Raw genomic sequence first — 111237 nt, 5'->3', positions numbered from 1 at the left:
AAATGTATTTAACAAAAAAATACAAACTAAGGCGGACACAAAGACAAACACAGTGACAAAACACAATAATCCGACCTCGACAGGTCGGGCAGGGAGTCCTTTAAACAGAAACACTAACTCATGACACAATGACCAACAGGTGTGCCACTGCAGGAAGAGCCCTTCAGTGCCACCTGTTGGTCACAAACAGAACCACCCTAACACGAACGGTAATTAAGCGACGAGCGGAGCGGCTGCGCTGTATGGAGCATGGAAACGCCGCCGGAGGAGGGGGAAGAGAGCCGGCGTGCTCGTCAAACTCCGGCAGCGCGGATTTCGAACCCCGCTCCCATCGATCCATCTTGCTAATCTACGATCTCTGCCAAACAAGATAGATGAACTTCTTCTCCTCACAAAGACCAACAAAACCTTTGCACGTTCTGCAGCGCTCTGCTTCACTGAAACCTGGCTCAGTGACCGCCACCCGGATTCCGCGCTACATCTACCCGGCTTCCGCCTTCTCCGAGCCGACCGCGACACGGAGCTATCAGGGAAATCGAAAGGTGGCGGGATTTGCTTCTATATCAACAAAGAATGGTGCACTGATGTCACGAAGCTCGACGCACACTGCAGCCCGGACCTGGAGTCGCTGTCTTTAAACTGCAAGCCATTCTACTCGCCACGTGAGTTCACCTCCTTTTTACTAATCGGTGTTTACATTGCGCCACAAGCTAACGCTAACACGGCGATACAAACGCTAGCCGAACAAGTAAACAAACTCGAACTAAAATACCCAGAGTCACCCCTGATAATTTTGGGCGATTTTAATAGAGCACATCTTAACCGTGAACTTCCCAGATATAAGCAGCACATCGACTGTTTCACCAGAGAAGGCAACATTCTAGACCACTGCTATACAACAATCAAAAATTCATACCGATCGGTCGCCCGTGCAGCATTGGGTCTTTCTGACCACAATTTAATCCACTTAATACCTACATACAGACAGAAACTCAAATGTGCTAAACCGGTTGTTAAGACTGTGAAAAAATGGACAGATGAAGCAAAGCTAGCTCTACAAGAATGCTTAGACTGCACTGATTGGGGCGTCTTTGAAACTTCAACGGGCACACTGGATGAATACACAGACACTGTAACATCATACATCAGTTTCTGTGAGGACATGTGTGTACCAACGAAGTCCTTCCGCTCCTTCAACAATAACAAGCCATGGTTTACTCCCAAACTCAGGCAACTCAGGAAAGAGAAAGAGGCCGCATTTAGAAGTGGAGATCGGGCACTGTACAAACACGCCCGAAACCAATTGACAAAGGAAATTAACATCGCTAAGAGAAGCTATGCAGAGAGGCTGAAAACCCAGTTCTCTGCTAACGACTCTGCATCTGTATGGAATGGCCTGAAAGCAATCACTAACTATAGAATGCCATCCCCCCAAACAGTGAACAATAAGGGTCTTGCTAATGAACTAAACATGTTTTTCTGCCGATTTGAAAAGGACACCCCCATTTCCCACACACACCCACCTCTACCAGAAACTACTCTATCTACCCCTCCACCCTCTTTTTCTCCACTACAGATCCACGAACAGGACGTGAGACGGCTCTTCAAGCAGCAGAAGATCAAGAAAGCTGTGGGGCCCGACAAAGTGTCCCCCTCCTGCCTGAAAGTCTGCGCTGACCAGCTGGCTCCGGTCTTCACACAAATCTTCAACAGATCTCTGGAGCTGTGTGAGGTCCCATCTTGCTTTAAACAGTCTACCATCATCCCAGTTCCCAAGAAATCGGCAACATCGGAACTGAACGACTATAGGCCTGTCGCCCTGACGTCTGTGGTCATGAAGTCCTTTGAACGCCTTGTGCTGAACCACCTAAAGAACGTCACCGGACCCCTGCTGGACCCTCTCCAGTTTGCCTACCGGGCAAACAGGTCTGTGGAAGACGCAGTCAACATAGGTCTGCACTACATCCTCGAGCACCTCGACAGCACAGGGACCTACGCAAGGATTCTGTTTGTGGATTTCAGCTCTGCGTTCAACACCATCATCCCGGAACTCCTCATCCCCAAACTTCTCCACCTCGGTGTGTCCCCTACGATCTGCCAGTGGATCCTCAGCTTCCTGACGGGACGGACACAACAGGTGAGACTGGGAGCAACAACATCATCAATACGCACCACCAGCACTGGAGCCCCACAGGGATGTGTCCTCTCTCCACTGCTCTTCTCTCTCTACACAAACGATTGCACCTCAACAGATCCAGCTGTCAAACTCATAAAGTTCGCAGACGACACCACGGTCATCGGTCTCATCAAAAACGGCGACGGGTCTGCGTACCGCCAACAAGTGGAGCAGCTGGAGCTCTGGTGCAGCCGACACAACCTCGGGCTGAACACGCTCAAGACTGTAGAGATGATCGTGGACTTCAGGAAACATTCTTCTCCACAGTTGCCCCTCACACTATCCAACTGCCCTGTGTCAACCGTCGAGACCTTCAAGTTCCTGGGAATCACAGTCTCCCAGGACATGAAGTGGGAAGTCAACACCATCTCCATCCTGAAAAGGGCCCGGCAGAGGATGTACTTCCTGAGGCTGCTGAGGAAGCATGGCCTGCCACAGGAGGTGCTACGACAGTTCTACACGGCAGTCATCGAATCAATCCTGTGTTCTTCCATCACGGTTTGATTTGGGGCCGCCACAAAAAAGGACAAAATCCGACTTCAACGGACAGTTAGGACGGCGGAAAAAATCGTTGGCACCACCCTACCCACTCTTGAGGACTTGCACACTGCAAGAATCAAGACAAGGGCACGGAAAATCCTCCTGGATCCCCCGCACCCTGCCCACCACCTTTTCCAGCTACTCCCCTCAGGCAGACGCTACAGATCCATGCGCACCAAATCCAGTAGACACTTAAACAGCTTCTTCCCTCTAGCCATTAACTCCTTAAACAGTCACTGACGTAGTCACTCTTCTTGTACTACAAATACTGCTACTGGTTACTCTAAAATGGTTCAATGATTTGTTGTTTACGATGATACTAATGCAGCGTGTTATACCGGAGACAAATTCCTTGTGTGTTCTACATACTTGGCCAATAAAGATAATTCTGATTCTGATTCTGATTCTGATTCTGATTCTGAATTGGGTTAAAACAACGTTGACTAAGTGATGGACTGACATTGACGGACCGGGTCAGCTTGAAATAACGACGGAGTGACGATTGACGGATGGGATCATGATAAATGGCGGGCCAGCAAAATTTACTGACATGCCCAGCTCTGCTGCCTGAACTCCTCTCTGCACTCCCGAGATCAAAACTCAGATTCGATGATGACATTAAGCGATGCACGTCTCCCAAATATTTTTTCTTGGCACAAAAATCCAGCCCTTCACCCCTCCCAATGGTGGTTATTTTTATCCCCGTGTCACAGTAAAAGCCTTCCGTGCACACACACACAAAAAAAAACTTTAAATATATTTATCATTGAGCAGAGTAAAGTCGAAAGACAGAAAGGGGTTTTCCATGTGAAACAATGCTGTATCTCTTGCCGGTAGTAATTACAGGCAAAGTGGGCACTCTTCCTTCGAGTGCAATGCATTAGCTCCTCAATAAATGATTTATAAATATGAAGTCCACTCGCCTGTGTGATTACAGCGCCATGAACAAAGGCAGAGAAGTGAAGATGGAGAAGCACACCTTTCAGGAGATTCGCTCGCCGATATTTTTCAAATGGAAGTAAGATGGACATGTTTAGCACTCCGGCTTGACAGGGCTGAACATAGACCTGTAAATGCACAAGGGCAGACTGCACTGCAGGGATTGCAACGGTGATGGAGTAAGTGGGTTCTGTTGGCCGTAAAACGCACAGGTCAGCCATCTCCAAGACATACTTTCATTGACAACAAAAGTTTTTTTTCCTCACCTTTCCCCTTGCCTTTTCGCGATAAAGTGCTGCTATTTTTATCATGTCTTAACATGAAATCTCCCTAAAATGTTATCAGATATGAATAGTCCATTTGGTCCACATCAAATGCAAAGTGTCATTAATGTTTGAAAAGCCACTTAACTATTTTTAGTTCAGGTATGAAACGCTTTCGTAAGATGATAATAACATTTGATTTCTTCATTTTTTGCATTGAAGTAGTTGGGTTTCTAGAGTGCCCGTCTAAATCTTCAAGTGTGAAATTTTATGAACAAATTTTTTTGGGGGGTTCAGGTTGCTACTTCCAAAAATTTGTCCTTAAGGACCCTGAACAACCAAAGTCAAGTGTATTATTGCCTCATGATGTCAAATGAAAGAATTCAAAATTTTGGATTATACTTGGAGGCTCAAGTTGTTTTCAGGTCGGTACAGACCTGTAAATTAGCATATATGTATATTCTGGTTATGCCTATCAGAATCTGCACTATGCTATTTTGGGGGATATTAACCCGCCTTTAAAAGTGGATTTAATTTTTTTTCTTTTTTTTTCCGATGCAATACATTTTTTGCACATTTTGGCGGATTTATGTTTTGGAAATGTATTGTGTTGGTGGGGTTTCAACTGATTTATCATATTTAGGAACTCTACTCTCATTTTTTTTGAATGAATGAGTCATCGATCGCAGCATGCAAAATGGCGCAGGCCGTTGGGACAATTGATCACTGATTGGCTGTTAGCTAGTGAATCAGTGCATGTAGATTCTGAGATAGTATACAAAAGCAAAGCCACGGCAAATAAAATAGCATTATATCGCAAATTGCGCTCAGCAAAAGTTGCTTTCTTTTAGACTTGTTCCTGGTTGATTTTGAATGTGATGGGCATTATTCTGGATATGTGTGAATTTTAACTAATGAAACCCTGACTTTGGATAGTATGCTAAAGAATGACATGCAAACTGAAGTAACCACGCCACTGAAAATTTCTTGCCTCTTTCTCTGTTTATAAAGATGTCAGTGTCATGTTTTTGGATCCTAGGTCTTCAATCCTCGTTATTACACGCTTGCCTACATTTATTCTTACTCACATTCAAAGTTGTGTGTCGGGTTAAAATAATCAATGCATCCATTCTCTGAACTATGTATGCTCGCTTCCCTCACATATTTCAAATGCTCAACATTTTGATGCATTCCAGCATCATCTGTTCCTTGTGAGCGATTATTTTTCGAATGTAGAGAATCTCTCGGGGGGGGGGGGGGGGGGGAAGAGAAACAGGGCTCAATTTAGAAAGTGTCGGGGAAACCCAACCCACATAACTGCCATCCATAGCTACACAGGCACTCTCAACCTATGACATATTTCCCCAGAATTGTCTAATCACTACCATAATAATATTTGTGTGCATTCATCCATTTTTATTCCTTAAAAAAATTCAAATGAGATTGAATTTTAGTCTTCGTGTGTTTGCGTGTTTGTGCCTGTTTGTGTGCGCGCGCGTCAGATTTCAAAGCAGTTTTAAATCTACTGCAGTCTTGCTTTTCGCCAGGGGAGGGCACTCTCACTCAAGACCGGTTTTTGCTGCAGGGCAGGCAATATGGGCTTCCACCTGGGGCGCAAACAAAACAACACACACACGCACACACAAATAAAGTAAACACAAAATATGCCAATTTTCTAGACTACCGCTCATTTACATGTCAAGTTAGTTGAGTGTGCACCCTCATTGTCACGTCAACTTGTGACTGAGAGTCAAAACAGCCACAGGTTGTGTGTGTCCGAAGAGGCAAGTGGGTGTTGGGCGTGGGATCAACGTGAGAGTGCAGAGGTTGGTAAGAGTAGGGGGATGGTTCTTTTCCTCCTCGGCATATGACATCCACAAGACCACGGTTAGTACCTCCGCCTCACAGTACAAAGGTCCGGCGTTCCATTCTGGACTCTGGCCTTCCTGTGTGGATTTTGCATGTTCTCTCTGTACCTGTATGGTTTTTCTCCGGTTTCCTTCAACCATGGATGGCAAGGTTAATAGAACACTCTATGTTTATGTGTGACCTGCAATTGGCTGGCAACCAGTTTAGGGTGTACGCCGGCTACTTTCCGAAGACAGCTGGGATAGGCTCCAGAAGGATAAAGCGGTTCAGATAATGGATGGAGGAGATAAATGTTTTGAGTAAAAACTAATGACAATAACATTTGATGTTGATCAGAAATCCCATTAAATCCTGTACCTGGGGACGAGCCTCTGTCTGCTGAACCTGCTAATTGCTCCTCAGTTCTGTTTGGCAGACTTCGGACACAGCTGGTTTGTTGACAATCAAGTGACATACTGGCTGAATTTGCTTGCTGTCAAATTGACCATAAAAAAGTCAGGAAATGAAGAAAATGTTCCATTTTATATTTTAAATTGTGTAACATGTTATATTTTAAATTAAAGCAATGTTAAAATGTCCACTTTTAGGTACTGATGACTTCTGTCACTTTTTCGCTGAAAACTGTTATCTTTTATCTTTTATCTTTTAAATCTTTTATGCCAGGATTCTTGTGTAATGAGTGTCTCACAGAGACCATTCATTCATTCATCTTCTGAACCGCTTTATCCTCACGAGGGTCGCGGGGAGTGCTGGAGCCTATCCCAGCTGTCCTCGGGCAGTAGGCAGGGGACACCCTGAATTGGTTGCCAGCCAATCGCAGGGCACACATGGACGAACAACCATGCACGCCCACACCCACACCTAGGGACAATTCAGAGTGACCAATCAGCCTGCCATGCATGTCTTTGGAATGTGGGAGGAAACCGGCGTACCCGGAGAAAACCCACGCAGGCCCGGGGAGAACAGGCAAACTCCACACAGGGAGGCCGGAGCTGGAATTGAACCCGGTACCTCTGCACTGTGAAGTCGACGTGCTAACCACTGGACTACCGGGCCACCTCTCACAGAGACCAAACTTCAATATTTGTCTTGACCATTCGGAATATATTATCTCTACTGTGCATTGTGAGTTACAGTTGTTAGGTTTCAATTTCACAGCAATTTTTTCTCCTGATGGACTTTGCGCTCATTTTATTGTTCATAGTTCTGACAACGTGATGCAGAGTGATCTTTAAATGGAACTCTGTGATATATCTTATGGGAAGAAAATGTTTAACTTCATTCTTACCAATGAAATGTGCTTTCAGAGTTTTTCCCAGACTTTTTGGTACAACCGTGCAGCAATGTCTTATTTTTACCTTAGAGACAGAAAATAACGTGAAATTGCCGCGGGAAATAAATCAATATACAGTATTCAAGTGCAGGTGTGCTTGGAATGGCAACGCAATATGGCCGCCAGCGGCGTCATTTCTGGCGCTGTGAGTATGGCGGCATAAGTAGTCCGGCTATTAGGTACGTCCGTGTTCCAAAGAGGTTTCTTTTGCGATGTTTGACAAAACGTAGGTATGCAGGGTGTAGTGCTTGGGTCATTTAAAAATGCATGAAAATATTAGATCTGCTTAAAATTTTTTCGACTTGCCTATTTTTCAATGATAGATTTTTAAAAACTTGCGTTCAGTGTCCTGCGGAAGAACTAGAAATGCACACTCGTTTCCTGTTGAATCATTTCCTGTGAAGAATAAAAATACACTTTTACCAGTCCTGCTAGACCAGTTATGTCTAGCTCTCGGTGCGACAATGAAACCCCATTTTAGTTAAAGGACGTTGCCGTTTAAGTTTTTGTTCATGAATAATAGACACCTTCATGTCCAGACGGCCGGTGCTGGTGAGCTAACTAGCCCCGGTATGTTGTGTTAGCATCCAGGCCAACAGCTACATTTCTGTGAAAAGCCATCTAATGAACTTTAGGCCTCGGCTTACTTGTTAACTCGAGGCTGCGGTGTTACTAAAAGTTGATTCTGTGACAACGTACAGTGAATGTTAGTTTGTCGTAAACTGTTTCGTCACAGTTGTATTGCAGCAACAGTTAGCCCTGTTAAGATTGTTTATTTAAGTTTGACAGTTGCTGTTTTGCGACCAACGTTCTTCGCTTTTTTTTAAGTACTAATTTTTTTCTTTAAGAAACGTATAGAATTAGGGGATGGCAGGCCAATCCCAATAGCAGCACTGTTGTGTGTCTAATATCTGCGGCGCAGCACATATCTATTTACTGTCTGTTCTACTATGTTTCTCCTTTAACAGTAGGTGGCTGACGTGAGCTAGTATGTCGCTGTCGCTCCCATCCACCGACATGCTTGAGACACCTCCGGGATATCCATTTGAGGAAATTAATTATGAGGACATTGAAGTAGAGGAGGTAGGGTGCATTTATTAGTGTGATATTCTTACTATTGTCCAAAGTTAACACCCATTGTAAACATTTTATTTCCAGGTAGTCGGCAGAGGAGCTTTTGGAGTGGTTTGCAAAGCCAAGTGGAAAGGCAAAGATGTTGCTATCAAGACCATTGAAAGTGAATCTGAGAGAAAGGCCTTTATTGTTGAGGTACACACCTTAGAGTGCTGTTGCATATTTTTAACGCAATGTTGGATACTCACATTGTAGTGTTTAACCGAAGTAAATAGGGGCCAGCATGTAGGCTCCTCCACTTTTTAGCATTTCCTATCTACAGAGGAACGATGCGGTAGGAGGTAGAAATATTTTCGGGAAATGAGGCAAGGTTTTTCAACCTCCTCATCCATTCAAGAGTCACGTCATTGCCATGCGTAATAAATGAATCATCTGCATGGCTGAATTACTACATCATCATAAATGTCCACTTTATGCTTCATGTTTCAAGTAGGCAAAAATTTAACTCAAATATAAAGTCAATACTATTACACAAAAAACACTTTGCAGATTCAGGGATAATTGTCAATCTTACTCCCAAGCAGTTTCTCCTGTCTGCGCGAAGCGCATATTGGGCTTTTGACGATATATAGGTCGGACACATGCGACCTGTGCATTCAGACTGAGGTCGCATTTTTAAAAAAATCTGATCATATCCGATCGAGGACCACATGAAAGTGACACAGGTCAAATTTGAAAAAATCGGAATTGAGCTATTCAGACGTCGTAAAAAAATACAGATACTGATCACAGATATGGGAAAAAAAAAAATCTGATTTGGGTTGCATTTCCCTGCAGTCTGAACAAGTTGTTTGTTGCTCCAGAATCCAAGTTGCACTGGTCAAAAAATGCATGATTGAAGCAGAACAAAAACATCAAACCGTACCCTCCATGATAATTGGCACCCCTGGTTAAGATGTGTTGAAAGCCTTATAAAAATAAAATGTTTGTTGCAGAAGCATACTCAAATTTTTAGAAAAGATTCATCAGACATGGAGTCAAACATCTCCTATTGATATCTGGGTCCCCAGATCTCAACCCCAAGTTTGGGGATGAGAATAGCAAAATTCAAGAAAAACAGGAGATGGAATGTTTTTTGTCTTGAAAGCACAGAGAAAGTTGCTGCGCTGAAGTAATCAGATGGTATTACGCAACTCGCCATGTGAGGACGATAAGTACCACGGAGATGAGAGAGAGGACCTGGTTATCATTCTTGGTCACGTTCTGAAGAACCCTTAAAAGATCTGAAGTGTTATTCATAAAAAGTGAGAAGATTGGATGAGTTGTACTTTTTTTTTTTTTTTTTTTTAATACTTGATGTGGCCCAGAGACACCCAGACTCTTATCTTCAGCAGCACTCATATAAGTTTAGTTCGATATCCCTGATTTGCAAAGAGGAATCGTCGAAGGTCCCGCTTTCTGTATTCTTCTGTCTAGTGCGGGGTCGGCAACACGCGGCTCCAGAGGCTCTTTAGCGACATGTAGTGGCTCCCTGGAGCTTTATAAAAAATGTTTGAAAATGGAAAAAGATTTTGATAGTAGGCTAATATAGCTCAAATAGATATAGATACATGTTGCAGCTCCGAAAAAGGAGAGCTGTGGTGTTGGTTTTTTAAAACGTACACTTTATTTATGCTTTTAACAGTCTTGCCAAACACAGACACGTCTACTTCTGACTCCGTGCCTCTCTCTTCTCTTCAACTTGAGAGGCGTTCAAAGATAGCCTCCGAAAAATGGAAATCCATGATCACTTCACTGACACTAAGAAAAGCGAAACTAATGCACCAAAACAAAAAATAAAGCGAGGAAATCACAAAATAAATTCAATGGGGGTGTTTGTGAACACACAACAAAGGAATGAATAAACAATTCTGAGACAGTAGAGTCTCCTACATACATACAGCGTGTTTCCTTCATTGTAAGTTTTATAGAAGGCTTTTCCTTTTTTGCGGCTCCAGACAGATTTGTTTTTTGTTTTTTTTGTCCTATATGGCTCTTTCAACATTTTGGCCAGATTCGTACGGGTCCTTAAAGTACATAAAAATCAATAAAAAAAGAAGTTGTAAAATTATGTTCTTAATTGTCCATAATTTTCAGGGAAATCTTCTAAAATCCATAAAAATTAACCTGCGGTGTTCATTTCATTTGTGTGTGTCATTTTTCCCACCCTTCCAATTCATACTTTTGTCGGAAAATGCAGGACCTGGTACCTGCTCTGCTTTCCCCACCATCTCCGATTAGTTCCGACGATGATCACGTGAAACAACAATAGATTGACGCCATCCTGGGGCAGTGAATGGATGGTTTGGTTGCCGGCTCGGCAAACAATTACCGTATTTTCTGGAAAAATCTATTCATCGAATTTATCGATCTCAACATTTGTAGCAACGCCACTCGAGCGAAGCGCGCCTCAGCTGCAGATAGTCCGCTGCTCTCTGCTGTGTGTGCGTCAGCTAAGCTTAGCTGTTGTCTCTTCTAGGCTAGCTTTTTGTTGTCGTAGATCAAAGCGTATTTGATTTGTGACGTCGGTTGCTTGGTTGAAACCAAAAGACGTGCGCATGCGTACATGTTCGCGCGGACGGACACACAGCAAAGAGCAGCGGACTTTCGACCGCTAAGGCGCGCTTCGCTAGAGTGGCGTCGCTACAAATATTCCGGGACAATGCTATTGTCAAGTGGCGTAGCTGGAGAAGCCGGAGTTCCGTGTTTGAGTCGGAAAAATTGCTGGCGATTATACGTCGGCCGACTGCCGAGTGTGCAAGAAGGGCATCTCCGTGAGAGGTAAAACTTGTCATAGCCTCCTGCTCAAGTCAAATGCATTGAGGCACACAGCAAAACAGAAGTAAATTGATCACCAAGAACTTGCAAAAGAGATAGAGGAGAAAACTAAGTCACTGTCTGCTATTCCCTAATTGTCATATCAGTTTCATATTTGTCATTATAAAACATGTCTGATCATTGAAGGTGATATGAGGGAAAATAATAAGGTTGGACCATTTGGGATTTAGACTTCTGACATGCATTTCAGCTGTTCAGGTATACTGGATACTGCTAAGATGGGCAATCAATACTACTGTTAGTGAAACCAGATTTTCCAGGTGACCCATATGACCATTAGCTCTGTTCTTAGTGTTGTGTTTATTCGAAAATAAATTGAAGTTTTATATTTCTCAATTTAAATTTTTCTTTGTGTGTTTTGTTTGAGAATTAATTTAAAGGTTTTTTTCATTTTCCTACCTGTGATACAGGTAGGAAAGTGAAAATTTGACATACAGTATGTCAAATAAAGGGTTAAGTGATTGCCCCTAAAAATAAAGATGTGCCCTTCCTTTGGCAGCAATGATTTGAACACCAGCTCAGTGATATGTGGCTTTCTGTTCATTGTGGCACAAATGATTTGATGTAAAATCGAATTTCTTAATGTCAGATCCCCCTTCCTCGCCGCTGCATAAATCCACTTGAATTAAATGTTGGATTTTTCTCTTTTGGAACATTTTTATCCTCTATCCACCCATCCATCTTCCGATCCGCTTTATCCTCACAAGGGTCGCGGGGGGTGCTCGAGCCTATCCCAGCCGCCTTCGGGCAGTAAGCGGGGGACACCCTGAACCGGTTGCTAGCCAATGGCGGGGAACATAGAGACGAACAACCATCCGCGCTCACACTCACACCGTGGGACGATTTTGAGTGTTCAATCAGCCTGCCATGTACTGTATGTTTTTGGAATGTGGGCGGAAACCGGAGTACCCGGAGAAAACCCATGCAGGCCCGGGGAGAACATGCAAACTCCACACAGGAAGCCGAAGCCGGGATCGAAACCACAACCTCTGCACTGTGAGGTCGACGCGCTAACCCCTGGTCCACCATATTGTGTTGAAAAAAATGTTTATTAGAAGCTAAACAACACATCTTAACCAGTGATACCAATAATTATGTACCGGTAAGTCGCTCCGGTCACATTATTTCTGAGAAATTGATTTGACAGAAACTGAGACCAAGTCCAGGGGTGTTCGGACTCGCACCCAGAATCCTGGTTTCCTAATTGTAGGTGTGTTGAGAAATAAACTCTATGTGCGCATTCATTCACTCTGACAGTTCAGAAACTCAGAGCATTGTTCAAATGTGTTGTTTGGTTACTCAAAATGCCGCAAAAAAGGGAGTGCCAGAGCCCAGTGCCTCTGGCAGTACAAATGGAAATAATTACCGGTAACATACAGTCGGCTGCGTTTGGAAATTAATGGTAGGCGAGTGTGCTCCGCTTCTCTAGGCACACACTCTCAGAGTGCTGTAAGAGCGTCAAGAGTGATTTTTCGAACGCCCCTGCTATTGACTGCTGCGAACGAGTTTCAGTTGGATGAAACTGCGCCTCTCACTTTGGAAAAGTTGTTTGTTTTAGTTTTAAATACAATACATCCTGATTTATATCACGCTTTCACAACAGCTACAGCTGTAACAAAGCGCCTAACAAAACAGTTAACATAAAGTAAAATAATAAACAATAAATTGTTCACCTTAACGAGAATCCCGCTTCTCATTGTGGCCAAAGCTTGAACTTCTACTTCCTGTTCTTGCATATCGTCCACCCTCTTCTGGTGGGTGTCAAATACTGTCGATTCTTTTTCGCATGCGGAAGAAGGTGGTCACCAGCGGTAACGCACCAAAGGTATTTGGCAACCACCAAAAGAAAGTCAACACGATAAGGAATTGAGGAATTTGGGCCCACGTCCAAACTGTAATTTTAATATCTACAAGTCGCATTTGTGTCTCGGTTGCAGAATCAGACAAACTATAGAAAGGTGTGACTTATAGTCCAAAAAAAACAGCTTTGCTGCTATTTTCCTTACAATATTTGTAATATCAATTACAGTATTAGTATAACTTAAGTATATTACCAATTTTGACTTGTATTCCTCTGTCTGCAGCTTCGGCAGCTTTCGCGGGTAAATCATCCAAATATTGTGAAGTTGTATGGCTCCTGCAGTAATCCAGTAAGTTCACAATTATTTTTATATTACTTATTGTTATGTCGTGCTGGTCATTGGTCATTATATTTGATAATAGGAGTGCACTGAATTTTTTTGCCAAAAATGGCACATATGTTCATTTTTGGCTTTGGTCCAAAATATTTTTTATCAACGAAACATGACTCAAACACAGTGTTGTGATGAGGCATGCACCAAGGTGGTGAGGTAGTATGTGAAAATGTGCAATTCAACAGCTTGCACTTATGCTGAGGTCAGCCGACACAAATATAGGCCAATATTTTTTGTTAATATGTTTTGCTATCATTTTCTTTGGGGGCTTGACACACAAATGGATAACAGTATTTTTGTGTCATTCATAAAAAAAAAAAAGTTTTTGTTAAAATGTACTTTTCCAAATGTTTATGCGCAGCAGTGTTTCAAAACATGCAGGTTATAAAGGATGAAAAAGAATCAATCGTTTGTTCGATTTGCAGCTTTACGGAGGTTGTATTTGCTGAAGTCAAAAGCTATTTTTATCAAAAAGAGCTTGCAGTTTTCATAATGGCGGTGCCAGATGGAAACATAAGCCCACACCATCTACACTGTAGATGTACTGTAGATTCTACAGTAATAGGCAGAACAACCAAATGCTCTTCCAATCGATGACAGAAGGTGCAGCTATGTACTGACTTTTTATGAATCATTTTTGCTAAGTGGTGCGCCGTGACATTTTTTTTGGATGGAAATATGTGCCTTGGCCCAATAAAGGTTGTGAAACAGTGGAGAAAACTATTGATTAAAAAAGTAGTGAATAACATAATTTTCATACATTGAATGCAAAAACTTGTGAGGAACCATCAAAACATCTTTATTTTCTCTATACGGCCAAATGGATCTGACAAGTCGCCGAAAATACATATCCGATTTATATCCACATAAGAAAGGCTTCTATTTATATCCTGATTTTTTTTTCCCAGTCTTGGCAAAGAGTTCTCACTTCGGTGCATCCCTATTTGATGATAATCAATAGAGTCGAGTCATCCATTGTGAATGAATAGGCATGGGTTGGTTACTCAGAGTCAAACAGCTGCTCCTCCACATTGAGAGGAGTCAGATAAGGTGGCTCGGGCCCATGGTAACGATGCCCCCTGGTCGCCTCCTTGGTGAGGTGGTCACTGGTTATAGACCCCAGTGACGAAACAGGACACCCGGCTGGCCTGGAAATGCCTTGGGATCCATCCTGAAGATTTGGAAGAAGAAGCTGGGAAGAGGGACGTCTGGGCTTCCCTCTTAAAGTTCCTGCCAGTGCCACCTGACCTCAGATCCATTGTAGAAAATGGATGCATGGGTAAATGTAGGGGTCAAATTGTCTTAATTACTCAACCATGTAAAAACAATACATTTTCGTGAAACCACGATTTTTTTTCTTATTATTATCGTACAGCAAGAAGCTGACACCAGCCCATGCCTACTTGTGATCATGTTTTGTATGAATTGATTAAATAATGCCGTTATAGAAATTGGAATAATCTGACGCTCCTCTTTAGGTCTGTCTTGTAATGGAATATGCTGAAGGAGGATCGCTGTACAATGGTGAGTTTACACTCTGACATAACTGTCAAGTGAGAATTCCCCCCATTTGTTGTCTGAGTTACAGTTTACAAGTTGGATCATTTGTCAGTCTCAACAATGTTGTGATGTCCTTTCTCTCACTCGTACTGTATGTAATCAGAGTAGGGGTTGTAATCAACAGCAATATGCAGATATGTTGTGCCTCAAAGTTATCTTGCCGAATTAAGTCCTAAAGTCCAAATCCTATTTGTATTGCCCTTATCAGCAAAAATCTGAAAGGGCTCAAAAGGCCCAAAGACGAGCAACATCCTCGGATGTAAACCTCCCAAACCTCTAAATTTTCGGCAGTAACCCGTTCCCTGATTAGTCGGACAAAGGCATGTAAGCGCAATTTTCACCCCATTTAACATAATGTGGACAGAGAAACATTGACACACAATTCATCAATCAGCGCATGGACATATCCACACGCACGCACGTGGGCGCCCAACCATGCACAACGTGCGCATATGCACCCATGCACGCACGCCAAGATGAGCAACAGCCGGAATGTCACCTAACATGAAATCGAAACACACAAAGTTTTTTCCCCTCCATTTCGTACTGCCAACCCTCACAGTCGACTTGGGACCAGTCCGCTGGCTCCCGGTCGATCGCGATTGATGTATTGGGCACCCCTGCTTAAAATCCGATGCAATTCGTTGACTAACTTAGCGCTTAGTGCCAGTGTTTGCGCATGAGCGGTGATTCAGTTGTCATCTGACTGGTTGCTCTTTATGTCAGTCAAGTAACGATTGATGATTAACTGACATCGTGAATTCTCCAGTACTTGCCGCCTGTTGTTAGAATGGCAGCGCCACCGCCGAGGTGTTTTCGACGCTTGCCATGTGAAAGCTCGGGAGCCGCATGGAACCAGCCAAAGAGCCGCATGCGGCTCGCGAGCCACGGGTTGGCTACCACTGCTCAATTGGGTTAAGGTCTGCTGATTGACTTGGCCAGTTGAAAACTTTCCAGTTTCCCCCCCATAATTAAGTCCTTGGTTGTGTGTTCAGTGTGTTTTGGTCATTTTCTGAATGCATGGTGAAGCTTCTCCCAACTAAATTGGATGCATTCATTCATTCATTCATCTTCCGAACCGCTTGATCCTCACTAGGGTCGCAGGGGTGCTGGAGCCTGTCCCAGCTGTCTCCGGGCAGTAGGCGGGGGACACCCTGAATCGGTTGCCAGCCAATCGCAGGGCAAACAGAGACAAACAACCATCCACGCTCACACTCACACCTAGGGACAATTTAGAGTGTTCAATCAGCCTGCCACGCATGTTTTTGGAATGTGGGAGGAAACCGGAGCACCCGGAGAAAACCCACGCAGGCCCGGGTAGAACATGCAAACTCCACACAGGGAGGCCGGAGCTGGAATCGAACCCGGTACCTCTGCACTGTGAACCCGACGTGCTAACCACTGGACTACCGGGCCGCCCCTAAATTGGATGCATTTTTTTTTTTTTAAATAGCCAGACAAAATGGTTTTGTCAAATTCAGAAATCCTTCTGCTGCGACCGTCATCAGTTACATCATCCATAAAAGGGCTCACTAGCCCTTTCCAGAAGCAGCCATGCAAGCCCAATGCAGGACATTTCCACCACTATGCCTCACAGAGTATCTTGAAGGTTTTGTATCATCAGCAGATCTTTTCTTTCCCCATACGTGAGCCTTTCCATCACTATGGTAGTGGTTCATCTTGGTTTCATCAGTCCATAAAACATTCCGAAACCTTTGTGGCTGACCTCTGTGTTTCTTTGCGAAATCCAGTCTGGACTTCTGATTCTTTTTGGTGATGAGTGGTTTGCATCCTGTGTTTCCTCTCTTGAAGTCTTCTTCGAATAGTAGATTGTGATACCTCCACCCCTGCCCTGTGGAGGTTAGCACTGATGTCACTGACTGTTGTCATTGGGTGTTTCTTCACAACTCTCAAAATGCTTCTTTCATCAACTTCTGTTGATACCCTTGGCCCACCTGTCCGATCTCTGTTGCTCAGTACACTTGTAGGGCCCTGTTTTCGTAGGTGAGCACCTGGGCGCTTGGTGTAAAAACGGGTGCATCTTCATTTGTTTGCATTCATTCCGGTGCAAAGAGCTGCCTCGCAACCTGGTAACTTGGTCACAAAAAGTAGACTGCACTCAATGGTGCAAGTCTTGCTTGTGATTGAATTTGGTAGACTGTGCTGTGTGCCACAAGGCGATCCGGGGAATGAGGGTGTTTTTGTTTTTTTTTTGGTTGGGTTTCTTTTTTGGTGGGGGCACATTTCTGGTGCCCCCACCAAAAAACACCCTATCCCTACCCCACCACCACAATGCCTCTGCAAATTTTGTAACTAAAATTAGACTAGATCGTTCACTCGGCAAAAACACAAACTCGTGGTGCAGTGGTCTAATGCCATGTTGGTTGGATCGATGCACAGGCAGACAGATTCAGCTCTCCGTAGATATGTGTGGTGGATGTCATCAGATTTCATTCAGAAATGTGACACCAGGACAATCCATCTGAATCATTGTAGACACCAATTCACTGAAAATGATTAGGATTATCAACTAAAAATAGCACCCCTGTCTCAATTGGGAAGGGTGGAGGTCACACATGGATGCTCGGTCGTGGTTGCAAGGCTGTCTCCAATTGTCCACATCACATTCACGGCCTACTACATCATCAGCAAAGGGAGATTTTGCAGTTTTTTGGACCCCAGTGAGTCTTTCTGTTTCCGCACTTTCAAGAATTGGGTACTCGGGTGACTGATTTTAATGCATATGAGTAATGCTGCAATGTTTGGTCGGGGAAAAGGGTTTTTCCATCCCACGACGGCGCAAACACCTATGCCTAATTCTACCTGTGCAAAGTATACCAAAATACGAAAAAGAAAACTCCATCCATGCGCACAGTTAGACTGGACTTTGCGCTTTCATAAATATATGTCAGCCATATTTAACAATGGCCGCTGCAGGTGTATTAAGTTACTGATCTTAAATATAGGCCCAACCTTTTTAAATGCCTCAGACATACGGCTACTCAAACATCACAATGGGATATATTCATTCGCTTGATCCCAAAAGCTCAAAATCGGCCACCTGGCTTCTGGTCGATAACCATAACATATAAATATACCAAAAATATCTGTAATAACACAATAGGCTGTGCGGTCAAGCGGCTGACCGCACAGTGATTGCCGTCAGCCGTTGAAACTCATCAAAAGATTTTTTGTTTGTTTGTTGATTTGGTTTTTTTTTTGTTAATAAAATAACTTCTCTGCCCATGTCACCTCTATCATAAGGCGCCACTGGATTGATGATTTTTGGAAGAAAAAAAAAGAGATAAAGATGAACATGCAACACTTTCTTTAAATCTCAGGAACTCTTCAAATAATCACATCTAAAACTGCTAGGAAATCACAATGCGCCATCACTGGTGAGCTATTGTAGAGCAGTCCTGCAGGCTACTCGGGTGGGTTTTGGGGGCTACAAGATCTGGCCTCATGTTGGTGACCCCTGCTTTAATATATTCTCAAAAATCCAATGCAATTATCACATTTTTTTAAGTGATCTAAATGCTGCTGACAGGAGCAGCATGGAGTAGGAAAGCCTAAATTATTAATTGTCAACTGCTTTTGTGGTGTATCCTCAAGTTGTTTTTGAAACAATTAAGGATCCACCAGATGTACCGGTATATTAAAAGTGTTTTGTCAGACCTGTGCATGTCTATTGTTCCTATGTTTTTCTGCTGTCATTGTCAGGGTCGTGACTTCACTTTCTTGTTTGTAGTGCTGCATGGTGCTGAACCGCTCCCCTCTTACTCCGCTTCCCATGCCATGAGCTGGTGTTTACAGTGTTCCCAGGGTGTGGCCTACCTCCATGGCATGAAACCAAAGGCTCTGATCCACAGGGACCTCAAGCCACCTAAGTATGCCCCCCGTCATCTCACATTGTATTGTTTGCTGTTTCATTGTACCTCATACCAGTGGTTCGAACAGTGAGACCCACATTTTCACATGGCCAGCAAGTCATGAGGCAAATAAGTTAAAAAAACAAAACAAAAACAATAAAAAAAATATTTGTCAAAAACGTATACTGTCTTTTCAAACTTTGAATATAGTCGACCCCCGCTATTCACGGGGATAGCGATTGGGCAGGTCTGCAAATATGAAAAATCCTAATGAAAGTGACGGCCCTTGAAATGCATTGGAAAAATATTTATTGAATTCAAAATTCTTCAAAAACCGCTGATAAGCATTCAATATACGTACGTTTTCCATGAAAAATAGGAGGGAAAGAAAACATCTTTCAAATCCAAATCCCTCAAACAATACAAAAAAATATACATATTTTTAAATTGGTGAAGATGCAAATCTGCGGGTGCCGAACCTCGAGCATGTGGGGGTCGACATTTGCATTTGCATTTTAGAGCACGTTAATAAGAAACTGAATCATGTAAAAAAAAATGTGTGAAAATATATCCGTCCACAAAACGGACAGGATCTCTGATTGAGCACAAACTGAGGAGAAACAGAAATGCATTTATGAATGTGTGAAAACACACGTTAAAAACGACCCACACTTGATCATATTTCACTCTTGTTTCTGTGCGTTTTATCAAATCCATTTGAAACACCCCTAGGTGACATGAACACTTGGCCATATCTCACATTTGGAAAATGTCATCGCAAAACAGAACGGGATGGCCAACCTGATTGCTTTCAAACTTAAAGCTTTATTTATTTATTTGTTTATTTTGTGGGAGAAACCATTTTTGACTATTTAAACGGAATCGAATAAGGTGCATCTTTCCAAATGATATGAACACGTGAAAATGTTATCCAGAAATTGACTTGAATTCAAAACAACAAAATATATACAGTGTTCCTTCACTTATCGCGGGTTAGTGGGTACTGGGACCCCGTCGCGATAAGTGAAAAACCACGATGGAACGTTGGCTCCCCCCTAGTAATTATTGTGTAAGTTTATGTGGATACCAGCATGTTTATATGTAAACAGTATGTATACTTTACATATTTGAGACAAAGACTAGAGCAGTACACTTAAATCATTAATTATAAAACATTGTACAGTAATTAATATTCATCAGCATTGCCTTTTGAGAGAGACAAAGACATTTGTGTTACTCACACTTTACGCCGCTCTGACAGTGTAGCCACCGTTAGCCTCCAGCTAGTTGCTGGCCAGCTATCCCCGCGCAGCCGATGTATTTATAATAAGACAATTAATCGGTATTGATGAGGAGGAGTCAAAGAGAGAAGTGCTGCTTTTTTCGGACAAGCCCAATCACCCCCTCTCTTTCTCTCTCGCTCACGCTCACTTTTGCTTTTGCTCGTGTTCGAGCGTGTCCACCACCCGCCCCTCATGCAGTGCACGTAGCAAACACAACAGTGTGACGAGACACTGCTCAGAGTCCACAGCTGATGAGACATTGATCAGATTCAACAGCTTAACTAGACACTGATCAGAGAGGCAACCATGTGATGAGACACAAGGGGAAGGTGCTGGGCGGGGCTGCGAAGATGCGCAGCCAATCAGCTCACGGGACAAATCCACTTGTGCTGTCATTGGTTGACGTCGCGCTGGGAACCAATCATGCGTACAGCCATGTTCAAAACCTCTTGAGTCATTCTGCATTTTTTTCTGAATACAGTACTTTGGGGGGGAAAAAAACTCGATGTAGTGAAGCCGTGATAAATTAGCATGATGTAGCAAGGGATCACTGTAACTCTCAAACAGGAACCGTTCCTACTTAACTTAAAATTGTATACAGTTAATATATAACAATAAATAATAAGCAGAACATTGATCCTGTAACTTATGAACAGCTCAATGCCACCTTATATGGAGACGACCTATTTTTTCCATCTATATTTCCTCTGAGATCTTGGACCTGTGAGAAGCGGTTTATCATTGACTGCCGCAGAGTAAAACTGAGCAAGACGTGTCGTCGATGAGTCTCACACTAAGCTCACCTTTCTTTCATCAGTTCAACACATTTTTTTCACACACCTGTCCACGTACTCGTCATAAAAGAGAAGATCCTCTCCACAAACCTAGTGGAAGAGGTGATGCTGAAGACTGCTGCTTTGATGTTGTGACGTTCAGCTATCTGAAGGGCCTGCATCCACCTCACTTCAGTTCCTTTTCCCTGCCAGTTTCTCCTGTTGGCAGTATGCGTTCTTCATATAACAGATCCATAGAGATGTGCAGCCTACCCGAAGAGACGAAAAGTTGCCAATTATAGTGGTCCAGGGGTGCCCAACCTTTTTTGATCGAAGATCTCATTTTCGGCCTACTTTAACCTGTTCGTTGGCTCACCATTGCCATCGGACATTTTATTGTTTTACTTACCTGAGAAGTATGATGATGAGGTTTGGAGCTGGCTAACAGCGAAGCTAGCATGTCCTTTCATTCTACACCATGTATCCATCCGGAGGGGTTTAACCATGTTCATTTGCACAATATACTCGTATTGCAAAAGTTGTCCTGAGGTGACTGGTCAAATATTTTAACAAAGTTAAGCCATACATTCATTCACTCATTCATTCATTGTTGATGTGCAACATGCTTGTGTGTGTGCACCTCTCCGTTGTTTTGACACGTCTTCTTTGGTTGGTTTGGGGGACAAGGTTCACACAGTGTTTTTGCACACAAAACAGTTTTGTGCTCCAAATTTACTCTTACGTGCTTGTAATTGTAACATCACACTGCAGCATCTGCCGACAGCAGGAAGGTGATTAGTATAGCGCATGGGTGTCAAACTCATTTTTGTCATGGGTCACATTGTAGTTTCCGAATCCCTCGGAGGGCCGTTATGACTGTGAAAACATAGAGAATTCAAGAATATTGCTTTATTGATCTCTAATGGAACAGATTTCAGCAAGCATCTTAAATGGTGGCATGTTTGATTTGCTTTCGCAGGCCACATAAAATGATGTGGCGTACCAGATCTGGCCCCCGGGCCTTGACTTTAACCCCTTTGGTGTAGAGTATATGGCAGTAGAACGAACAAATCACATTTGAATGCATCCTTTCAAGACTGACATTTTTCTCATTTTATGTGTGTTCATACTCATGCTTTGTCCTTTTTAGTTTACTGCTTGTGGCTGGTGGCACCGTACTCAAGATATGCGATTTTGGAACAGCCTGTGACATTCAGACTCATATGACAAACAACAAAGGAAGTGCAGCATGGATGGCTCCGGAGGTATTTGAAGGCAAGTATTTGGCTTTTTCCAAATTTGGGAAACTGTAATTAAGCATTGTCTTATTCAGCATGCTTGTCAAATGTTGGTCGTTTGGTTGTCACACAAAGGCAGAAAGTAACTGATAACAATGGCATATCTGCTTCCTGCTCTAATGCGATGCAGACACTTTTGCTGCTAGCTCTCGCCCGTGCTTACATCTTCTTTGCTGATAAGCTCTTTCTTTTTTTTTTCTTCTTTAACATAGCAACGGTGACACCAGCACACTTTGATATCTCTGGGACTGTAATTTTTTGCATATAGGCAGCCGCAGCCATATTTCAACATTTTTTGTTTCCTCCTTGAATACGTAAATGTGGCGCGTAAATTAGAACAACACTGCTATTTGTGACAAGATGCCTCTCGATTCCACTGAAGACTATTAAAAGCGCCTTCATAAGATGGCAGTATTGGACACAAAGATTTACTGCCTTAAATTGTATGTGATGGTAAATCGACCCACCCCTGGATTTTGCCAGGAAAAGAGCCGAAAGAGAGAGGACAGCAGACAACAGGCAGAACCAAGCATCAACTTAAAGCATCAAATTAATGAGGAGTGTGGTTTGCCTGCGCTGACTGTCTCTTCAACCCAAAAGATAAAGCAGCCATGGACAATGACTGCATCAAAAATTAATGGCAAATACATAACTACTCGGAACATGGACATCCAACTCAAACCAGATTTGGTCCACTTCCACAATATACTGACTCCCTGAAATAAAATTCCTGAAATCTATGTAACTAAAACATTCCAGATCAAGTCAATCGATGGGCCTTAAACACTGATTGGTGACAGAGCTCTAAGTGATGTAAAACACTTTTGCCACAAGAACACCACCAAAGTGTTGTCTTTCATCAATTACATGGCATCCTATATTTCTGAGAAAATGAAGATCGCTATTGAGTGCCCAACTGAGAAATCTGTTCTCATGCAAACCGGAGTCCTGAATCCCCCGGGAAACAAATAAATAAAACAGTGTTTTACATTCACAGTGGCCTGGGGCCACCACATGAACGTGGTGGGGCACCGAAGGTTTTCTGGCCAGTACACATTTCAGAAATAAATACATTGAAATGAACATGTTTTTTCTTTATATTAAAAATCAATATTTTGAGTTTTTCTGTGCATCTGGTTACATTATCAAATAAAATATAAAGCCCCCCCCCCAAAAAAAATATATATATACTGTGTATATATATATACACGTGTGTGTGTGTGTTTGCGTGCGTGCGTGCATCAAAAACACAGTGGTGGTAGCGTCATGGTCTGGAGCAGGGACAGGGGAAGATAGTTAAAACTGGAGCCAAACTAAGGGCCATTTTGGAAGAAACCCTGTTGGAGCCTGCAAAAGACAATGATCCTAAGCATCAAAACTACAAATCTACAATGGAAATTATTCAAAACGAAACATCTGCAGATGTTAGAATGGGCACGTCCAGACCTGAATCCGATTGAGTATCAGTGGAAAGATCAAAGAATTGCTGTTCACAAACACTCTCCATCTAACCTATGAAAGATTTTGCACGCCACACTTTCTATTTTTTTAATTCCTTTTATAATTATAATTTTTATAATTATTAAGTTATATAATTATAAAAATTATTTTAAAAAATTATTATATTTTATAATTTCTATTCCTAAAATGCCATACGAATTTTGTTCCACTTCATATGTGTGTCCCTTTTGGTGTTAATTCTTCTATGTTAAACCCTGAAATGTGTCCAAAGGTCACAAAGTTCAAGGGGCCCGTCACACTTGAAGGCCCCTGGATTTATTCCCGCTGTCAATCTCAAATCCAACGCAGGGCAGCTGCTCGGCCTGCGATTGGGTGAGCAAGTGGAAGCGGAAATTAGCCACACAACTAGTGTGGTTGAGATCAGCTTTTCTTGCACAAACAATTTTGGCATGATTACAAACCACAAATCTTAGCGGGGACACTGTATTTTAAATCTGTGGCATTTCCTTTTGTTGTTCAAACACTGGAGCAATTGCTCACAGCAATATTGCTTTGAAACCTCTTTGCTTTGTTTGAAAGTGATCGTTTTCCTCTGGGTTTCTAGGTAGCAAATACAGCGAGAAATGTGACGTGTTTAGCTGGGGTATAATTCTCTGGGAGGTGGTCACACGTCGGAAGCCCTTTGATGAAATTGGAGGACCAGCTTTCCGTATTATGTGGGCAGTGCACAATGGTGAGTCAGAAGGATGGTGACATGAATATGGACATTTTTGGGCCACTCCCTTGATAGTCGATTACAATGTAGACTTTGATTTATTTTTTCAGCATCAGTTTATCTTACATTTAAAACCTGTTTTTTCTATTCCGCGATCATACCAATCTCCTTTGTTGAATTACGTGTGTTCTATTTCAGGGACAAGACCACCTTTGATCAAGAATTTACCCAAACCTATTGAGAATTTGATGACGCGCTGCTGGTCCAAAGACCCCTCTCAGCGGCCTTCCATGGAGGAGATTGTGAAAATCATGACTCATCTCATGCAGGTGAAATGTTACTAAGTTCATCCATTCTTCCATTTTCTGATCCGCTGATCCTCACAAGGGTCTCGGGGCATGCTGGAGCCGATCCCATCTGTCTTCGGGCAGGAGGCGAGGGACACCCTGAACTGGTTGCCAGCCAATCGTAGGGCATACATAGACAAACAAAAGTATTGGCGCTCACAATCACACCTTGGGACAATTTAGAGTGTTCAATCAGCCTGTCATGCATGTTTTTGGAATATGGGAGGAAACCGGAGTACCCGGAGAAAACCCACGCAGGCCCGGGAAGAACATAACAAACTCCACACAGGAAGGCTGGAGCCGGGATCAAACCCACGACCTCTGCACTGTGAGGTCGACGCGCTCACCACTGGACACCGGGCCGCCCTGTTACAAAGTTTTCATACATTTTCCAAAGTTTGTCTTTTCGGGTTCTCAGGTAGCAGTGTTGTGAATAAAGTGAAATTATTCTAATGTATAGATTTGACAATTTATATTCCAAGGCTTGAATAAACTGGTTCGCATTGCAATTTGCAAGTCCCTATTCATGTTTTGCGCCTCAGAGAGACACATTGAAAAGCATAATTGCAAGCGCACGCAATGTGTTTACGTCACAGACGTGCAGGAAGTTGGAGGCGGAAGTGAACCTATTCTGTGGATGGGCGGGAAGATGACATTAGTGTGGGACTTACACTTGCGGTTGAGACAATCCGTGTTGGTGATACACAGGCGAGGGGATTTGTTACTCCTGCGGGATGTGTAATATCCAGTACCAGCAGGTCCACAAAAGTGGATCGACATATTTCCGGGCCAATGCGTTGGAGTTGGCAAAGGGCCTGCCCAACGGAAGAGAAAGCGGGGGAGGAGGGGAGGCGTGAGGCAGAAGTACCTTGGCCAGAAATTCAAAATCCCTCCGTTACCTTCTATCCTGCTCGCCAACGTCAGGTCAACAAACTGGACGAGCTTCATGCCAACATCTCCTGCCAGTGGCCGTACAAGAATGTGGGATTGATATGAATATTGATATGAAATATAAATGTTATCCTGTACTTATTCTTGACTGTGATGTCTGCTTGCAGTACTTTCCAGGATCCGAAGAACCCCTGCAAACGCCATATCAATATTCAGATGATGGGCAGGGCAATTCTGCCACGAGCACGGGTAGAGCAATAACTTTCACTTATGTGATGCCATATACACTCACCACATGTCTGAGATTAGCGGGAAGATACTTTTCAATTAGCCAGATGTATAATGTATTGTCATTTAACACGATGCGTACCAGGATTTTGAATAGACCTAGACACACCAGAACCGTCATTTTGACGGCTTGCACTCTGTTGCTCTCTGACAATGATGTTATCGCCTAAAATGATGATTACTCGCTGCTTGACTGTCGAAGAATGGTATTTTATTTATTACACTTCTGTTGTATCTTTTAATGTAATTATCTCGTAAATTAATGAGAAATATAATGCACTGCAAAAAAACTGCACTAAAAAGCGGTACACTGTACATTGAACCCTCATAACGCGGTTCGCCTCTCGTGACTTCGCTGTTTCCCGTATTAGTGCAGTTTTTTAAATGTTTATTTTTAGTTTTTAATTTTCAACACCGCGTTGTGTTTTGTATCCCAATTGGCTAAGGGACTGTAGACCCATGCCAACACTCATCAGTTTAAAAACATTAAATATCTTGTCTTTGTAGTGCATACAGTTGAATACAATTTGAAAAGCATCTGCAAATCATTGTATTCTGTTTTTATTTACACTTCTGCAACATCTCAACTGAATTCAAATTGGAGTTTGTCAGTGGAATTACAAATACTGTTTCAGTGGTTGTAAATATTAAGACTGTCTGAAAGAAATGTTTCGGGAAGGAAATGCATAAATTCAATATTGGGTCTCGAAATGCATCAATAATCTGGAATTGATTGGAAGTGAAATGTAGACCCCGGAATCAAAATGGAGTATTGAGGTGTCAATAGATTCCCACCCCTAGTAAAAACGTACAAAATCACAACTGGGGTTGGCATGGCTCAGTGGTAGCTTGATCGTTTCTCAACCTGGAGGTTTGCTGTTCGATCCCCCATTGCAACCATGTCGAAGTGTCCTTGAGATAGATACTGAAGCCGCAGTTGCTCCTGGTGCTGCGTCACCTATAGGTGAATGAGCTAACAGCGTGAAGCGCTTTGAGTAGCGGAGCGATATAAATGTGTCAGCCCTTTAACCATTTACAACTGCATTGGCAACAGCAGAGCTTGGTTTTCAGACCAAATGTAGCATTGTTCAGCACAATTACCAGTCTTCAATGACTGCAGTCAAAAAACGGCGGTTGCCTTGAAAGATACAACTCATTTTCTGCCGCGCCCTATATATGAAAACAGTTTTAACATAGGCCATTCATTGAAGGTGTGACTTATAATCCGAAATGCCTTATAGTGCGGAAAATACGGTACTTTGTTTCCTTATATTGACAGACATCAAAAGATTTTGGGTGGGTGGAATCTGTTGAAATTATGCTTTTTTTCCCCTTGGAAAACAGGTTCATATGTGGACAGCACTGGCAACAAAAGTGATGCAAACATTGAGCGCAGTGATTCTCAAGGAAGCAGCGACACAATTAAGATCACACCCCAGTTTGCGCCTCACCTCAAGCCAAAGGTAAAGTCACATTAAAGTCTTTATTTTGATTTTGGGGGGGGGGGGGGGAATGAATGTTGAACAAAGCAATTGCAGATTAAGTAACTCTTAATTTGGTTTTCCAGGGAGACCCTTTGAGGACGTTGCCTCTTTCCAGAGGGGGTAGTTTTGAGAGTCTGCCTGCTCGAACACAGGGCTTGATATCCTCTGACAATAAACGAATGAGTGCTGACCTGTCAGAGTTGGAGCCCAAAATAGGATTTGTCCCAGCAGGTAATAGAAGACAGTTTAAGATGTGTTTTTTTTAACTTCTTGTTATTTAGACTTGATCATTGACATTGGAGGGAGGCCTTTCTGAGGACCTATCGGAGCCCAGACCTGTATGAAGGGGAAAAAAATATATATTTAGCTGCAAATATTGACAGACATTGCCACTTGACAGCATCTGGAATGAATGGGATGCATGTTGCCCTTGCAAAAAGTAAACTCTGCATGTGTCTTGGCCTGCCTTTCCAGTCCAGTTGGCTTCCAGTCTATCATAGTCTGCACGCTTCTTTGTGTATGCAGCTGTATGCATGTGTATATGTTTTTGCAGCACGCCCGCAGTATAAACGAGGCCATCGTAAAACAGCATCTTATGGCACCATTCTGGATGTTCCCAAGATCGTCGTCACAGGTATAAGATGGACTGCTGAGCCTCCCGCTAATTGGGTTTAATTGGTTTTGGTCACGATCTTGGGTTGCTCTGCTCTGACTCATTCTCCTGTGTGTCACTCCTCGACGTAAGGGTTACGTAATGTGAAAAGGGTTAATTATGAAATTCAAGAGTCATTTGAAGGAAAAAAAAGTATCTTTATGAGCTTGTCCTGGAGTTGCACACACAGAGCTGCCTTTTATGCTGTGATTTTAGTTAAATTAAAAAAAATACGGCACCAGTTAGAATTGGAGCTTTGTCATGCCGGTTTGAATACATCAGTTTTACAATTGCATTCGATAATTATTCTAACTGGGGGCTTGTCCTTTGTCATATGACTGGCTTGCTGGTAGAAGATCCTGTGTAGAAAGCTTACATTTGTTTTTCACACTGTTGCTTGGCCTGGCTCTTCCACCTAACTCTCCGCTGATTGACTACATCCTCTCATTTTTTTGAGAGGTTGTCATGATTAAAGGTGAAGATAGAATTGAGACAGTTCTGATAACCGTCCTGTGTGTGGTCTCGAGACGCAAGTCAAATCCATTGACTATCAGTTAAAATTGTATGTAATTACATTTGGCAGATTCAGTTAAACACGCCAGTAATGTATTTTCACGATCATAAGACGCACTTATAAGTCTTAAATTTTCTTCAAAATGTACGGGGCACCTAATAATGTCTTGTGTATACACTGAGTGCCAAAATCCTACTTGGGCTACGGCAAGAGATGAGGGACAAGCATTTGTGCATTTTGAAATACAACAAACTGTTTGCAGATAAACCACAAACCAGCCCAACCACATCACCAACATGGACGAAGTGCCGCTCACTTTCGACACCCCAGTGAACCACACTGTATAGAATACAATAACATAATACATCCTGATTTATACAATGCTTTCACAACAGCTGCATCTGTAACAAAGCAGTTCACATAAAATAAAAAAATAATAAAAAACATAACATCGAAACACGGACAGTCGTGCAATCTTAACCACTTTACCCTCATGCGCTTTGTTGTTTGAAGCAGTTCGAGATGATCATTGGATCAGAGACGTCATGCTCAAAATGTGAACACGTCTGCTCCAAGCAAAATTGGAAAGTCAACAAGAAGCTGTAGTGACGAAAAAAGTGATTGGTTCACCTCTCCTGTCCCATGTCCCTCTCCCGCTTCAATTCCAAGCGGCGACTCTTAAGTTCCAAATATCCATCCGCGCTCCGCGCCGACGCTCCTATCTGCTCATCCTCGGCTCGAGCAGCCATCCATCCAGCCGCACCAACGCAGACTGTCCAACAGCGCCACCATCTCCACTGAACAAAACAGGACTGTGAAAAATACTGCTCATTACTGGCGGAAAAAACAGAAGCGCCCCGGCTGTCCAGCACTGACAGTCAAATGGTGCCGACATTCCTCCCAATCAAAATCAGTGCTGGTACATGCGTGCTGCAGAGAAGGCGCAGCCACCAAGAACAGATTATTCTCCTTTGATGAATGTCGTGGCCAAAAAAAACGCTAAAAACAATCCACATCGGGTCCACACGACATAACAACAAACACCATGTGACAAAACAAAAGACAAAAACAACAACAAAAACAAAAATCAAGACTCTTGAAGAGCACTTGACGGCAGCTGCCGACGAGGGTGCCATCTTGGGGGGCGGAGGGGGACCAGCACGGTAGTGATACGCACAACGGAGCACGAGAAGTTGGCTTTTACGATTGTGTTTGGTTGCCATGGTAATGGACAGAAATGGCCAAACTCAAGTTGCAAGCGGCGTGGGAGAGATAGTGGACACAGCTTTACAAAGACTGGGAGGCAGCAACGCCTGGCAAGTTATGCCACAATTTGTGAAGGGATTGTGTCTGCCTGCGCTGTTGTTAGAATTTTCGCAAAAGTCGGCATCATTTCTGATGCATGCTATTATATTTTTTAAGCAAGCGTACATTTCACCATGCCTGCGTCCAATTATACAATGCGTCTTATGTATGTTAAATACAGAAATAGCAACCGTAACTGACACTGCACCCTTTCATACGGTGCACCGTATGATCGTGAAAATACCATAGTTTACATTCTGGTCAATAACAAAATCTCAAACATAAGATGTGATATTTTTTCAAACTGACAGTGCCCAACGTAAAAGCTTAGGTTTTTGTCATGCACTACATATGACACAGACTAAAAGGACTTTTTTATTTTTTTGGTCCTTGTTTTTTCTACCATGTTCACAGCCACATGTGAGCCTCAGAGGCGCCGCTCTGTGCAGGATTTGCCAGGGATTGGCACGGAATCCACCCAGGTAAGTCAAACCATCGTGGCGGTGTGAAACTTTAAATGTATGGAAAAGGAGCGTTTCCTCCAACGTCAGGAGGTAAAGTCTTTCCGATATCCAAAACAGCTGCCCTAATTGTATTGGTATCTAATTTCATACAGTTGCGCACAATAGATTCACTTTCCCTGACAGAATTTGCAGGATGTGTAGCATTCCATAAAGAAAACAAGTCATAAGGCAAAACCACTTGTTTACAGAGAAGCCTGAAATTCAGCTGAAGTTTATTTTTGGGGGGTTTTCTCTGCATTCCAAGGAGTTTTTCTGGCATTTGTGACTGAAACCAAAATTTCGCAAATGATGCCAATATCTGGAAACATTTGAACTGTAATACTGTATAACCTGATTTATATAAATGAGACGATAGGAACTGATTTGAAAAAGAAAAAAACAATCATAAATATTGCTGCCGTCGAATCCTTATACCTCAAACATTAATGTTGCATCATAAAACAGAGCAAACCACTTTCAACACTTTAGATTGGCCAATAATTTGTAAAAATAATACCCACACATCTGGCCCATATTTTTGGCAATGTGTTTCAGGCATCAAATTGAAAATGAGAGAGTGTTTGGAGGCTGGGTGGGGGGGAAACATGCATCAGTTTGAACATGAAATGTCTTGCCTTTATAGTGTATTCAATTGACCAAAGTCAAGTCCATTTTCTTTATCTAGCCCAAACCCTGGAGAACCCAGGGGGTCTAATTTGGCCCCTATAAATTCTGCTACTCAAATGCTACCCTTAAATCCCAAAGGGTCAAATTTGGCCCTAATTGTAAATTAGGATTAAAGCATGACATTTTTGAAAAATCATATATTTTGGTGTTCAGTGAACACATAGCAGTCATTTAATGTATGACTTATGTATCATTTTCCAAAGAAGAAAGGGTTATTGGGTTCTCCAGGGTTAATCACAGTCTCAAAGGGCTTCACAACCCCACAGTGGGCAATTATTAACAATAATTATTTCATTTTAAAAAGTTTTTGCAAATCATTGTCTTCTCTCATCATGTTTTACACCACATCCCAACTTAATTGGAATTGGGGTTTGTCCAATAGGGACCTCGCAGCGGACCCTAAAAAAGAATAAAAATATCTTGAGATGGAATGGCCCCGAACAAACAATTCATCCCATTTGTCTTGGTTACATTTCATGCTCCGTAAAATCTAATCAGGGATTGCTTTTTGCTGTTATCTCGCCAACGATTTCTTGCACCCCCTCTCAATAAAATAATTACCGTAAATTCCGGATTACAAGATGCTACTTTTTTTCCACACTTTCAACACTGCGGCGTGTAATATGAAGCGGCTTTAAAAAAAAAATTCCATCGCGGGAAAAACATGGACCCATAAAATGAATGAGTCTTTCACTGAGGTCCAATGAGATTGTATGACTAATCACAACTTCCGCTCTTTTTGCCATAGCGGGGGGAAAATGTGTTACCCGGCAACAGTCGACCAATAAAATGAATGAGTAGTACACAGGGGTCCAATGAAATTGTATGATTACCGGAAATCACGACTTCCTTATTTCAATCTTTCTTCTAACCCTGATCAACATGGAGAATACCAGACGAAAAGCATATGATGCAGCTTTTAAACTAAAAGCGATCACTCTGGCAGTTAAAGAAGGAAATCGAGCTACTGCCCGTAATCTTAGCATAGACGAGTCGATGGTGCGAAGGTGGAGGCTCCGGCAAGAAGAACTGAGCCAGTGTAAAAAGACAACCAAAGCTTTTAAAGCTTTGAAAGGTGGGCCGTCGTGGTGTTATAGATTCATGAAATGGAAAAGTCTGTCTATTAGGGCACGCACGACGTTGTGTCAGCAGCTCCCTCCCAATTACGAGGACAAACTTGCTTCGTTCCGCACATTCACACAAACAAAGATAGCGGAGAATTCCATCAGCCCAGATGAAATAATAAATACGGACGAAGACCCTCTGACATTTGATTTTCCTCTCACTCGGACTGTAAATAAAAAAGGTGACCCCCCCCCCCCCCCCCCCCCCGTCATACTGAAAACAAGCGGCCACAAGAGAACACATTTTACCTGTGTTTTGAGCCGCGCAGCATTGGGCCTAAAGCTGCCAACGATGATCATTTTTAAGCGGCTGACTATAGAAATAATTTCATATGTCTTTTCCCATTTATATGATTTGCATTATTCTATTCTCTTTAAAGCCTAGTGGGCTGCAGTATTTCTCCTCGTAATTACGCAAATGCACATCAAGATCTCTCTTTGTCTGGCCTCTTATTATGTGTTTCAGCATAATTTCGTTGTGCAAATGCATTGATCATGCTCATAAAAATATGGAGATTATTTTCACCTCAAGAAATTTTGCGTTTTTTTTCTGCGGGGGTTCAGAGGGGGACCGCACCCGGAGGCGCTCCACGGCGGCAGGGACGCGGAAGCGAACCCCCGCCTACTCATTGGCCAGCGGTTTATAGTACGGTGCGGCGCATATATTTACAAAATTGATTTTTCTTCATAAATCTGAGCATGCGGCTCTTAATCAGGTGCGGTCTGTAGCCCAGAATTTACGGTATGTGATGGCTCATTGTTCACAGCTGATATTTCCATTCCTTTTGCAAAGTTATTCAGTCGGGGCTTAATACCTTACCTTAGTATCAAACTTTATGATGCGTGCAATTTGTCTCTCGGCCCTTTTGGCACAACCCTGGATAAATAAGTCTTGATACAAGCCATTTATGTCCTCTTGCAGGGAAGTCGGAATAGTAGCCGATCTTCGAGTCCCAGTTTGAGGATGATGCTGCCCGAAAAGGCAAACAGCAGAGGTTACTTCTCCCCCGATGACCCCACAGGTACTTACTGCAGCCGTTCAAGTTAATAAAGATAAACATTTGATCAGCCAACTTACAATGATGTCATAGTCGGTTATTGAACAGTTGTTGGTAACGGCAAGCATATTCCTTGAGAGATTCCTACAGATTCATGACCACTTTGTTTCATAGACACCAACGGCTCAGACAATTCAATTCCAATGGCTTACCTCACCCTTGACCATCAACTGCAGGTATATATTTTTTATTCAGTTTTATATCTATAAAATGTTGCTATTACAATCCCTTTCTGACATAATGCATATTTGCAATGTAAAGTGGTAACCGCACCATTGCATTGTATTCCAGCCACTTCCTCCTTTCCCCAACTCAAAAGAGTCTATGGCCGTTTTTGAGCAGCATTGCAAAATGGCACAAGAGTATCTGAAAGTGCAAACAGAGATCGCCCTGCTAATCCAGAGGAAGTAAGTCAAGCAACGCTGTCGAAAAAATCTCATATTCATTACATCCCAAATAGTTATTTGCTGAAGTTTCGTCATCCCCTTTTGCTGTTGGAGGCAGAGCACACGCTCCGCTCACAATTTTAGCTGTTTACTCTCCGGCTTCTACTGTCTGCATTGGGCGCCGTTTTTGGGGGCACTCTGAATAACCGACCGGCACACGTGAACAACGTTCTGAGGTTCCGAGCGGTCCAAGTGAAGGAGCGTGAACAGACTGTTTTTCTGTCCGTACCCACGATGAGGGAACGAAGCTTTGGGGGGGCCGACGACCTCTCCAGCGCGTTTGGAAATATTCTCAGCGCGCACTGCTTGACTTCAACTGTTGGGAAACTCAGAGGATTGTCGAAATGTGCCTTTCAGTTTATCCCGAGGGCACCAAAAATCAAGCGCTGGTGTGCGCTTTTGCCGCTTTAACTGGAAATATGGCGTGCCAGTACATCAGGCAGTCCAGATGCAAGCAGTTCAAGAGGGGAACTGCGCCCTGCTTCTCCGAACACACACACACAGTCGTGTCACTGACGGGCGTCAGTGAATTTGTGAACGCGACCCTCATGTTAATTGCCTTGGATTTTAAACAATTCTAATTTAAAACAACTCTCCCCTTAAATCATGGGTGTCAAACTCATTTATGGCGCGGCCACGTTTTAGTTACCGTTTCACTTGGAGGGCCGATATAACTGAAACCATAAAAAAGTCAAGAATAACTGTTGATTCAACTCGTGTTTAAGTTACTATACATCTGTGCTGTATGTTGCACATACAACACATTTGACAATAATGTTGTACTTGATACTTGACATCAGGAGGGGTTTGGTAACAAGAAAGTGCTTTGAATTTATCTCTTATTTATTACATATGAGAATTAAAAATGTTGGTAGACATTTTAGAAAGGATCATGGAAGTTGAGATGCTTGAGCTGCTTTTGCGGGCCACATAAAATGATGTGGCTGGACAGATTTGGCCCTCGGGCCTTGAGTTTGACACCTGTGCCTTAAATTAAATTTAAAAAAAAGAAGACATTTCTTGACTGGTGTGACTTAGATGTAAGAAAGATTGCAAGAGAAAATGCAAAAAGTTATGGTCGCAATTGAGTGCATCTGTAAAAACCAAACCAAACGTATCGTGAGGGTCCACTGTCAACCTAATTGTTGTTAAAACGAGGTTCCACTCTACTGGTCTGCTATGAGAAATGAGTCAGTAAGATTGCTTCTTAAATTTCCTCCGTTGTCATCTTTGAAGAAAGGAACTCTTTGCTGAACTGGACCAAGATGAGAAGGACCAGCAGAACACGTCCCGTCTGGTGCAGGAACACAAAAAACTACTGGAAGAGAACAAGAGTCTGTCCACATACTACCAGAAGTGCAAAAAACAGCTGGAGCTGATTCGGGTCCAGCAACAGAAGAGACAGGGAACTTTGTGATTTGGACACCTGGTCTCCGGCGTAAAGTCAAATGCGTGTGCACAAACACACAACACACACACACACCAGTTCAGTGCTGGTATACCCTGCATGTCACACAGTAGTGTCTGCCTCTGTCCAGCAGAGAGGTGTCTTCTGTACATATATTTGCACATATTCACAGTGTAATCTGTGACTGCAGACCAAACAATCACTGCATCCCAGAGCCTCCACAGGGCTTCGGTATGGAGTTTTGCTTTCTATTGCAGCTGAGTGTGACAGCAGGTTGGTGAGGGTGGTTTGTGTATTTTACAGGTTGCTCTCAGGGCCTCTTGGCAGACCAGTTGATGGATTTTTTTTTTCATTCCTTAAGCATTCTCTGGTACCCTTTGAGCAGCCGATGGCAAAATCGTCCTCGAGAATGTGAAGAAAAAAAAAAAAGCAAGGCTGCTCTTCAACATGATCGCGTGCGGAATTCATGGAATGTGTAGAAGGATAATTGGCACCTATTCTACGAAGTGTGTGTGGATGCCGTCCCCCGCCCTTAGGTGTAGCAGTGTATTTATATTCAACCTCTCTTTTTCCATTCAGCGTTGTCCTGGCAGAGACCATGATGAATTACTCCGGGGACTTTACATTCAGTATTTGGTTCAGAGATGGTTGTTTCTTGGTCATACGTTTGTGTTCCTTAGAAAAAGACTCTCTGCGTGTCCACCCGGATGCAAAAACAAAAAACAACAACACCCGATACCCTTTCGGAGCCGATAAGAGAAGCTGTGGATTCCACATTTAAAACATTTTTATATTTGACCTAAACGTTGTTTTGATTTTTTTTTTTGTTGTCTTTTTCTATTTCACAGTCATTGTTAGTTTTGACGTTTTATGGGGTGCGGGATTTCTGAAGTAAGAGGCCTCTAGAGGCCCATACATACCGTTTTTAGTTCACGTGTTGCCTTAGAACGTGCCTGCATTTTTCAGTGCTTGACTTGTTTTGCGTGACGATTGGTGAAAATGAGGAAAAAAGGCAAAGTAATGGACATTGGATGAATTGTACTCAAACGTCGTTTTAATTCTATCAATTCATACCCCTCAAGTATTTTTGCACAATCACTGTTTTATCTGTCAAGTACAAATCCGTAATTACAATTTTAAAACACTTGGCAAGTCATTAAAAATGATGCATTTTGTTCATGCACATCGATTGAGTTTCTGTCTCATGGTTTTTCTTTTTATTGATACATACATGCATACAGGTCCTCAGCAACTTACAATGTGTGGTTTGGGTGACAGTGAGACACCGTCATGAAATAAACTGTTTCAACGGAGAAAAATATGCATTCTTTTTGTTGTTTATCAGACGTTTTTCACATCTGCTTCTCTCTCGCTCTCTGTTTATAGTCTCTTTACAATTAAAATAATTTATTCAAAGGCAGTCGTTGAAATATTTTAACTCCCTTTTTTTCCACCAGTAGTGGGCATTCCGTCAGTACTGATGGAAGGTCCGTCCTTCAGTCAGTCACTAATGATGTTCTTACCCCTCGCCATAAAAAGAAAAAAAAAAAAGAGATCAAGCACGAACAGAGGTAGCTTTTCATCCGTCAGCGTTATCGTCACAAACAGACCTCTCAGTCCGGCAAAGTACCCCCCACCCCAATCACCTGTCAAGGTTAAAATGGTCAACAGCACGCTTGCTTGCGTTGACTATATATGTACAGTAGATGGCGGTATGCACCAAAGATACATTAGAGCTCTATTTTCGAATGTGGACGACCTCAAGTAATTAATGAGCTCAAATCTTAGAAAATACATTTGAATACTTGAGACCTTACAGAGAAATTCGTGTGAGGTAAGTTTTAAAATTCTAGTTTTATTTTTGGGAACCGTAGGGTTAAATAGGAGGTTATATATTATGCATACCCGTAGTCCCATTTCAGGAGATAGCAATAATTCACCAAAAGACAACGAGGAGGATGTCGAAGATAAAGCATTGATTGATTGTCATGGCAAGTTTGTTACGGTTCCGGAAGGGGCCGGAACAGAATCGGACTCTCCAAACGTGGACTCAGATGGAATTGAACAGAACAAGATTATTCATACAAAAATGAACAAATGATGCTAGTTGTTACAATAACCAGGGAAAAACAAAACTAACTAAAATGCAAAAGGCGTGAAAAGACAAGATGTCAAAACACAAAGGATACAAAATCGAGATTAAGTTTAACAACAAAAATACTTACTATGAAGAATGAAAAAACGAGGCGAGAATATATGTGATATGCAAGAAAATATGGATACGAGATTTATAAAGAAAGGAATTTTTAAACCATTTACACATGTGCATATAAAATCTAAATGTAAGTCCTGCCTACACTTTAGAAACGAAGGAGCGTGTTATTAAATGTGTAAAGAATAACGTAATCACATGACCTTGATATCGTCTGCTGTGTTGGGTCTGTCTGACTGAGGCTGCTGTTGTCTTCTACTCTGATCAAAACAGTGTGTCCCCTAACGGATACTCCATGAATCACACCTTATTAAAACTATTCATTCCATGTCTTTTATGCATTTTTTCACTTTTAAATGATCCTGCGGGCCTGATCGAACCTCCTTGGGGGCCGGTTCTAGCCCGCGGGCCGCATATTTGCCACCCCTGATCTATGGCAACAATGCGACACAGGTCTTTGGGTCAGGGGAGCAAAACTTTTTGGCCTTTTAGGAGTCAAAACAGAGGCAGGCAGCCAGCAAAATAGATTGTGTTTTACTTTATTCAGCTGCATCAGTTTATTCAGTTGCATGCATGTGACGTACTGACGTACGTTTTTGACGCCGACGCGAAATGGACAAACATTGCCTTGGAACGCTTTAAACGCGCCACTGGTCATCCCACCGCGCGTACTGCATTGGAACGCCTCCAGTTGAGCACAAGGAGGCGTTGGTGGATTTGTTTATTAAATCCAACACCCCACTCACTAGCTCTACTACTGTGGAGGAGGGGGTTTTTTTTCAACATCCTGAGGCCAAACAGGACCTGGCCAAGTGCAATTGAGAATCTGTGGAAAGATCTGAAAATTGGTGCTCACGGTCGCTCTCCATCTGATCTGCCTGAGCTCGAGCTGTTCAGCAAGGAAGAATGGGCAAACATTTCAGCCTCAAGATATGCAAACCTGATAGAAAGAACAGGGATAGGGAACTCTGGTTTCTCAAGGGCCATATCCTGCCAGTTTTCAAGCTCTCCCTACTCCAACACACCTAATTGAAATGATCAGGATAATTTCAGGCTGCTTTAGAGCTTGCTCATGACCTGTTTTTTGAATCAGGTATGTCGGAGGAGGGATTGGTGTTGATTCTCACCTGCCCCCCCCCCCCAAAAAAAAAATCCGATTTGACATCTTTGAGTTTGAAGCCTGAAATGTGGCATTGGATCAAAAAGATCTTTCGCAATCTGCTGTACGTGAATGGTTCAAACATTTTTTTCTTTCGATTTCAGATAACTCTGAGAATACATTTGAATAAAGAGCAACGAATTGAGCATTTCAGACTGAAATCAACCTCGCGTTCTGCTGACAGAGACTCATCTCTTTTCCTTCCGCTTGTGTTTGAAGCTGACCTCTCAACGGGGAGCACTGACTCATTTCATGGTGGCGAAATTATGTCATCTTCTTTCCTCAGGCAGGTAGTGTGTGTGTGTGTGTGTGTGCGTGTGTGTGTGTGAGAGACCTGCCCTTGGCCGTCACTGATCTAATTGGAAGAAAGGAAGTTTGAGTTCGTGTTGCCAGCTTTTTCCAGTGCTCTTTTGTTCCGACGAGTGACATATCACATCAGACGGAAATCGAGGGTGTCTGAGAAAGAAAAGTGCCGTGCTTATTTTCCACGCGATTGCCATTGTTTCCCCACTCATGACAGTTTAGACTCCGATATAAAATGTCACTTGCGGTTCAGGTATACAGTGTCTAGATTTGATACTTGACACCGAGTTTAGGCTCGCAACCGTGTAATTTTGCAATTCATCCACCCGTCCTGTTTCTTAACCATTTATGCTCACAAGAATTAGCTAAAATATGTAAATGAGGTAAACTGTTACACCATTAAGGGATGTTAAGGCAGCTCTGCCTTTTTTTTTTTTAAACATGGGGAGATTGACTGTACGCTTTAGATTGTATCTATGGCAAGGTTGCCATGGAAACTGGATGACAGAAATAGGCTAACTATGGCACAGAGAAATGAAGTAGTTCTCTATAGTGGACAGAATTTAGGTCATCATATCTTGTCTGTTGGTCTATAAATTCCACTGTGTTCTAGCTCCATTAATCAGGACAATCATATGGAACGTGCGGTTGTTTCTTAAAGTGTCTGCAGGCAACTACTTTGAAAAGAAAAAGAGAATAATTGAAATCCCCCGGTTCTGGCAACGCATTTATTGTTGTCACGGACAATTGTGACATTTTTGACAATTGTGTTTCTAACCTTGAGCTTTTACCCCAAGGTGAATAAACTGCGATACAAACTGCCTTCAAGTGTCAACTAATAAATGGCATGGAAAATGCCAGTGGAAATACAAACGGAAAATGCTTGACATCATCTCAAATATAAGGAGTGAAATGTTCTGATTAACCCGACGATCAAGGTCGGTTGTGAAATGTAACGTGATGAAATAAAGGCCATGATAATGACATAATTATAAGGAGACGTAATTATAAGGAAATCTTGTTGTTTTATTGAAACAAAATTCCAGTGATGTGCTAACAAATTCATCTTTCAAGAATAAAATGTATGTAATAAGATGTACTCGCAGCACAACAAACTTTTTCCACCTTCTCAGAACTTGTCTTCTGCTCAACTTTCAGAAACAGCTTGATGGGGGGTAATTTGTCACAAATTTAACACATTACAGGAAAAGCACATATTAAATTTTGGCACTGACCATTAACGCATCCATCCATCCATCCATTTTCTGATCCGCTTTATCCTCACAAGGGTCACTGGGCGTGCTGGAGCCTATCCCAGCTGACTCCGGGCCATAGGCGGGGGACACCCTGAACTGGTTGCTAGCCAATCGCAGGACACATTGAGACGAACAACCGTCCGCACTCACAATCATACCCAGGGACATTTTTGGAGGTCCAATCAGATTGCCGTGCATGTTTTTGGAATGTGGGAGGAAACCGGAGTACCCTGAGAGAACCCATGCAGGCACGGGGAGAACACGCAAACTCCACAGGTAGGCCGGAGCTGGAATCGAACCCGATACCGCTGCACTGTGAGGTCGACGCGCAACCCACTGGGGCACCGGGCCGCACCATTACAGTAATTTAATCTCTTGCATTTTGGCACTGGCCGTAACAAAGTGGTGGCCCGGTGTTCGACTGGTTAGCGTGTTGCCCTCACAGTGCAGAGATGCAGGGTTCGATTCCGGCTCCGGCCTTCCTGTGTGGAGCTTGAATGTTCTCCCCGTGCTTGTGTGGGATTTCTCCGGGTACTTCGGTTTCCTTCCACATTCTAAAAACATCCATGGCAGATTGATGGAACACTTCAAATTGTCCCTATGTGTGATTGTGAGCACCAATGTTTGTTCGTCTCTGTGTGCCCTGCGATTGGCTGGCAACTAGTTCAGGGTGTACCCCGCCTACTGCCTGAACAACAGCTGGGATAGGCTCCAGCAAAAACGGCGGTTCTAAAATAGGGGGACGTGTACCCCAGGGGTACATAAAGGCACTTTAGGCAGGGATGTGAGATTTTTGAATCTATTTAAAAACTACTCCATGCTTGATGGCAGTAGTTGCCTCCCAGCTACTAAGAATGACAAAGATCCTCAGTGAAGCACAAGTGTCACACGAAAACTCAGTTCAGTGCTATGACATCAGTCTTCTTTTTAATTATTCATTCATTCATTTTCCGAACCGCTTTATCCTCACTAGGGTCGCGGGGGGTGCTGGAGCCTATCCCAGCTGTCTTCAGGCAGTAGGCGGGGGACACCCTGAATCAGTTGCCAGCCAATCGCAGGGCACACAGAGACGAACAACCATCCACGCCCACACGCACACCTCGGGACAATTTAGAGCGTCCAATCAGCCTGCCATGCATGTTTTTGGAATGTGGGAGGAAACCGCAGTACCCGGAGAAAACCCACGCAGGCCCGGGCAGAACATGCAAACTCCACACAAGGAGGCCGGAGAAATTGAACCTGGTACCTGCACTGTGAAGCCGACGTGCTAACCACTGGACTACCGGGCCGCCTTTTTTAATTATTAAATAGATATTTTAAGATTATTAAAAAATAATCAATTTTTGTTTTTTAATAATAATAATAATAATACATTTTATTTGTGGGCACCTTTCTAGGAACTCAAGGACACCTTACAACAAGCAGTTAAAATCACGAATACAATGTTAAAAACAACATCAAATAAAATAAGAAAAAATACAACAAAATAAAAATAATGGCTTTATGGTCCGTGTGAATAGGCTTGTCTAAACAGATGTATTTTGAGGCAGGATTTGAAATGTGTTAATGAGTCTGTATTGCAGAGGTCAGCGGGGAGTGTGTTCCAGAGCTGGGGAGCAGAGCGACTGAAGGCTCTGCTTCCCATGGTGATGAGGCGAGCGGGGGGGGGGGGGGGGGGGGGCAGAGAGGAGGAGAGAGGAGGAGGAACGAAGAGAGCGGACAGGTGTAGGAATATAGATGAGGTCAGATAGGTATGGAGGGGCTAGGTTATGGATGGCTTTGAATGTGAGGAGTAGGATTTTATATTGAATGCGGTGTAAAATGGGGAGCCAGTGGAGATGTTGGAGGACAGGTGTAATATGGTTTATGGATGGTGTGAGCGTGATAATGTGGGCGGCTAAATTTTGGACCAGCTGAAGTTTATGGAGGGTTTTTTTGAGGGAGACCGAGCAGGAGGGAATTACAGTAATCGAGTCGCGAGGTGACGAGGGTGTGAACAAGTATAGCAGTGGAGTGAGGAGTGAGAGAAGAGTGGAGCCGGTGGATGTTTCTAAGATGATAATATGCAGAACGAGTGATGTGGTTGATATGTGAGGTGAAGGAGAGGGTGCTATCAAGGATGACATTTTTATTTCAAATTAAGTGAAAGCGATTTAGATCATGGATGGATGAATGAATAAATGATTTGGATCTGTATTATGATCCCACAGGAGGACACTTTATGGTGATACTGATTGTTTGCTGTCTTGGTACAAAGACTGGTGTGTAGGAGCGCGCAACCGGTGAAAGACGGAGAAGGAGTCGTGCACAAAAGTGGAATAAAGGAAGGCTAACTGTTTCTGCCATGCCTCCCAAAGGAAAAGCCATGAAGTGCATGGAGGAGACTGTTTCCATGGCTCAGGTGCAGGAATTATTGGAGCAGCAAAAAGACTTTGATGCCACTCTGTTAGCTCAACAGAAGAAACATTTCAAATCGTGTGTTGAAGTCCTTCCTGACTCTGCAAACAAGAGAGTTTGGGAACTCATGGGTCAAGTGCATGACCTTAGATCCAGTCTGAAACTCACACTGAAAGATATTTTTAGATTTTAAATCCTACTGCGGCGCCCGGTGGCCCAGTGGTTAGCGCGCCGACCTCACAGTGCAGAGGTACCAGGTTCAATTCCGACTCCAGCCTCCCTGTGTGGAGTTTGCATGTTCTCCCCGGGCCTGCGTGGGTTTTCTCCGGGTACTCCGGTTTCCTCCCACATTCCAAAAACATGCATGGCAGGGTGATTGAATACTCAAAATTGTCCCTAGGTGTGATTGTGAGCACCAATGTGTATTAGTCTCTGTGTGCCCTGCGATTGACTGGCAAGCAGTTCAGGGTGTACCCCGCCTACTGCCCGAAGACAGCTGGGATAGGCTCGGGCACCCCCCGTGACCCTTGTGAGGATGAAGCGGATCGGAAAATGGACAGATGGAATCCTATTGCAAAACCTGGTACACCACTTGCAATGAAACAAAAAAGTGAGATCGTGACGGTCAACAAAACTCTTGCATGACTTAATCACGATCCAACTTTATTGAGGTTTAGTCCAGGTGAAATAATGTCATCTTTAATGGCGTTACAAAGTCAGAAGAAAAAGAAAACTGGTCCAACACAGAGGAGAATGTAAGGAAATTTGATGTCAGAAAAGAGTGATCACTGCAAGAGTGATCACTGCAATATTGAAATGGCCACAGTCAGCGACAAGCTAAGTTTGAAACTAAACAAGAAGCTGTAGCGTCCACTGACAAGAAACGAGATTGGTTCACTTCTCCTGTCCCATGTAAATCCGCTTCAATTCCAAGCGCCGACTTTCAGTTCCAAACAGGCATCTATGCTCCACGCAGACGCTCCTCTCTCCTCATCCTCAGTCCAACAGCCATCCATCCAGCCGCACTAACGCAGACTGTCCAACAGCGCCGACATCTCCGCTAAAAAAGCTGCTGCCCATGACAGGCGCAAAAAACACAAGTGCCGCGGGGCTGTTGATGGATGACGCTGAAAATAGCGTCGACTTTCCACCTGCAGACATGGGGAGACTATGCAAAGTCCGCACAGGAAGGGCGGAGCCGGAATCGAACCCTGCAACTCTTTTTAGTGCACACAGTTTCAAACATTCATCTCGCTTTGAAGTCTTTACTCGCAACTGCTTTTTGATTATTGCTTAAAGTTTCTAATAGGTCCATGTCCATTCATTACATGGTTCAAGAGACCAGATTGGAAAGAGTGGGACCTGTTTCATCAGTGTGGATGTTTGGGTTGTTGATGGCGCCCCAAGAGGGCAGTCTTGCACAAGGCACCATTCAAGCTCGGACCACCACTGAGGAGCTGCACAGCAGACAGAGCCATGCACAACTCCAAGCAGGGTTGAGTCCACAATTGATGAGTCATCTCTCACCGCACAATTCACAACTGTTTGTTTACTTCACTCATCTCCAGCTAGAGACACAGCGGTGACAGACAAGGAGCCGTCACACAATGATTTGGCTGTCTTAAAGGATTTCAGCCGTAGATTCCAAGCGGCTTATTTGGGCCCGTGTCTACTTCCCATGTAAACAGCCGAAAGAGTCTTCAGACTGTAAGCCTGTTTGCCGCACTGGGGCGGGAGAGCCTGACAGGGATCTAAATTTACTCACTGCCACCACTGAAGGTCCTGCGGTTACTGTCGCCACACTTCCATCTAACATGGAGTAGATTTGGTTCAGATTAGTCTGGCTGGCGGTAGTGTGGAAATCATTGTAAACAAATTGATTAGCAGCATTAACTAAAATAACATTTGACATGGCCTGAGTCATTCACCTGCATTGTACTACAGGACTTGCAATGCCTTCCTCACTGACTGACAAGGCAGGAGACTTTTTCGTAGGTCTTGGCCTACCGTATTACAGATACCAGTTTTCATAGATCGAGGTGAAACATACAACTGGGGCTGCTTTGTAAAACAATTTTAGAGAGTGCTGTTGAGCCATTTTTTTAAAAAATTCCACAATGAACTAGTAAAAGATGTTTTTTTATTTTTTCAGCCCTGATGTGTGGGCAAAGTTTTGTGAGTTTTTGAGCATGTTTAGACCATCAAAATGATCAGTTTTCATGACAAACTGCGCCGTGCCACGCCAACAGCATTTTGCAAGAAACTCACAGATTTTGTGTTTTAGCATCATCGAACACTCTTCCAAGTATATATGAACCAGATGTGGTCATCCTGCAAGGAGAAAAACTGACCCCCCCCCCAAAAAAAACATTTACCGTATTTTCCGCACTAAAAGGTGCAACTAAAAGCCTTCCATTTTCCTAAAGGCTCACAGCGCGCCTTAAAATCCGATGCGCCTTGTGTATGGTCATTAGAGTAATAATTCAATCCCATAATGGCTCCTTGCTCGAGACATGATTACAACAACATTCAAACAACCCTGTAAGACGTGACCCATCAAAGAATAGCCAGAAAATTCAGATTTTTGGGAACTGAGATGTTTATTAACCCTTACTACAAAATCCACAAAAGTTTTTTTGCTATATTATATTGTTTATAAGATATTTTTTGTAGCACATTTTAGGAAACATTATTTAGATTACATGTGAAATGACAATTTGGGGAAAATCATATTTTAAACCTGCAGTATCAAATTTGATACAGACGATTTAATTGTAATATAAAGAATGAGTTACTTAATAAATATGCATGTGGCAAATGTGATACGAATGACATTATAGGGCGATCGGTTACGCAGTTGAACACAGAAATAGAGCAGCGGCAAGAGTTAACGAGTCAATGTTATCGGTCGGTGAAGGCCCTCGTTATCGAGGAATGCGGCCCCCAGGACAAGGCGACGGCTCCTGGTGCTTGTGTCTCCGATGACTGTGGAGGCCCAGTCTTCCCCGAAAGCCCCGCCCGCAGGATTGACAGAAGTGGGTTGGGGGGCCGGGCGGTCGCCGGGCCCTCTCCTTCCTCCGCGCTCGCCGGTCCTCTTCCGCAGCGACGCGTCGAGTCTCGAGGACCTGGACCCCGCCCCGCACAGCCCCACGCCAGGCCGCCCGATCCGCGGCCAGGTCAGCCCACTGTGCCGGGGGAATCCGGCACCGCTGAAGATGACCCTTTAGCTGGTCTTTGAATCGTCTTTTCGGGCCACCGCGGGGACGGGTGCCCTCCAGCAACTCCGCGTAGAGGAGCTGCTTCGGGAGACGGTCGTCGCTCATCCGCTGCACGTGGCCGGCCCACCGCAGTTGGGCCAGGGTGATCATGGCCTCGATACTCGTGAGGCCAGCCCGGGTGAGGATCTCATTATTAGTCACTCTCTCCTCCCAGGAAACGTTGAGGAGAGATCGGAGTCGTCCTTGGTGGAACCTCTCGAGCCTCTTGATGCTGCTCCGATAGAGGGTCCAACATTCGGCACCATAGAGAAGGGTCGGGAGGACGACAGACTTATACACCATGATCTTCGTGTTGGTGGAAATGGCGTGATTCCTGAAGACCCGACGACCGAGGCGTCCAAAGGCTGTGTGGGCTGCCTGGATACGGTAAGTGAGGTCCTCCGTGAGGCCGGCGTCCTCCTGGATAATGCTGCCCAGGTAAGGGAACGCCGAGACCTGCTCGATGGGTTCGTCGTCTATGGAGATTTGGGGTGGACGATGGTTCAGGTGGAGGGTCTTTGTCTTTTTGGTGTTGACGGAGAGGCCAAAGGTCCTGTACGCCGCGTCGAAGCCGTCCGCGATGAGCTGGAGGCCCCCGGAGGAGTTGGAGACCGCAGCATTGTCATCAGCGTACTGGAGTTCGCTGACGGTCGTGACCATGGTCCCCCGCCTGCTCCTCAAACGGCTGAGGTTGAAGAGCGACCCTTCAGTTTGGTAGCGTAGAGTGATTCCGTGCTCCTGGACAGGGGTGACGTGGTGGATGAGCGCGGCGATGTAGAGGCAGAACAACGTCGGCGCCACCGTGCAGCCCTGTTTGACTCCGGTCCGAACCGGGAATGGGGGAGTCATTTCGCCCTGAGTCAGGACGCAACTCTTCATGCCGTCGTGAAACATCCGGATGAGGGATATGAATTTGGGGGGGAAGCCTTGACGTTCCAGCACTTTCCAGAGTGCTGCTTGGGGCACAGAATCAAACGCTTTGGCCAGATCATAAAAGATGGCGTGGAACTCCCTCCGCTGCTCCCGGCACTTCTCCAGGAGCTGTCTGGCGCAGAACACCATGTCCGCGGTTCCCCTTCCTGGACGGAAGCCCGCCTGGGACTCCGGAAGAACCCGCTCAGTGAGTCGGTCGGCCAGTATACGACAGATGAGTTTTCCAGCAGTTGACAGCAGCGAAATTCCACGATAGTTTCCACAGTCGAGTTTGTCGCCCGTCTTGAATATCGTGACGATGACGGAGTCCTTCAGTTCCCCAGGCACCGTCTCCTCGACCCAGCATTGAAGGATGAAGGTGTGGAGGCGGGTGAGGAGATGTGCACCCCCAGCTTGTAAAAGTTCTACGCGGATGTCGTCGACTCCAGCAGCTTTGTTCTTCTTCATCCTCCTCAGGGCTCCGGAGATCTCCCGGAGAGTCGGCAGCTCCGTCATCCAGTGTTGCACGGGGAGCTGGGGGACAGGATCGAGGAAGCCGTCTATTGCGCATGTCCGACGGTTCAGGAGCTCTATGAAATGCTCCTTCCATCGCTGGTGAGTATTCTCCTTTTCCTGCAGGATGGTGCCGTCCTTTGCCTTCACAGCCATTGGAGGACTGTGAGCCGGACCGATGATCTTCCTCATTGCTTCGAAGAAGGATCTGGTATCGTGACGGTCAGCGAAACTCTGCATTTGGTGGGCAAAGTTGACCCACCATTGATTTTGGATCCTCCGGATCTCTCTCTGTGCTTCACTCTTGGCCGCCCGGTAGGCTTCTTCAAGTCTCTTGGAGGAAACGCAGTTCTGCCATGCAATGCGAGCCTCTCTCTTTCTTGAAATCAGTGGCTCAATTTCTTCCAGGTTTTCGGCAAACCAGTCAGGATTTCTCCTCTTCTGGACACCGAGGACCTCTTCCGCGGATTTGGTGAGCGCAGTTTTCAAGTGCTCCCAGTCTGAGTGGACAGTGGCAGGAAGGGTCCGAGGTTGAGTGTTCAGTTTGTCCGCGAGGGACGTCTGGTACTGTTCGAGGACTTGGGGATTCCTCAGCAGCCCAACATTGAAACGTATCCTCTTGGGGATCTTCTTCCTTCTTTTCGCAGGCGCGATCTTCAGCCTAAGTCTTGAGGCTACCAGCCTGTGATCGGACCATCCGTCATCCATGGAGCGGATGGCCCTCGTGACCATGACGTCGGATCGGTCGCAGATTCAGGTAAGGACGTAATCGATCAGGTGCCAGTGGCCGGATCTTGGATGTTGCCAGGTGGTCTTGTGCTTGTTGGCCATCCGAAACAGTGTGTTGGTTATTACCATCTCCGTCTCTGCGCAGAGACCAAGGAGTAGTTCTCCATTTTCGTTGCAGTTGCCAACGCCTTCCTTCCCCAGAGTCCCTCCCCAAAGCTGATGGTCCCGGCCCACCCGCGCATTGAAATCCCCCAGAACCAAGAGCTTATCCCGGGGGTTGACGCGGAGGATCAGGCCACGCAGCGCGGCATAGAAGGACTCCTTCGCCTCCTCCGAGGCGTCCAGGGTAGGTGCGTAGGCGCTGATGATGACAAGGGATTGGGATTGACACAGAGGTAGGGTGATGGACATGAGTCTCTCAGAAGTTCTTACGGGGATGATGTTGTGATCCCTAACCAGACGTGACTTAACGCAGAACCCTACACCGTGGATTCTTCTCTCCTCCACAGCTCGTCCGCTCCAGAAGAAGGTGTACCCGTGCCGAGGCTCCTCGATCTGCCCGGCACCAGGGAGACGGGTCTCGGAGAGGGCCACAATGTCCAGGCCGAGCTTCTGAATCTCAAGGGCGATGAGGGCAGTCCTGCGCTCCGGTCTCTTTGCTCTTGCATTGTCCATCAGGGTTCGTACATTCCAAGCGCCGATTTCCAGGAAAGCAGTCCATTTTTTGTATTTGTATTTGTTTCGCCCGCATAAAGGATGAATCTGCTGGAGGCGGGTCTCCAGCCGATCGATGGCGGTGATGGGCGTGTTTAGGCCGCCTTTTATTGGCCCTTCCTCGGATTGAGGGGAGCAGCACTGCGACTAGAGAGTCCTGCTCCGCCACCGTGGTCGCTGCCTCTCCCCTGCACCATCACCAGTTCGCAAGGGGAGCGACCATCGTGCCACGGCCGCCGACGTGTGGTTGTGGAGCTAGGGACGTGGGCCCTCATCTGAGCCTGTCCCCGACGCCCCGCGCCATCGCCGCCGGACTTCTTGAGGTTGAGGGGATCGGGAGAGGGGGGAAACGGGTTGAGGGGGCAATGTTATAACTTGCTGTTGGTTAAGTGAACTCTGTCGCTCCTGAAATCTGATCGTTCTCTTGGTGTTTCTTTAAGCATAGCTCCATCTAGTGGATGCTTTGTAGATTGTGTCTTATAATGCGGTGCGCCCAATTTATGAAGAAAATTACAAAATAGGCCATTCATTGAAGGTGCGCCTCATAATCCAGTGCGCCTTTTAGTATGGAAAATACGGTATTTCCAGTAGACAGTGACTCTACCACTACGATGAAAAACAAGTTCCTAGATGTCTTCAGGCCTAGGCTTTCGTCAAATGTGTGAAATTTGGACAAGATGGGCTCATCTGGGTCAAGTTACAGCAACCTTTATTGTCACGGTGAATCCTCAGACTTGGCGGCACCACAATGGCCATGCCCTTTGCCGAAAAGTCACAATATCTCGTGAGTAAGATCGTCTTGGGGCTTTTTTGATAAATTTTCAGTCGAGTTCAATCAACGGACTCCATTCAGAACATTCAAATTTTGAGTCGTCACAGGGAATTTCAGATGTCTTCAGGTTGCACCCATTTATATACTGTAAATACAGTTTGGGATTTTTTGGGACCATATGCAGGGAGCTTTTGAGGATTTCCTTCTCTGTGGCGAAAGAATGATTAAAAACAAATTTTGATGGCCCGATCTCATCATACAGTACTTGGAAACTCATGATTTTTTTTCCTTTGGTGTTGTCTCGGGTCTTAAGATGGTACGCACGTCTCTTCATACAAAATTTTCAAGTTACGAAACGCCTCCACAGGAAAATATTGCCTGTTGTTACGAAAGAAATTTCAAGATAGGAAAGGTAAAAATATAGTGTGGTCTGCTCCAAGTTTCCTGAATTCAACATACTATAGCTGTTCTGCCACTGGCTATTACTTCCTGGCATCCCATTGGCTAAGAGGGACCTCTACCGTATGTGCTTATGTGTGTGGATTGACAAATAGATAGATATGTGTCTATGCAGCGTCTTTGTCATTTGCCCCTCAGGCCACGAGGTGTTCTGATAGTTTTACGTAAATGTGAATCACCCAGAAAAAGTGTTCACCAGTCGGGCAATCGTTAAAAGCCGAGAAAAGCGAATGTCCTTGGATCAGTTGTTTACAGAACGGTAGGCAAAAACCGCTTTTGAGAGAGAACATGAACGAAAGAAGGCAAAAAAACAATGTAGTATTTAATAGTTTTTTTTTACATTATGCACAACTCTCATTTATTGTGCAATAATCTAATTGTAGCATGTATTGTGACATATTTTGATGCATTTTTATGCTTTAGAAAACATTTATGTTTGAATTTTGGGGTGTCTTGGAACGGATTCATGAGGGCACTTATATGGAAAACGCATCTCTACTTACAGGTGCAAAATTTTCTAGTTAAGAAATTTCTTCCAGAACCAATTAATTTCGTAAGTAGAGGTACCACTGTACAGCAAATGTTTGAAGTCAATCCTCGAGGACAAGGGTGCAAAATTATGGCCCCTGTAAATAAGCAAAAATGGGCCAAAACTTTCAAAATTACTCACTTTCTGTTCATTTTACACCAATGCTTCTTCACCTGGGTTCGATCGAACCCGAGGGGGTCGATGAATCGGTCTCAGGGCCTCTGCCGTGGATGTTAAGACACACCTGACTCAACATGTCAATCAGTTATGACACACCCCCTTGGCCATCAGTGGCTGCAGATGATCACTTTATATTGTCCAATCAATGCGGTGGGAAATTTAATTTGCTCAGTAGTCAACGTGTAACTGTCACGATAATACGTTGTGTGATTTTTAAAAAATAATGTTTTCATACATGCTAACTACGTCAAGCAAAAAAAAAGAAAGTGGTCAGGTGAATATGCACAACATGGATTCACATGCATCATGGAATGTAATTGGGACTCAGCGTCCTATTTGCATGATTTGTCATGCCAAGTTGAGCAATTCTAGTCTCACCGGCAAAACTGAAGGAAGACTTTGAAATTGCATGGAGATGGCGAATACAAGAACAGAACGATTGCTGAATTCAAGGTTATACTTATACTTATTAAATTGTATTTACTTTTTAAAATGTTTTAATAAATGTGTTTTTTAATGTCTTGAATTTAAAAAAAAATCAAGTTTTATTTTTCACGAATGAATCGGTGAATGTGTATATGAACTGGTTGTGTTACGAGGTTAAGAACCACTGTTTTAGACAATGACTGCAATGAACTTTTTTGTTAGCAGAAGTTTGTTTCTTCTGCGTTTGAGTGGTTATGCCTGAAGTGGAGTCAATCATTAAAATTTCAGGGGGGGGGGGGACACCTTCACTATTAACAAATATAAAATAATTTGCATCTCACCTTGCAGAATGTTCAGGGTGTACCCCGACTATTGCCCAAAGACAGCTGGGATGGGCTCCAGCACGCCCTTATGAGGATAAGCGGATCAGAAAATGGATGGACGGATGGATAATGAAAATAAAAGATTAGATGGGCATGCATAAATTATCTGTAAACTTAAATAAAACAAAAGAACTGATTTTCGGCTCGTTTAAAACAATCTACCAACTGCCAATAATTGATGGCATTCGAATGTAAACGAGACTTTGGCATTACAATTGACATGTCAGACATAGAAAAACAAAAATCTCGAATCATCTCGTAATTACTGTATGAACAAAGTGAAACAATGCCTTGCCAAAACTGTACTCCGTATTTTATACTCTACCTTGGTACTCCCATACTTCGCGTATTGTTAAAGTGTGGGGTAACACTTACAAGTGCAAAAACAAATCCATGAGTTACAGAAACGAATATTCTATCTTCTAAGCATGTCACATTAATTTTAAACGGGGAGATAACGGCATATTTTCCCCAAAACAGTACAAATCACGCCTTATGTGAAGCTATTTGTAATAGGTTAACTACAGTAACTGAAAATGAATAAAGAAAGACATATGTTTATAATCATGTAAATTTGTCCTTGAGTGTTTTGAAAGGCGCTTATGAATAAAATGTATTATTATTATTATTATTATTATTATTATTTATCTCGTCGGTCTGTAGCTCCATGGGCGTCGCCATTATCGAGTGACGTCAGATTGAAGCTGGTCAAAAAATGGATGAATGGATGAAGTTCACCAAGCGTGCCACTTTGCCACATTCATTATGGCGGGGAAGTTTAGGTACGATTCTCTGCCAAAGCGTTAACTATGCTAGATATCCACGGACACGCATACTTTCAGCCATGAGCGAGATAAGGAGCGACGCGCTGACTATGTGGTCAATGAACGAACCGAGTGACGTCGGCGGACTAATGTCAACAATGCAGCGGTAGAGAGTAGGCGTTCCATTCGAGTGTAACAAACAGCGGCAGACTGGGCTGCACTCCGTGCAGGATCACTTCGAACGAGCGTTTACACGTATTCGTAGCAGTAACAACAGAAAGGAAAATCACGGACATGTTTTTTTAGTAGGTGAGTCGGATCAAATCGTGTTGTTGCCGCTGGAGAAGTAGTAAATTGGAGTCACGAGGATTTAAGGAGACGGCAAAAGCGAGCCATCATGTGAAAGAACTTGTATAGGAAACGGATACGAGCGTTTGCTCGAGAAGAAAAGGAAGAAAACGGTAAGCAGCCGTGCACTTTCTGGCGTCTTTGTCGTACTTCGACCACTATCTGCTCGATCTGCTGTGTAATATATCTTCGTTTCCTGTCTGTCACCATCGGAAAAAAATGACTCATGGTGTGGAGTTACACACATGAATGGGCATTCCAAGCCATGTAAAAAGTCATCGGTAGAAAAACAATAATCCATAGGTTTTAATAATTGACCGCGGTGTGGGTGAAGCATGAAGGTGGTGAAATTAGTGGGTTAAGTTTTTCGGGTTTGAACGCTGGTTCAGAAATTAAACACATCCCCGAACCACATCCTGTTTTGTTTTAAGTCAGCACGGTGTACAGTATTTGCCACGATTTTGCATAGTGGGTTGATCAAGTGTGTTTACTTCACACCACGGGGAAACATTTAAAGAATACTGACCCCCCCACCCCACCCCACGCCCCATGACGCAAACATGCCTGAGTCACAGGATATATTCATTCATTAAGGAGGTTTAAACAAGTTCCCAGGTTATAAGACCGCTGTGATGATTAGTTGGAGTATAATGCGATAAGTAGTATTGATTTCCCACATGCTAGCCTACTACGATCATCATATTTCATTATGTACTATCACGATTTTCCTTTCGCAGTCTAAATACACATCATTACACTTCGTTTTATACCGAGCCAGTTCGACTGTACATGCGCTGCGGTAGCCATTTATCATTAGCTGTTTTTTTTACTCCACCTAGAATAATTTTATGTTCTAATGTAATGATCGAAATTTTGGGGTTTTTATATCAAATATCTATCTATTTATTGGGAGTGTGTGAAACCAGCTGCGCCTTTTATTGTTACATGATCGGGTCATGCAGCGCAGTGGTTTAGTCAGCCCCTTTTATTATGCGGGGGGGTCCCTGATAAGTGGGTGATTCTGTTGGGACTGCAATCTTGATTAGGGACGCAATCAAATAGATGTTCTGAATGTAAATAGGATTCATGCTGAACTATTAAAGATATGTGTGATAGTGAGGCACGCCCCACAGTATAATTTGTCATTTCATAGTGTTTCTGGACGGTGAGTGTTTTTGTGTGCTTTGCTTTCCGGGGTCTTTCTCCAGAAGATAACGTTTCACCCCAAAAAACAAAACAAAAAAAACCCCTGTCGGATTTCTGGCTATATTAGTGTATTGCTAGAGTCCGACGGTTGACACGTTGATGTTGTTGTGATACATTGATGCGGCAATGAAGCACTTAGTGTCAGCGTGACATTAGGTATGCACTTCTTTGTCTGCTGGATGCGCTGGGATCGTGCCACGTCAAGCAGCATCAGCTATCACAATCTTCCACTATTTCTCTTGTCATTTTATATGTTTGAAGGGGGGATATTTCTGACCGTGAAATACAAAGTACGATATTGAGATATTTTAACGTGTTGTTTAAATGCAGATAACACCTTGATTGAAATGTCATGGTAAACATTACTCGACTCTTCCAACATGTGAATGGTTGAAGCACTCATCTATCGTTTTATACAACGAGTCTTTTCTACTTTAGACGTCGCCCTCCCTGCGTATTGGAATTATCGCCCATTTATTGTGTCACACATTTGTGTGTTCTTTTACACACAAGCTAGCAAGTAGCTGGTAATGTTCACGTCACAAACTTTGCACTAATCCACAATTTTTGACACCGCCAGTTTATAACCTATAGATCACTGTATATAGAGTGAAATTATACTTTTTAAGACTGACCCGTGTGATGGTTCTAATGTTATATTTTCCAAGTCTAAACTATTAGCTTGACAACAAAGTTGATTTTATCACTCTATTTTTCATCATTGCTACATAATAGTCTCTTACGTTAGGTGAATAGCTATTTGTGGATAATCTCATAAATTAAAAAAATAAGATAAAAATATAAAATGGAATAGAAAGTGTAGTCCAGTGGTTTGTGCATAGGCCTCACAGTGCAGAGGTTGTGGGTTCGATCCCGTCTCCGGCCTTCCTGTGTGGAGTTTGCATGTTCTCCCCGTGCCTGTGTGGGTTTTCTCCGGGTAGTGCGGTTTCCTCCCACATTCCAAAAACATGCATGGCAGGCTGATTGAACACTCTGAATTGTCCAGAGGTGTGAGTGTGAGCGCGGATGGTTGTTCGTCTCTGTGTGCCCTGCGATTGGCTGGCAACCGGTTCGGGGTGTCTCCCGCCTACTGCCGGAAGACAGCTGGGATAGACTCCAACACCCCCCACGACCCTTGTGAGGATAAGGCGGATCAGTAAATGTCACCGATCTGCGTGTTTTGATGGAATCAGGATTGCAGAAGGTGGCAAAATGGTAAACGGGCTGTCACTTATATAGCGTTTTGTAACCTTGGGTCGTCAAAGCGCTTTACACTGTTATCTCATTCAACTACTGATGACACAGCAGCATCAGTAGCAGCTCCTCCATAAAGAAGCAAATTCAGCTTTTATTCGTAATTTTTTGTTTCTGTATTAAAAAAAAAAAGCATTCCCTTCCCAAAGGTTGTTTGGGTACATCAATGCATTGCAATGGCTGGAATATATATGAAAAACAAAACAAAACATGTTCTCATCCCCACTTATGTACGTGAGATAGGCCGCTGCCAATGTTTGGTAAAGAATGAACGGCTTTGCGGAAAAAAAAAAAAAAGATTCTTCACTTCACCCCAAGGACTGTTGTTGTCCCCCCCCCCCCCCTCATTTGTCATTCTTCCTGAGCTATAGTGCTCCCAAAAAAATAAATAAATAAAGGGAACACTCCAACAGCACAATGTAACTCCAAAGTTCCCTTTATTATTATTATTTTTCTAGCCGTTTTTATTTCATCGCTGTACATTCTTTTCTTTTGCTGAGTGTGCGCCGCCGTTGTCCATCACCACGTGGAATCTTTATAACTGAGGAAACTTGCCAAGAATCTATCAAATCATTTACACCAGAAGCATATTTCTGAGTCCCGCTTGTGAGTTTTGCCCTAAGCTCGAGCAGATTCACCTCTTGAACTGATTTTTGGATTCTTGCTCCATGAATGAGACAAAAAAACCCTTGCGTAAATGAAATGATGCGCATCTGGTTGTCATAGTTGTGGAAATAAATCACCGGGAAGGAAAGTGGGGATTATAAAGCAGTTTCAGAAGAATGAAGCATGTCTAAAACGGCTCTCCGAATGAAAACATGGTAGCAAGATTTTTGTACCGCGCACACTCTTTGCACCTTGGCATGGGACTGAGGCATTGCGGAGGACTGTTTGAGCTTGCACCCGCTGAGCTGACTCACTGCGGAATTGTTACTCATTGTCTCTCAGTGTGTAAAGCAGATGCAAATAACCTTCGGCGGTCAAATCAGCATGCAAGATCATTTTAACACTCGGTGAGATTCTCATGTCAGTCGACAGACATGTTGAACTGCTTTTATTTTGAAGGTGTTATAAATTGCAAAGTTGTATGAGCTCATGATAAGTCCTTTCACATATTTTTCAACTGTTAAACTTTTCATGCACTAATAACCTGTAGCCTGATAACATGATCAGCTGTCCACTGTCGTGACCGCTGTCCCCGAAAGGGTTAATATGACATAACTTGTTCACCTCACTTGAAAAACAAATATTTGAGAGGGCAAGTCAATTTAAACAACCGAGATGATGCAGCTTTCTCGAACTGGGACTGAGGCTATTATTCAGAATTAGCCAGCCTCAAATTAACATTAAATGGGAGTCGGCACATCTCGTATTTTCTGCACTATAAGCATACCTGTCAACTCATACGGTTTAGCCATAGTTCATACGGATTTTGTGGTGAATCTTATGGCCGTATCGAACAAATCATACGGATTCTGAAAATTTCCGGGGGTTTTTCACCAACTCCAAATGATTTGGAGTTGGTGAAAAAAGTAACGCAGGAATACAACTCTGAACACAGTAATGCCACTAAGTGGAATGATGGATATCTACAATAAATATCATTGACAATTTCGTGGGGTTTTTTTCTGCCGTTATTTTGACATATAAAATGCTGTGGTATGTTATAAGGATTTTTTGCTCTTTATAAGGATTTTTTTGGTAGTTTATACAGGTTGGCGCTCCGAAAAGTTGACAGGTATGTATAAGGCGCACTGAAAAGCATTCAATTTTCCCAAAAGACGACACTGCGCCCTATAATCCGATGCGCCGAATATAAAGAGAATGCAAACATTATATTCCCCATTGAGTTGTTTCGCTGTTAGTGTTCGTCCGCCATCTAGTGTTGATTATTAGCAGGAACCAATTGTAACCTAAAAGGGTTCTAATTGACATGTGCATTCGCCAACACACACTCAAACAGACAAGTACGTTGTGAGCTCTACGCAGGCATTATGAAACAAAGATAATACCAAAAGCATAGTCAACTACTGGCTAAACGAAGGAAGGAGGAGACAAATAAGCCTTATAAGGACATTTAGCCCCTGGTAAATGTGAGCCCACATGGTTTGTGTGCCTTTTTGTTGAAACAATTGTCTTTACAATGTTTGTCTTTCATTTATTGTTTTGTCATGGTATTTGCATCCTTTATGTCCGTCTTTATGATCAGTTCTCACATCTTGCCAATGAATAAACCCTGTATTTTTATGGACTTCGTGCCGTGCTTCGTGCTACATCCTTCATATGAATCAATATTCTGATTTCTTGGCCGTAGTATTTAAGTTTTGTAAATTGCTTTGTTCCAGCTGCAGTGGTTGTGAACGCTCTATATAAGGGGTGGGCAAACTTTTTGGCTCGGGGGCCGCATTGGCTTTTAAAATTTGACAGAAGGGCCAGGTCAGCACGAGTTATGGTACATAAAAAAAAAACTGCATTTGTTGACAGTCCATATCAAAAGGAACAAAAGCATGAAAGTACTGTATTAATATACTTTTGTAAATGACAACAGTGTTGTTGATAACCTATTTTAGCCTGCGCATTGCTGCAGATGGGTTGTGATCAGACCAGTAGAAGTAGAGCGATACATACCTGTAGGTCCTAGGGGGTCGAAGAGATCCCCCCACCCCTCCCCGTGTTCTGCAATTTCAAGTCAATGCGCCACCTGGCGGTGAAATGCCTGTCATTACAAGTCCAATTGAAATGAATGCAATCATTCACATCGAACCTTAATTGTGGACCAACCTTCGGCGGGCCGGATTAAAAAGACCAACGGGCCGGATTCGGCCCGCGGGCCGTAGTTTGCCTACCTCTGCTCTATATAAATAAATCTGTATTGTATTGTATTGCCTTAAGCATAGCTCCATCCAGTGGATGCATAACGCAACCGCATCCACTATTGTAGCTTCTGTTCTATGCGCCTTATAATGCAGTGCGCCCTATATATGAAAACAAAGTTTCTCTATTTTTTCAAATCTGCACATACCGAGTCTCGATGCGGCACCTTGATATTAAGAAATAAAGAAGGCATCCAAAGACGCTCAATTGTCTTTAGTTTTTTTTTAATTCGAATGAAAATATCATGATACCAGCGGTGGTTCAAACCAAGTCAATCAAATCTTTATTTATAAATATCAGTGATGCTTCACAAATTAACGATGCAAACAAATTACATTTTCATATCCTGCCTCAAACAAACAAATTCAAAAAACCCCTCCCCCCCAATAAGTCAGTGCGGTTACAAAATAAATATTGTTTTAAATGGTCAATGAAACAATTCCGCACTGTGTTATATTGTAGAAGTAAAAACGCTACAGCTTCGTGTTTGCTTTCAAAACTTAGCTTGTAGCAGACGTGTGCACATTTTCAGCATGACGTCTCTGACCCACTGGTGAAAGGACACTTTGATCCTCTCCTCTTTCATCTAGAACTGCTTCAGACAACAAAGTGTATGCAGAAAAGTGGTGAAGATTGCACGACTGTCTGTGTCCTATGTGTTGTGTTGTGTTATTTTTGTTATTTTGACTTCAAAATGGCGCCGCGAGAGTGGCCGCCTTTCCAGCAGCTCCTATATTTTGTTGTTCTACTTCTTCCTTTCATAACTTTACTGCTGCGAATTGGGAATTTCTCCATTGCGAGACTAATAAAGGTTTTCTTATCTTATCTTATCTTAAAACAGCAGTCTTTTATCGTTAGCATTATTCAGAGTTTGTTTCATGGACAATTCATCGAGGACACAGGCAAAGAATGGTTAATCTGGAGGGCCGGGAGAAGCATTATAAAATGGTACACGTGAGCTACGATCGTCAACACACTGCAAAAGTGCGTCGTACGCCTCCGCGTCAGGTCTCTACTAAGGTAGGCAGTGATTTGCTTTTCACAAACTCACAAACTTTTGCGTCTACTTTATTTTTCTGTTTCGTTCATGTTAGGGGCCGCTATGGCCGTTGCTCATCCCGGCATGCTTGTATAAGGGCGTGCGTATGTACGCGTGTGCAGGAAAGGGTCGATAGCGGGAGGTTGGTTGCTCAAAAAGTTGATCTGGTCAAAAAAAGGTGGGGCACCCCTGATTTAGACGCTAAGCAGCTGTTTGTGATATCCTCCCAAGAGCTGGCGTGAAGGTCTCGCAAATTGCTGTTTTTAGACTTTGTGAACAAAAGCATGTTTATCAGCTTGAGTTGTACCTGGAAATGTAACCAGAATTGTTCCTCACCTTTCTCATATTCATTTTTTGATGTCAAAGGTGTGATTTCGAGAGCATTCTAAGTCAATGGAATTGAGCTCAATTTGGAAGAGAGCGAGTTTACAGTACATGGTGCATTTGTCATATTCTGCGACTGACAACGATGTCGTTGTGCACTCTTTATTTTATTTCATTTGAAATCGTCATTATAAAAGTAACAACATTTCTGTCTGAGGGTGGCCCGGTAGTCCAGTGGTTAGCACGTCGGCTTCACGGTGCAGAGGTACCGGGTTCGGTTCCAGCTCCGGCCTCCCTGTGTGGAGTTTGCATGTTCTCCCCGTGCTTGCGTGGGTTTTCTCCGGGTGCTCCGGTTTCCTCCCACATTCCAAAAACATGCATGGCAGGTTGATTGGACCCTCTAAAATTGTCCGTGGGCGTGGATGGTTGTTCGTCTCTGTGTGCCCTGCGATTGGCTGGCAACTGATTCAGGGTGTCCCCCGCCTACTGCCCGAAGACGGCTGGGATAGGCTCCAGCACCCCCCGCGACCCTAGTGAGGATCAAGCGTTTCGGAAATTGGATGGATGGATGGATTTCTGTCTGATTTCATTTCTGTTCTGCAATAATGTTTTGGGTTGTTTTCATTTTAAAGGGCATGTAGAACCGACGTGCATAGGAAATGTCGCTTCCCACTAACTTCCTTTGCAGGTGCTTGGATGGCCACCAAAGTATATTTTTATTTAGAATCAAATTGCGACAAGCCTCTGGCGGTGAGGCGAGAACATTTTGATTCCCCTCCCCTTTGTACATCTTTCTGTAAAATCCCAAGAGAGCTTTTACACACATGCTATTTGTTTATAACGTCAGGTCATGAATTATCCATCCATACTTCCATTTTGTTTTCCACTTACCCTGTTCAAGTTTCTGCAGTGGAGTCAGATCTCTCATGTCTCTCTTTTTGAAAAAAAAAATGCTTTTAACATTGTCGTTTCAAGTTGCTGGAGTACCTGTGTACAAGTTTCACATTGCTTAGCTCGAGACCATTGGAGTGCTGTAATTATGCCCGTGCGTCATGCAATGAAACCAGCTGGCAATAGATTTTTTTTTTTCTTCAACCGTATTTGTTGTTCTGGACTTGTTAAAATACAATTACCGGTAGTTTCAAGGAATATATCTGTATATTAAGGCACTAGACACAAGTCCTTCACACACATTACAACAGGAGTTAGGAAACACTATAAAAATCCCATTCAAAAGGATTACGTACACTACATTCCCGATCATAAAGGTGTTTATTTATTCTATTCAAATTCTACGCTACATTCCTTTTCGAGGGGGCGGCCCGGCTGTTCGACCTCACAATGCAGAGTTGCAGGGTTCGATTCCAGCTTCAGCCTTCCTGTGTGGAGTTTGCATGTTCTCCCCCGGCCGGCGGGGTTTTTTTCTGGGTACTCCGGTTTCCTCCAACATTCCAAAAACATGCATGACAGGCTGATTGAACACCCTAAATTGCCCCGAGGTGTGAGTGTGAGCGCGGATGGTTGTTCGTCTCTGTGTGCCCTGCGATTGGCTGGCAACTGGTTCAGGGTGTCCCCCGCCTACTGCCCGAAGATGGCTCGGATAGGCTCCAGCAGCCCCCGCGACCCTTGTGAGGATAAAGCAGATTGCAAAATGGATGTATGGATGGATTCCTTTTCAAAAAAAAAATCAAATTGACAGTATTATCTGCTCTGATGTGCAGCGTCGTTTAGTTAAATTTATTTTTGTTGAGTTTCATTTATTTGGGCATGGTGTGTTCCAGACAGGCGCCACGGTGGTCGTCTGATGAGTGCGTCCACCTCACAGTGCAGAGGTGCAGGGTTCGATTCTGGCTCTGGCCTTCCTGTGTAGAATTTGCATGTTCTCCCTGTGCTTGTGTGGGTTTTCTCCGGGTACTCCGGTTTCCTCCCACATTGCTAAAACATGCGTGGCAGGTCAATATCACACTCAAAATTGTCCCTAGGTGTGATTGTTTGTTTGTGAGGCGGAATCGAACCCTGCACCTCTGCACTGCGAGGCTGACCCATTGGCCACCCTCTCTCTCTCTCTCGAGATATATGTGTGTGTGTGTGTGTGTGTGTGTGTGCGTGCGTGTGTCTGTGTACCTCTGTAAGAACATTTATTTGTTACTTCCATTCGTGTGACTCCTCTCGGACGTTTGTATTCTAAACTGCAGCAGTGAAACTGTCTGCTACCCATGATGCACCACCTCGCTGTATCTCCAGGCTAGTAAAGGCAGTGAAAGAGACCATTGTTTATGTCGCTCCGAGGCAAGAACCCTGCACTTCTGACACAGGGTGGGAGAAAATATTCCTATTATACCACTGGAATGTGTTTGAATCCGTCAGAGCTGGATGAATGGCGGTGCTTCTCCCCCACCCCCCAAATGTGTTTCATATTTGGCAGAGCACAATGGACTGTATCAGTTAAAATCAACACTGAACCTTAATTGGGAGGAAAAAAATCTTGCTTTGTGTTTTGTTTTGTAATCTGGGAAACCTAAATGTTATTGGGGAGCCTCAATGTTATCTCATAATCTGTTTTCCTCCAAGCAAGTTTCTCAAAAATGCATTGAAGGACAGTGGGGAAAGCTTGAACAAAGCCAAAAATTATCCCCTACTAGTATTTGCTTCTTCTTCTCATTCTCATTTTTTTTATTTTTTATTTTTTCCACAGAGCATGGGTCACTTTGCATTCCGACAACAGACACTCTTTGCTTTCGCATGCATGAGAATATATATTCTCATGCACGCGAATATATTCTCTCTGTTCTCAGGTTTCGGGCCACATAAAATCCAAATAGCTCTGAGGGTTTCCTGATCCAATGACTGTGTCGACAGTCAACTGGGAGTCCTGTCTCACGTGTCACCCCTTGCCATTTTCTTCATTTTTTTGACTTTTTTTTTTTTTTAAGGACACTCTCAAGTAGCTCTGACGGGGGGAGGCCGAACCAATATGATCTCGCCTTTGTCTCACGGATGTCGTTAAGTAGGTGGCAGCAGCTCCTCTGTAAGGACTTTTGGCTTTGGAGCCAGTCACATTTTGAGTCTTGCTGCGGACACACTTTTAATATGGTTACTTGATCGTGGAGGGGTGCAAGTCCGATTCCTGGCTACTGTCGAGATGCCCTTGCGCAAGGTAACCCAAGTGCAGCATTGTTTGTGTGCACATCACTTTCACTCTGACATCTCTCCACACATGCCTGTCTGTGTGTGATAGAAAGTGTAATTGCACATCTACTACAGTAGGTGACAGTGGCGTGTGCGTGAGTGCATTCGCGTGCGGCAACAGGTCGATCGCGGGAGGTTGGCAGCTTGAAAAGTAGATCTTCGGTTATAAAAGGTTGGGCGCCCCTGTTCTAAGTTCATGTTCTTTATTGATATGTTTTGTTGATTTCTTGTTTCACCATTTCCAAATACCTTCTCCCGGGCTTAAATTTATTGCTAACTTGTTTTCATCAAACCATATTCTTGCCTTTCTGAATTCTGAGGTGATTCTTACTGAGAAATTTGCTCTATTTTCTCACTACAATATTAGTGCCATCTGCAAACCGCACAAACTTGAATAGTTGGGCCATGCTACATAATACACACGATGAGTAAATTTTGGGCCCCAACACTGACTCTTGGGGTACACCGCAAGCATTTTGAATTATATACACCCGACTTCACAAATCGCTGCTTTTTGTTCGGTAACTCCGAAACAAATTTAAGGCTACCCTCCTTATCTCATGCAGTTCCAATTAACCTTTGGAGGGACAGCTTTGGTAGATCAATAAACAGCGCTACTGCATTTTTTTCATTGTCTATTTAGTCCGTCATGCTTTCGATGAGTTCTGTCAAAGCTAGTGAAATTAACCGGTTTGTTCTAAATCCATACTGACTGCTGGAGAGTCATTTCTGTTTTTCTATTAATTGATCTAATCTATTATTGGCTAGCTTTTAAGAGAATTAATGTAGCTGTGAAACAGGCCTGTAATTTGTGAAGCTGCGTTTGTCACCCGTTTTATATCTCGGTATGACTTTTGCAATCTTCATTTTGGTTTGGAAATTGTCCAGTCCGAAATCATACATCACAAATGTGTGTAAATGTTTGGAGATGTCCAGAATTACTTTTAACAGAGTTTTCATGTCCATTTGGTTGCAATCCGTCAACATTTTTGGCCCGGTAGTCCAGTGGTTAGCACGTCGGCTTCACAGTGCAGAGGTACCGGGTTCGATTCCAGCTCCGGCCTCCCTGTGTGGAGTTTGCATGTTCTCCCCGGGGCCTGCGTGGGTTTTCTCCGGGTGCTCCGGTTTCCTCCCACATTCCAAAAACATGCATGGCAGGCTGATTGGACGCTCTAAATTGTCCCTAGGTGTGAGTGTGGGCGTGGATGGTTGTTCGTCTCTGTGTGCCCTGCGATTGGCTGGCAACTGATTCAGGGTGTCCCCCGCCTACTGCCCGAAGACGGCTGGGATAGGCTCCAGCACCCCCCGCGACCCTAGTGAGGATCAAGCGGTTCGGAAAATGGATGGATGGATGGATGTTTTATTGCTTTTTATTTATTATTATTATTATTTTTTTCTACGTACAGCACTTTGTTGCGGAGGTTGTTTTAAAGTGCTCTATAAATACAGTTGAGTTGAAAAGTATAGTCAGTTCTTTTAATCATCTCCTCACTGGTATTTGTTGCATAACAGGTTCTCGATTATGAAATACATCACAGTGTGCAAATACTGTACATTATTTATTATTAGAGATGGTTAAAGTGTTGTTGTCTGAGATTTATTGTGCAGGAATTTTAGATTCTAAATATTTGCTCGACTCATCTGGCACAAATAACGAGCAAATGCCAACAGAGATGAGGTCGTATATAAGACAAATCCAACCATGATGACATGTCATTGAGTGCTTGTTTGTTTAGTGAACCTGTAAACAGATAACAGAAGTTTGGTAAGACGTGGAAGGGAAGTAAAAAAATTTAAAAGAAGATAATAACAAAGGGTCATCATTTAGCACGGTTTACATGTACATTATTAGAAGGATTAGAATTAGAAGGAACACAAGTAGTCATATTCACCGACTGAAGTACACATAGTACAATAAGCAATTTACCGACTTAAAACTCATTTATATCTTTTTTTTTGTGTGCGTGTACTTTTGAAGCTGATTTTGAACACAGCAAGCGATTCCCACCTTTTCGGGTCAGTTCTGAAATTATTCCACAAACGAACATCTCTTACAGAAATACACCTTTGCTTAACGTTTGTTCTTGTTTTGGATTAGAAAAAAAATATTTATTTATTTATTGTCTAGTCTTGTTGCCCTGAAGTCACAGCACCTCTCGAATTTCAAACAGTTTGAGTTATTGTGGCAGAGCAGGTTATTGTGCACTTTGTACGTTAGTGGTGCTATTTTAAATTAAACCAGATCATACAATATTGGAGCGTTTAATTTGACGAATAGTGGATTTGTCGATTCAGTATATTTAGATTGATTAATAATTGCTCTTTTTTTGTAGTTTGAAAACAGGGTAAGTGTTTTATAGCTATTTCCACACAGAAGGTCAAGTATGGTAATAATAATGAACAATATAACGGTAATGTCTATAGTTCTTATGAAGCACATCCTTGGTTTTGTATAGAATCCCTAAACTTTTTGACATTTTCCTTTTAATAATAATAATAATAATACTTTTTTAAATGTTTAGTTTCGCGTCAATTACAACTCTACTAAATTTATTTTCATACACTCTTTCTATATCAATTGAATTGAGCATAATTTTAACTTGGTGTTTAGCTGGTATACTGCCAAAAACAATTAACTTTTTTTTTTTGGGTGGGGGTGGGTGGGTTAGTGATCATTTATTTATGTCAAATCAATTTTGTAATATATTCAAATTTTTTTTTTGAATGCCGTCAGAAGCCGTTTCAGATTTTCTCCAGAACATTAGAGAGTTGTGTCATCATAAGACACTTTTAAGTAATTTTGAAACAGAGCAGATATCATTTATATACAGTATGAATAGTTTTGGGGCTAGCACAGACCATTGAGGAACCCCATGACTGATCTTCAGCTGATTTAATTTTATGTTGTTGAACTGCACACACTGATTGTCCATTGTCCAAATACATTTTTAACTATTTATATGTGGCACCTCTTATGTCATATCGCTCAATAATATGCTATGATCTATGGCAGGGGTCGGGAACCTATGGCTCGCGAGCCTGGTGTGGCTCTTTTGTTTCTTTTTTCTTTCAAATGCTGTATCAACTGTTATTCTACTAGGTTTCATAATTGCAGGTGAAAGACTGTTACTATACATTGTATTTATAAAATCAGTTGTTTTTTTCATGTCCATTTGGATTTCACAAGTCAGTGTTAAAATCCCCATACATTATTTGTGTGTTTTTGTCATTGGAGTAGCAAAGTACAATATCCAGTATTTTATGTTTATTTGTTGTTGTTGTTGTTTTGTTTTGTTTTTGGTTTAATGTGTCAAGACAGGATCCCGGTGTCCTATAAATGAAATTTAGGCTGACATTTGATGTGTTTTTGTTGTTGTTTATAGATATAGTTAATATAATAGTTAAACATTAATAGTTAATAGTTAAACATTTCATTACATTCCTCATTGTCAAGCCAAGTTTCTGATCTGGTAATTATTTTAAATCTACTTACTGTATTTTCCGCACTATAAGGCACACTTGAAAGCATTCCATTTTCTCAGAAGCTGACAGTACGTCTTATAATCTGACGCGCCTTATATATGTATGGAACAATGTTCTGATTTCTTGGATGTAGTATTTTAAATTTTTTGTAATGCACTTTGAAAGCTCTATATAAATAAAGCTGTATTGCATTGAATTGTATTGTATTCCCTTCAGCGGAGCTCCATCTAATGGATGCATAACGCAACCGCAGCCACTATTGTAACTTCTGTTCTAAGCTCCTTATAATGCGGTGCGCCCGATATCTGAAAACAGTTTTAAAATAGGCCATTCATTGAAGGTGCGCTTTACAAAACGAAACGCCCTATGATGCAGAAAATACGGTTATTTAGCCACGCATTCTCTGAATTTTGTACGTTTCTATCGAGGCTTCTACTGTTAAAATATATAATTGAAAGTGCATTTTCCATTTTCCATTTGAATTGATCGTCCATGTCGTACTCAGAATTAGAGCTGCTGTGATTATTATTGTAAAAATGATTGTCTGGGTCCAAATCATTCTCTGGATCGATTCAAAGGTTTTGAAGTCCATTTTTTTCATATATGGATTTACTATTACAGTACAGTCTAAGAGTTTTGTTGGTGAGGTGGTTGATTTACAGTTCTCAGCATGCCGCTTGATGATGTTGAACTTGAGCCTGTTGTGTTGGTGTACTGGTGCGGTGGTAAACCATAAGTTTGTCATGCCACAAGTATTTTTCAAGCTTCACCACAAGTGGCCTTGGGCTAATTCTCCCGGGTTCGGGTCTCCCAGTGCAGTGAGCTCACGCCATCTTGATCTTCCCCTGTCACTGAAACTTCTCCCGGAAAATTCTTTGCACTTTTTTTTCTGTATCAGTCCAGGTGTCTCCTGGTGTTTGCTCAATTCCATGAATGACCAAGTTATTTTTTCTTGACTGGCCTTCTAAATAGGCCTCTTTCTCTGTTATTATGATCAGGCTGTCACATATTTCGTAAATTTCAGTTTTTAAAGCGGGCAGTTTGTTTGATCTGACCTTTTTTTAAATGTAATTGTATTTTTTTTTTTATGTCGTCAACCTCTTTCTGAGTCATTGGAGTAGCAAAGTGCAGAGATTATGCTGGTTTTGATTTCTTGGACTTTCCTGGTAATGTTATCAAGTTATGAGTTAGTTGAGTCCATTATCAATCCTTTAAAATTGTGATGCTGCTGTTGTATTAACGCTGTAAACAGCCCTTTTTGATGTTGGAGTAGTTCGCTTACTTGCTTGCATGTAATGTATTTATCCTCCGGCTTTACGTCCTGCTTCTATTTAAGATATCCTTTATTTGTCCCACACTGGGGAAATTTACAGCCTCCAGCAGCAAGAATGTGGGTAGAAAGAAGAAAGAAGAAAAACAAACAGACACCGTTCAATTAAGTGCAATATAAATACAAAAGGGATAAATCACAGTGCTATTTACAATTGTTTTTCACATCATGTAATTATTATTACAGTCTCTGGCTGAAGGAGCTACCTAGTGCTGTCAGGGCGGGCTGGAGAGGGTGGGAGGGACTGTCCATCATAGCTTTTAGCTTAGTTAGCATCCTTCTGTTGCCCACCTCCTCCAGAGTGTCAAGGGAGCAGCTCAGGACAGAACTGGCCTTCCTGAGGTGTGCATGTTGTCATGACTTGTTGCTAGCCAGTTGCATGCTAGTTGCTAACGCGGCCAGTGGATTTGGTGCTGCTTTGGGTCATAATGGAGAATGCCATTAAGGACCAGTGAATGAGTACCGCCACCTCCGCAAACACTTTGAAACCCTTAGCTTGTTTTTGATAGAAGACACTGGGAGGTGAAGGTCGGACAGTATGTTGACCTTCATTTCTTCTACTGCAACTAGCATACTAGCGTGAATGATGATCTCACCCCCCTCTTCAACTGTTGGAAGACTGGCCTGGAAATGTTGACACATTTGAGTTGAGAGCAGCCCCAGAAACGACTGGAATCCCCCAGAGAAGATTTTGGGCGGGAGAGTGAGTTGTAGCCTTGGAATGCACTCGAAAGAGTCAGTCCCTTATTGACTAAACTCGCTGAACCTTCAACAGCTCCTCCCTTCCACTACAGCCAGTCTGTCCCCAGAATTCCCTCCCACCTTCCTCCGGGTTTTGTTATGTCACCTCAAGCAGTGGTTCTCAAACTGTTGTGACCCTCTGGGAGTGTGTGTGATGCAACGACAGGGAAGGTGCATCACACACACTCCCAGAGGGTCACAACAGTTTGAGAACCACTGCTGCTTTCTATGTTGCATGACCCCCAACTCATTTTGGGGTGACAAAAAAAACCCCCAACTCACTCATTAGGCTATGCGTTATTGTGTTTTTGACAGTACAATATAGCCACGGGATTATCCATTCTGTCATGAGCATATAATGAACCCCAAATGAGAGTGCAGCAGAGTCAATGTAAGATGTTAACTCAAATTCAGACTTTTGGTGCACAGCTAACCAAAACTCATCAAATCTGGAGATGTGCGCCGGGGGGGAAAAAAAGCCAGTAGAGCACCTTTGGACCACATATTTATAGCACCTTCACATGAGGCAGGAAAGCTGTACCTCGTACAACAATGGAGCATTGAGTGTGTTTTTTAGCACAGTGCCCTCTTAAATAATAGCATGTTATGAACATGTGCTCCAACCTGATTGGCAGCTACATTAGTGCTCATTTTCTTTCTATTTAACCCTTTCATGCACCCTGTAACCCGATTACATGATAAACTGTCCACTGTAGTAACCGCTGTCCCTGAAAGGGTTCAACTTCTCATGTCCATCCATCCCTCTCTTTTCCAATCCGCTTATCCTCACAAGGGTCATGGGGCATTCTGGAGCCTATCCCAGCTGTCTTCGGACACCCTGAACCGGTTGACAGCCAATCGCAGGGCACACATAGACAAACAACCATCCACGCCCTGGGACAATTTAGAGCAGGGGTGTCAAACTCATTTTAGTCGTGGGCCAATTTGGAGTTACGTCTTCCCTCGGAGGGCCGAACCACAAAATTATTACGTGTACACAACAAATAATAGATTAGTAGTTTTGAAAACAGTCAAGTCAACTATAATAGTTTGTTCAAATATTGTTTAAGTGAGTGTACACGGTAACAAAATGATTGCAAAATCTCAATGTTATTTATTACACATGACAATTTGTCATTTCGATGCAGGTTTTAGCAAGTTCACACACATGATTTATTTTCGCGGGCCGCATAAAATGACCTGGCGGGCCAAATCTGGCCCTCGGGCCTTGCGTTTGGAATTAGTGATTTAGAGTGTTCCATTAACCTGCCATGCACATTTTTGGAATATGGGAGGAAACCGGAGTACCTGGAGAAAACCCACACAGGCATGGGAAGAACATGCAAACTCCACACAGGAAGGCCGGAGCTGGAATCGAACCCTCCACCTCTGTAATGTGAGGCCAACGCACTAACCAGTCGACCACCGGGCCCGACTCATGTATTTTATTTTATTATTTTTTTATATGAAAATGGTTTACTAAAAAAAGTTTCAAATGTGTAAAATTGTAGTTTTACAGACTATTTTTTTACATAGTAGCAGCAGATTCAGAACAAAACAACCAAAAACTCAAAATATGAGATGGTGCTTGTCTTGTATGAGAATTACTTTATTGCGGAAGGCCCAGTTCTTCCTTATACCATACTTCCTGGCAGGAAATAGTCAGTTAGAAGCACACATTTGTTGCAGGTTATTTTGATTTAAAACTCCTTGTAAAGTGAAACATGCATCATTGATGTCTCCTATATCACAGACAAATGTTGATCACAACCGTGCCAAATGCTCATTGCCAACAGCCTCTCAAAATATCCACATTCTCTCCTTTTATTTCTTTGCGGCCACCCGATTCTTCCATGAAAATTGTGCCATGATTTTGCTGTCCAAAAGAAAATAATACAGTACAAAATATGGTATGAGGATGATCCCCGAAAGCTGATACAGGCTCACAATTTTTTCCTTTGCGGCACATTTGCCGATGTGAGGATTTTCATGGCTTTGCGTGCACTTTTCAACCACATCGCTTGGTGTGTGGTGGGCCTTTGGAACTTGAAATGGTGCTCAAGTTTTTATATATTTGGTGGGGGGGGGGGGGGAGGGGCAACCTGTGCCGTTCCTGACAAGTCTTTGAGTATGTTAACGTCATTGAAATTCCGACGTACACCCTGGATGCAAACACTCCCCACGTTGCAGAGCGTTGTTTTGAAACGTAGCTAGCGATGCTAACAGTAGCTGCAAATTACATGTCACGTTCGACTGTGAAGCCTAAAATGGACAATGAACACTGTTGAAGAAAATCCTGTCCGGACTGACCATACACTTTATTTTACCATCAAGTTCAAATGCCAAACCACTGTGTTTGATTTGCCACTGTTTGAGTACTACAAGATTACAACGTCTGGAGACACCGCATCGAGAATCACCCAACTTTCCGGACAAACTTCCCAGCGGCATCTTAAAAGAGAAAAGGGAAAAGGACAGTGCTTGATTGCATCTTTTGACTGGAGCTGCACCGCGATGCACAGCTCAATAGAAAGCTACAGCTTCTTCCCTTTATGTTTTGCGGCTTTTGGCAAAGGAGAAAAGCCCATTTACTGTATTTGAAACTGTGAAAGATTGTATGCAGGCCATAGTGGATGATGTAATAACTGACAACAAAATGAAAACAATGAGTGTGAGACCTGCTATTAAAAATGAAGCCTTGTCGTTACGGTTCGGAAGGGTACGGAAGCAAATTGGACTCCCAAAACGTGAACTCAGATAGAATTGAACAAAAATAATTTATTAATACAAAAATGCAAGACTGACAAAGTACAACAAATGGCGCTAGTTCCGATAACCAGGAAAAAACCCAAACTAACCAACAACACTTGCAAAGGGCATGGATATGATGAACAGAAATAGCTTGTCGTGAAAGGACAACACAAAGCATACAAAACCGAGACGACGCATCACAACAAAAATACTTACAACGAAGAACGCAAAAACGAGGCGAGAAAATATGGGTCAGCAGTTACTACAGTGCACAGCTTATGCTATCAGGTTACAGGGTGCATGAAAGGGTTATTATTATTATTATTATTATTATTATTATTATCGGGCAGCCCGGTGGTCGAGTGGTTAGCGCGTCGACCTCACAGTGCAGAAGTGCAGGGCTCGATTCCGGCTCCGGCCTTCCTGTGCGGAGTTTGCATGTTCTTCTCGTGCCTGTGTGGGTTTTCTCCGGGTACGCCAGTTTCCTCCCACATTCCAAAAACATGTGTGGCAGATTAATGGTCTTGTCTGGTTGAGAGGGAAGAAATTTCATCTGTGCTGTATGTTAAACATACAGCGCATTCGACATTAAAGTTGGACTTGACTAAATTGTGAGCGCGGATGGTTTTTGGTCTGTGTGTGCCCTGCGAGTGGCTGGCAACCGGTTCAGGGTGTCCCCAGCTTACTGTCTGAAGACAGCTGGGATATGCTTCTGCACCCTCTGCGACCCTTGTGTGGATAAAGCCGATTGGAAAATGGATGGATGGATGGATATATTATTATTATTATTATTGTTAATATCCCCAGCAAGACGTGTCACTGGCGTAACTGCACTTGTCACCATGGAAATAAACAAGTCACAACTGGACGGTAGTCACATATTTAACAGAGACCAAGTCCTCTGCAGGGGTGTGGGTATATTAGTAAGGTACCAGTGACATTAACATCACTCGAAAGAAGCCGCGTAAAGGGCAAAGGTCAAATGAACCAGGTGGGCATCTTTGAGCAAGGTCCCTGTGGCAGAGTACATGACACCGGTGCGCATCTCAGTCTGAAAGCCATTTTCTGTCTTTTATGACTCATTTTTTTTTCTCCCACATGTGCCTGATAAATTTTTCTATTGTGCGTGTTTCTTTTTTTAATAAGGCAAATCTAATATAAAAATGCAAATGCACATTTGCCTGTGTACTAATGGGGTGAGAACAATGCGCAACTTAGAGGAAACATTGCAGACCGCACGGCCTCTGTTGCTTTTCCCTCAGGTGCATGGCACGATGGGGGAAAGTCTCACAAATGGCAAGTCCCGACCACTAAAATATCGATTGCCTTTGCAGTGACAATTTTACAGTTTGAGCCCTGCGAGTCCCAGGGACTCGCTGATCAGAAAAGTATGAGTCCCATAATGCATTTAGAGAGTCCCAAATTTCGAATTCTGAAATGGTCTACTTATTCAATTGCATATGATAACAACAATATACGTTGATAATAGGTTTATTTCTGATAAACAAATGCTGCAAAAATTTAAATAATTCAGGCATACAAGATTTGCTGAGAAATAGGTTCTTATTCCATCTCATGGTTCAGTCTTTGAGTTTATATCTCTGCAATAGACTTTCGCAACACTTGTTCGCAACACTTGTTTTGATGTTACACACTTTGGCAATCGTCTGCTTTCCACAAGGTAAAGCAGACGGCAATTCCGCCCCACTTTACCTCACTGAGCTCATCCGCCCCTACACACCTACCCGGCGCCTCGGTTCTGCGGACCAGACATTATTAGAAGTACTAAGAACTAAACGGAGGCTTAGAGGGGATCGAGCCTTTTCCGTTGCTGGTCTCTCTCTCTGGAATGACCTCCCACTGAACATTCGGCAAGCCCCCTCGCTGCCCATCTTTAAAACCCGCCTCAAAACTCACTTGTATTCTTTGGCATTTGACTCAGCATGACTCAGATTTGGTCTTAGTTTTACTGTTTGGTGCCTTCTACCATCTTTGTTACTGATTTATTGCTTTACTGTTGTATATGTTAGTTGCTCCATGTACAGCACATTATATGCAGCGATGGCTGTTTGAAAGTGCTCTATAAATACAGTTGAGTTGAGGACACCTATCATTCAGGTGAAATAGGACCCAGTGTGTGAAAAGAGCCACTCTCCACGACTCCGGTGCAAAAATCGAAGTGTTTCATTGGTGGCTGCTCTGAGAACGTGGGCCTGTGTTTCATATGTCGGCGCCGTACGGGGGTAGCTCCTCAATTTGTTACATATAAGATTGAGGACCCAGTCGTTTTCTTTAATTTGGCGGACCTCTTGCTTAGAGAAGAGGAACGAGCAGGAATGCTCAGACATTCGTGAACAAAGGAAAACACCACTTGGGGGATGTTTTTCACGAAGCAGATTAACATGGCTCCTATCTCTCTCTCTCTCTCTCTCTCTCTCTCTATATATATACATAAAATATGATTTTTTTTACAACCCCCCCACTGCAGGTAAATAAGGAGACAAATCCTACACAAAATGTTAAAAATTTAAAAGAAAATAAAAGTTGTAATTTTTTTTATTCATGCATTGAGAAATGTAAGATGAAAAATGACAAATAATGAGCACATATTTTACACATATGCATGTATTTTGTCAATGTAAAAAAAAACATTTTTTTTTTCATGGTGCTATGTGGCCCCTGAGGAACACTGATGAGAAATTGTGACCCTTCCAGCATTTAAGTTGCCCATCCCTGCCCAAGTGTTTTTGTGAGTCTGTAGACTTCTTCTACTGATTGCATCAATGGAGTGCAGCAATGCCACATGCTGGTAGCAGCTCTGTTCTTTCTTGATTCAGTGCAGCCATTCTTCTCTCAAATTTTTTTATGCGGCTGAGCATTCTCACAAACTTCCCTGAGCATTCCTTGGACCACGCTGAACAACATCAGACATGCACACGGCAACCAAACCAGTATGACACCTGTCCAAAACCTGCAATCATAACAAGTTACGTCATGTACCATATTGTGAAAAAATTAAAATCACCTTTATGTCAAAATAGAAAATATAACTGAATGGAGATTTGTGACACAAATTCAATTGGCTCAAGTTTGTTAATTTTATTTTAGCACAAAGGTTACTTTAAGCATAATTAATTAAGCCAATCCGTATAACTGTTCCATCATTGTCCATTCATAAATAATGGAAACCATGTCATTTGATAAAACCCCAAAATTCCGAGTCACCCGACCATTGAAACGCACGAAAGAGCCTCATTCAAGAGTTTGGTAAACTATGTCCATGTTTGGACTTCCTGAATGGAGCGGTTCGCGTGTCGCCTACAGCCTCTCGTCTGTGGTGAGTGTGAGTGAATGTGAGGTCATGTATGCAATGTCAGGCGCGCCCTGGGCCGCGCTACTGAAACTGTCATGGAAGTGGGAAGAAACAGGTGTCCTGTTTGTAAATTAAAGTGGGGTGGAAATGAAGGAAGGAACATAGAAATATAGTGTGTGCGTGTGCTGAGAGGGTGATAAAAGCGCACAATTGCGCACACACACAGCTTTGAGGGAACATTGAGTGCAGCAGTCGAATTTTTAACCTCTCACTCTAAATTAGTCTGATTGAAGATCATTGCGCCCTCGTTGACAGCAGTGCACTTCAAGAGCTTTGTTACTTCGTGTGGACCCAATTTGGACTGTTTTCAGCATTTTTGGCCACGACATTCATCAAAGGAGAAGAATCTGTTCTTGGTGGTTTCGACTTCTCGGCAGCACGCGGGTACCAGCACTGGTTTTGATTGGGAGGAATGTCGGTACTATTTTACTTGTCGCCGCTGGACAGTCCCAAGGCGCTTGTTTTATTGCGCCTGTAATGGGCAGCATATTTCACAGCCCCGTTTTGTTTAGCAGAGATGTTGGCTCTGTCGGACAGTCTGCGCCGGTGCGGCTCGATGGATGGCTTGTGGAGCTGAGGACGAAGAGAGCGTGGTTGGAACTGAGAGTCGCCGCTTGGAATTGAAGTGGATTTACATGGGAGAGAACTGAACCAATCTCTTTTTTTCGTCAATGGACGCTACAGCTTCTTGTTCACTTTCAAACTTAGCTTGTAGCAGACGTGCATAATTTCAGCATGACGTCTCTGATCCGCTGGTGAAAGGCCACTTTGATTCTCTACTCTTTCATCTAGAACTGCTTCAAATAATAAAGCGTATGCAGGAAATATGGTTAAGATTGCATGACTGTCTGTGTTTTATGTTACGTGTTGTCTTTTTCTGTTGTATGTTAAATGTTTTTCAAAGTGCTTTGTTACCGCTGCAGCTGTTGTGAAAGCGCTATATAATTTTGTTGTTGTTTTTTTTTTTTTAAGCACCCGCTGGAGTTGAGGGCATTTCCCGTCAGCGGTGCACCTGTGTCTTGTTTAGGGCCTCCGATTGCTACTTCCCGCGTCGGATTATTGACCTTATTCGCTGTTGCTCAAGTGTTATTTTCGAGACGTCTTGTTCATGTTCCTAGTTGAACTTTTGATCCAATAGATTATGTTGTACGTATTTTGGTTTTCATGTCATGCTTGGCTGATTTGAGTTTCGCATCTTTCAGCGATTTCTTTGTCGGTCCTTCGTTTTTCTGAAAATCGATATTTTTATATCGTAGTTTGTCTTAGTCTGCGTTTGTAGGATCCGTACACTATCTGGTTCATTACCAAACCTTTTCAAAAGTAAGACCCGAGTCATGGTTGAATGAGAGAACTCATTCAGCAAAACAAGAATGCCGCAAAGCTGAACGCAGGTGGAAAAAAACAATCCTCAGAGACTTTTGGCTTTGCTACCAAAGAAAAGTGAAAGAGTCCAAAAGGGAGCACTTGTCAAGTCTTATTTGGGCAAATCATCATAATCCACGAACTTTGCTCAAAACAATTCTGGACTTCCAGTAAACCCTGCCACTCTATTTACACAGACTCATCCCCTAAAATGTGGAATAGATTTTTATTGCTTTTCATTGACCAGATTGCTACAGCTAGGGCTCTCATTTCGATCGCCGCATTTGACCCCTCCGTGCACGTTCCTTGTTCCGCAGTGTTGGATTCCTTGGGGTGGTTTCCTTGTCATTTTCCGAGAATGTGGTTTGCCACATTAAGCCATCTGGTTCCCCATATGACTGTATTTCTCCTGACTTCTTTAAGGAGGTTCTCCCAAATAGTAGTAAATTGGTTTTGGCCATTATCTGCAACAGTATGTCTTCTGGTGTAGTCCCCCAACATTTTCAACATGCTGTCGTGCAACCCCTGCTTAAGAAACTGGGCCTTGATCAACCCTGCCGTTTTATTTCTAAAATTCTGGAATAAGTGGTGCACACGCAGTTAAAATCTTTCTTAGATAAACATAATGTCATGGAGGTTTTCCAGTCAGGTTTCAAGATGGTGCATCGCACAGTCAGCCCAGTTACAAGTTTTTAATGATATCCTCCGGGCAAATGACACCTGGAGACTACATGTTTGTGGTTTTGTTGGATCTAACTGCTGCATTCGATACGGTGGATCACAACTTTCTACCGACATGTTTGCAGCACCATGTCGGCATTAATGATCGCGCTCCAGAGTGGTTTAGATGCTATTTGACTGACAGGACTTTTTGTGTTTTAACCTAGGTTGCTCTGAGTCCCTCTCTGCCTCTCTGTCGTACGGTGTTCCAGAGGGTTCCATTTTGGGGCCCCTGCTGTTTTCACTGTATTTGCTGCTCTTAGGTTCCATCCTAAGAAAATATGGTATTCCCTCCCACTGCGATGCAAATGACAGTTAGATTTATGTCCCGCCGAGGAAAAAAGATGTGTTCTCCATAAGACCACTTTTGTCCTGTCTCGAGGATATCAAAGCATCGTCACAGAATTTCTGAAATTTCAACAAACAGAAAACAAGGCTAAACTAACAAATACAAAATGAAAATTAGCTTAATCAAAGGGTCGCTATGTAGCTGAGGACCCCCTGCCAATGTTTATGGTTGACACCAACTTTTGATCCAGCTGATGAGTAGATAAAGCAGTCCAGCAGTTTGAGTGGAGGAGACCTCGAAAAAACAAACGGCTGCTGGTCCTCGTCTCCTAACTGGAGCTCGTAAGAGAGAGCAAATAACCCCAAGTCTGGCTTCCCTTCACTGGCTCCCAGTACATTTTAGAGTTCATTTTACGATACTTGTATGTGTTTTAAAATCAGACGCAACTGGAGGTGGTGAGGACTAAGCGGAGGCTCTGAAGGGATCAAGCCTTTTCTGTTGCTGGCCCTTCCCTCTGGAAGGACCTTAGATGAAATGTTAGGCGAGCCCCCTCACTGTCCATTTTTAAAACTCATTTGAAGACACATCTGTATTGATCCAACATGAGACAGCAGAGACTCTAATAGGTGCTGGCGTCTCCTGTATGTGTTCATATCAATAATTTGGGTTTTAATTTACTGTTTTCACTTTCTTTTGTTGTTGTATTATTATGATTTTACCCATCCATCCATGATCTGAATTAATTATCCTCAGCAGAGTCGCGGGTGTGCTTGTTCCCGCTGCAGCTGTTGTGAAATGCACTATGAAAATAAAGTTGTATTGTATTGTATTGCCCCAAGAACCCCCCCACCCCACCAAATCCAATTATCCGGCCTCAAACATCATACTTTACCGTTGATTATCCCTTGAATAAGGAAAGCCTACAGTGCTAAAGTAATGACGGATCAGATGTAAAACCACCATGCTCTTTAAGATGAACCATTTTATTTAGATTTTTCATCTGGCCTATCTGTGACATAATAAATCCGTTTAGATAAAGCAGCTAAAAAATAAAAATAATTTGAAAAAAGCTTCATCTGGAATGGTTTGCTGTGCCGAACACACACACACACACACACACATACAAAATCAATGGAAATGTTTCCGCTGTCTGTCAGCCAGGATTTCAGTGAGTAATTCGTGGTGAGCATAGCTAAAGCACACTTTAGCATAGCTAAAGCACACTTTAGCCAGGAAACTGTGGCATGATAAACAATAGTCATCTAGCCTTGTGAGGAGTTTAAGAGTGGCCTTCTCAAAGCCAGCATCTAGTTTGTCTGAGTTGTACAGCACCTCATGATTTGAAATGGTGAGAATACTCAAGTAGAGATGTGCTGTAAACTATCATAGCTAGCATGAACTGGATAGCATGCGAAAAGCCAACATTCACCCACGGCCTACCATCTAACATGTTATTTCAGTCAATGTGCGTCTCGTCCGCAAATAGTAGCAGCTCGACTCTGTGATTTTTCCCTGAAATGTTCCCCCGGGCTGATTTACGCTTGCATTCATCGTACGCTAAACAAAAATAAACCGGCAACATTAGCTCCCAATTTTGATGAGCTTAAACACAAAGATCTAGGACTTTGTCTATGTACACAAAAGACTATTTCTCTCAAATCGTGTTGGCATGCTGTATGCAAAAACATCCACCATAGTTGTTGCCCATGAATGGAACGTTCATTTCTCTTTGGTAAGCCTTCTCCAAAGCCGAGAATTTCTCCATCTAGCCTCACAACCCCGGACCACACCAGCCCGGCACCTGTCAAATTAGCATCTTGAGAGCTTGAAGATTCGCAAAGAAAAAGTGGTCACTATCACAAATTTTGTTATCAATTTTTGAGAAAAATACACTTTTTGTGTTTATTAGATTACATGACATTCTATTACATTGCATTATTTTACATTCGAAAAGCCTTATTTGTCTCACGGTGGGGAAATCTGCATCACATCCGCAAAATATTTCAAGTTTGGGAAGCACTGGTCTGCTGGTACATATTCCCACATATGCACTCACACAGATTGTCTACATTTGGCGGTTTACGTGGGCGATGCCTGTGGGCAATGCCTCTGCGTCAAGTATTTACACGACAGTTTCCATCTGCCTTTTTTTTCTGACTGTGGTTGTCATGTTTTTCTCGATTTCACACCGTCTTCTCCACTTTTATTTTGCAGTCCTTTGTCATGTCCAAGGATTGCCTCAATAACCCCAAGTAATTACTGTTCTCTTGGTTTTCAAAGGACAACCCCCCCCCCCCCCCAAGTGAGATCACTTTTTTGCGCTTGAGTATTGAGGTCTAGAAATACCAAACATGTTTGTCCTTTCTGGGGACCGATATGATTTTAGGCTCAAGCTGTGTCATGTGAAAGCAAAACCAGACCATGTTGACTCATATCAACATGCTGAAGGGAGGGGGTGGCGGGAATCCAAAATCAAAATGTCCACTCGTGCTTTTTATTTATTTATTTATATGCAGGATTATTCAAGATCATTTTATATTCAAAATATTAAACGTATCCTTTAACCCACAGGTGTCAAACTCAAGGCCCGGGGGCCAGATCCGGCCCGCTAGGTCATTTTATGTGGCCCGCGAAATTAAATCGTGTCTGTCAATTTGCTAAAATATGTACCGAAATTTGAAATTGTCATGTATAAAAAAAAGACATTGAGGTTTTGCAACAATTTTGTTACCCAGTTTACACTCACTTGAACAATATTTGAACAAACTATTATAATTGACTTGACTGATTTCAAAACTAATAATCTATTAATTTGCTGTGTACAAGCAATAGTTTTGTGGCTTCATTGTCATAACGGCCCTCAAATGGAAGACGTAACTCCAAATGAAATGAGTTTGACACCCCTGCTTTAACCCTTTCATGCACCGATAACGATAACCTGATAACATGATGAGCTCTCCACTGTAGTAACCGCTGTCCCTGAAAGGGTTAATATAATCATAATAGCTTTATTGACTTGATTTTATTCCGATAACCAACCCTCAACAACCAAGCCATGAAGTAATGCTTAAGAGACATTTGAAACAGTGAGTCCAGTCTATAGATAACACCGTGTTTCTATCACATGTGCGGCGTGTTACCATATAAGACAGCAATATGACTCACCCCTACTCACTGACCTACTATGTGGGAAGTCATGATTCATGCAAGCTGCATTTAAGCAGGCAGGGGCCTAAAATAATCTTGAATGTCGTCATATGAACACATGCACACACACAAACACGCGCACACACACACACATACACACACACACACACACACACACACACACACACACACACTGCTTGTTCAGTCATACTCCCCCACCCTCAGACACTGATAGGTTCGGCTGGTGTTGGTAACAAGTAGTGGGAGGCATTGAAAGTTGTCACAGCAAACAGGGGACGATTAAGATGACTGGATCTGTGCTGACACCTTTTTGAGGTAATGCACGTGTGTGCTTGCAGCTAGCTTTTTCCTGACTTGAATTGACTTGAAGGAATTTGTGGCAATGTCTCGGAGTCATACATTTTGTTTTGATTTGAAGATGGTTCTATGCTATCAGAAACGTTTGCACTGATTATATTTCAGTTACTGGTATGTCAAGCATGGTGACAACAATTGTTTTATTAAACCTGTCCAGTTTTCAGAGTTATTTTTTTTTAAATACCTACCTGTATATAGGCCATATTAATCGTATTGATAGTACATCAAAGGCATTTTTTAAATGATTATTTTTGGTGGGAGCGAGATACTCAAACCTTATCAATAATTAATTAGAACCAATAATGGACAACGCAAAACATAGGGGAACGTGTGTTTGGTAGTTTTCTTTATTTGAACAATGCTTCTTGGCTAAATGTTTAACTGTTGGAAAGCCTGATTATTTCCCTTTTGAATGGTGCCACTTTTGTTAGGAAAATGCATTTATGGGACAGCATGCAGGTTGCATGCACTGCAACTTTAATATGTTATGTTTATGTTCAATGATGAGTCCAGAATCTACCTACAACTGATGGATCATGGACGTAGTGACCGCTATGCTAATCACCTCACCTTTGAGTAATATCTGTTGGTGTAGGGCAGCACACATTTTGATTAATCATCTAGCCTGACTTGATAGTCCTTCATTGGGGGAGTAACATTTGGGATAACAGTTAACATTTGAGAATGCAAATCTAGAAATGGAACAAAATACACAAACATGCTAATGTTAGCGAAGCCTGTTGCGACCTCAAATCGAGATGCTGCAGTTTTATTACCAGTGGATAGAGCACAGATCTTCGGGCGGCTGGATGACTCAGTGACTTCGGACGCATGGGGCTGGGGATCAAATCCCGGTCAGGGCCGACAGTAGCATCCAGTTGGGTCCCACGGCAAGACCACTGTGAGTGGTTTCCCTTCCACTGTCGTGGGCGGGTTGCATCAGGAAGGGCATCTGGCGTAAAAACTGTACCATACATATCATCCAAGTAACTTGTTTGGAAACCCAAACAAAAACATAGGGCATGGATCTGCAATTAAAATTTGAAGAAGTCCAGTTGCAAGCAATTTCTCATGGGCAAAACCAAGCTTTTGATGAGCGTAGCTAAACCCATCAAGCAATAACAAAATAGTACATTTCCATTTACTTTTCGAAACATTTATTTGTGGTTTTGCAAATATGATGTTTTGTTTTCCATGACAAAAATGAACCTTTTCAAGGGACAGCGGTTACTAGAGTGGACAGCTTATCATGTTTCATGTTCCAGGGTGCATGAAAGGGTTAAAACTAATAGTCGCTGTACACTTGCGTAACTTGTGTGCGGGCAGCATGGGATCGGTTCTGGTCACATGATTATGACAAGCGCTACCATAAAACAGAATTTAGCTGTATTTGAAGATACTTGGTATAGAGTATCCTGTACTCCATCGTCACCGCTTGTGCTCGGCGATATAGGGAAAAAAATCTTATATTTTGATATGGCCCATTTTATATCATGCTAATGATATATGATGATATATTTGGAACTATTCAAAAAAAAATACAATACACTGTGAATGCTCAGGGCAGTCCATTGGTCTAGTGGTTAGCGTGTCGACCTCACAGTGCAGAGGTGCTGGGTTCAATCCCAACTCCCGCTTGCATGTTTTCCCCAGGCCTGCGTGGGTTTTCACCGGGTACTCAAGTTTCCTCCCACATTCCAAAAACATGCATGGCAGGCGGATTGAACATTCAAAAAATGTCCCTAGATGTGAGTGTGAGCGCAGATGGTTGTTCGTCTTTGTGTGCCCTGCGATTGGCTGGCACACAGGGTGTCCCCCGCCTACTGCCCGGAGACGGTTGGCATAGGCTCCAGCACCCCCTGCGACCCTTGTGAGGATAAAGCAGATGGGAAAATGGATGGATGGATGTGACTGCTCACCTGAGAAATGCATCCAGTAGTGCTGGTATATGAAATTATCAAATGTAAACAGAAGCAAAAAAAGACTACATATTTGTGGCCAAATATAAGTATCAGTCTAAAAAAGAGGCAAAAAAAATTATGTGTCTGATTGAAATTAATTCTAAAAATCAAATCAAATAAAACGATGAGCTCTACTGCAATTTAAATTTGAGGTTTATTGTGCAGGTCCTCAAAAGTCAAAATCAAGGCTCCGGACTGTATTTTGAAATCAAATCACATTTGTAATATTAATATTGTAAGCATTCACTACACTATGTCCATCCATTTCTGAAACGCTTATCGTCTCTATTAGCATTGTTTTGCCTTATTTATTTTCTCCAGACACCTATTAACTTGCCGGCAATTCTACAAATCAAACTTGGATAGACTCTGCTTTAACGCATTTCCGGCGAGACCTCTCTGAAGTGTACTAAGTCACCCAAGCACTTTAAATTGCGGTCTTTCACAATGTTATTTGGTTATCTCAGAAATGAGCATGACTTCTCCCGGCTTTCCCTCCGTAATTATGACTCGTAATCCCTTTGTGAGAACGATACGTTGTAAGAAGTGTACCTTATTCGCCACCAAGGATTCAAGATGATGGTGGCTTTAAAACTCATTCCATACCAGCCAATTCTAGACCAAGTCTGAAAAGACGTTTAAAAACGTCTTTGGGAGTGAATGAGTTAATTACTGAATTTAGAGCTGCAGCATGTTTAGCAGGGCAGTCATAGCCTGAGATTCTCTGTTTTGCTGTTTGTGTTTGGATGTGTTTCAAAATAAAAAAAAACTGCTTTGATTTTTGTACGGGAGATAATAAATGTATCTGTATTTGCTTTTAACCCTTTCATGCACCCTGTAACCTGCTAACATGAGAAGCTGTCCACTGTAGTAACGGCTGTCCCCGAAAGAGTTAAAATTCCTTATTTTGAGAACTGATTGACTTGAATGACCGTATGCGGATGGATATTATTTTATTTTCCACAAAATAATTTGTTTTGCATATCCTTTTGAAAGTGCTTGTTTGAGGAAAAGGGTTGTCATTTGTCTCTCTGTACTGAGTGACATCACGCAGAGGGTCTGATCCTGACCTGCTAAACAGAATCAAGAAAAGTAGGCAGACGGAGTGACTGATTCTGATGAACCTCTGCCGTGGATAATTCTCTCTCAACTTTTTTCATCCATTGTTGTATTATTCAGTACAATATCGAGATCTTGACAGTCAGTGGGCTTGGTTCTCAGCGTCATCTCCCTTCTGTTTTCAGATTGTGAGCGGAATGTCCGTGGATGAGAAGCCTGAAGCCCCCATGTATGTGTATGAGTCAACAGTTCATTGTACCAATATCCTCCTCTGCCTTAATGACCAGCGGAAGCAGGATATCCTGTGCGATGTGACTGTCCGAGTGGAGGGCAAGGAATTTCGCGGGCATCGGGCCGTCCTGGCGGCCTGCAGCGAGTATTTCCTCCAGGTGTTGGTGGGCCAGGCAGAGAATGGCTTCACGGTCAGCCTTCCTGAAGAGGTATGTCCAATAAAACACATTATTTCGGCTTTAATGATGCCAACTGCGCTTAAATGTAACTAAGAATATTATTGAACTTCAAATGCTGTGATTTCAAATTACACCACTTACAGATCTGCAATGCATGGTCCATTATGGATAAGGCACTCGATATGGTCCGATGGTCGACTGGTTAGCGCGTCGGCCTTGCAGTGCGGAGGTGCAGGGTTTGATTCTGGCTCCGGCATGTTCTCCTGCGTGGGTTTTCTCCGGGGTACTTTGGTTTCCTCCCACATTCCAAAAACATGCTTGGCAAGTTAATGGAGCGCTCTAAATGTGTGACTTTGAGCGCAGGGTAATAAGTAATCCCAAATCTGCTCGCCAACACCTCAGTGGAAGAGTTTCTATCGCAAGAGGCCTGGTACCAGAACCCAAGCTGTGTGTGGAGGCAAATCCAACCAGATGTAGTTGGAGCTTCTCAAATTCGCGCACCATCAAGGGCTCCTTCCCTTTCAGAGAGGTGACATTCCACGTTTTTCGAGCCAGCTTCTGTAGCCTGGGATCAGAGCACCAAGATCCCGCCTTCTGCCACCACCCGGCTCTCTTTGCACCAGACCCCCTTGGCCCCTCCCACATGTAGTGAGCCCATGGGAAGGGCGACCCACGTTATTTTGGGCTATGCCCGGCGGGGCCCCTTGGTTGCACTAGGTGCTTGCCATGGAGCCCCACCACCTGGCTTGGCTCCAGAGGTCCCCCGGTGACCCACATCCATTAATTGTAATCACCATGGGGATTTTACGACGTGCATTGTTTGTGTTTGTGTTCTGGGTGTTAGATAGAGTGTTGGAAGTTCTTTTCTGATTCCTTTGTTCATTTGAGTTGCTTTTGTTGTATCATTTCCTTTGTCCATTCCTCAACAATCTAACACATTTGGTTTGTTTAATCTATGTGCTAAAGTTGCCTCAATATTAATTTGAAGAGATGAATGTTCTTTCCATGTATCTACTTCATAAAGTGACATGCAGTGACATGATATTTGCTTGGTCAGAAGCAGACTTGTAAAAAAATTATAGAGGTGAGTTCATGTCCTCCCAAAGTCTGGTTTGTACTAAACTGCACTGTGAGCGGATTACGAGACACTGTCTGATTTAATCCACTGCGTGGGTTGCCGAGGGGTGGGGGGGTGTATCAGGTGGGATTTTATCGACAACAGTGGTATGGAATAGTAACCTGTTTTACCTGTCTAGTGGCAGAGTAGAATAAGAATAAGAAAACCTTTATTTGTCTCACAATGGAGAAATTCCCAATTTACAGCAGCAAAGTTATGAAAGGAAGAAAGAAGAACAAAAAGTATAGGAGCTGCTGTAAAGGCAGCCACTTTCGCGGCACCATCTTGAAGTCATAATAACATAACATATACATAACTATTTAAAACGATCGATTCTGTACTCAAACCCCCTCTGCCTACTTGCTCGGATTCTTCACCCGAGATGTGCAACAGATTCCTACAGTTTTTCATTGATAAGGTCTCTACAGCTAGGACTCCGGTCTCAAATACCGCATCTGACCCCTCTGTCCGTGTTCCATGTTCAGCTGCGCTAAATTCTTTTGAAACTGTGTCCTTGACGCCTTTGGAGGATGTAGTTCGCCAGACGAAGCCATCTGGCTCCCCCTGCGACTCTCTTCCCCCGCATTTCTTTCAGGAGGTTCTCCCGAGTGTTGGTGCATCGGTCTTGGATATCATCAACAGCAGCCTTTCTTCTGGTATAGTTCCCCCACAGTTTAAACATGCTGTGGTCCAGCCCTTGATCAAGAAACCTGGTCTTGATCCAGATGTGCTGTCAAGTTTCAGGCCCATTTCCAAACTGCCTTTCATTTCAAAAAATCTGGAAAAAGTGGTGCACATGCAGTTGAAATTTTTCTTGGATGAACATAACATCTTGGAGGCCTTCCAGTCAGGTTTCAAGACGATGCATAGCACAGAGTCAGCCCTGTTACGCGTTTCTAATGACATCCTCCTGGCAAATGACACTGGAGACCACGTGTGTCTAGTTTTATTGGACTTAACTGCAGCATTTGATACAGTGGATCACAGTATTCTGCTGACTCGTTTGCAGCACTTGGTGGGCATTGGCGGTAGTGCTCTTGAGTGGTTTAGGTCCTATTTAGCTGACAGAACCTTTTGTGTCAGCCTTGGCTGCTCTGAGTCACGCACTGCTCCCCTGTCATGTGGTGTTCCACAGGGCTCAATTCTGGGGCCTCTGCTGTTCCCCATTGGGTTCCATCTTAAGGAAACATGGTATTCCCTTCCACTGCTATGCAGATGACTGCCAGATCTATGTCCCACTGAGCAAAAAAGACACCTTCTCATTAAGGCCACTCCTATCCTGCCTGGAAGAAATCAAAACCTGGATGGCACAAAATTTCTTGAAATTCAATGAAAAGAAGACAGAGGTGATACTGTTTGGTCCCAGTGGCCCTTGTACATCCCATTCTGTAGACTTGGGCCCTCTGTCTCCTTATCTTAAGTCAACAGTCTCAAACTTGGGCCTTAAACTGGACAGTGATTTCAAACTTGATCGGCAAATTGGTGCCGTTGTTAAATCCAGCTTCTTTCGCCTTAGACAGCTGGCCAAAATAAAACCTCTCCTCTCTCATGAACACTTTGAGACAGTAATTCATGCCTTTGTCACATCCCGGCTCGATTACTGCAATGCCCTTTACTTTGGAGTCAGCCAGTCCTCCATTAAGCGCCTTCAGCTGGTCCAGAATGCCGCTGCTCGCCTCTTGACTGGTACTCGTAAGAGGGAGCACATAACTCCTACTCTGGCATCCCTTCACTGGCTCCCCATACATTTTTTGAGTTCTTTTCATGATCCTTTTATTTGTTTTCAACTCTTTAAATTACCTCGCGCCACCTTACCTCTCTGAGCTCATCCGCCCCTACACACCTGCCCAGCGCCTCAGGTCTGCGGACCAGACATTATTGGAAGTACCAAGAACTAAACTGAGGCTCAGAGGGGATCGAGCCTTTTCTGTTGCTGGTCCCTCTCTCTGGAATGACCTCCCACTGAACATTCGGCAAGCCTCCTCGCTGCCCATCTTCAAAACCCTCCTCAAAACTCACTTGTATTCTTTGGCATTCGACTCAGCATGACTTAGATTTGTTCTTGGTTTTACTGTTTGGTGCTTTCTACCGTCTATATTACCGATTAGTTTTACTGTTTATTGTATATGTTAAATTGCCCCATGTACAGCACTTTGTATGCAGCGATGGCTGTATGAAAGTGCTCTATAAATACAGTTGACTTGACTTGACTTGACATAATAACAGTAGACATGTGATTATATCTTCAAAGGGATTATAGTAGTCTTAAAAGTTGAGCACTTTTTGTAGTTTAACCAAAATGTGTCTGAAAAACGTATCCTCAAATTTTGGGGATTTCTGGCCACTATCATTGTAAGCATCGGTTCAATACATCTCTCTAAATCATCATTTCATCCACCTTGAAAGGATTAACTGTGCATGTGTTTGTATTCTTTTTCTTTGGCTTTTTGCCCCCCCCCCCCACAAAAAAAAAATACACCAGAATATAGTTGGTCAATATTGCCCCAACATTATCTGATGATATGTTTTTGAGGAAATATAGAAATAGAGTGTGTGTGTCTGTGTGTGTGTGTGTGTGTGTGTGCGTGTGTGTAGAGAGAGAGGGAGAGAGATGAAGGGGGGGGGATACACTCAAACAATATTCATACATTGCATATATTGCAATATTACATTGCATATATTGCATAATAGCGCAAAAAAAGTACACTGTACACAAATGTACGTCGAGTGTAATGCAAAAATGAAGTTTTGGCCAATAATGATTCAGACAATACAACACAATAACCACTGGCGGCCTTTTGTCAAATGGATATGGGTCAATATACTGTTTAAAAAAAGTAGCCAAACAGTAAGGAAAATCAACTTTCAATCACTTACAAATACTCTGGCTCACTTTAAACTTCCCTCATTCGGCTACTATTGCGGTTTTAACAGTGGTGTTGTTGCATATGTCGAAGGACACACATAAAGATGTAAACCTGCAGACGGCAGCTGATGAGACTAACTGAAAATAGAGCCATTGGTATGCTGAGATCTTTTCCTTATTTAGCCTTCCTATTAATAAGCGTGTTTGAATAAACTGCGGCAGGTTGGCCAATCCGTTTCCTTCAAGCTATGATATGTTTCCACACGTACGCAAGCTATTAGCATCATTCGACGATCGTTTCCCAGTTTACGTTCATGGGTTCTGATTAAATATAATCAGAAAGACAGGTACAAGTCGCGCCCTCCTTTGACCTTGCTTAGCAGGCTTGTTTAGCGGTTTCTGGTTGAGCTGTTGTATCACATCACAACAACGCGAAGGCACATTGATCAGCTGGGCATCAGCCGAGCAGAGAAATTAATGTTATGGAGTTTATTGACCTAAAATAAGAATTTACAAACTTAATTTTGTGTATCAAGCATGTTTCATTTTTTAGTAAACTTAATTTAAATTGTTTTGTTGATAAATAATCATGAAATACCAGTCATATATCTTAAGCGTTTATCGCACTCAGTGGGGAAGGTTTACAAGTGTGCGCGCACATAGCACATGTTTATTTGTCAGGGTACATTAAAGGTCGCAAAGGGTTGCAAAAGTTTGCAAAGATGTTCCCAAACAAATAGTACTTATTGCAAACAGTTCTTTTTCTAAAAAAATGTTGCCATCAAATTTTGAACATGTTCAAAATTTCTTTGCAGTTGTTGCAAAGAACTGTTTGCAACATTTTGCAACTCTTGGCAACCTTTTAGGAACCCCGACAAGTAAACATTCACTACGTGCCCACGAACTGGTGATAACTCGGGCTTGAAAGGCCATATCTCGTTCACCTACAATTCTAATGGTCCTCAACAGTTTTTTCTTGTCGCAGAGAAATTTGGAACATTCACAACGTTCGAAATTTGATGGGGGGCAATAAAAACTGCAAACATTAAAGCTGTTTGGGAATGTCTGGGGAACATCTTTTGAACTGCTTTCTTCCGCCATGTGTGCACACACTTGCAAACCTTCGCCGCTCAGTGACATACGGGCTCAAGGGGTGCCTCCATTAAACAAACAAAAAAAATGTGATTTTGATTCAGTGGATTTAAATCTGTCGAGCCACTATAAATTGTATCCTGCATGTGTAGAACTGAGTGTACGTGTGGTTGTACCACTCATATTGTGCATGCTCATACGTAAAGTGAAAAGAAAGCCTCTACCCTCCCCCAAGGTGTCATACTGAAACTCCCACACACTCACTTACGCTCTCTCTCTCGCTCTGTCTCTCTCTCTCTCTCTCTCTCTCTCTCTCTCTCTCTCTTTCTCTCTCTCACCATCCCCCACTCATGGCTATCAAGTCAGCAGCATCCTCCTAACAATAGCTGATATGCTTTGCTATTGTTGAACTATGAGCTCACTGTAAGCTAGCTCAGAGCAGAAATATGGGCATGGGTGAAAAGGAGCGCGGCACATGCTCAGACTTACTTCACATTTATAAATGCCAAAAATGTCATGGATTTCTGTCCAGATCAGTAACAGTTGGCTATCTGCTGAATTTGAGCAAAGCAATAATCACAGTCAACTGCGAACCTCATGCTGATCTTTAAAACAGTGGGTCGTAGTAAGTGGCTCTTAGACACCCTTTCTCTCACGTGTTTCAATGAAGCACCAAAGCAGGCCAAGAATTCTGCCAGCTCAGGAGTATACCTAATTAACTGGCATTAGGTTTAAATGGTAAGGCTTCTCTCGATCATTCCCCACCACATGGCCACAACAGAGATTAGCTGGAGTCTTACAAACCATTAAGCTTTAGGCTCCAGACACTTGACCAGAGGACACTTGGTACCGCGACACAAAGCATTATCTGGTCTAATATACTATAGCCTAAAGCTAAACAATACATCTGTAAACAAAGCTGCAACAAAGTTTGTTCAATGAGGAGCACACAAGACATCCTTGGTATACCCTTAATATTGGTAACTTTTATTAAAGACATTAGACCAGGGGTGTCCAAACTTTTTCCTCCATCCATCCATCCATCCATCCATTTTCTGAACCACTTTATCCTCACAAGGGTAGCGGGGCGTGCTGGAACCTATCCCAGCTGTCTTCGGGCAGTATGCGGGGGACACTCTGTATTGGTTGCCAGCCAATCGCAGGGCACACAGAGACGAACAACCATCCGCGCTGACACTCACACTTAGGAACAATTTAGAGTGTTCCATGAACCTGCCACGCATGTTTTTGGAATGTGGGAGCAACCCGGAGTACCCAGAGGAACCCACGCAAGCACGGGAAGAACATGTAAATTCCGGAAGGCCGGAATCAAACCCTGTGCCTCTGCACTGTGAAGTCGACATGCTAACCAGTCGACCACAAGGGCGCCCAAAAAGGAAATCTGATATCCCAAATATTTGAGACTTTTCAATTTAGATTTACCCACAGCTCGTGACCATAGGTGAGGGTAGGAACGTAGATTGACCGGTAAATCGAGAGCTTCACCTTTTGGCTCAGCTCGTTTTTAGCCATGACAGACCGATACAAAGTCCACATGACAGCAGACGCTGCACTGATCCGCCTGTCGATCTCCTGCTCCATCTGGCCCTCCCTCATGAACAATACCCCAACATACTTAAACACCTCCACTTGGGTTAAGATATCATCCCCAACCCGGAGAGGCCAATCCACCCTTTTCGAACTGAGGACCATTGTTTCAGAATTGTAGGTGCTGATTTTCGTCCCAACCACTTAAGAGTTGGAGATCCCGGCTTGAAGAAGCCAACAGCACCACATCATCTGCAAAAAGTAGAGATGCAACTCTGAGTCCACGAAACCCGACCCACTCTACAACTTGGATGCCCCGAGAAAATTCTGCCCATAAAGGTTATGAAAGGAATCGGTGACAAAGGGCAGACTTGGCCGAGTCCAAGCCTCAAATGAAAACGGATCCGACTTACTGCTGACAATGCAAACCAAACTCTGACATCGGTGGTATAGGGACCAAACAGCCCATATAAGGGGGTTCGGAACACCATACCCCCATAGCACCCCCCACAGAACTCACGGTTGAACATCTTCTCCAAGTCCACAAAGCAGATGTAGACTGGTTGGGGGAACTCCCATGCACCCTCGAGGACTCTGCCAAGGGTTTAGTGTTGGTCCACTGTTCCACGACTGGGCCGAAAACTACATTGCTCCTCCTGAATCTGAGACTTGACTTGCTGACGGACCCTCCTCTTCAGCACCCCTGAACAGACCTTACTCGAGAGGCTCAGTAGTGTGATTCCTCTATAGTTGGAACACACTCTCTGGTCCCCCTTCTTAAAAAGAGGGACCACCACCCCGGTCTGCCAGTCCCGAGGCACTCTCCCCGATGACCACGTTGCAGAGGCATGTCAACTAGGACAGCCCAAGAACATCCAGAGCCTTGAGAAACTCTGAGTGGATCTCATCCACCCCAGGGGCTTTGCCACCGAGGAGCTTTTGAACCACCTCTGTTACTTCACAACCCCAGAGATTGGAGAGTCCACCCCTGAATCACCAGACTCTGCTTCCTCTAAGGAACAGTGGTGCACTGCTTCCCCCTATTGAGACCTGTTCCCACACCCGAAAGTGGAGTGAGGCTACCCTCTCGTCCACTGGTGTGAACCCCAATGTACAGGCACTGAGTTGGGGGGCAATTAGTATGCCCGCCCCTGCTCTGCATCTCATCGTGGGCAACTCCAGAGTGGAAAAGAGTCCAACCGCTCTCGATGGAACTGGTACCAGAAACCAGGCTGTGTGTGGAGGCAAGTTCTATGTCAAGTCGGAACTTCTCTGCCTCGCACACCACGTAGAGCTCCTTCCCTGCAAGAGAGGTGACATTCGATGTCCCAAGAAATAGCCTCTGTCACCGAGGATCGGACCGCTAATTTATTCATCATAAGGGATCTGTGAGCCATGCTTTGACTGGTCCCTCACCTAGGATCTGTTTGCCATGGGTGACCCTGCCAGGGGCATTAAGCCCCAAACAATTTAGCTCATTTGGACACACAGACCTCCACCACGGTCAGGGGAAGGCTAACGGAGGGAAGCTAAGGAAATATATACTCTAATATAATATACCTATACCTAGCTCAAGAAAAAGGCAAAGTGTGCATGTGTGTCCTGTATGGCTTATGCTGTTGACTGGTCTCTATCACCGTTCACAATCGGCATTAGTGTAACTTGTTGCCATCATGACCCAAAACCGTCCACCCATTTTAAATTTGAAAACAAAATAATTGGGGTGAGTGTGGAGTTTTTTTTTTGTTTGTCGTCACCATTTCCACCACCATGCTTCTCACCTCTGCTTGTACCCTTTGGAAACGAATAAAGCTGGTGAATATGCTGAGTCGACTACCGGATGATACTTAGATTTTTTTATTCTTGTAAATAATAATTTCACCTCATCATGCTTTTCATACCTGAAAACCTTTCTATAAGGTTTTATATAATCTGTAAGGTTAATTTGGGGATTTTGGGGTGGTCAGAGTCCCTGCAACCCACTAGAAAATATCTGTCCCTGCGCTGAACAGTAGCCAAATCCCATCTCTTTATCCAGAAACCAAAACAGGAGCATGCTCTTGTAAGCTAACCATTTTTAAAGCAGTTACTTGGGAATCATTCATGTCATATGTTCACAATTTGGGCGTTGACACAAAGCAGGAAGTGGAGGGAACCATTTTGGCTTGTAAAAAAATGAATTATCTTCATGACCACAGTGTTGTAAAGAGAAATGTTGTCATGAGTTTATTTGTAATTATTTTTATTTTTTTTTGCATATTGTGAAAAGCTCCAAGTATATAAAACAAATTCATTAGTAGCAAATAGCACTTTTAGTATCTGCTGTGGGCTGTTTAAGAACAGATGGCAGGCTACAGGCTCTCACCACACCCAAGTACTCCAGCCAATGACTCTCGTTCTAGTAATCATGACAATTTCCCTGCTATTTTTCAGGTCACTGCGAGAGGATTCATCCCATTGTTGCAGTTTGCCTACACCGCAAAGCTGTTACTCAGCAAAGAAAACATTCAAGAGGTCATCCGCTGTGCCGAATTCCTGCGCATGCACAACCTAGAGGATTCATGCTTTCGTTTTCTGGAAGCTCAGCTGCGTAGCGAGGACAGCTTGCTGCACTGTCACAATGTGGCTGCTGAGGGCACCAACTCAGAGTATGAAAGCATGCAGTCAGAGGCCGAACTGCCCTCCTCCCCAAGGACACGACGTGCTGAGGATCTTTCCACCTTTCAGTGCCCCGATGAGGATCGGCTAGCAATGACTATACCGAGTAACTTCACAGACGGCCGATTGGACATTGATCGGCGCAGAGGATCAGACCTGCCACGATGCCCTAAGTACAGGAAATACCAGTGGGCTTGCAACAAGCACAATAATGATTTCTCTTCAGACACCAGTACCTCAGGTTTTCCGAGCACAATAAAAGAGAGCAGGATTAGTGGGGGAGTCCCAGATCAGGACAGGTTGCCTTTGGCGGAGATCAAAGTAGAACAACAAACAGTGGAAGAGGCCGTCTCATTGTGCCTCTCGGGGGATGAGCAGGACACTCACGATAAGGATAGTGGGCTCGCAATGGAAATGGATAATCCTGTGTCTTCAGAAATCATCAAGAGAACCAAGTCGGCATCCTGCGTCCGAGCCTTATTCAAAAAAGGAGTGGACCGCTCCAATCCGCCCAATACATCACAGCAGCTATTTGCCAACAGGCTTGTCTGTCCCCAGGACAAAGTTAACTCTCAGGGAGATCATAAAAAAGACTTCAGAGCTTTTGCTGGGGAGTTAAGTTTGTCTTTAATATCCCCAAAGAACAATGACAATTTCACTGCAGGTCTGTCCGTCAAGTCCACGTCCTGCGATGAAATCTGCAAACAGGAAGTTGAGCTTGATCGACGAAGTGTCATTTTTTCCTCAGGAGCCTGCAATCGTCTTGGAACCCCAGCACATTCCTACCCTGGTGGGAATTCTTTTGAAATTGAGCTTTCTGAGCACATACCAAAGGGAATGTGTCCTGGAGCCAGCCAGTCCCTTCCAACCTCCCAGGCCTATTCTCCCAGCACCACCTCCACCGAACCCCAACTGCTGTGTCGCCCACGGCCGAACACAAGCTGCCCGGTTCCAATAAAAGTTTGCCCGCGCTCACCGCCTTGCGAGACACGGACCAGGACATCCAGCTCCTGTTCGTCATACTCCTATGCAGAAGATGGCAGTGGTGGCTCTCCGTGCAGCCTGCCTCAGTTTGAGTTCTCTTCCTCACCATGCTCCAACATGGCCCGCTGCCTTAATGTCGACCAGCAGGAACACAGTGTCGGGGATGTTTTTAACCGGGGGCAACCCAAAATAAAATGTGAACAGTCATATGGCACCAATTCCAGCGATGAGTCAGGTTCATTTTCAGAGGGAGACAGCGAGTCCTGTACTGTACAAGAGCGTGGCCCTGAGGTGAGTGCAAATCTGCATATGCGGTCTTGAAGCCATCATTGACAATCGAGAAGGCTGTCCAATATGTAACAATTAAATAATTGTGGGTTATTTTTGACCCAACTGTTCTTATAATTTGTCTTATTAATCAGTATATTAAATGCTTCTATAATTGGGGCATTGTTCTGCTACTTTGAAAATGTTTTGGTCAATACATGAATACAGTATAGCATACTATGTGAGAAGCATTCACACGGCGCTGAAGTCACACAAGGTACTCTGAGTATGTTGGCTAGGATACTACATCCCATCTTAAACCCTTGATTTACCTTTATAACACGCTTATGCTAATTCCCAGAGCAGCATAGTTCACTTAGTAGGATTGGAACCAGGGCATCGAAATAGCAATGAGAAATGGCCAGGTCCTCTAACACAATAGAATATATTCTCTCTCACAATTATGTGAAGTCACACATTATTTGACACCATTTTACAACTAACTGTTCAGATTCCTTTGGAATTAATATTCTGGAGTGCTTTTGTTGAAGTGATGTGGCCTTCATTAGTGGCCCTGTTGTTGTGATCATCAAGTTAGCCTTAGTCATGTGGTCGTGCACCGGAAGCAGTGTGAATCTGAGTTTCACCCGTAAAAGTGTGTCACCCGTAAATGCTGTATTGGCTGTTTAAATATTGCTGGCTTGACGGCATTGTATTTCCACCTTCGCAATATAAACCGCCTCCGTCCCTCACTCACTCCTCACACCACTGCTATCCTTGTTCACAGTCTCGTCACTTCCCGTATTGACTACTGTAACTCACTCCTCTTCGGTGTCCATCAAAAATTCCTCCATAAACTTCAACTTGTTCAGAATTCAGCAGCCCGGATCATCACGAGAACCCCCTCCTTCCATCATATCACCCCCATCCTCCGAGAGCTCCACTGGCTTCCTGTCAAACTTAGAATCAACTTCAAATTACTTCTCTATACATTCAAAGCCATCCATAACCTTGCGCCCCCCTATCTGTCAGATCTTCTTCAAATCTCCATTCCCTCTCGCTCACTCAGGTCCTCATCCTCCCTCCACCTTTTTCTACCCTCTGCCCGTCTCAGTACAATGGGGTGCAGAGCCTTCAGTCGCTCTGCCCCCAAACTCTGGAACTCACTTCCTCCCAACATTCGTAATATTGACTCTCTTTCCATATTCAAAACCCAGCTCAAAACCCACCTATTCAGACTTGCCTACCCGCCTTAAATCTTTCTTTCTTTGTCTATTATTTTATCTGTGTTTTACTGTTGCTCTTGGTTGTACAGTGTCCTTGAGTGTTATGAAAGGCGCTTGCAAATGTGATGTATTATTATTATTATTGTGATAAATCTGCTTTGTAAAGTGTACCTTATTATCCGATGTTGTGTGCTCTTGCCTCTTGATCCGTGAATGTCCTCTTTAGAAAAATCACACCCACGCCCACACATCCAAACAACTGTACAAACATGTGCATGGACAGATTTGGATTGAAGAGAAAAAAAACTGTTCCTCTGTATTGGCAGACTAGGGTGTTGGTCTCCCTTTTTAGGAAAGAGGACCGGAGGGTGTGTTCCAACTCCAGGAGGGTCACACACCTCAACCTCCCTGGTAAGGTCTAGTCAGGGGTACTGGTAAAGAGAGTTTGTCTGTAAGTCGAATCTCGGATTCAGGAGGAGCAGTGTGGTTTCTGCCCCGGCCGTGGAACTGTGGACTAGCTCTACACCCTCGGCAGGGTCCTCGAGGGTGCATGGGAATTCACCCAGGTCGAGATGTGTTTTGTGGACTTGGATAAGGCGTTTGGCCGTGTCCCTTGGAGAGTTATGTGGGGTTTGCTTCGGGAGTATGGGGCTATCGAACCTCCTGATACCGCGCTGTTTAGTCCCTAGATGACGATGTCAGAGTTGGTTCGCATTGCTGGCAAGAAGTTGGATTCATTTCCAGGAAGGGTTGGACAAGGCTGCCCTTAGTCACCGATTTTGTTCCAACCTTTATGGACAAAATTTCTAGGTGCAGCCAAGGAGTTGCGGGGGTCTCGTTTGGTGGCCTAGTATTTCATCACTGCTTTTTACAGATTATGTGGTACTGCTGACCTTCAAATCTGAGACCATGGTCCTCATTCGGAAAAGGGTGGAGTTGTCCTATCAAGGTTGGAGATGCGATGCTTCCGCAAGTGGAGGATTTCAAGTATCTTGGGTTCTTGTTCACGTGTGAGGGAAGAATGAAACCTGACAGGCGGATCAGTGCAGCATCTGCAGTGATACAGTCCATCGTGGTGAAAAAAGAGCTGAGCCAAAGGCTCTTAATTTACAGGTCAGTCTCTATTCCTACAATCACCTATGGCCACAAGGTGTGGGTTGTGAGTAAAAGAACAAGATCCCAATATAAGCGGCCCAAATGATTTTCTAGAGCAGGGTGTCCAAGCCCTCCTTTAGAGATCATCCAGAATGGGCTCAGAGTCAAACTGCTGCTCCTCCTTATTGAGTGGAACCAGATGAGGTGGCTCAGGCATCTGATTAGAATGCCTCCTGCACACCTCCGCGGTGAGGTGTTCTGGGCACGTCCCACCAGCAGGTAGACCCAGGACATGCTGGGGAACCTTTGTCACCCGGCTGGCCTGGGAACGCCTTTGAATTCCCGCGGAAGAGCTGGATGAAGTGACTGAGGACAGGAAAGTCTGGGCTTCTCTGCTCAAGCTGTGGGTCACTTTGGGGTACTGGCACGTTGCTGTACTGGCACATTGGATTTCTTTTGAAAATGGCCACCTCAATAAACCTGTAAAATATGGATTGTGTTTGCCAGGCCTATTGTGACTTTTTGTGCATTTTTAAACCTTCAAAAACAACAGTGCGTAGCAACGGCAGTAGCGTTTCACAAAACATCATAAATACCTGTTTCAACATCACGAAAGTCTGAACACTCTTCCAAGAAAATATCAAGAATACCTGGTTAACCCTAGAGGAAAAATATGTCAGATAAGAATGGGTTGTCTCTTCTCAGGTTCAGAATATTGCTCCAAGAGACATTTTGCGTAAGCTGTGGGCTGGTACATATGCCTTCCAATTATAGAGGTCACTGCTCGGGCCTAATAACTAAACTAACGTGGCTGCAACATTGTTGTTGTTGTTTATTGAACATAAAACATATACAGTAATAATTTGACAGAAAATAAGGTAGATAAAATAGTAAAAAGAAAGAAATCAGTCTTCATTCAACACAGTTATTATGTTCAAGGGAGTAGGAAGAAGTAAAAAACTTATCTAGTCCTACCCCGTTATGTGTTTATATCTAATAAATCATGTTTATATCAATCAGAAAAGAAAAAAAGTAAGAAGAAAGAAGTCTCCATTAATGCTTGGAACACAAATGCACGGCGAGGCAATGAAATCTGGCTGATTTTCATTTCACATGCGCACTTACGCACTACTGATGTGCACCCCTGTTTATAGGTTTTCCCACACAACTCTTATGGCCTGTCAAAGTAGTTTGTCAAATGCAACTCAGGATGGCCAAGGGTATTGTTTATGAGCTTGAATACATGGAAACATTTTTATTTCTGTCATGACAAGGTGGCACTAATGGTTCCCGAATAAATAGTTGCTGTTAGGTGGAGCCTCAACCATCACGATTGGGTGCTGTTGGATAAAGAACCTGCGTTAGATTGGCTTACTGCATCACCGGACCGATGAAGACTATCTTGGCCCTCTATTCTCTGGGGCCTCAGGCAGCCTCTGAAGGAGAAGTGGAAGTGTAGAGCATTTCTCACTTTTCCTCTCTGCCCTCTTCCGCCTTTGTTTGACTTTGTTCTTCATGAGCTGTGCAGACTCTGCCATCGGATATGAAAGGTAGAAGAGAGAGAGCGCTGCAGCTCCTCTCATCCCCTGCCAATTCCTCTTCCTCGTACTCTTTGTTATGCCTCTCTGAGACTTGCTGTCTAAGCTACAGCTAAAGTCTGACGTGCACTGATGGAATTTTGCCATCTTGTGGTCAATTGGTGTCCTACTCCAAGTAATAAGCTTGATCGTGTTGTCTCCTGCAAGTGATTCCCAACCAGGGTGTCGATGGCACCCAAGTGTGCTGTGAGATCTCCTCAGGCATGTCAAGGGAAATTATTGTTTATTAAAGGCAAACGTGCACAATCATCATTTGTTCATCAAGATAGATGCCAGTAATTTCTAATGGCAGGTAGAATCATTAAATCAGCGGTGGGAAAACGACAGCCCTTGGGCCAGATTCAGCTCGTTGCTATTTTTAATACAGCCTGCCACTTGTCCATGTCCAAATCATGAACAAAATTATGACATGCAGCGACGCACACTGCATGATCGTTGTTGAGTAATTCCTGGTGTCCCAGCAAAGCGATGCATTAGGCGCATTGACTTGATTTTACAGGCTCTGGGCCACTCCCTGCTACTTTGCTGTAACTATCCAGCTGTATTGTTTTTTTCAAAAGGCAGTTGCTTAAAAAGTGCACCGTAGATACAGCAAGTATCCTGTGAAAAAAAAAGCCATTCATTTACATTATATTCCTTGACTCTGGATGAAAAGTAATGACCTTAAAGGGATTCTAGTCTCTTTATAAACACATTGGCTAAACCCCGGTGGAACGAAAAAAGACGTCGCGGACAAGACCGCTATTGTTTCTAGAAAAATATTTATTTGGATAGAAAAGAGAATAAGGGAAAACACAGATTACCAAAGAGTGTGTCCGTCCGACCTCGAGCGTCATGTCGTCTGTACTAACTAAATTAGCTGTTGTCGTGGCTAGGCTAGCTTAGCTGTTGTCGTAGATCAAAGCTCTTTGATGTGTAACGTCCGATGCGTCTTCACTCGAGTGGCGTCGCTACAGCCTAAAGCAGTGGTTCTCAAATGGGGGTACGCATACTCCTGGGGCATAGGGGACATTTTTAAGTATATTTAAAAAGTGGCATCACTCAATTAAAGGGCTTGATCAGCGCAGTTGCCTACCTGCTATCCAAGAATGACAAAGACAGTGAAGCAGAAGCCCGATTGGTCCGCAAAATGTCTCACTAAATGCAAACACACTCGTTTTAAAATGCAACATTTTGTGCTGACAATCGGTAATGATGTCAGTCTTATATTTCAGTATGATTCACAGGTATGGGTGTGTGTGCGTGCATGTGTGTGTGTGTGTGTGTGTGTGTGTGTGTGTGTACAGTAAATATTCCCATCTCCGGAATTCTATGAAAAGGAATATCCTTCACCCGTAATAAAAACCTATGCATTAACATTTTGACTACGATATTACGTGTTAGCGGAACTTACATAAGTGGAAATTCCACTAGCTGTAACCCGGATGGAGGCGTAATGCCGCGGGAGCTTGAATACACGCAACGCCACCCGATGCGACGGAAAAGACACAACGCTGAGACACGTTTTCACTTCGCGTTACTGTAATTGCGAAAGATTTTAACTTCATTCACTTACGTCGTGTAGATCATGGCATCGAAACGTAGAAGAACTGTAATGACTGGAGCGGAGCGAGTGAAATGCATCCGTTTGAGCGAGGCTGGACACAAAGTTAAAACCATCCAGCAGACATTTGGAGTCGGAAAGACACAAATCTACAAAACTTTTTTTAAAAAAAAGGCATTGATTCAACTCCTGATGACAAGCCACCATCCAGCAAGGAAGCAATGCAAATGGCAACAAAAATCCTTCAGTATGCACAAGAATTACCAGACATCGGTGATCAATGCGACAGTTACTTGCAACTAGCAAGAAAACTGTATGAAACGCAGGCAAACATTGTCATAAACCAAAGAATGCATCCAACAAAACAATCCAAAATAGACACATTTTTTTCCCCCCAAGACAAAAAAATAAACATTAAAATACTGTACGTATTTTACTGTTGTGATTTTTTTTTGGATACACCTGTATTGCAGTTTTTGTTATATAAACAGTTTTTGGACAGTATATTTTTGTATTTTATTGATTGTGTTGTTACACATGCATTTTGTCAACATACTTGCAGGTTTATGAAGGACATGTACCATGCTCATTTCCCAAATGAGGAATTTCTGTTATCAGGACAAATTGGACAGCGCAAACACGAGTCCGTACTAGAGAATATTTACTACATATATATATATATATATATATATATACACACACACACACACAGTCATCTCGTTACTGCTGCGTCCCGCGTCCTCGGCGCATAATTTTCCCACGGGACGCACAGTTCCAAATAACGTGCGTTTTGGGACGGAAGGAAATTTCTGTCAAAACAAAACAACAAAAAAACGCAAAACTACGTTACATCTTTTTTTCCAGCAATGCAGTGTCGCAGATCGACAATCACCGCCATTGTTGTTTTGATGTCGCGTTAAGTAATCACGCGTGACGAGATTTCCGTTCTCGCGAGACGAGATTGGCGAGATCGGCCTTCAACCTTTACACGATTGCCAAGTTGTGTAAAGTTTAAACAAGTGTTCCGAACAAGATTTGCGAACAAGTGTTGCAAAAGCTTATTGTGGAGATATCACAGAGGAAGCAGCTAAAGTTGGATAGTTTTTTGCAATAATAAGGTGACTTTGAGAAAGCCTTGCATCATTGGAAGCAGAGTAAAGAGAGGAGAATTTATGAACTCAAAGACTGAACCATGGGATGAAATAAGAACCTATTTCTCAGCAAATCTTGTATGCCTGAATTATTAAAAATTTTGCAGCATTTTTTTAATAAGAAATAAACCTATTATCAATGTATATTGTTGTTTGTGTTATTATCAATGCAATTGAATAAGTAGACCATTTCAGAATTCGAAATTTGGGACTCTCTAAATGCATAATGGGACTCATACTTTTCTGATCAGCGAGTCCCTGGCACTTGCTGGGGTTCAACCGTAAAATGATCACTGTATATATCCAGTGAAACCTCGGTTTTTGAACGTCTCTTTTCTCGACCAAATCGGTTTTCGACCAAGAATTTCGAGTTTTTATGCCTCAGATTTCGACCGAAAATCTGCTCTCGACCAAACTGAGCGCACTTGAATGCGCCACTTGACTCCTCTCGCCTTCCTTACACTAGGAAGTGACGCTTCCTCGTGTAGCGTTCCATTGTGAGCAGACGTGTTCAATAAAGATTTTTTTTTTAAATGAGCATGGGTTTGGTTTTCCAACAAATCGGTTTTCGAACAGCCTTCTGGAACGGATTATGGTCGAAAACCGAGGTATGACCGTACATGTAAATATATGTGTGTGTGTGTGTGTGTGTGGGAGGCCCGGTGGGCGACTGGTTTGCATGTCGGCCTCACAGTGCAGAGGTGCAGGGCTCGACTCCGACCTTTCTGTGTGGAGTTTGCATGCTCTACCGGTACCCGTATCCGGGTCACATTCGTTTTTGTCACATCTTTATTTAAAATATTCTGACTTTTGACAACCACCTGTTTGTGAATTTTCCAGGTGAAGCTTCCTTTCCCTGTTGATCAAATCATAAATCTTCCACGGAATGACTTCCAAACATTGGTGAAAATGCACAAACTGACCTCAGAGCAGCTTGAGTTCATCCATGATGTGAGGCGAAGGAGCAAGAATCGCATCGCTGCCCAACGCTGCCGCAAGAGAAAACTTGACTGCATCTTGAATCTTGAGTGCGAGATCAGAAAACTGGTGAGTCCATCTATCTCTGCCAACTCCTTTGTCTTTGAGGATCCTCTCACTTCACCACACACCTTCCCACAGATTTTGAATGAAACGTAAAGGCTGCACTTTGCCCTCGAGTTACTCTGTTTTCATGTGCAGCTTCCTCTCGGTCACTCCTCAGCTTTAGAAAGCTCTCCCAATTTTTTCCCAGACATTTAAAAGTCAAAATCAGATGTCATTGGTAGCCCTTTTAAGTAATCAGTAATAAAAAAATTTAGAGCCTTGTAAATTAAATCATTGTTGTCCTTCACAAATGTGACCGGTGGGATTAAATGGGTTAAACCAGGGGTGTCAAACTCAGGTCCTGGAGGGCCGCTGTCCTGCATGTTTTCCAAGTCTACCTGTTGCAACACAACTGATTCAAATGAACTGGTTCAATGTCAGGCTTCCGCAGAGCTTGCTGATGATCTGATCATCTGAATCAGGTGTGTTGCAACAGGGAGACTTGGAAAACATGCAGGACAGCGGCCCTCCAGGAACTGAGTTTGACACCGCTGGGTTAAACAATGGAATGCCACGGGAGTGAACATCCATACCCCGTCACACCTCTTGTCTGTACCATCTCAAGACATGGAACAAGAGGGGGGGGGGGGCGTTTTTTAAATATTATTTGAGAATCGGGCTATTTAATATTTCCTTCACCACCCAAGTGTAAATGCTTAGTTACTCCCTTGCACAAAAATCCCAATCAGCATTTGATAGGTGGACAACAATATTCTGTTGGTTCATTTGCACCAACTGTTGAGCATTTGTGGTAGCAATCTAGAGTAGTTTAGCCACTATTGGCTGACTTGCGCTCTTCCCCTCTGTCGTATGGTGTTCCACAGGGTTCAATTTTGAGGCCCCTGTTGTTTTCACTGAATTTGCTGTGCTTAGATTCCATCCGAAGAAAACACGGTATTTCCTTCCACTACTATGCAGATGACTATCAGATCTATTTCACGCCAAGGAAAATTGGATGTTCCCCTTAAGACCACTTTTGTCCTGTCAAGAGGAAATCAAAGCATGTTGTCAAAAACGTTTTTAAATTTCAGCAAAAAGAAAACAGATGTTACGGTGTTTGGTCCCACTGGCCTTTGTGCATCCCCCCTGTGTGACCTGTGCCCCCGAGCATCTTATCTAAAGTGAACAGTCTCAATTTTGTATTTTAAATTCGACTGGCAAATCGGTGCTGTTTTTAAATTGAGCTTCTATCATCTTTGTCAATTGGCTCTTAAAAACAGTAACGTATGCCTTTGTTACATCTCGGCTAGATTCTGTAATGCAATTTATTTTGGAGTCATCCAGTCCTCCCTCAAGTCCTCCCCAGTTGTTCCAATATGCTGCTGCCCGCCTTCTAACTGGAGCTCGTAGAAGGGAGCACTTCACCCCAATTCTGACTTCCCTTCACTGGCTCCCAGTGCATTTTAGAGTTCATTAGAGATACTTGTTACCTCTTTGAGGTCCTCCACTCTACGCACCCGTCCCGTGCATCAGGTGTGTTGCCCAGAGGTTATGCAACAAATGTAATTTTGCATCCTCATGTGCTGCTGGGGTACGCTCACATTAATTTATGATTGCAGCCTACAATCAGCACCTTGGTATTTATTCAACATTTAGCATTTTAAAAATTAATTTTCTTAAGTGTAACAAGTGTTACGGTATTCATTAACAAAATGCAGACCCCAAAGCAATGACCAAACAGGGGCAATGTAACACAGATTTTATTCAAAACCAAAACAGCATATAGATGCCTACAAAAGGTAGGCGCGATGTACAAATTAAGGGAGATGGAAAAATAGCAACCATAATATCAAGATACACTATTGGACGAAGGAAAGGAATAAATGAAAGAGCACAGAAAGGTGCGAGGAACAAGCTCAACAGAACTTATCTACCGTATTTTCCTCACTATAAGGCACGCCTAAAAGCATTCAATTTTCTCAAAAGCCGCCAGCGCGCCTTATACTGTGATCCGATGCATCTTATATATGTATTATATACTATTCAGAGTCCTTGCACATAGTATTTTAAATGTTCTGAAAAGTGCTTTGTTACAGCTGCAGCAGTTGTGAAAGCTCTACATCAATAAAGCTGTATTGTTTCGGATTCCCTTTAGCACAGCTCCATCTAGTGGAGGTGTAACGCAACCGCAGCCACCATTGTAGCTTCTATTATATGCGCCTGCCCTTATAATGTGGTGCGTCTGCTATTGTAAAAACTGTTTTAAAATAAGCCATTCAGTGAAGGTGTGCCTTTTACTCCGACATGCCTTATAGTGCAGAAAATACAGTACAGTACTCTATCTACACTGCACAAGTAAAGTGAAGATAAGAAAAACCTTTATTAGTCTCGCAATGGAGAAATTCCCGATTCACAGCAGCAAAGTTATGAAAGGAAGAACTAGAACAATAAAATCTAGGAGCTGCTGGAAAGGCAGCCACTCTCGCGGCGCCATTTTGAAGTCAAAATAACAAAAATAACACAACACAACACATAGGACACAGACAGTCGTGCAATCTTCACCACTTTTCTGCATACACTTTGTTGTCTGAAGCAGTTATAGATGAAAGAGGAGAGGATCAAAGTGTCCTTTCACCAGTGGGTCAGAGACGTCATGCTGAAAATGTGCACACGTCTGCTACAAGCTAAGTTTTGAAAGCAAACACGAAGCTGTAGCGTCCATTGACGAAAAAGAGATTGGCTCACATCTCTTGTCCCATGTAAATCCACTTCAATTCCAAGCCGCGACTCCCAGTTCCACATCCGCATCGGCGCTCCGCGCTAACGCTCCTTTCTTCTCATCGTCGGCTCCTCAAGCCTTACATCCATCCAGCCGCAGACCGTTCAACAGCACCGATTTCTCCGCTGAACAAAGCGGGGCCGTGAAAAATGCTGCCCATAACAGGCGCAAGACACAAGCGCCCTGGGGCTGTCCAGCAACGACAGTCAAATGGCGCCGACATTCCTCCCAGGCAAAAACAGTGCTGGTATACCCATGCTGCCGAGAAGGCGCAACCACCAAGCACAGAATCTCCTCCTTGATAAATGTCGCGGCCAAAAATGCTGAAAAAAGTCCACATCAGGTCCACACGACGTAACAACAAACACAAAGTGACAAAACAAACCAAAATAACAACAAAAAAAGCAAGGCTCATGAGAGCACTTGCCGACGGCTGCCTACTCGGGCGCCATCTTGACTTCAATAAATAAAGAGAGGCTAAGATGGGAAAAATCACATAAGAAAACTAAAGCTAAAACTAAACAAGTTAAGCAATTACGAACTCAATGTGAATAAACTGGCACAAGAAAACTCGGAAGTTAGACAATAACCCGGCGACAGCCACTGCTTCCCGGGTGCTTCAAAGCTCGATTGATTGCAGTGCAGCTTAGGTGCATTTCGGAGACTCTGCCCATCCCTGGTAGCTCTGGCAAAAAAAAAAAAAAAAAAACTAAGCACAGCACCAAGCGGGAACACAGGAGCGTAACAAGTGTTTTCGAAGTGTGTGGGAGTTCATAATGGCTTCATAGAGCCGTCACTCTCCGCAATAAACAATAATGGATTTTGCCTTTTTGCCGGTCACTTCTGGAACATAACAAGGGACTGCTGTAATGGGTACAGAAAAAAAAGGGTGGATATATTACAGGACAAACAAGTGCAGCGAATGGCTTTGGCATAAATTATTGTGAACATAAGTTAAAGTCCAGTATGTGTGTGCATTCTTTTTTATTTTTTTTATTTTGGGCAAATACAGGTGTGCGAAAAGGAGAAGCTGCTTACAGAAAGGAACCAACTGAAGGCTTGTATGGGAGAACTATGGGAGAACTTCTCCTGTCTGTCCCAGGAGGTGTGCAGGGATGTCCAGCTGAGCCCCGAACAGGTTCAGTCATTGCACCACTACTGCCCGGTCCTCCGACCCAGCATTTCCACTGCCAGCAATCACGCTGCCTACGATCCCAGGCCGTCTAACACCCCCGACACCGCCAACATGGATCTGGCTGTCTGTTTGGACTCCGCCGCACCCGAAACAAACATTCCCGCTTCTCCTGGCCCTTTGGATATCAACTCGGTCGGAAACGGGGAAGACAAAGATATGGACCGGCAATACATTGGCTTGTACACAGATTCAGGGCTGACCGTAGAAAAATACGCTCATCAGACAGTGACAGTTGATTTCTGCCAGGAAATGACGGAAAAATGTACAACTGACGAGCAGCCACGCAAGGACTCGACTAATTAATGGTTTATAGATTTTTTTTTTTTTACGTTTAATGTTGTGTCTTTTATTATTTAATTATACTAATTTGACAAACCCTCTTGAGAGGGTGGTTGAGATACCCAGCTTCTGCCAGCATTCGCTAAAAAAAAAAAACACCCAAAAAAAGATTTGTATGTATTTATGTTTTTCATAATTTCCTTTTTTTTTTTGTGTGTGTGAACAGTCGACACTAACGTTGTCTTAACAGCAGAAATACTGTTTGCAAAGTATTCTCTTACGGAATGTGAGAGGTTCTCACTAAATCCTTACAACGGTGCTATCTACGGCCCTGGCAGCAGCTTTTGAGAGTCAGGGTGGCTTCATGTTCTTGGTGTGTCACCCATAACACAAAGAGGAACCTCAGTGGACAAAAAAACAACAACAACTCTTTCTGTTTTTAGCAGTTTATCAGCAGCTCTTTGCCTTTGTTGGCATGTTTCCCACCCTTTCTTTCTGCAACTCTGGCTCCATCGGTCTTCTCTACCTCTCTCTGACTCTGTTCCATGTGCATCTTCTCTCGCTTTTTAGCTGTAAGTGAGCCTTTTCATCTACAGCGATTCAAAACTCAGGAAAAAGAAAAAAGCAACAACAGAAAAAAAACAACCTCTGAATGTTCAACATAACTCATGCAAGATAAGGAGACGGATTTTGTACATGCGGATGTTCTCATGCAATTAGATTGTAAAATGTCGATGCAAAAATGTCTTGTGGTTTTGTACAGGCTGTAAACTGATAACATTCCCTTTTTTGCCTTCTTAAGCTCTCAATGTAAAGTTTGGTTTGGTTTTGTGGTTTTTTTGCTGGCAGAAACACGTTTTCTCTCTCTAACCAGCGCTACCCATTGATTCAGTGTTTGTTTGACAACATGTATATAGCGTGAGCATGATGACTGTCTCAATGACTTTTTTTTTTTTCACCAAGGATACAGAAAGCATTTTACTGCTGTGGGAAGATTTTTGACGTTTGTCATTTCATATACAGTGGTGCCTCTACTTACGAATGTCTCTTCATACGAAAGTTTCAAGTTATGAAACCTTTCGACAGGAAAATATTGCCTCTTGTTACGAAAGGTAAAAATACAGGATGGGCTGCTACTCGCAGCCCCGAGTTTCCTGAACGCAACATACATAGAGCTGCTCTGCCATTGGCTACTACCAAGCATCATCCTGGCATCTCATTGGCTAAAAGGGACTTCCACCGTATGTGTTTATGTGTGTAGATAGATAGATAGATCTGTGTCTATGCGGCGTCCTCGTCATTCGCCCCTCGGCCGGTGAGGTGGTAGTATTACGGAAATGTGAATCTCCCAGAAAAAGTGTTCACCAGTCGGGCGATGGCTAACTATGCTGATGTTTGCCTTGGACATTTCCGAAGGATTGTTAAAAGCCGACAAAAGCAAACGTCCTTGGATCAGTTCTTTACAAAACGCCAGGCAAAAACCACTTCTGAGAGAACATGAATAAAGAGGGCAAAAAACGACGAGGACGCATTTAAAAGTGAAATGACCATTTTTATTCTTTACTGTTTTTTACATTATGCACAACTCTCATTTATTGTACAATAATCTAATTGTAACATGTATTTGTTACGCATTTTAATGCTTTAGAAAACATTTGTCAGAATTTTTTTGGGGGGGGGGGGGGGCTTCGAATGGAATAGGCCATTTACATGGAAAACGCGTCTCACCTTAAAACATTTCAAGATCAGAAATTTCTTCCAGAACCAATTAATTTCGTTCGTAGAGGTACCACTGTAGTGGAATACACCCCCACCCTCCTCTCACACACACACACACACACATGGCGAGTGCTCTTAATTCTCAGGAAATCAATTTAACAGACGTGCATACGGATGGTAGACGCATTTCGTGGCACAAACGCATCCAAAATTGAAGCTTCACGTGTCCACACACACACACACACACACACACACACGGAGCTTCAATGATGATGGTTTCAATTTGCGTCAAGTCAGCTCTTCCCTATTACCTCTGTAGTTCAAGTGAATGAGTTTTTGAGGAAAGCTGTTTTTGTATTTTCAACGGATCTCGTTTTTTTCTGAACAGTATTCGAAGAAACCATCTGCATATACTGCGGTTGGTGTGGTTTCATCAGGTTTTTTTGTTGTTGTTTTTTTTTTAGTACTTCACATTATTCTCAAATGTATGAAGGAGGTATCAGGGCCACACAATCAATACAAAATGAATAAAGTTGTACGTTGACAGAACAATCTTGTAGTATAACGAGATAAAAGCTGTATATTTTATCATATCTAACTCACAGTATTATCAGCATAACATAAGCGTGGTGAAGTCCATGACTGTTGAAGACCTCGGTTAAGTTTGACATTTTAACTTTCATGAACAATAAAATTGTTTTTTGTTTTCATTCGGTTTCCTCGGTTAACTCCGGTCACTTCAGCGGACAGTTGATGTCATCAGATTGCAGGGTGCGTGAAAGGGTTAACAGTGATACATATTTTTTGCGGGGTGCTTTGGAAGAGCGACATGGACCGAGATGGCTTTTTTTTGGGTGTGGGGGGGGATTGTTTGATCATCAGTCTTTAAATAATTACAACTTAAGTCTCTAAAACTCATGACCCCCACCACCACCTCCCCTCAAAGAAATATTCTTTTATCCTGATGATATTGACATTCAATATACATGTGCGTGGCCCGAATACTTGTTCATATGAATGAAAAAAAAAAAAAACCTAACACAAAGGCATGTTCACACTTTTTCAAGTTTCAGATGATTCCCATCAAAAGATGGGGAGGGGCACTTAAATAGGCACCTCAAAACTACCTGTCAAACCTCTTCATGTCACCTCATACCGTCATTCCCATGATTTATTTAATTAATTTTTTTTTTTTTTTTTTAGGAATTGAATGCATGTTATGTCAAAAAATGAAAAAAAAAAGCATTTATTGTGCAAATATTTGAGCATCGTATTTTGATATGCGTGCATTCGGACTCTTGCTGAAGCCTACTTAGCGGGTCTAGCATGTCTGCCTCCAAAGTTGTCTTTGGAGCAGCTTGTCTTTAAAATGACTCGAGAAGAATTATTGGATTTTTTTTTTTTTTAAAGAAACTGGTTGTGTCAGAAATTAAAATGGCCACTTCACAATTTCATCCAGATAAAGTATTAGCAGTTGTACTAGCATAGAAATTTAGGGGAAAAAAATATATACATACACAAAAAAAAAAAAAAGTAAAGCAGCGTATACTTATAATAGTTTGGCATGAGGTCATTGGATATGTTCGTAAGAATAATGATGAATACCCAATGACCTGTGATTGTATTATTTTGACGGGATACCCAACAAAACCCAAGGGCGTCAGCTAATGATTCCAACAAAATTGCTAGCATGGACAATATTATCTTTGTATGAATCTGAAGCTATATATAGATTCATCTAAAAAAAAAATCACAGCTGGGAAGCGTGTATCATGCAAATGTAGACGCTTGTTTCATCTAGATTTCAGCTAAGACGGATGGATACTGTGATTCGAAATGCACAACGTGGAAACCTCTCACCTCCATATTTGCGGTCTTGTCCTGTTTGCTTCAGGTGATCGTTTCATTTCCCTTTGTTTGGGGCATCGGATTTTCCAAGTCTCATTCATCCCATTTCCACCCGCCATTGTGTGACGGCAGCGTTACTGGTGAGGCCGTGACAGCTGAAATCAATCAACTCGAAGTTTGTTTGTTTGTTTTTTTGTTCAATTATTGTTCAAGTGAGTGGGAACGCTTAAAATTATTACTACATCTCAACGTTATTTATTCCACATGACAATTTGACATTTTGGTACAGATTTTAGCAATGATCATGGGAGTTCACGCACTTGATTTGCTTTCGCGGGGCCATATAAAATGATGTAGCGGGCCGGGTCTGGCCCTCGGGCCTTGGGTTTGACACCTGTGCCGTACGGTGTTTTTCTTCCACACCGAGATGACTTAATCATTGCCATAAAAGGCCTTAATCCTTCTTGCTTCCAAGTCATCTTGAAACAGAAAATGGCTGTCAGGAAATTGTTCCAACAAAGCTGAAAGTACAAGATCGTTCAAACGCCTCCTCAACTCTCTCAATAATTTTGTCACTAGCATGCATTCTGCTCGTGTGTATTCATTTAATATAAAATAAGCGTGAAATGACTTCATAAAATTATTGATAAAACTGCAATGTGTATGGAAGTAAAATCAAGCTCAAGTCTCAAGGTCTCTCACCCTTGGCCCAAAATGGCGTCTGTAAAAAATCTCATTGCTTATCAAAATGTGTATTTGTTGTTGTTGTTTTTTTAATCAACAACGAAAACCATGACAAATATTTTCCAGATTTTGGTTTTAAGATTGACTTCTCTTTCCACATTTTGACTCTTAACTGTTTATTTTACAAGCATTTTAGGAAACCAGCTGAGAAACATCTCAAAGCCACACCCTCAAGCATACGCCTCCACACACAGAAAGCGGTTTTCATCCGATTAGTTCACACACTGAATATGCTGTGGTGCCGCCTACTTCTGATTCTGCAATGCATCGGCGGGTGTTGCGCGGTTTCCCGTAAAGATGCACTGTTTTTGCTCTTAATGACGTGACTGTCTGTCTTTTGATTTCTACGAACTGAAAAAATCTCGTTTAGCAGTAAAGGTGCAAAGACTTTGAGAGTTGGCCTTTGAGCATCTTCGTCACATACGACAAAATTGATGATTGTGATAATTACCTTGGAGGTGAATGGCAATCATTCCGATATTTTTTTGTCGTCCATACAGTAAAGAAAAGTAATCTGATAGCACTTCACGATGACAAAGAATTGTCTTTTTTCTTTTTTTTTTTGAACGACATAAGCGTTCAGGGTTTTGGGATCTGTTTCCTCTCATTTGTTTTTCGGTTTAATTTATTTTTTTTAATTGTGGTCGCGCTGGTGTCTAACACTGAAGTTGCCCAAAAAAAAGCTTTTTTTTTTTTTTTTTGCCAGGTTTAACCAAGCTCCATTTTTTTGATGTCCTCGGTCCATGGGCAAATATATGATAGTTCATATTGGCATTTCTTGTGGCTTTTCCACTATAAAGGTGAAATTGGAAAAAACAAAATCAACCTTATTATTTCTTTTTTTTTTTACAGATGCCTCAAATTTATCCCCCCCAAAAAAGAAAAATTGTGGTTGAATGGATAGGCTGTGAATATCAAGTATACAAATGTTTACATGAATAGTTGTCGACTATGACAACCGATTTTTTTGCCATGTAAAATTTTGCATGATTAGATTTGAGATTGTTGGGGGGGGGGGGGGGGGGGGTTCAATTTTAGGATGTGAAAAGACAATGGGTTTTCTTACCTTCTATTTATGGGATGGGTCAGCATGGTTCAATAGGTGGCTTCCTCTCCCGTACACAGTATGCATGCCTTAGAACTGCCGAGGCCATAGTTCACATCCACGTGAACTGAGTGTATGCAGGGGCCGTGGCCCCAAACCCACCAGTGCAACTTTTTCACACTGATCTACCTGTGAAATGACTCATACCTCTCATAACTGGTCAATGACGATATCAACAAACCGCATCAGGTGTTTTTTCTACGTTTTTTTTTTCTCCGATTCTTTGGACTATTGTTCTCCTAGCAAGTTTTTTGGTGCATCG

General features: G+C 43.1%; 3 protein-coding genes and 1 long non-coding RNA gene across 8 annotated transcripts; all 4 read left to right on the top strand.

Annotated features, from left to right (window-relative positions):
- The first annotated feature begins 7509 nt into the window (after positions 1-7509).
- map3k7 (mitogen-activated protein kinase kinase kinase 7) lies at positions 7510-36129 on the top strand. 5 transcript variants are annotated; one of them, XM_086100143.1, is made up of 18 exons: positions 7510-7690; positions 8089-8203; positions 8279-8389; positions 13156-13221; positions 14745-14790; positions 18578-18716; positions 21905-22029; positions 24118-24246; positions 24427-24557; positions 25634-25715; positions 27099-27217; positions 27322-27469; positions 27792-27872; positions 30124-30191; positions 32946-33045; positions 33196-33257; positions 33373-33488; positions 34764-36129. In XM_086100143.1, the coding sequence occupies exons 2-18, from the start codon at positions 8111-8113 to the stop codon at positions 34942-34944; spliced, it is 1797 nt and encodes a 598-aa protein (XP_085956269.1). In that variant the 5' UTR covers positions 7510-7690; positions 8089-8110; the 3' UTR covers positions 34945-36129. The 5 variants fall into 5 exon arrangements, with proteins under 5 accessions (XP_085956269.1, XP_085956270.1, XP_085956272.1 ...); XM_086100144.1 differs by having other exon boundaries at positions 21905-22033; positions 24122-24246; XM_086100145.1 differs by having other exon boundaries at positions 7513-7672.
- Positions 36130-45788: 9659 nt separating this feature from the next.
- On the top strand, positions 45789-47000 carry LOC147188030 (uncharacterized). The gene is made up of 3 exons (XR_015097667.1): positions 45789-46639; positions 46709-46822; positions 46909-47000. It is a non-coding gene; the product is annotated as an uncharacterized LOC147188030 (long non-coding RNA).
- A 371-nt stretch (positions 47001-47371) lies between these two features.
- On the top strand, positions 47372-48727 carry LOC147188029 (uncharacterized). Its single transcript, XM_086100574.1, has 5 exons — positions 47372-47416; positions 47592-47701; positions 47852-48023; positions 48183-48352; positions 48429-48727. Exons 3-5 carry the CDS (start codon positions 47893-47895, stop codon positions 48431-48433), a joined length of 306 nt encoding a protein of 101 aa, XP_085956700.1. The 5' UTR covers positions 47372-47416; positions 47592-47701; positions 47852-47892; the 3' UTR covers positions 48434-48727.
- Positions 48728-52106: 3379 nt separating this feature from the next.
- Positions 52107-107988, top strand: bach2b (BACH transcriptional regulator 2b). The gene is made up of 5 exons (XM_086100659.1): positions 52107-52361; positions 82914-83168; positions 92195-93694; positions 101124-101330; positions 105098-107988. The coding sequence occupies exons 2-5, from the start codon at positions 82926-82928 to the stop codon at positions 105581-105583; spliced, it is 2436 nt and encodes an 811-aa protein (XP_085956785.1). The 5' UTR covers positions 52107-52361; positions 82914-82925; the 3' UTR covers positions 105584-107988.
- The last annotated feature ends 3249 nt before the right edge of the window (positions 107989-111237 follow it).

This window comes from Hippocampus guttulatus, chromosome 20 (assembly GCF_054856545.1).
Source record: "Hippocampus guttulatus isolate MCC_2025c chromosome 20, RoL_Hgut_1.0, whole genome shotgun sequence".
NCBI classification, from domain to species: Eukaryota; Metazoa; Chordata; class Actinopteri; order Syngnathiformes; family Syngnathidae; genus Hippocampus; species Hippocampus guttulatus.
This window is presented reverse-complemented; position numbering and strand designations above follow the sequence as displayed.

Coding starts and splice junctions, on each gene's coding strand:
- bach2b (XM_086100659.1), top strand. CDS start 82,926: ATGTCCGTGGATGAGAAGCCTGAAGCCCCCATGTATGTGTATGAGTCA. Junction 83,169..92,194: donor CGGTCAGCCTTCCTGAAGAG/GTATGTCCAATA, acceptor GCTATTTTTCAG/GTCACTGCGAGAGGATTCAT. Junction 93,695..101,123: donor TACAAGAGCGTGGCCCTGAG/GTGAGTGCAAAT, acceptor TGAATTTTCCAG/GTGAAGCTTCCTTTCCCTGT.
- map3k7 (XM_086100143.1), top strand. CDS start 8,111: ATGTCGCTGTCGCTCCCATCCACCGACATGCTTGAGACACCTCCGGGA. Junction 8,390..13,155: donor GAAAGGCCTTTATTGTTGAG/GTACACACCTTA, acceptor CTCTGTCTGCAG/CTTCGGCAGCTTTCGCGGGT. Junction 14,791..18,577: donor AGGAGGATCGCTGTACAATG/GTGAGTTTACAC, acceptor TCTTGTTTGTAG/TGCTGCATGGTGCTGAACCG.
- LOC147188029 (XM_086100574.1), top strand. CDS start 47,893: ATGGTCCCGGCCCACCCGCGCATTGAAATCCCCCAGAACCAAGAGCTT. Junction 48,024..48,182: donor CTCCGAGGCGTCCAGGGTAG/GTGCGTAGGCGC, acceptor TCTCCTCCACAG/CTCGTCCGCTCCAGAAGAAG.